The sequence below is a fragment of the Lemur catta genome, chromosome 6 (genome assembly GCF_020740605.2).
Source record: "Lemur catta isolate mLemCat1 chromosome 6, mLemCat1.pri, whole genome shotgun sequence".
Taxonomy (NCBI): Eukaryota; Metazoa; Chordata; class Mammalia; order Primates; family Lemuridae; genus Lemur; species Lemur catta.
The window spans coordinates 58,190,455-58,316,676 of NC_059133.1; the positions used below are offsets into that span (position 1 = coordinate 58,190,455).

A 126,222-nucleotide genomic window follows, 5' to 3' on the forward strand; every position below is an offset into this window, starting at 1 on the left:
TTTTTTTTTTTGAGACAGAGTCTCGCTCTGTTGCCCGGCTAGAGTGAGTGCCATGGCATCAGCCTAGCTCACAGCAACCTCAAACTCCTTGGCTTAAGCGATCCTACTGCCTCAGCCTCCCGAGTAGCTGGGACTACAGGCATGCGCCACCATGCCCGGCTAATTTTTTCTATATATATTTTTAGTTGGCCAGATAATTTCTTTCTATTTTTAGTAGAGACGGGGTCTTGCTCTTGCTCAGGCTGGTCTCGAATTCCTGACCTCGAACGATCCACCGGCCTCGGCCTCCGAGAGTGCTAGGATTACAGGCGTGAGCCACCGCACCCGGCTGGAAAGCAAAGGTTTTTAAAGGAAAAAGTAAGGAGAATTACATACTTGTTTTGAAATAATTATCCTTGGCTACAAAGATCAATAACAATGATGATGCTAGTCCCAGGTTGGACAGGCAAGAAGTATTTGTGTGTGTGTGTGTGTAAGGTTGCAACGGCCTTTGTGGAAGGTTGTAATTTTTGTGGTCTTTTTTGTTATCAGGCACACAGTGGGAAAGCCATCTCTTCATGGCTTTCTCCAGCTCCATTTGTCAGGGTTTTCTTAACATTGTATACTGCTTATTAGATGCTAGACAGTGTTCAAGATGTTTCATGTGTATTAACTCATTTAATATTTGCAATCCCCTGGGAGGCAGGTACAATAATTACACTACAAACGAGAAAACCAAGGCTCAAACAGTTTGCCCAAGGTCATAGAGCTTGAATTTGAGCTCTGGGTGTCTCCTGCTAGAGCCCATGCTCTTAATCATTAGGCTATACTGCCCCTCATGGTACAAGCAGCATGTATTAATGCAATTTTATAAGGTTTTATGGTTTGTAAAAAAATAAATAAAACCTTTAAAAGAAAAAGGCAGTTGGGAGCATATATTCAGGGAAACTTGAATCTATACTCCTGGGTTGCAGTCTTCAAACTTAGCCCAAATAAACTCTCTACTTACATTTAAAAAAATGCAGTAATACTTGACTTTAAGGGATGGGGGTGAATAGGAGGGAAGAGAAGAGAAAGATGGGAAGACAGCAACAGATCTGCTTTCCAGGAGTTGGGGAGGAGGGTGTGGCAGAGTTAAAGAGGAGATAAAAAACAGGTTGAATTTCTCAGCCTAGGGCAAGGATGGAGAGGAGAACAAGGTGGGGGCAATTGGGGAATGACTTGGGGGTCCTAGTCAAAACTTAACCTTAGGGAGACCAATGTGGTTTCCTAACACATAACTATAAACGTGGCTTTCCTGAGGTCACTTCTGTATCTCATACCTTTCCTTGTCTACTTTTATAAACTTCCTGCTCATCTCAAAACCACTGACCTTGTTCTGCTCAGTAAGTATGTGAACAAGCAGCTAACGGAAATGAAATACATTAAAATCCACACCATCACCTATAAATGTGTGTGAATATTTAATGTTCTGGTTAAGATTCAGGATATGGCCAGGAGCCGTGGCTTATGCCTGTAATCCCAGCTACTCGGGAGGCTGAGGTGGGAGGATCACTTGAGCCCAGGAGTTCAAGACCAGCTTGGGCAACATAGCAAGATACTGTCTCTACCAAAAAAAATTAAAAATTAGCTGGGCCTGGTGGTGTGCACATGTAATCCCAGCTACTTGAGAGGCTAAGAAAGAAGGATAACTTGAGCCCAGGGAGTTGAGGCTGCAGTGAGCTATAATCGCACCATAGGCCCATGTGTTAAGGCACGGAGGCCTTTGGCTAACAACTAGCAAGGAACTGAGGCATCCTGCCAACAATCATGTGAACCAGGCATCTTAAAAGCTGTCAAGACTTCAGATGACTGGAGCCACAGTCAACAGCTTTATTGCAACCTCATGAGAGACCCTGACCCAGAAGCAACTGGCCAAGCTTCTCCCAGATTTCTGACTCTCAGAAACTGTATCAGAGAATACATTTTTGTTTGTTTGTTTTAAGCCTTTAAGCTTTGGGGTAATCTGTTAGGAAGAAATATATAACTTATACCCTTATGCGGTTTCCTTTCCTGATTCCGTCTTATAATGTGACAAAGCTTGAGGGTTTCACAGCTTGAGCACATTGAGGGTGCTAGCCATTGGAGTAAAGAAGAGAACTAAATGACAAGGAGCTAGCATGGAAGAACCGGGCATGTGACCCAATTCATGTTGTAAAGCAATCATTCTAAGGCTGGGCACAGTGGCTCACACCTGTAATCCCAGAACTTTGGGAGGCTGAGGTGGGAGGATCACTTGAGGCCAGAAGTTCAAGACCAACCTGGACAACATAGTAAGACTCAGACTCAACAAAGAAATTTTTGAAAAATCTGTAGCAAATGGATTGTAAGGGAACAGGAGTAGATAATAAGAGTTTGAACTAGAGTAGCAATTTGTAATGATGAAGCCAAGTGAATGGATACTGTAAATGAGGAAATCTAGGGGTGGGTCTACGAGAGGGAATAACAACTTGGCTTCTGTCTGAAGTCACTTTTTTCAGGTCACCAGTGCCTTCTAACTGCTATTAAAAAATCCAGTGACCTTTTTCTAATCTTTCTCCTGCTTGAAACTACTTTCTTTGGCTTCCCCAGCATAGTATGTCTGGCTCTCTTTCAGCCTCTCAAACTGTTCCATCTCTCCCTTTTCCTCCTGATTGCTGAATGTCTATCAATAGGAACCCATTCTTCCTTTTACCCAGGGCTGAAACTTGGAGTTGTTTTCAACTCTCTTCTTTCTTCAACAAATACTTGTCAAGTTCCTAGTATGAACCAATTCTATGTTAAACAATAGAGATACATTGGTGCAAATAGGCATGGCCTCAGCCTTCATGGAGTTTCACTGTGGTGAGGAAGACAGATATCAAACAAATAATCACATAAGTGAATATATATAAGGAGTGTAATTTTTTCTCCAGCCCAAATGTCTCTGCCTTACTTTAATTATTTATAGCTTTATTCGCGTATAATGGACATATAATAAACTGTATGTATATATGTAAAGTATGCAGTTTCATGAGTTTCGATATGAGACTATCATCATAATCAAGACCATGAACATATCCATTATCCCCCCAAATTTCCTCATGCCTCTTTGTGATTCCCTCCTGCCTTTACCCTCCTCGATGCTTAGACAATCACTGACCTGCTTTTGATCACTATAGATTAGTTTGAATTTTCTAGAATTTTATGTAAATGGAACCATACAGTATGCACTCTTTTTGGTTTGGCCTCTTTCACTCAGGATAATTATTTTGAGATTCATTCATGTGGTAGTATCAAAATTCATCCTTTTTATTCCTGAGAAGTATTCTATTATATGGATGGCCATAATTTGTCTATCCATTCACCTGTTGAGGGATTTGAGTATTGTTTCCAATTTTTTACTATTACAAATAAAATTGCTAAGAACATTTGTGTACAAGTCGTGGTGTACCTATATGTTTTCTTTTGGGTAAATATCTAGGAATAGAATGGCTGGATCATGTAGTTAGGTGTATGTTTAAATTTTTAAGGAACTGCCAAACTGTTTTCCAAAGTGGTTGTAACATTTTACCCTCCCAACAAGCATATGGGAGGTTCAGTTTCTCCACATCTTCACTAACACTTAGTATAATCAGACTATTTAATTTTAGATGTGTAGTGGTTTCTCGTTGTGGTTTTAATTTGCATTTCTATAATGACTAATAATGTTGGATATCTTTTCACGTGCTTATTTGCCATCTGTATATCTTCGTTGGTGAATGATCTGTTCAAATTTTTTGCCCATTTTTTAATTGAACTGTTTTTTTTTTTTTTTTTTTGTTTTTTGAGACAGAGTCTCACTCTGTTGCCTGGGCTAGAGTGCCATGGCGTTAGCCTAGCTCACAGCAACCTCAAACTCCTGGGCTCAGGCAATCCTACTGCCTCAGCCTCCCGAGTAGCTGGGACTACAGGCATGCGCCACCATGCCTGGCTAATTTTTTTTCTATATATTTTTAGTTGTCCAGCCAATTTCTTTCTATTTTTTTTTTTCAGTAGAGGCGGGGTCTTGCTCTTGCTTAGGCTGGTCTCGAACTCCTGAGCTCAAATGATCCGCCTGCCTCGGCCTCCCAGAGTGCTAGGATTACAGGCATGAGCCACCGCGCCTGGCCACTGTTTGTTTTCTTATTATTGAGTTTTAAAGGTTCTTTATATATTCTGGAAATACATCTCTAGTTTGTGGCTTGATTTAGGTTCTCCTAACAGTGCTTTTCAAAGAGCATTAGTTTTTAATTCTGATGAAGTCCAATACATCAATTGTTATTTTATGGATTGTACTTTTAGAATCATAGCTAAGATATTTGCCTAACCCAGGTCACAGAAAAGGTCACACAGTAGCCTGAAGGAGCAGACTAAGGGCCAGAACCAAAGACTAAACCAGCCACTGGGGTAGGCACTGGGCGAGGGGTATAGGTGCAGAGGAAGAGACCCAGTTGCAGATAATAAGACGGTGGGTGGATTTTCAGACAAGCAGTGTAGTAGATATAGTTGATTAGCATTCAGCATGCATTCCCCTCTCCTTCTAGTGTACTTTCCTAAACTTAAGAGTCTTTAAAAGCTAAGGAGTATATTTCTCAGAATACCTTGCAGCAGCCAGTCATATATACTTGGATGAGATTTAGAATGCAGAAGTAAGACAAAAGCCAGCATCCTGCTGTTTTGACTATTTCTCCTGGCAAGCAAGGTTGTGGTGACATGGTATATTTCTACAGCAGTGATCTTGTGATGTCTATAGCTTTGCAAATATTGACAGTTGGTTGCATCAGAGTAGCAGTGGCAATGTCCTAATATAGCTTCCAGATTCCTGGATTATAGCTGCTTATTCTTTTTTTTTTTTTTTGAGACAGGATCTCACTCTGTTGCCCAGGCTAAAGTACAGTGGTGCAATCATAGCTCACTGCAACCTCAAATTCCTGGGCTCAGGTGATCCTCCTGCCTCATTCTCCTGTATAGCTGGAACTACGGGTATGTGCCACCATGCCTGGCTGATTTTTCTTTCTTTCTTTCTTTCTTTCTTTTTTTTTTTTTTTGTAGAAAAGGGGTCTTGCTATGTTGCCCAGGCTGATTTTGAACTCCTGGCCCCAAATGATCCTCCTGCCTCGTCCTCCCAAAGTGCTGGGATTCATGAGCCACCATGCCCAGCTGAGCCACTTATTCTTTTTTTTTTTTTCTTTTTTTTTTGAGACAGGATCTTGCTCCATCACCCAGGCTAGAGTGCAGTGGCATCATTATAGCATATTGCAACCTTAAACTCCTGGGCTCAAGAGATCCTCCTGCCTCAGCCTCCCGAGTAGCTGGGACTACAGGCACGCATCACCACACCTGGCTAATTTTCTGTTTTTCTGTAGAGACTGGGTCTCTCTATTGCCAGTCTGGTCTCAACTCCTGGCCTCAAGCAATCCTCTCATCTCGGCCTCCCAAAGTGCTAGGATTACAGGCATGAGCCTCCATGCCAGCCAAGCCACTTATTCTTAAACCCAGTCATCGGTGGAAACTTCCAAGGTGCCTCACCCTCCCTGACTATGGCAGAGGTAGCAGCTTCCCTGGTGGAGCACTTTTACCATGTCCTGGCAGTCATTCCTGGAGTTTCAGCCCAGAGCTGGCTCCTCGACTTTCCAAAGGATTTTATAAGCACGTATTTCCTTGTATTCTTACAATACTTGGAGGGATTTCTGTTTCCTGCATTGAATCCTGAGTAATACATGCAGTCAGGATATACCTGGGAGGAATGAAAGAATAAAAGGTCTCCCATCACGTGGGAAGAATGTGGGAAGTCATTTATTTGTTCAACAAGCATGTAACAGACAGACAGTGGGTTGCACTATAGCTAAACACCAGGAATATCTACCTGCATTGAAGGAGATTATATAATCTGATGATTTCCTGGTATGATCATAGAGAGATATGTTAGGATACTATGTGTTCACAGAGATGTTCTCAATCAGACTTGGTAGAGAAGTCATGAAAGAGGTGCCCTCGAAGCCTGATTTTAATGGATGAGTAGGAATTAACCAGCAAAGAAGAGAATTCTATCTGCAATAGGGCAAATTATTAAGTAAAACTCTTATTTATTTATTTATTTATTTATTTTTGGAGACAGAGTCTTACTCTGTTGCCCAGGCTAGAGTGCCGTGGCGTCAGCCTAGCTCACAGCAACCTCAAAGTCCTGGGCTCAAGCAATTCTACTGCCTCAGCCTCCAGAATAGCTGGAAATACAGGCATGTGCCATCATGCCTGGCTAATTTTTTCTATATATATTTTTAGTTGTCCAGATAATTTCTTTCTATTTTTAGTAGAGATGAGGTCACGCTCTTGCTCAGGCTGGTCTCAAACTCCTGAGCTCAAATGATCCTCCCGCCTCGGCCTCCCAGAGTGCTAGGATTACAGGCGTGAGCCACCTCGCCGGGCCTAAGTAAAACTCTTAAATATCTGTGTTCACATTTCCCCCACACACTTCTAGGAAAGAGATGGAGAGAGGCGGTGTAAAGGGAGGGAGCTAGGGATAATGTAGGCGCTTCCTTGCTGGGGAGGGTGGGGATGGAGGCAGGAGTTTGAAAGTGCTGTCATTAAGGAGGTGGAAGCAGTTGACCTAAGAGAGATTTTGGGCTTCCTTGGAGACTAAGGGTAGGACATCCTTAAGGGGGCCTTGACTCTTCAGTCTTCTTTACTTCCTCACGTCTCCTAAGAGAATCAGAATGGCCTGAGATTCTGAAACAAAGCCTGAGTTCAGTGCCAGGGATACCATTTACTGGTTTGGTGGCTTTGGTCTATTAGTTAACTACTTTTAATCTGTTTACTCATCTATAAAATGAGAATAATGATAATATCTCCCTCCTATGGTGTTATAAAGATCAAATCAGATAATGGATGTGAAAAAATATAAAACACTATAAAAATATTAGACTCTATTATCATCTAATAGGCAACTAGTATATTTCCTTCTCTAACTTCTTTTCATCGCCCTGCCCTGATTTGATTCAGGCTCTTATCTTCTCCATATCATTTCTGTAGACCTCTCTGTATTCTCAAATGCTCCTAAAGTAATCTTTCCAAAGAGCTTACTTAAAAACTGTCTAGGACACAGAACTATCTGAAGAATAAAGGGCAAACTCTTCAGCTGAGCACAAAGCTCCTAAACTTGATTAGACCTGCCTTTCTAGCTTTATCTCTTCTCCACCCACGACACACCCTACACTTCAGCCTCACTGAATTTCTTACCACTGCTCAAACATTCCACACTCTTTCTCATTTCTTCATTTTCACCTGTATTGTTCCCACCTCCCAGAATGCCTTTTCTCTTTCCTGATCATCACTCACCACTCTGTTCTCACTTTTCCATCTGGCACATCTATTCATCCTTAAGCCCTGGCTCAAGTGTCATCTACTCCCCAAAGCCTTCCTTTATAGATCTGTTCTCAGTCTTCTCAGTAGCACTTTGTACACCCCTCTATTACAATACTAATCACATTGTTTTTTAAACATTAGTTTGAACACCTGCTAGATTCCTACTAGATTGTGAGCACCTGGAAGAAAGTCACTTATTCATCGCTGGATCTTTCTTAGTACTTGAAACAAAAGAGGTATTGGACACATATTACTTAAATAAACAAACAAATAAGCCCCACAGTCCCGACAAGACATAGACAAAAAATTAAACAGCACAAAGGCATAAAGGATCCAGGAGTTACATATCTACACATCTTCCATGGCATCTAGCACTAGCACAGTGTCTTGTATGTAGTAGGCCTTGTAAATGTTGTTGAATTAAGTTCCAAATGAAAAGCAGAGAAAATAAGAGTCATGATCATTTGAATTTGGAAGAACTGCAGGACAGAATTTAAAAGCCAATAGCCACAAATATATTAATAACACCAATGATCTTATCTGGTGCCTTCACATTTGGTCTCTTCCCTTTCTCCTCTGCCTCCCCTGCTCCAGAACTTTGAGCTCTTTTGAAGTCAGGGGTGGGGGCGTCTCTTGTTCATCTTTGTATTTTACATTCTTTCTCTATATACTGGTATCTAGCCAGATGTTTTGCACATGATAAGCACCCAATAAGTGTTTGTTGCATTTTGTTAAAAAGTAAAGATTGCATTGAACTTGGATGGGATTTGGATAGTCTGAGTAAAAGTAAGGAGAAATCCGGATCAGGGACCCAGCAGGACTGCATTAGTTTCCTATGACTGCTCTAACAAATTACCAGACAGTGGCTTAAAACAACACACATTTACTATTTTATAGTTCTAGAGGTCAGAAGTCTGAAAATAGGTCTTACAGGGCTAAAACTAAAGTGTCAGCAGAGCTATGTTCCTTCTAGAGGCTCTAGGGGAGAATCTGCTTCCTTGACTTTTTCAGTTTCTAGAAGCTGCTGCATTTCTTGGCTCATGGCGCCACATCACCTTGACCTCTGCTTCTGTCATCATACCTCCCTCCATCACCCTGGCCTTTCGGCTTCCCTCTTATAAACTCTTGTGATTACATTGAGCTCACCTGGATATTCCAGGATAATCTTCCCATCTCAAGATCCTTAACTTAATCACATCTACAAAGTGCCTTTTGCCATGTAAGATAACATAGTCACAGGTTCTGGGGATTATGACATGGACACTTTGGGGAGCTATTATTCTGTCTACCACAAGGAGCAAAGCTACAGACATAAGAATGAGCAATTAATGTTTGCAGATGGACCTTCCCAGCTGAAGCAAAGAGTTGATTTGATTAGAGCTGGGTAGGGCAGGAAAAGTAGATTGAAGGTGTTAGGGTTTGGAGATGATATAGACCCTTGAATACTAGATTAAGACATTTTAGTTTAATACTGTAGAAAGTAAGAAAGCATTGAAGGTGAGTGAGCACAGAGTTAACAATGAAAGCAGTAATCTCGAAGACCCCAGAAGACTCTAGAATATGTAAATCTGGTGGGTAAACTTGAGGCAAGAAAAAACAAAAATAAAAGATTGGGGACCAAGAGACCCACAAAAGTGAATACAGTGCTGTTTGCTGTCCTATCAAGTTTCCTTTTTCTGCTAGATGTTCCTTGAGCATCTCTGATGAATGATTGATGAATTATTTCTCCTCTTGAATTCTCAATTTTTGTCTAGTCTACAGTCTTGTTATAACCCTTCTGCCCAAAAGAGTCTGCCACGGAAGTTAGAAGGTATGTATTTGGGGGGCAGAGGGGGTGGGAAGAAAAGGAGATAAGATGTGAATTGATTGATTTGTCCAACTGATTAGAAGAGGCTGAGCTTCACAAGAGAGGGTTTCAATGGTCTGGAAAGACATTGGTTTTTGGTTGTAAACAACAGAAACCCAAGGCAGACTGACTTAGAAAAAGAATTTACTAGCTTTAGTAGCATCTATATGCTGATGATTTCCAAATTTATATCACCAGCCTGGATATCCAGACTCATATCTAATTGCCTAGTGGATACCTCTACTTGGATGTCCAATAGGTAAATCAAACCCAATTGTGGTCAAAACCTGTTCTTGATCTTCTCTTTCCAATTCCCCCTCACCAAAACTACTCCTCCCATAATCATCCCTCATTTCCATTAATGAAAACTCCACCCTCCCACTTGCTCAGGTCAAATACTTTGGAGTTATTTTTCATTTATCCTTCACATTCAAACTGTCAAGAAATTCTATTGGCTCCACTTTCAAATCCATAATGAATCTGACCATTTCTTTCTCTCCACCTGTACAGCTACCACCCTAGTCCAAGTCCCCATCATCTGTCACCCGAATTATTGTAATAGACTGTTAACTGGTCTCCCTGCCCATACATATATTCAGTTTATTTTCAGTGCAAGAGCCAAAGTGATCCTGTTATAAAACATAAGTTAGATCATAATACTCCTCTGCTCAAAATTCTCTAATGGCTGCCTATCCTACTAAGAGAAAAACTAAAGTCCTTACAATAGCCTACAGTGCCCTATACAATATGGCTCTGGTACCTTTCTGACGTCCTCTTTTACTACTCTTTTCCTTGTTCATTGCACTCCAGCCACACTGGCCTCTTTGTTCCTCTAACACATTAGGCATAGTATACACTTGCCATTCCCTCTGTCTGGTTAATTCTTCCCCAGATACCCACATGGCTAACTTCCTTAATTCCATCAGATCTTTACTCAAATGCAGTCTTATTAGTGAGGCCTTCCTTAATAATCATCCTATTGAAAATTTTAATCCCTCTTCCACCTCTATCCCCTTTCAATTTTATTAATACTGACCACTAACATCTATGCATTTTATTTAGTTTATTGTCTACCTCTCCTGCTACACAGCATGTAAATTCCAAGAAGGCAAAATGTATGTCCTGTTTGTTCACAGTTGTATCTTCAATGCCCAGCACAGTATCTGACATAAAATGAGCTTTCTAATAAATATTTGTTGAATAAATGAAGAAAAGTTTAGGCGATAACTTCAGGCACGGTTAGATCCAGGTCCTCAGCATGTCACTAGAATTTTATCTCTCTCTTTTAGCTTTCCTTTCCTCTGCATTGGCTTCATTCTCGAGCAGGCTTAATGTGTGATGGGTGATGGATAAGACGGCTACCAGCAGCTGCATTCTAACAATTCAGCAGCTCAAATGGAAAGAAAGTGCTTCTTTCCTGACTGTTCCAGTGAAAGCCTTGGATATGAGTCTTATAGTCTGGGCTTGCGTCAAATGACAAGCCCTAAAACAGTGTCTGAGGGTAGAGAAGGAAAGTGTTGTGACTGCCCGGGGCCTGCTGGAACAGGGGTGAAGTTCAGCTCCACTTGGACTGAGAATAGGGCATAAGTGGTTCCCTAAAAGAAGAGGGATGGAGGCTAGACTGGCAGGAAACACCAGATGTCCATCACATCATCAGTGATGACCCACCAGCACGCTGAGCCCAGAACAGCATCCTCCTGCCCCTCCATTTTCACAGCCAGCTGAATCTCTGAACGTTGTTAAAGTTCTCTGCTCCTAAGTGCCTTTTCAGCTGTCTCTGTCAGTTAAGGGTCCTCTCCACTAACAGTTAAGTATGATCTCCCTCTTGATGACTCTTAACAGATGTGGACTCTCTCCCTGTTCGGAGTATCCTAGTTATTTCTACCTCTCTTGTAGTTTGCTTTGTACACTGTGCCCTATATTTTACTCATTTGTACACATTATGAGCTCCTTGTGAAAAAGGGCAGGGTCCATCCCCCCTGTGTCCCGGCCGGCGCCTCAGGCCTGGCAGCAACCACGGCGATTCAATGTCCACCGGGGCCGCCAGGGTGCGCTCGGCCCTAGGCACGAGGCCGCCGAGGGCGGGAGGCGCTGTGATTGGTAGACGCGGTCGTCAATCGGGCGCAGGAGGGGCGGGGCGTGCCGCCGAGAGGCCTGTGGGCGGGAGGCGGCAGGCGGAGCCTGCATGAATGAGACTCGCGGCGCGCGGGCTGCAGTCGGCGCTCGCGGGGAAAGCCCGAGTCCCGGCCGGGAGTGGGTGGGAGGAAGCGAGGTGGGGGGAAAGGGAAAGAGCGCGGGGGGCGGGGAGGGGCAGCGCCCGAGCGGAGCGCCGAGAGCCGCTGGTGTGAGCGAGAGCCGGGCGCCGCAGTCTCCGTCGCGTCGGTGCTGCTATCCCCTGCACTGCCTGCGCCCTCGCCGCGCGCCGGGCGGGACTCCAAGGAGCCCCCGGCACCCCCCACGGGGCCGCGGAGTCCGGACTCGGGAGCCGGCGCTGAGGGAGGAGCCTGGTCTGAGTAGCCGAGCCCAAGGCCCCCGGGAGTGGAGGTAGGGGGCTGAGGCCCCCAAGGGGGCCCCGCTGCAATGGGCAACCTGGAGAGCGCCGAGGGGGGCCCGGGAGAGCCTCCCTCTGTTCCGCTGCTGCTGCCGCCCGGCAAAATGCCGATGCCTGAGCCCTGTGAGCTGGAGGAGAGGTTCGCCCTGGTGCTGGTGAGAGCCGAACCCTGCCCCTTCCCACTCCTACCGCCCCCCAGGTCCCGACGCCCCGGGTGGGACTTTGTGCAGGGCCCCCGTCCCGCCCACCCCTTCAGTCAGGGCCCCGAGAGATCCTGGCTTCCAGTGTCTTCCTGGGAACCTCTGAGCAGCCGCTGGCCGGCCCGGACTACCCCACTGGGGACCTCGGGACGCCCCAATTTCTGGACATTTAGGAGGAGGGGTCCCCAGCCCGGAACCGCCCCAGGATTCAGGCTTCTCCCTCCTCCCTTCCCCTTCTGCCGCCCTTCTCATTTCTCCCCACTTCCTCGTCAGTCTCCAGAATTCTCATTCCTGAGCCTCTCGCTGGTGGAGGGGATTCAGAATCTAGGGGCTGGCTCACTCCTCAGCCTAAGTCGGGCTTTCCTGAGCTCTGAGTGGGGAGACTGCCTCTCGTGTTAACATGGAGGCTTCCCAGGGTGTGGGTCCCACTCCCAGCCCAGACCAGATGTTTGAGGGGAGAGGGGGAGTGGGGAGGGGGCTGGCAGCTCTTGAAGGGGGTGGAATAAGGAGTGATGCCATTCTACTTATTTTCACAAAGGCCTGCAGGCATCCTGCTAAGTTATAGTGGATTTGTCTGAAGGGCTGAACATGTGGATAAGCCATTTCACTGGGGGGGTTTTCCAAGTGAATGAGTACACAAACCATCCCCCCTCCCCCCAACTTTTCTTGTTAAGCCGTAGTGCCTGGTTCGTGTTCTTTTGCCTGTGCTTCTTTTTAGTTTTTCTGTAGGTTCCAAAATGGTCTGTGTAGATGGGTTCTTAGAGCTGACTTTGGGATACTTCTTTGGTGTGGGAATTGGACATTGATGTCACTGGCTCCATGAATAGAGAGGTTCTGACCTGGTATCACTGGGATGGAGCCAGAGAATATGTTGGAAGAATATGAAGTTTTGGAGAAAGAAAACATTTGCTAACAAAGGTAAATCTTTGAGAAACTTGGGGAAATAGTTCTCAGTTGCCCAAAGAACTGTCTAAGAGGCAGTAATAATTCTGGTGTTATTGTTAGTATGGCCAACTTTGCCTTTGCCTGTGATGAGGGATAAGTTGTGGACTTAGCAGCCTTATTGGATTTCTTCTGCCTTGGAATTGGAAGATTAGATCTGTTGGCAACAGTCGAGCTGTCTAGAGATCCTGGCCTCTGCGATGGTAAAAAGCCTGACATCAGCCCACTGGCACCAGAGCTGGCTCAGAGAGGGTCCACAGTGTTCCAAGGGGAAGCAATGTCACTGGCAGTCCTCTGCCTGCCAGCTCTGCAAAGGGCCAAAGGGATCTGGGCCACACATCCTGTGGCCCTCTGCATTTCCCCTGGCTTCCTCAGGGGGATGGGGTGAGTCAGTGATTACTAATGTGCTGTGACTGTCTTGGAGGCTGAGGAGGAGAGACTGGGACTTAGTGCCCTTGAGAACAAGAGCTCAACTGTTGGGGAAAAGAGTGGGAGGGAATCTGCACTCCAGTGGGGGTGTGAAAACCCCCAGCAAGCTGGCATGAGTTAGCTATAGAAATTGGAGAGAAAGGGATGGTCTGAGGTGGATTGGGTGGGAGGCTGCCTTAGGTAGGGGCTGCCAGGCCATTTGTTGTGAGAGCCCAAAACTAGAGTCCATCATGTCCTCATTGGACTTGGTTGATCAGTTTGTTTGGTTAGCAAACTGTTGGATTAATATTCACAAAATGCATGGGGTGTGCTGGTTACTAACCAGAGCACCCAGGCAGCCCAGGTCAAATGGGGGACTGGACCACCCACTTGCAAGCCTTCCTTTCTGTATAAACTTTTGATTTGTTTCCTCGTGGCTTTTGTTTTGGTCTTGTTTCTGTGTGCCTGAGCTGCTGCTGATGGAGGGTTGGAGCGGGGCAGGCCAGGGCTAGTTAGCTGTTTCAGGAGAGGAGGGGATTTTACCTCAATTTTCCAACACTGGGAAATCATGCTTTCTTAGGGATTTGAGTTCTTCTCTGGGCTCTTAAAGGTCTGTCTCTCTACTGCTCCTTTCTACTGGCCTTTGGGAATGATACTGACTGTGAGTTAAATGTTTGATCCAGGTACAGGCTCAGGTGTATTTCCTGAACCATCAGGAGATGCATAGTAGTAGAAAAACCAAAGTCTCTGTCTTAGCAAGTGTCTTCTCTGAGCCTAGATTTCCTCATATGTAAAATGGGGCTAATAATCCCTGTCCTGGTGAAATTGTAGGAATTAGGTGAGCTCAAGTATGTAAGGTGCTTGGCACCCAGTAGGTACTTAATACAGATTAGCTTCTTTTCTGGTGGTATGAAACAGTCAGACAAGCTACTCCTTTCTCACCTTTTTCTTTCCTGGATTTGTTAGCTTCATTATAATTGGTTTAGTTTATGAAAAAGGTATTTGAGGAGTTTGTTGAGGTGTGACATTCTGGTGTCCTGGTTAAACATGTGGACTTATAAGTCAGAGTAGTTTCAGCACTGTCTCCTCCACAGTCTTCACTTAGAAAAGTGTTTGACCTCAAGCAAGTTACTTAATGTCTTTGAGTCCCAGTTTCCTCCCATAAATGGGGATAATAATAGCATTTGCTACATGAGGTTGTTGTGTGGATTTAATGAAATTTGAAGTCATGTACTTAGCAGAGTCTGGCATCTACTATATGCTTAGTAAATGGCAACTTTTAAGTTCGTGCCTCTCAGCAGAGAGTCTGATCTGAGATCATTTGTATTCCCAAAAAGGGGTTTTAAGTTCAGAAATCTGATGAAGCCAATTACCCCATTTGGTATACCCAGTCTCAAGATAAGGCAGCTGCTGTCAGATGGAGGGCTTCCTCTGCCCCAGTGTAACTATGGAAACCCCCTTGAATAGCACCCTGGCTAGGGAAGTTGTATCAGTGTTGAGTCAAGACCACAGGCTCCCAGCTTTCTGGTGCAGACACATGATCTGACCCACAGCCTGTCAGCTAAGGTTGGTGAGCTTGAGGTCTGAGGCCCCGTGGTGATTTGTTCATGACACTGATCCTAAGAGTCTTAACCTAGCCCAGTGCCTTAATCCAGGGTTTTCCTGTGGTGTGCTGCACATGGGTCACAGGTGTGCTGGGATACTGATTCACTTATTTCTAGGGGCAGCTAAGGTCCCCAATCGGTTCCCTCTGGCTGAGATCAGCTTCTGCCCCATATACTGTACAAATAGTATTATTTTCTGTGTGTGCCCTGATGTGAAAAATGTTGTGAAGCTGCAGTGTTACACTGTTTTCTGGGATCCTTCCTTACCCCATTATCTGAGCAGCAGTTCCCATTCTGTTGAGTATTGAGAAGTTTGGGATTGGCGCAATTACTCTGAGCTCTCTCAGTATCAGAGCCAATCTCCAGTCCAGTAAATCTCCAATGTGCGTTTTGGTTCCAACTAGGTAACTACCCAAGCTCAGTTGCTCAGAAGCTAGTGTTCTGGCCAGTAGTGGACATTCTTCTGAGAGAGGAGGTAGAGGGTTCTAAAGGCTTTGAAAGGATAGCTCTCTGCCTCTGGTGTGTTTGCACCCTGATTTTTCTTTTCATTGACTTATTACAGACTTGAAACTGAATGTAAAAGTTCTGATGCCAGAAAAAGCCCTGGATATCCCTCAGGAGGAGGCTTGCAGGGTGTGAGGGCAGGATGTGTGACAGGGGCTTTCCCTGCTGCAGCTCCTCCTCTCACATTTCCTTGGTGATGTCTGACGACGCAGGGTTTTGCTTAAGTGTAATGTTGGTCTGGGAGCTAAGCTGGCCTGGGTGCTAGTTATCTAAGAGGCTTTGAGAAGCCTTCTTTGATACAGAAAGGGGCTAGGAAAACCTTGGACTAAAATATCAAGTTCCAAATCACCATGGTGGAAATTTTTTCCCCAGCCCTGGGTGAATTAGTTCAGGCTGGAGTAAGCCTTGGGGGGGAAAGGGCCTTTGACATCAGCTGGTCAGAGGAACCTTCTTCTTGTTCAGAGACCTCATAGAGAAGACCCTGGGCCACAGAGAGGAGTCTCATTCCCTTGACCTTCCATTATGACCTTAGTCTGGGGGAGGTGTGTATGTGTGGGGAAGGGACTGATGGAGTGGACTCTGTCATTTGGGAATGTTTTCATTGCCCCAGAGGGAGATTCAGCTTTTTTTTTTTTCTCTTAAAGTAATACTCATTCTCTAAAGAAAGTATGGGACAATTCAGAAAGAAGACAAGATTGAAGATTTAGGTTGAAGAAAAACATCCATATTTTTCTAGTTCCATTACCGAATGTAGTGAATGTTTTTTAAAACCTTTTGTATTTTTTTCTCTACATAGGGTTTTGTACAATGTTGTGATATTTGGTATATATATTTTTTATTCAGTTTTTTTTTGTGTTAGGTATTTCATTAGTTTTCCCAGGTTAGTAATTGTAAACATTTTAAAATGCTTGTACAATAGTCTGTCAAGTGAATGTACCATTGTTACTTAACCATATACCTTTTGTTGGACACTTGTTTGCTTCTGTTTGCCATCATAAACAATGCTGTAATGAACATCTTAGTATACAAAGTCTTTTCAATATTTGGAGTTTTACTTAGGGTAGAAACTCAAAATTGAACTTGCTAGATTGTAGGATATAAATGTTTTTATTTCCAAATGTCTTTTTTAAAAGGGAGTAACGCATGTGAATGTCCTTAAAGGGAGGGAAGATGATCGAGAATAGCTTCTTTTTTCCTGATTATGAAAATAGTACATGTTTATTAAGGAAATTTGGAATTTACTGAAATGTATAAGGAAGAGAATTAAAATCACCTATACTCTCATCATCTATTAACATTTTGATGTACTTATGTGTATATTTTAACAATTAGCATCATACTGTGCATATTGTTTTGTAAACTGATTTTTCATTTACCTTTTTTTTGAGACAGGGTCTTTCTCTGTCACCCAGGCTGGAGTGCAGTGGCATCATCCTAGCTCACAGCAACCTCAAACTCCTGGGCTCAAGCAATTCTCCTGCCTCAGCCTCCCGAGTAGCTGGGACTACAGGCATGTGCCACCATGCCTGGCTAATTTTTCTTTCTTTTTTTTTAGAGACGGGGTTATTTACTTTTTTAAGCATTCTCTCATTTGTTTATTCTTCAGTATCATGATTTCATGGCTGCATAGTACTTTATAATATAATATTTTATTACTGCCTTATCTTGCGTTTTTTCTTTTTTTTGCTATTGTAAATAACACTGTGATGAACATTCTGTGCATAAATATTGTGTCCATCTCTGATTATTTCCTTAGGATACATTGCTAGAAGTAGAATTATTGGGTCAAAACGTATATGCTTTTTTTTTTTTCTTTTTGAGACAGAGTGTCACTCTGTTGCCCGGGCTAGAGTGCTGTGGCATCAGCCTAGCTCATAGCAACCTCAAACTCCTGGGCTCAAGCAATCCTACTGCCTCAGCCTCCTGAGTAGCTGGGACTACAGGCATGTGCCACCATGCTCGGCTAATTTTTCTATGTATATTTTTAGCTGTCCATATAATTTCTTTCTATTTTTAATGGAGACGAGGTCTTGCTCTTGCTCAGGCTGGTCTCGAACTCCTGAGCTCAAGTGATCCTCCCGCTTTGGCCTCCCAGAGTGCTAGGATTACAGGCGTGAGCCACTGTGCCCGGCCCATATATGCTTTTTAAAGGCCTTAGAGATATATATCTTCTAAAAAAGTTTTATCAGTTACCTTTTCCACTGATAATATATGTGTGTCTCCCTTTCTCTGTAAGCTAACCATTACTGGCTGGTTTAATTCTTAAAAAATCTTTGCCAATTTCATTAATGAGAAATGAAATCTTGTCTTACTTTGCATTTCTCTGAACATTTCATCATAAGTGTTTTGGCCATCTTTTGTTTGTGTCCTTTGTTCTCTGTTGGGAATTTATTATGTATACATATGTCTATGTAATAAAGATATACATTTCCCACACTTTTTCATTATAAGATATTTTGCACATGTGAAAGAGCATTATTTAACCTACTATGTAAGGTTAAAATAATAATGAAATGAACACCAGTGTATCCACTGTGGAGTTCTTCGAATTGCTTCCTGCCCCTTATTTTCTTCCTGCTATCTGGGATGAAAGAGCCCTTTAGCTCAGGACTTGTTGGGTCTGTGTTCTGCAGCTGGGACAGTCCAGGTGGTGGCCGCACCAGTGCTTCATAACTGTCTGTGGGGAAACAACTGCTACAGCTGGTGAGAACAGGAACTGGTCTTGGTGGAAATAACTAATCTTCAGTGAAGTGAAAAAAGAAGCCAAGGTAGAGAGGAAATGAGACCACAGATCCTCCCCTGCCCCTGAGGTTGCCTGGGAAGGCTGGGCAGAGCCAGGACACTGGTTCCGTGGTCAAGACCAGAGTAGCCACCGCAGAACTGACTATAGTGAGCCTAGGGCACAGCAGCACTGGCTGCCTAAAGTCAGCATGTCGTCGGTCTGCCAGGCCAGTCACTTCCATTCTGGGGAAACATTTCTCCCGAGTCTGAACTGAGCTGAAGTAATGCCAGGGAAAGGCTGGGGGTTCATCCCAGTTCAGAAATGACTTTAGAGAAGGGGAAGGACCTTTTTCTTTGAAAATAAGAGAGAGTACTGTCATCACACAGCTTTTTCCTCTCCTGCTCCTCACTGGGTAATTTAGGGCTCCCTCTTTGAATAGTAGCACATGAGAAGGTCAGGGTTTTAAGATTGTCATCCATGGAGAAAAGAAGCGGACTCCAGAATAGAGCTGAGCTGGGTAGCTACAATTCCTGCATTCCCATTTCCAGTCTCTCTCTTTTGCCTCCCTTGGCAAAGCTATGTCTTTGTATCTTGTTTTCCTTCCATGTAAGAGTGAGCCTCCCGAGGAAGGTGTGGAGGTGTCAAGCTGCCTCTCTGTACTAGAGAGACTCTTACTGTCTTTGCCTCCCACCCTCCACTCTACTTCTCTTTTTCTCTTTCAGAATCCTCTTCTTTCCAGGTTCTCTTACCCTTTCTGTCTTCTATCATCTCACAACAAAGTTGTGGATAGGGAGTTTGTGTTGGGTAGGGGAGGACCTTTATACGGTTTTGTGGGGAGCAGTATCTCCTCTCCCCTCAGCTTTACTAATATGCAGACTCTTCTTAGTTTATGAAATATTTTGAGGTCCTTGAAAGGTGTCCTAAATACTGTTCAGAACCACGAGGGTCTAGCAGAATTATTTACATGGCAGTTTTGCCAGCAGAGGAAAGGTTTAGGCTGTTGGGGCCCAGTGATGGTTCAATTCTTGTCCTCATCTCTCCCCTCCCCTCAGTCTCTTTTACCACCTTCCCCCCTCACCCAGGCTTATAGCCAGAGCTGGAGTGGGGGCTGGTGATCTTGCCTCTGGGTCCCTTACACGTTAACGTGTGCTCTCTTTCTGCCCTGCTTGCTTAACTCTACTCAGATCCAGAATGGAGAATATCATAGTCCTCTTCCAATTGTCTGGCCCCTTTCTAAGAAAGAGCTGGGTATGAGCTTGGTGTTTGGATACTTTAGGAGATAGTTATGCTGTTTGAAGAACCACTTACAGCTCAGAGCAGAGTTTCTGCTCTGTTTCTTTTATCTGCTTCCTTAAAGGGAGCTGGGGGGGGCCACTAGATCTTCTCAGTGTATCCCATGGAACTTAAAAAAAAAAAAAAGAAATCTGTCCTGAGAGGAAGTAGCTTTGACACTCAGGTCAAGGTAGTTTGAAAGAAAGACCATTAGTTCTGGAATCAGAAGACTTAGGTTCTGATCTAGTTTTATTTATTTATTTATTTTTTTGAGACAGAGTCTTGCTTTGTTGCCCAGGCTAGAGTGAGTGCCATGGCATCAGCCTAGCTCACAGCAACCTCAAACTCCTGGGCTTAAGTGATCCTACTGCCTCAGCCTCCCGAGTAGCTGGGACTACAGGCATGTGCCACCATGCCCGGCTAATTTTTTTTTCTATACAGATTTTTAGCTGTCCAAATCATTTCTTTCTATTTTTGGTAGAGACGGGGTCTCACTCTTGCTCAGGCTGGTCTCAAACTCCTGAGCTCAAATGATCCACCCGTCTCGGCCTCCCAGAGTGCTAGGATTACAGGCGTGAGCCACCGCGCCCGGCCCCTGATCTAGTTTTAGAGTCTTTTTCTTCAGCTGAATGACCTTAGGCAAATCCTGCAACTTTTCCGAGCCAATTTCATTCTTTACGACATGGCCATTCTATGTCTTTTGTGGTTCCATATAAATTTTAGCATTATTTTTTTCTATTTCTGTGAAGAATGTCATTGGTATTTTGATGGGGATTGCATTGAATCTGTAGATTGCTTTGGGCAGTATGGATGTTTTAACAATATTGATTCTTCCAATCCATGAGCATGGAATATCGGTTCTTGACTCTATTATAGCCACCAAACTGGCCTTCCATTTTTCTCTAGTTTCCCTTTCTTCATCCTCCCGTCCATTCTCCACAAAGCAGTGAAATTCAAAATAAAACTCAAATGGCATCATTCTTTTGCCCAAAAACCTTTAATGGCCTCCCTTTGTATTAAAAAAAAAAAAAGGAAAAAAAGCAAACTCTTTTGCTACTGACCCTTAAGACTTTATCACTTGGCTCCTGTTGGCCTCCATAACCTTACTTGCCCTCCTGTTTACCGAGCTCACGTTAGCCTTTGCTCATTCAGGACAAGCTCCTTTCTATCTGAGGGTCTTTGTACAAGCTGTTTCCTCTCCTGGAATGCCCTTTCCTTGGATGTTCAAATGACTCATTCTAGTTTGTGCTTTAGGTCTCAGTTTTTAAAAATGCCATCTCTCAGAGAGGCCTCCCCCACTTATTATTCTCTTAGCATCCTATTTGTTCTTTTGTATTATTTTCCATTTTGAAATTGTTTGATTACGTGTTTATTATCCATCTCCCAGACTGTTGACTCCACGAGGATGGGGACATTGTTTGCTTATCATTGTGCAGGCGAATACCTGGCACAGAGTAGGCACTCAACAAATGGCTGTGGCTGATGGAATCTCTAATATATGTGTGTGTATAAATATAATCTAAAAAGGCAATTAAAACAAGACTACATACACTGTTTTATAACACCACATTTGTATGTAAATGTGTAGAAAAAAGGCCTGGAAGATCAACACCAAGCTGTTAACTCTGGTGACCTGTGGAGGGGAATGAGTAGGGTTGGGGGCTGAATAGTGATTCATTTTTTATTCTATAAGCTTTTGAGTTGATTTTTTTTTACAATATTTATTTTGTGTATTTATTCCTCCTCAACTTTTATTTTTTCTTTCTTTCTTTATTTTTTTTTTTGAGACAGAGTCTTGCTTTGTTGACCAGGCTAGAATGAGTGCCGTGGCATTAGCCTAGCTCACAGCAACCTCAGACTCCTCGGCTTAAGCGATCCTACTGCCTCAGCCTCCTGAGTAGCTGGGACTACAGGCATGCGCCACTATGCCCGGCTAATTTTTTCTATATAGATTTTTCGTTGGCCATATAATTTCTTTCTATTTTTAGTAGAGATGGGGTCTCGCTCTTGCTCAAGCTGGTCTCGAACTCCTGACCTTGTGCAATCCACCCGCCTCAGCCTCCCAGAGTGCTAGGATTACAGGCGTGAGCCACTGCGCCCGGCCCCTCCTCAACTTTTAATGCAAAAAAAGAAAACTACTCTCTCTTACTCTCTGCACTGAGCCAAAGGAAGAGTGCAAGAGAGAGAAAGGACACCAGTGGGGTCAGCAGCTGGCCACAGCCATTCCCTGCCCTGGCTGAGCTTGGCACTAGTTTTCACATAGAAAGAATCCTAAGAGATGCTCTTCTGCCCTAAGGCTGTATTTTAAATTCTTAAATGTAGGCATGATCCTGGTCCTCCAGACACAGGCAGATTGTATATTTTTAGCCTCTCTCATTTCCAGGCGAGTGAAAGCTGCATCTCCAGCCTTAGCAGAGCTGCAGCAGGTAAAGTATGCAAAGGGAATATACCTGAGCTTAGGCTTAACACACCTAAGCCTCTCAAAGTCAAGTCAGTTCAGAAGCTCTGACCCCCATGGAAATCATCTTCTCTAGATTCTTGTCTCCTAGGGATAAGGATAGCTAATAATTTTAATAGCTAACATTTATTGAGTGCTAATGGTATGGCAAGCACCATGCAAAGCACTTTACACACATTATCTCATTTAATCATCACAACTCTGCAAAGTAGTTATTATTATCTCCATTTTATAGAAGAGCAAACTAAGGTCCAGGGAGGTTAAATAGCTCACTTAGGATCACACAGATAGTGGGTAGTGAAGTCAGGATTTGATTCCAAGCAGTCTGACTCCAAAGCCCACATTCTTAATTATAATCTCCTCTTTCCAGGGTTGACTCCCCCTTGCTCTTAGTAGTGCTTTGGAGAGGACTGAGTAGATTATGGCAGAATGTAGGGGAGGTACAACAGAATAAGTCGTCCTTTGCTAAGAGGTCTAGTGGAAAGATTTGGGGTTTGGAGTCAGCCAAACTTGGGTTTGAATTCTAGGTATCCCACTAGGACATTTGCTATTCAATAAGTTTTTTTTAACTTATTTAACTACATACCAGTGATATCACTAGTGATGAAAAAATAAATAATGCCCTTGCCTTCATAGAGTTTAGAGGAAAAGACACATATTTAACAAACAAATATTACAAATTATGATAAGTCCTTGGGAGGCAAAGAACAGGTTGTTAAGAGAGAGCATAACAAAGAAGACTTCATTTAGGTTGGGAAGTCTTGGGTCCATTCTAAATGTTCATTCCATTTTTCCTTTTCTTCTTGATTTATTAAGGAACTATGTCTTAGGTGTCCATTGTATACATAGCACTTTCCCCAGTACTTTGGAGTATACCAAAGAAATAGAAGATAATGCTCCCTATCTAAGTTGGAGAGACAATATATACATTTAAAATCGTATTTTGAACTACAGAATTAAAACAAGTGTGTATCCTCAGGTTGTCTGTGAGGCTCTCCATGTGCCGTAGTTATTTTATCCATAACATGGAAATACTATTTGTCTTGCCCAATCACACATTTTATGAATACCAAGTGAGAAAATGCAGCGAAGGGGTGTCAGACAGCTGTGAGCACAGAAGGATTGGAGAGTTAGGGAAGAATCAGCATGGTACAGGATCACTAATCAGGCAGTGCTTTAAGCAGGTCATGGGCTTTAGTCAGGTGTTAAAGGTGACAGGTGTAGATCAGGAGAGAGGAGGTTGTTCCAGGCCAGAGCAGTGTGGGAGGGGATTAAAGAGGAGGAATGAGGCAGTTATGTGAGGGGCAGTCGGGAGCCCTCCCGCTGGAATGGGAGAGCCTAGTTACAGACAGGTGAGCTCGGATCAGGACATATGATCAGTTCACCCAGAGCTTTGTTTGAAGACTTCCTGATTGTTACAAAAGGTTATGGAGGCCTCTCTGCCCACGCTTTCAATGGGGAATAGAGATTAGTTGGTAAATTGTCCCTGGCCAGTTATGAGTTTGCTCATTAAAAGTTGAATGATTGAAATTTATGAGAAATGAATGCTCAATCCTCATAGGTTAGGGAATCAGGATAATTTGATTTAAGTGAAACTGGACAGAGAATGATCCCACGTGTTGGAGATTGCAGAAATCTCCAAATGTAGAAGCTTCCATTTCTAGTCACTGAGTTTTGAGCTAATTCTTTCCATTGCCAAATATATCTTGCCTTCCCTTAGGGTGAAATATTGTCTTGTACTGAATAATTTGTTTTATTAACAATGCCTTTTTACTCCTTTTTTTCTTCTGCCTCCTATGTGATGAAACAATACCTTATTTGCGGTAGGTGCTCAATAAATATATATCAGTGCTCAATAAATATATCTCCTTATATATAAACAGTGTCCAATGTTTGTGAGCCACTTTCTACCTGCTGGTGATTTCCTGCACATTGTCTTTTGGGGGGCATGGCCAGCTAATCATCCAGGCTGGGCACCTGGGAGTCACTCTAGGCTACTGCCCCCTCACCTTCCCTCCATATGTACTACCACTGTGGTGGTTGGTCCTCAGCTCTGGCCTGGTCTGTTGTGATGGACTCTTTAGTGATCTCTTCGCTCCAGTCTTGCAGAGCCACCCGCTCTAAGCCAACATCACAGCCATATGTAAAGATTTGGGGGAAGGGTTTTCTAGGAAGAGAGAACCTGTGCAAAGCTTTGGGGTGGGAAAGAACTTTACACATTTGAGGAACTGAAAGAAGACAAGATTGGTTGACCGGGATGCTGAGGAGATGTCCAAGAAGGCATAAGACGGCTGAACAGGGCCCAAGTCACGTGGGACCTTGTCAGCTTTGGTAAGGAGTTGGAAATTAATTGTAGAGGGAAGTTTTAGGCATGGTAGTGATCTTATCTACTTTATAGTGTTGAGTTCACTCTGGCTGCTATGTGGAGAGTCCTGGACTCTGCCTCCCCACTGGGCAGCAGGTTGGCCTGAGGGAGACCCAGGCTCCTCACTGTACTCTGCCCAGCAGGGTGGATGGTGCCCTCTGCCCTTTCAGGTTTGACTGGTGCTCAACCCTCACTCCTGTCTGTACCTACCCTCAGGCCAGAAAGGCAGTGCCTCTGCTAAGCTGGCTCCAGTGTTTGGCGTGCCTACCGGTGGCCTGAGCCTATAATTTGGTGGGTTGGCTGGTTACAAAAATAAAAAGTGTGACCTATAACTAAAGCTGAGTGGATTCAGTGAAGAGGGAGCTTTTAATTTGCAGAGGTTCTGGGCTGTACTTAACTGGAGGAGAAATGTGTCTCCTCCCTAGGTGCTGCTCCATTTTCTCTCTTTAGTACCTACTCTGGGGCAGGTTAGGGTTTGTGGGCCTGGGGGTGAGATGTGGAGGACCTTAGGGAGATATTTGGAGGGGACATTAGAGTCCAACATGTTTGGTAGGGCTTCCCGGGAAGTGGGCATTATCCAGTCTTGCTTCTCACATGGCCCACTGGGAAGGAAGTAGAATTTTAAAATGTTTGCATGATCACTCATTTATTCATTTAACAACTATTTATTGTTTACTCTGTATTTTAGACATTAGGGATACCACAGTGAACAAAAAGGCAAAAGACCAGCCTCATAGCATTCACGTTGTTTTGGGGGAGAACAATAAACAAATATACAGGTATTTAATGTTAAATAGCAAGAAGTGCCATGAATAGGAGGAGGAGGAGAAAAAATAAATAAAAATAAAAACATAAAAAACGAAGTGCCATGAAGAAAAAGAAGGTAAGATAAGCGGGTAGAAGAGTGATGAGGGTGATATTTTAGACAAGACGGTCAGACAGTTTGGCGGGTTTGAGGTATAACAGAAAGCAAAATAGTGAAGAGCAACTTGCCATGGACTCTGGATCCCAGCGCCTGAGCATGTCTCCGAGGAAGGGGCTCCCTATGGCAGTGCAGTCAGTCTGGGCGGGGATCAGTCAGTGCTCATCTAGGGGCCCAAGTGGGCCCCAGTCAGAGCCTGTGGTTGCTTCTTCCTGGCTCCAGCTGTCAGAACTGTCTGCAGGGCTGGGCAGGGTGCTGATTAACTGTAAATAGATACTTGTCTTTCCAGGGCTCATCAAGCCCGATTCTGTCAAGATTTCCCGTTCTGTGTTCTGGGCTTGAGGAGGAGTGGAGGAGTGTGAAGTCTGGCCTGGGAAACAGCTGCAAGGAGTGCAGGGATTGGTTCTGGCTGTGTCCAGGTGCTCAACAAGGCCTTTTGCAAGAGCTTTGGGGCTTAATGGATTTGGATTTGAATCTTGACTCTGTTATTTATTAGCTCTGTTACCTTGGGCTAATTTCTTAACCTCCTTAAACTCCAATTTCTTTGAACCTCAATATCATCCTGTATAACCAGGATGGTAATACTTACCTTTTAGTGATTTTCTGAGGATTAAATAACATGTGAAGGACCCAGGGCAGTGTCTGGCATAGTGGATGCTCAATACATTTTAAGTAGAAATATTATTTGAAGGCTACTAACCTCTTGAGTCAGAGATCTGCTATTGAGGAGCCTAATGAAAATATTCAGGAAATATGAGTTATTGTTGATGGGTAGAGACTGATTCTCTGTACTTCGAAGTTGTAAAATCACTGAACTGCCCACATTAGTCACCTTTCTTTTCTACTCGATGATGTTGGCCTAGTCATGACCTCTCCACAGGCCTTAGGGACCTTGAGGGACCAGGGAAACCCTTGGCTTTTGTTGGGCTGCCCTTTAACACATTTTATCTCTGGTGCAGCCGTGGAAGGAGCCAACTTTTAGAGTCTTCTGAACAAGAGGCTTTTTACCAAGGCCATGACAGCCATCATAGGCCTGCCAACTCAAGACCTGTGTTCCTGGTACTGTACTGAACTCTGGGATGGTGGAGCCACTGTTGTGTGGGCTCATTTTGTAGATTGGAGATCACACACTCCCCTCCCCTCAATGCCAGCCCTAGAGTGAAGCCCAGACAATGTTCTGGAGTAAATGAACTAGAGCTATCTGACTAGGAAAGAGCATCTTTGTTTGAATCTTCTCTGTCCACAGTATGCTTGGGCCCCTTACTTTGGACAGATCTCTTGTTTGTGGTTGTGGTTATTTTGTTTTTACTTGCTGCTCAGCAGAATCAGCACCACACAAGCTCTCATTATCCTTGGGCCCTTGGCAGGCAGGGCACTTGGTGAATCCTGCTCCCCTGGTCACGTCTGCAGATTGTTTTTTTGATGCATCTGGCATGAGTTCCACACTGATGGTCCAATAGCAGCTATTAATTGCTCCCTTTGGGCTTGTTTAATTATTGCTGGCATGGTGGGTGACTAAGGAATTAAGAATCTCTTGTGCATTTATGGGGCAGCAGGTTCTAGTGACCTCCCAAAGCATTTATTTATCTGTCATTTCACCAGAATATCCTTGCTAAAGTTGTGAGCAAAACCTCATGAGTTGAGGGGTAGCCGGCCTAGACAGTGTCAGGTAGCATTTGGCCTCCCAGTTGATTCTTTCCAAGAATTTTAAAGAAACCATATATTAATAGTACTTATTGCCTAGAGATGCCCAGAGAAATGTCAATATGGTGTCATAACAGTATAAAAGCACTACCAGCTGCTTCTGATGGTCTTGGAGGCCAGAGGCCAGAGAGCTTACTCCAGCCTTATTCTGTAGGCAGGTGAAGGTTCACATCAGTACTCTGGAGGGCCTCTGAGAGGGTGAACCAAGAGTGGTTAAGGTGTCATCTTCCCTGGCTGGAGACAGGGAGAAGGACAAGATACCAGCCCTCAAAGACTCACCAAGTGCAGCCTAGTACTCATTCACTCAGCAAGCACTTAGAATTGTGTTAAGAACCAGAGAAATAAAGATGACTGAGACAGTCATCCCGCCCGCAGGAGTTCAGTTTAGAGTTTACATTAAACGCATAATTATAATATACAGCTGGGTAAGTGCAATGGTATAGATAGGAAGCATTGGGGAGCTCCGAGGAGAGGTAGGGGCTCGAGGACTACTACCTGGAGGAGGAAATCTCTGCTGGCTGAAAGGATAATTAGGAGTTGGACAGAAGTGTGGGAGAGAAAGCATTCCAGGTAGTGGGACAGCATGAGCAGAGGCATCAGGTGAGACAGAGCATGATGTGTTCAGAATTCTCGTAGAGCTGCTCAGAGATGTTGAAGTGTGAAGTATAAGGCTGGGAGGCAGGGTAGAGTGGTAAGGAATGCCATGTGGAAGAGACTGTACACACATGTTTTGTAGGAGAGTGGCACGGTCTGATTGTGAGTTGTGGATGGGTCAGTCAGGCAACCATGGGAGGGAATCAGAATTGGAGGTGGGCAGTCAAGCGCAAGGCCTTGGTCGTATGTTGATGATGATGATGATGGACACCTGAACCAGGGCCGGTTTGCATGGTAGAGATGATGGGACAGAGTCAAATAAAAATTAACTATTAATAGGCCGGGCGCGGTGGCTCACGCCTGTAATCCTAGCCCTCTGGGAGGCCGAGGCAGATGGATCGCTCGAGGTCAGGAGTTCGAGACCAGCCTGAGCGAGACCCCCGTCTCTACTAAAAATAGAAATAAAAATTATCTGGACAACTAAAAAAAATGTGTATATATATATATAGAAAAAATTAGCCGGGCATGGTGGTGCATGCCTGTAGTCCGAGCTACTGAGAGGCTGAGGCAGTAGGATCGCTTAAGCCCAGGAGTTTGAGGTTGCTGTGAGCTGGACTGGCACCACAGCACTCACTCTAGCCCAGGCAACAAAGTGAGACTCTGTCTCAAAAATAAATAAATAAATAAAAAAAAATAACTATTAATAAAGAGTCAAAAAGATTAAAATTTCAAGATTTGATGACTAATTAGATTTGACATTGCGAGGGTGGAAATGAGGGAGAAGGGAGGAATTTAGGATGACATCCAGATTCTAGCTTGCTGGATTAGTTAGATGGAGGTGCCATCAGTTAGGAGAACACAGAAGGAGAAGTACCTTAGAAGAGGAAGTGATGAGGCCACTTTGAGACACGTGAGGCAGCAGTGCCCGTGGAATGTCTAATGGGGGGGTTGGATATTTAAAGCCAAAGCTCAAAGAAGAAGTCTGGGGTCGAAATACATATTTGAGAGTCATCAGTGTTTACTGGTCAGGTAAAATAGAGATTTGTGGCACAATCAGACCTCAGATTTGCAGACCACAGGTTTAACCTGAGGAAGTCTGGAGACAGTTGGGGAAGTGAGGGATTTGAACACTGGAGATAACTTGCAGAATCTCTAGATCTCTCCACAGATAACAGGACTGTGGCCCCTAAAGTTTAGAGGAATTGTCCCAGATCATTCAGCTGCTCAAATAGCAGAGCAGCTTGGTGACTTGATTCTGTCTCCCCAAATTCTGGTGCCAGCTTTCCTGTGAATGCCCTGGGTGGCTGTTGGTGTCTTGATTTTATCTTTTGAAGGGGTGTGGTGCAACCTCTGCTCTAACCTAGAGAATTATTGGATCACATGAGATAATGGAATTGTATTCTGTGTATGTTTAACCTCTACTGTTCAGCTATCTCTATATGCTCTCTTTTATGTATGATAAGGTACTATGAAATCGTATTTTGCATGTGTACTTAGATGTTAGCTCAAGTCAGGTGCAATTTCTGGAGTGAGTCCTTCCAATTACCATTTATAGAATCTTTCTCCTATGCTAGGCACCATGCAAAGTCCTTTTCATTCATTCATCCTTTCACTTAATGGTTATAAGAGGTAGATATAATCCATATTTTATAGATGAAGAAACTCAGGTTCAGGGAAGTTTAATAACTTTCAAAATTCAAATCCAGGTCATCCCTGATTCCAAAGCCCGTGCTTTGGAACATTCTGGAAAGTTTAAAATGCCACTCAGATGTAAGGGATTTGTCCAAGAGGATGGTTTCTTTGTCCCTGTGCTCTGCATAGCCTATGAAGCTTGACCTGCAGGTGTCTGGCACATATACCTCATCAGCTTGTTTCACCCAGTTGTGCTGGATAGGGGAGTGGTGTCTAATGATCAACCAAAGCCAGTCAGACAAATCCAGGTGGACCTTTCCAAGTTAGAAATGGAGATTTGTTTGCTTTGTAAGGAGCTGCAGGACATGGTAGAAAACCTGTCTATTGGAGGCTACGTATCTGGGTTTTGCTACTTTCTGTGTGACTTTGAGCTAGTTGGTCTTAGATTCTTTTTTATTTTTCTTTAGAGACAAGGTCTTGCTCTGTTGCCCAGGCTGGAGTGCAGTGCTGCAGTCATAGCTCACTGCAGCCTCGAACTGCTGGGCTCAAATAATCCTTGTGCCTTAGCCTCCTGAGTAGCTGGGATGACATGCTCACACCATCACACGTGGCTGCTCTCGGATTCTTAATTCGCTCACTAGTTAAGTAGGCATAATAACTTCTACCTCCATTAGTTATTGAGAGCAGTAAGTGAGATAATGTGAGAGAAGTACCTGGCATATAAGAGATGCTCAGTGATGTTTTTCTCCCTATCTCTGGCCCCTGAGTGAATAACACTTACAACGCCAGACATTTCAAGAAGCAGAGAAGATTTGAGGTCTCTTTAGGTCATGGGGAGAAAAATCTCAGAAGGCTAACTCCAAAAAGGTTTTTATTTCTGGCTGGACAATCAAACGAGATATAAAAAAGCTGGAACAACTGAAAAATGGTGTTAGGGTGTGGGTAGCCAAGCCTTCCTCGTCAAGCTCCAGCCTTAAAGGCGTGGGGGATAACATTGAGAGCACAGCTCATGGGTCTAGAGCAGACTGGGGTCATGATGAATCCTCCCAAAACAGGATAGAAGCACTGAGGCACTGAGGATGTTTCCCCAAGTGAGAGCAGTTAAAAAAGCAAGGAGACAGAGAGGGCTTGTAGTGCCTCTCCCTGACTGATGGCTTGTGACAGATGTGTGCCTGTGCTGGGCCTCAGTTTACCCTTGCATAAAGCAGAAGTCATGCCCCTCCCACATGTGTCTGGAAGTAGGAAGGGATTCATTAAGTTTTATGGTTTTTATGATAAGCTCCTGGATTTATGAGGAGACTCCTGGAAAGCCAGAGCTGGGCCCCTCCCAGACTGCGTCTGCCATCCACTTGGGCAGCCACAGCATCTGTTAAGCTGCCTCTGTGTCTAGGAACAAGTGTGTTCAAGGCAGGGTCCTCAAGGAGCTTGCAGTCTTGTTTGGGAAATAATACAAAATGTGAAAAGTGAATAACGATATGAGAAAGAAGTTATTTTTTCCAAGAAACCTTGTAATTAAAGGATCTAGGGGAGGTAAGAGCAGTAAACCCTGCAGAAATTCAGAGGAGGGAGTATGCAGAGGCCTGGGTAGTTTGGGGGAGGTTCCACAAGGAAGGTTGAAATTGTATTGGTTGGTCCTGAAGGATGCATATAATTTAGAAAGGTGCAAAGAAAGGCTAACACAATTCATTGTCTCAGAGGAGGCATTGTGGGAGGTTAAAATCTCAGGGTTCAGATCCCAGCTCCACCATGTACTCGCTTTGTGACCCTGGGCAAGTTCCACAGCGTTTCCAAGCCTTTGTTTCCTGAATGTACAATAGGGATAATGATAGTCCCTTCTTCATAGGACTTCTTATCATCGTGAGAATTAAATGAGATAATTCATATAGAGTGCTTATTGCAGTTTTGTCAATAAAATTTAGCTTTTGTCATTACTATTTTCATTGTAACAGTATTATTATATTGTCATTATCCTGCTTATGCCCACCTACTCACCTTAGCTCATGAGACCCTTTGTCATCTTTGTTTCCTGCCTGCTGTAATTTCCTCCTACATACTTTCATTCCATTATAGCAAATCACTTACAGACTTCTGGATTTGTTATGATGTTTTGTGCTTCCACGTATTTGCTCATACTGTCTCCTTGCCTAGAATATCACCATCACCATCTTCCCTTCCTCTGTTGCCTCTGCTTTACTCCTTCCTGCGTAATGTTTAAGACTAAATCCTGGCCCGGCATGATGGCTCACACCTGTAGTCCCACCTACTCAGGAGGTTGAGGCAGGCGGATTGCTTGAGCCCAGGAGTTGGAGGTTGCAGTGAGCTATGATGACGCCACTGTACTCCAGCCTGGGTAACAGAGCAAGACCCCATCTCAAAAATAAACAAACAAACAAAAAACACAACTAAATCCTATAACATTTCTTCCAGGAAGCCTTGCTTGACTCCTTGGTCTAGTTAGATGTTACCTCCCTTGGATCCCACAGGGCCATATGCGTCTCTTTCATAGCAATGAGCAGTGCTGTTCTGTGCTTACCCCTGGTTTGCTTGTCTAACTTTCCTCAGGCAGGATATAAACTTCCTGAAGGTAGTGGTCATGCCCTGTTGATTTTGCTATCCCCAGATTCCAGCTTACTGCTTGGCACATAGGTGTTTCCCAGCTAAATGTTGAATAAAAATCCCAAACAAAAAGACATAGCTAGTGTTATGTATAACATATACTATCTAGGTTCTGATTTAACTTATTTAATTATCACAGCAACCCTATGAGGTAGGTCATATTCCTACCTCCATTTTACAGGTGAGGAAACTGAGGCTCACAGAAATTAAATAACTCTCCCAAGAACAAACAACTGGAACGTGATAGAGCCAGGATTCAAACCCAGGCAGTGTGGCTCCACAGTCAGTGCTTTAACCACTACATTGTGTTTGTGCCTCTAGGAGTGTCACTAAGATTTGTGATAAGGATATTTATTGAATGTCCAAGAAAAGGCGAAGAAACTTTAGCCATAAGTCACAACTTCGTGAACACAGTTCAAAGAGTTAGTAGATATGTGAAGGCACTGTTGGAGTGGATCTCATCACTCTCACTTATGAAAGATTTGCTAGTGATGGTGGATTTCACCTGCTGTGAATTGGAGGCGGGACGTGGCTAGCAATTGGAAAGGAGGTGATTTCTTTGGGGTGTAACGGAGTAGAAAACTTAGGGACAGGAGAAAGAAGAGTGTGTGTGGAGAAATTCAATTTTCCCTGTCATGTAGCCATACCTGAATTCAAGGGAAGCTGAGAAATATATTAATTCTAGGCTGTCGAGTGTTCAACTGAACGTTGGAAGTTCATTACTAAGGAAGGTGGGGAGAAGAGGTTGTGGGACAATAAGAGGTCTCTGCCATATCATTCTTCACATGTGATTATACTCAGAGCTCAGAAGAGGGGCTGATGTTTTAAGTCGGGTAGTCACAGAGCTGTTGGATTTTAAGTCAGGTAGTAATAGGTAAAGATTCAGAAGATTGAGGAAATGTCAGTTAAAATGCTAGGGTTAGGAAATGGCGAGAGTGGCTGTCCCCAGGAGAGAGAGAGTCCATAGAGTAGGAGAGGATGAGGCTAGTCAGAGAAGCTGAGACCAGCCTAGAGAGAATCTTACCTTGGAAGCTCTTACTGTAAATTGCTAAGAGCAACAGAGCAAGGAGTTCAGGTTCTTGTGTAAATGATAAGGAGTAAAAAGGTTTCTGAACCAAGAATAAACATGATTTATATGCTTGGAAGTTTCATCCATGTGCAGGGTGGAGGGGGAGGGAAGTCCTGGAAGTAGGGATGCCAGCTAGAAGGTTATCCCAGAGGGCCGAGAGTGAGCAATAAGGGCCATCCAGGTGGTGACAGTGGGATGGAAGGGAGTGTATAGATGAGAGACCTTGGGAGGGAGACCCCCTGGGCCTCGGTGAGAGATGTGCTGTGGTGTGGGGAGCGATGGGGATGCGACCCCGGGAATATTGTGCCCTCTCAGAGGTAGCACTGTCTGTTGGGCTCCCCAGGCAGGAGGACAGAACCTCATGAGGAGAGGGAGGACACCGGTTGGCTGTGGGGAGAATTTGAGGCTCTGCCCCAGACTCTTTGGCTTTGGAAAACCGGCTGCCCCCAGTGGAATAGTTTCCATTCTGCGTAACTGGGGAGTGTGTGGGTCTGGCTAACCGCGAGGAGGGGCTGAGGAGCCAGTAGACAGATCAAGTTGCTGTGGCAGTGGCTTTTTAGCTAGGGCCTGGGGGCTTGGTTGGGAAGTGCTAACAGGAGTTCTCCTATCTGAGATTGTTTACTTCTTCACTGGGTAGGCTGGAAGGGTTGGCCTCAGCCAGGGTCTAGGGGCCAGGTTTTCTGCGGGGTTACCTGATGTCAGGTATGAGGCCAACGGTGTGACAGAGGGTAGAGCTAGGGGGCTTTGCTGGCATTGGGGACATGGCCAGCTTCCTTTGCCTTCTCAGGATCTGGTGGAGGAATCCTCTAGGGTGAAGAAGACGACTCAGGGGAGTAATTGTATTTGGAAAAAGCCATTTCTTTGAGTGATGCTGGCCTTTGAGGACCTTTTCTTCATCTGACTTCCCTGGTGTGAATTGCAGAGCTCAGCCTGAGACATCTGGTGAATCCATTTCTTTTTCCTCCAGGCTGCTCAGGGATGTGGCCTGAAACTGCTCAGCAAGTCATTTCTGGTTATAGAGTCATCAGTGACCACAGAAGCACGTTCTCCAGACATGGTTCCGAGCCTGTGAGACCTGGCTTTTCCCTGGCAGCTTGTCCCCAAAGTGATAGCTTCACTTAAACAAAAACAAAAAGCCAGACCTAAGCCAGACAGACCTATAAGTCAAGGAGCACCCCCACTCTTCTGATGCCTTTTGTCATGCAGTACCCCAGCAACTTTCCCATACGTCTCACAGGGCAGCTCAGGCCTAGAGAAAACTGTGTAGCTAGAGTGTATTGTACCCACATGGTCCTTCCTCTGCATGGAGTCACGTAGGGGGGGGAGATGGGCAGCAGTGGGCTGCACTGGTGAGGCTGTGGAGCTTGGCAGAACCAGGCTGGGAGGTCTAGAGTCTGGGGAGGTAACTGCTGCCTTCCACCCTTCCTGTTCTGAGCGCTTTGGTGTGCAGGGGCTGGATGAAGTGTTTACCTCCACCTCATCAAGGCAGGGCAGAGACTGCCTCTCCCTCTAGCCAAAGGCCATTAACTGTTCCTGTGATTTCCTTTCAGCTGCAGGAGATACAGTTCTTCACCCAGAACCTTTCACAGTTGACTCAGGCCCATTCTGGGCTGTCTCAAGTTATCATCTCCAAACCTGAGCTCTGGAGAGGAGGATGGGCAGGAGTCAGGCGGGGAGAGGAGAGCAGTCAGCTTCATCTCCCCGGTTGGCAGTGAAGCCAGGCTTGGCCTTGCTCTGTGAGGGCTGCAGTGGGATCTGGCCATCGATCTGTTCCATTTCCTCCCCTGCACTACTCCAGCCAGTCACGGGGCCGGGGAAAAGTGTGGGTGTTTAGAGGGGCTGCTGTGCTTCCCATGTCTGGACCTTTGAAAATTTTAGCTTTTGGACCTCTGGTCAAACTCTCTGATTTTACTTTTTTGGTTTTCTTTTTACAGGATTGCAGTTTTGGTAGGGAGAGTTAGGAGAAGCTGTGCGGAAACAATGAGATAAACAAACAGTGACGTGGAGGTGGCAGCAGCATAGGCAATGGGCTGGGCCGACCGTCTGGGCGGGCTGGGTGGAGGAGGACTCCCGCCCTGCACACTGGCCAGCTGGCTTGCGTTAAAGTGCTGGCTGAAAATAACTCTCATTGTCTGGGAGCTGCTACTGCAGCAGGGCCGGCTATGGCCGCCAAGGGGCCAAGGCAGCAGGAGCTGGTACCTCCCACCTTCTTGGGCTTTCGCCCTTTGGGAGCGGTGCCCAGCTGGCCCCAGCTGTGCCTGCTGCCCACCAGCAGAGACATGTGGATGGCAGGCTGGGCCATTCCTAACACTCTGTCCTTTTGGTGGCTGGTAATGGGCCTTTGTGCCTTTTGTTGCCTGCTTTGCCATTGGCTTGGGGGCAGATTCATTGGTTTGTGAGGGGGATCCTAGTAGGAACAAAGGGTGGGAACACAGTGTTACAGCTGCTCCTGTACCAGACTCCTGGACTCCCAAACTTGGTGCCCTCCCACCACTGTCCATCGCTGCTCCTCTGCCCATGGGTTGATCTGTGGATGCCAGGGAGGACTTGTGGCCCCTGCAGCATGTTGAGAAACATGTGGTGCCTTGTTTATCTGCAAGGCAGTCCTAGATTCTTCTTCCCAGGGCTTCCCATCCCGTGGGCTAAGCACAGGGCTACCACACTTGGGAGAAGTGTCCAGCCATAGAAAACTTGGTGGGAGGTGGTTTCAAGAGGGAAAACATTAATAAAACTACCACTCACTTTCTGTATTTGCTCAAAATAAACAGCCCCCACTGGAACTTCCCTAAAGCCTCCACAGTCCTTTTTCCAAGAACATTTCAGACGTTTCTTTCCCTGTCTCTCAAAGAAGTGCCATTTTTGTCTCTGCTAAGATTTATCATGGCCGACTGGGACTAAGAGAAATAGTTGGGAATTTTTGGTCATTCCTATTTGTTTGTTGGGTTTTCCCCAGGCCTGGCCCAAGAAGACTGGCAGAGTAGGGCCGAGTCCCAGAGCAGGGCCCACAGCTTTGAAGGAAACTCCAAACCCCACTGGCATTTCCCTTCCCTTGCAGTGGGAAGGAAACGAGGAGGGGTGAACTGGACTGGGGTCCCGAGCAGGAAGGGGAAGGGAATCTCTGCGACCAGTGCTGCCGCCTCCTCCTTAGCTTCCCTGGGGCCGAGAGGTCGGGTGGAGAGTAAGGAAACCTCACTGGAGGGACTGGGAGCCCCCAGAGCAGGGCAATCTGCGTGGCCTCACACTGGCAGCAAACCAGAGCAGCCTTGCAAGAGAAGCATCAGACACGCACCTTTTGGCTTCTTCCCGTTACAGATTTTTGTTATTAGCCTTCTTGCTGTGCCCTGCGATTTAGGAATCAGCCCCAGAGTTGCTTCAGTTTGAGTTCATCTTCCCCCTTCTCCTCCCATCTCCTGTTGTGACTGTTTTGCCTGTGACTTGTCTCCCCCATTCCCTCCTTGGGGTCTCCCATTCCCCCAAGGGTGGTGGGACTTAAATTGCCTCCTATTGTGAGAGGAAGCTAGAGAGGGGTCAGTGGAGGGGACAGGATTGCTCTGTAGTCAAGAGTGTTGAGAAGCAGTTGCTGAAAGAGGGATTGAGGCAGAGAGAGACAGCCCAGAAGCGAGAGGACAGGTCCCTGGGATGTCAGAACATTACACAGGATTTTCAGGCAGAAGGAGAAAGAAATTGTGTTGAACACCCACAGTGTTCCAGACACATACAGACATAAAATATTTATCATTTAATCCTCGTAAAACCCTTTGAAGTAGGGAGATTATCTCCAATTTATGGATGAGTTCACCGAGGTTCAGTAACTCTGAAGAGCTCCAGTTGATCTTGGGCCCTCTGACTCCACACACACCAGTGCTCTTGCCTTTTTCAGACCCTTTCTGTGCAGCAAGGGTCTCAACCAGAAGTTAGTGAGAACTCAGCTCAGCTTCTGCCTTGTGAGAGCCCACCGTCTCTGGAACCACTGAGGAAAAATGTCAAGGAAACAAACCTTTGACTGAGACCGGAACCGTGTCAGGTTGCTCCCTGGCTGTACTGGAACTCAGGAAGCTGGCCTTCCTAGGAAGCTAAGCAGAGCTTCCTCAGGGCAGTGGGGCCCTGCCGGACTCACGCACATCATCAGGTGGAGGCAGAAGCCCTGACACCCTTGTCTGGCAGGAAGAAAACTGTCCTGCCAGGCCCAGTCCTGCCCCCTTGGCAGGTGGCTCCTACGCGCAGGTTTCATGTGAGAGTGCTGGAACCTGGGGGACTTCCCCGTCCTCATCTCATCCCCCTAAAGAAGCAGAGAAGGCTGCAGTCACTGTCCAGAGAGTGCCACCCAAAGCTCTAGGCAGGAGGATGTGGCCTGTGGTCAGAGCTGCTTCACGCTTGTGCCACCTGTTCCATACTCTGGGGTCCACCTTTCCTGAGGATCTAGAGTTTGACCAGGTCCCTGATGCGCCTCTTCTATGCTCTTAGGCTAGGGTTCCCAAAGGGGGTGACTTCGTTCAGTCTTTGAAACCCCGAGGGGACCAAGCATTTTCTCACCAGTTCACCTGGTGGGGAAGCATGAGCCACAGCACTGACAGTGGTGGCTGAGGGAGGAAGTTGGTATAGACAGGATGCAAATTCTGCCACAGTAGTGACAGGCTGCCCCTCCCCCCTCCAGCTGCTTTCTTCCAGGGGAGACAATAGAAAGCTATTTTCATGGCACAGATGGGAGAAATGGTCAGATGGCAGCAATGTGCACAAAGCCAGGACCAGTCCCTGGGACTGTTTCTGCTCAGTTCTGTCTTGGCTTCAGCTGGCCACAGCCTAGCCCCAGTTAGGCTAGAGACCTGCTCTGGGCCTGCCTTTGACCTTGGGGGCCCTGTTTTGTTGAGGTCTCCTGCTTCCATCCTGCCATCCACACAGACATGCTGCCCAGTTCCAGAGAGAACACTCAAGGCTTGCATTTGTTCATCTTGCCATCTGTACCACATTGGTTGTGGGGAAGACTCGGTTAGCCCCTCTTCCCTATGGAAATTCAGGCAGATTCATGGGGCAGCAGAAACCATGGGGAGAGGTTCAATGTGGTGGTCTCTTCCTTTCTTTTCGTATCTCACTTGCTCCACTTCTATAGTCCTGAATTCTTCCGTTTGTAAACTCCAACCAGAGACCTCAACCCTACTTTCTTTTTTGAGCCATAGTGACCTTGTTTCCAGTCAGTAGCTGGGCCTAAATCTCGGAACTGGGAGCTCTTACCCACAGGTTTGCCATCACCTTATTCCCCACTAGGTGCATGTTGGGAGTTGGAGATGGTAAGAATACCATAGCCCTTTAGGGGCTAGATGAGCTTATAGATGGTTTAATAGTGTGTGTGAGATAAGTACATTAAATAGATAGCATTGCAGAAATAAATGATGTTTAAGAATTTTTTTTTGGTTCCTTAGAAAGTGAAGGATCCCCTCCCAGGATTATTTTGCTTCTGGAATAGTGCAGGGCCTACGTGACTCCTTAGGGACCCTGGGTGCACACAATTCATGTCCTCAGAGATGAGGATGTCAAGGAGTGGGCAGGGGTAAGCCAAGTGGCATGCCTGGGTCACCAGGGAGTTAGAGCTGAACTTGGAACAGTAGGTAAAGGGGAGAAAGATGAGAGGAAGGCCTTTCAGGTGGCTGGCAGTGTGCTGGGGAAAGAGGCTGCATCTGTGGGAAGTCATGCAGGTTATCAGACAGTTGTGACACTTCAGGTGGGGGATCATATTTGATTCAGGAGTAGGAGGGAGGCAGGTGCAGTGGTCTGATTAAAGTGTCAGACTGGTCAGGCATGGTGGCTCACGCCTGTAATCCTAGCACTCTGGGAGGCCGAGGTGGGAGGATTGCTTGAGGTCAGAAGTTTGAGACCAGCCTGAGCAAGATCGAGACCTCGTCTCTACAAAAAATAGAAGAATTAGCCATATGTGGTGATGTGTGCCTGTAGTCCCAGCTACTCAGGAGGCTGAGACAGGAGGATCGCTTCAGCCCATGAGTTTGAGGTTGCTGTGAGCTACTGCTCAGTGACAGTGACACCACTGCACTCCAGCCCAGGCAACAAAGCGAGACTGTGTCTCAAAAAAAAAAAAAAAAAAGTGTCAGACTGCCTTTAGAGGTAAGGGCTGTGACCTGGAGCAAAGGCAGCCAGACTGATGAGAAGGTAGGCTTGGCTGGGTGAGCATGAAGGCAGGAAGGTATCCTGGCGTGGTAGCCATGGTGGGGCCACATGGATGCCTTAGGTGTCACTCACTCAGTTGCTCACACTTTATTCATTTATTCATTCACCAAACAGTAGTGAACAAAATAAAATGACTCCTGGCTTGTCCTTCAGTATCCTATTTCAGAGTGTTTCAACAAGGGGTCAGGACACTTTGCTGTGTCTTAATTTTAATTAATTGGGAGGTGTGTCGTAAGTAATTTGCTACTAATAATTAAAGTCCTTGATTTTTGTGAATTTTTTCGTAAAAAAATTTGAGCAGTTATCTTTACGCTGATGTCCATGTCATTCACTTGTATGCTGATGTGGGGAGGAGGGTAGAGTTGCAGCAACCACGGAGGCTGTGGGTGGCCAAGGATTCCCCCATGGAAATGTGTGGCACAGGAAAGTCATGGGGGAAAGATGAATTGAAAAAAAAATTGCTGCTTTAAACTGGTGGCTTTCAAATTTTTTTGACCCATCTCATGTTAACAAGTACATTTTATAGCATGACCTATGTATATGACATATATATGCATACATATATAAAATATAAAAGAAACAAAAGCTTCATGAAACATTATTTATATTTCCTAATTGTGATGCATTCTGGTATTTTCTATTCTATTTTAATCTGCTTATGTCTATTTAAAATAAAGTTAATCCTGACACACTAAATTGATTCCACAACCTGTGGTTTGTCTACCAAACACAACTGAATAGGAAGGCAGAACTGTCCTGCTTTTCCAAGCCTCCCTTCTCAGCGACAGAGTGTCAGGTGAAGTCTGAGGGCCCAGGAGGGGGAAAGGTATGGGCATGTGGCCTTTCTCTCCTCCAGGTGGGTGGTGGTTTCAGCCCCGTTAACTCAGATTCTCTCCTCAGAGCTCCATGAACCTCCCTCCTGACAAGGCCCGGCTCCTGCGGCAGTATGACAACGAGAAGAAGTGGGATCTGATCTGTGACCAGGTACGGGGTTTGGGAAAGGGCAGGAAGGTGGGGAGTTGTGTCTTGGGCTGGACAAGGCAGCAGGGCTGAAGGCACTGACTGAAACCCCTGGCCTGGACTTGGCCTCAGTCTATGCTCACTTTCTGTTCTAAGAGGACTCTCATGACAGAGACAGAGCTGGTAGGCCACGTTCCCCTGTAGCTCCTGCCAAGAGCTGTCTTGATTTCTACCAGTGGGCAGCCATATGAAGGTGGTTTGTGTAGGTCTGGGGTATAGGGTCGGTTGACTGTGGAGTTTGGTGGTTTTCCCAGCAGAGCCTGCTTCTGCCTTTCCCTGGTTAGGGCTGTGCCTGGCAGGGTACTCCAAAGGACCGTTCATCTCTTACTCCTCCCCAGACCTGGCAAATAGCGGGGTGTTTCTCATTACCTATAGGCCTTTAGGATTGAGAAGCCCCAGTTCCTCTGTTCCCAGATCTCGGGACAGCCAAGAACCAGAAGCTCTCCCTGCATGGTAGTGTTTAGAGCTGGAGGAGAATACAGATCATTGCTCAGAATCGAGATCTTCTAACACCTATGACCTGGCTCTTTCCCCTGTACACATGAAGAACAGGAGTCGTAAGTCTGTGAACTCAGACAAGCCTGTCTGCAGGGCTGGGAGAGTTGGCTTTTGCTTCCTTATCTCTTGAAAGGTATGGAAGTACCCGGCACAGAGTGGGCCTTGTGTGTACTCAGCACTTCACCATGGAGGCTTTGTCATGAACAATGTTATTCTTTATTTTCAAGCCCTGAACAAAATCATAGTAGCTAATGTTTATTGAGTGCTTATTGTGGACCAAATACTGTACACATACTGCAGTATCTCATTTCATCCTTGCAAAAACCCTCTGAGGAGGGCATTGTTGGATTTTATAGGTGAAGAACCCAGGGCTCGGCAACTTGCCTAACACTGGTGAGTGATGGAGCCAGAGCGGGGCTCGGGCCAGCAGATGCCGAGTCTGTGCTAGCGGTTCTGTTCCGTGGCCTCCCCGGGGCACGCTGCTTGACCTAAGCTGGGATTTTGTTTCAGAGATCCTAGATAGTCCAAGTCCCTTCTTCTCCAACTGAGGCCCGTGTCCTTGTGTTCTGCAGTAGGAGAGGTTGGTTAGCACCTACTTGGGGTTGGGAGAATAATAGCCCTTTGGTATTGAGGCTCTTTAATTGATAATCTCTCAGTCTTTTCTAGGTCACATAATTTCAGCTCTTCCTCAAACCTTTCTTTCTTTCTTTCATTTGTTTTTAGGTTCTATTTTCTAACATTCTATCATTATACCATTCTCCTGGACCTTTTCCAGCCCCTCCACCCCCAGCTCTTCAGATAGCTTAGTGGTGATGGCACTTCTAGGGCCAGACTGCTTAGAGATTTTCCCTGAGTTTCTTAGTGAGTTGAATGGATTGGGCCAACAGAGAGAGGACCCAGTCCTGTGCCTGTGTAGAAGGGGATTGAGGGATTGCCTTGCTGAAAGCAGCTGTCATCATTTGAGGGTGCTTTGGATTGTTGGGGCTTGGGGGCTGGGCAAGAAGCAGAAAGTGTGTTTGCAGTCCTGAGCTGTGTCTATGCTGCAAAACCAGGCAAGTCCTGTCTGCAGGGTTCAGGGCTGAGAAAGCTGGACTCTGTGAACCCAAGCACCTCTCCCCTTGGCCGTCCTGACCCCTGTTCATCAGTTGGCCAGGCAGTGAGCAGCCTTTCCCAACCATATCTTTATTTTGGGTACTGTTCACAGTACTGTAATCCCTGCATCTTCTTAGCAAGCAGCAGGCTCTTAAAATAATTTTTGACATAGAAAAATGTTTTAGGCTCAGGGAGCACTAATTGGAGGAGAAGATGACAACAGATGGGAAATACCTGGGGATAATAAGCCATAGAAGGGAACCTTGGGTTTGGACGATGGTTAGAGCCAGATGACAACTTTGGGAGGCTGAGTCCCCTCCCACTGAACACTATGAATGCCCCACTTCTCAGGGCCCTCGTCGGGTGTCTGGGCATCTGTGTGTGGACACATATGCATGTTTCCCTTACAGGAACGATTCCAGGTGAAGAATCCTCCCCACACTTATATCCAGAAACTCCAGAGCTTCTTAGACCCCAGTGTAACTCGGAAGGTGAAGTATGGGGCAGAGAAGCCCTGTCTTGCTGCCCTCGATAGTCCTGTGGGGATTGGGAACAACCTTTGACTTGTGGCTTGGAATCTGTTTCTGAGCAAGGGGAGTTGGATTTCTGGGTTCTGCGGCCAGGGGCCTGGAGTGCCTGGCCAGTGATTGAGGGAGGGTCTATAACTGCTCTCTTGTATCCCTTCCTTTTCCTTTTCTACCCTTTTTGTTTGTACTGTAAAGTTGGATTGGGGGCCTTCATCAGTGACAGAAAATTCCATGTTTACAGAAGTTCAGGAGGAGAGTGCAGGAGTCAACCAAAGTACTAAGAGAGCTGGAGATCTCACTTCGCACCAACCACATTGGGTGAGTTGGATCTGGCCACTACGGCCTCTTTACCTGACCCCGAGTGGTTGGTGGCTGCACTCGATCTGGTGTCTTCTGAGGATGATTTGTCATTTATGCTCCCTGCCACAGGGCAGAGTTGCCTCTTGAATGGCTTCTGGCTTTCCAGAGCTTCAGACTGTTCCTTTTCTGGCTTTTCCTCCCTCTCAGCCCTGCCAGCTGCTGAGTGGATACTTCTGGCAAGCTTGGGGCCTCTCATGGGGTCCTCAGCCTGTGGCTTTGAGTGGGAGACATTCCCACAGCAGCTGAGACTGGAGTCTGCCTGTGGCCTGGTGCTAGGCCAAGCGAGGCCCAGAGAAGGCTGGGGGGTGGGGGGAAATACAGCATTGGATAACTGAAACCTCCTTCCTATTTGGTAACTTTGTGGACTTTTTGGTGCCCAGAAGATTATTTGCTTATTTGAGAAAAGACAATCTTAAATCTTAATTCATGAGCAGAAGCAGCTTCCTGAAATACCAAGAAAGAAGATGCAAGGCAGGGGGGCAGGAGCTGAACGTTTCCTGGATTCACAGGCTTGTGCTGCCCACCCATTGACAGGGCCCCTAGGAGCTGTGTGGGTCTTTCTTTCTAATCTCTGCCTGCGGAACCAGGAATTGCTGAACACGCAGAGGGCTAATGGCGTGAGGTACAGCGAAAGAGGGCAGTGGCCTTAGTTTTATGAAACCATAACCAGCAAGGGTACGTGAGAGAGCATGTGTGTGTGAGAGTGCACGCGGGTACACATGCAGAGAGGACAGTGAGGGACACCTGACGTAGAACCACAGACAGGATCGTGGACCTGGCAGGGGCCTGGCGTGCATGCATGTTGAGCTTACACGAGTGAGGAGTGGAGCCCAGGCTGGGGCTGGGGCGTTCCTGGTCTTCCTGAGAGTAGGGTGGAAAGAGCCAAATGACATATCAGCCTTTCCCCTCCTGTCACAGCAGCCGCCTACTTGTCCACCCCCAGGCTGAGCCTGCCTGCAGCTCTTTAGAGGGAGGGGACACAGGCATGTAGCCATCTGGGGCAGCAGTCACAAGGGAAATGGCACAGGAGAGAACAGGAAAGGGATGGTTCCTGGCCTTGGGAGCTGTGCTCTGGTGGCCAGAGGATGGCTTCCATATCTCATCTGTGAACCAGACATTGCAAGCCAAGCCCCTGGAAAAGGTGTGGCCAAGCCTCCACCTTTGTTTGGTAAATCCTTCACGGAAGGACAAACTGGCAGAGGCTTCTCAGTCGCCTGCATATGAAGGTAAGAATGACACCGATGGCAGCCCCAAGCACCACCTGCCACCCCATGTTCCTCCACAGAGCCTTTCCTTTCCTCTCAGCCCTTCTGTCCTCTGCCTTAAGTCCTACTGTAGTCGGGGTAAGGATGTCTGCCCTTCTTGGGAGATAGCTACAGAGCAGTGTGTGACTGTCCCGTCTGCCCGCCCCCTCTACCTGCTGCCTGCCCCTCTGGCTGCTAGCCAGGAGCTAGGGCCAGAGCAGCATGGTTCCCAGGCCCAGGGCCTCTTGGCAGCTGGCACACAAGTTAGAGGTCTGGACCTGGTCCTTGGTTCCCAGGGGATAGCTTAGTGCCTGGCATTTTAGGAGGCGCTGCCATCTGAACTGAGGCTTCTCTGGGTAGAGTTATGTGCAAGAGCCAGCGTCCTTCCTGGGTCCCAGGGCAGGAAGAGTTTGTCAGACTGTCAGGCTGGCGTGTGGTGCTTCAGAGTGACAGGAACCAGGGCAAGGTGGGGAGTGGAGTGCCCTGTGTTGGTCATAGCCAGGGCCTGCAGAAACTGGGTGTGCAGGGGCAGCAGATGGGAGCTCAGGCTCTGGAGTGGGGCGGGCTGGGAAGTGGGATTCCACAGCCTCTCTGGCTCCTCCTCCCTCCCTGATTTGTATTGGCTTCTCTGCCTTGCCTAAGTGCCCTTTAACCTCTCCTCAAAGTGTCAAGATCCTGAAATAGCAGTACAGACTCAGACAGGAAATGAGAAGGGGGTGGGGAGCTGGAGAGCAGACAGACAGGAAACAGGAGGCCTGCCGGCCCCCAGAGAGGAAGCTAACTTCAGGCAGCTCCGGTGTCAGTCAGCTTCAGCCAAAGCCTGCTGCCAAATCTCAGTCGGGCTGGTGCTCTGGCCCCAGCGTCCCTCCATAGCTCAGGGTGTGGCCAGCCGACATGGTGCTGGTTTTCCAACTGTGGGAGCAGCCGCCCTGCAGGGCAGTTTGGGCACAGCTGGCCTGGAAAGACCCCAGACATTCAGAGGGAGTAGAGCACTCTGGAGAGTAAGGGTTTCATCCTGCGGGTTTTCTCTCTCTGCTGTGGAATGAGCCTGTCATGTAACAGTCCCCTAGATTCACTCTTGACTTTCATTGCAGAGATATGTCAGCCCAAAAGAATTGAAGGCAGAGGGGCAAAAATGCCCTGGCATTGTCCTTGGGGGCCATCTCGTCTGCCTTCCTGGCTGAGGGCCCCAAGTCCTCAGTCTGGCTCCAAGAGGTCACAACCATTCTGGAGTTACTTGAGTTCCTGATTGCTCCCCAAGCCTGTTCCAGTTCTACTGAACTCACTCTGACTAAACACAGAGCTCCTACACATCCCTGTTTTCTGTTTGCTTCCCCAAATTCCTTCCCTGGGCTTGGTGGAGAGCCCTTTGGCCCAAGATGCCTCTATCCCAGAGCTGCCTTTCATCCTTCCTGCCTGTATCTAGGCTGAGACTTCAGTCAAGCACAGCTCTGCACGGGGACCTGTGGTGAATGTTCTTGATACCTCCCCAGTTCTTCCAGTAAACACTAAGCATGGGCAATGTGGGGGGTACAGAAGATGACTGAGCCAGGGCCCTGGCCCTTAAAGAGGGACTGCCTGAAAGCTTGTTTGGCTGGAGCACTTTCACAATAAAGCGAGGGATTTTGGAAGGGCCTGTACTTTGTCCATCCCTGGCTCCCCTGCCTAGGGGAGGTCTAGGCCCGTGACATGACCATAAATGGGTCTCTCATGGGTTTTGATCTTCAGAATTTTCCTAGCCTGATGCTAGGTTCCAGACGGATCCAGGAGGAGGTGTTGTTGGGTGAGAGACCCATCACCCTCCTCACCCTTGACCCACTCTAGCAGACCCCCGTCACTGGGTTTCCTTTATCTGCAGGTGGGTACGGGAGTTTCTGAATGATGAAAACAAAGGCCTGGATGTGCTGGTGGATTACCTGTCCTTTGCCCAGTGTTCTGTCATGTGAGTACCACCCTGGGGCTAAGGCTGGTGGCCAGTTGGTGAGTTCCACTCTGCTTTCATGAGGAGGGGCGAGAGTTCAACAGTAAAGATGGGAATGGGAATTGCAGGACAGGAGGGAGGAGCCAGGCAGCATTGTGGAAGAGGACAGGCAGCCATGGGGGTGTCCAGGGACCAGTGAAGAGTGCCTGTGGGCTGGAGTAGAGGGTGCATTTGGGGAGCAGGAAGGGAGCTTGGAATCAGAACCCAAAGGATCCAAATGCCAGGCTACAAGCAATCCAAGGAAATGGCCTGGCTCCTGGGAGAGATCCCCTGGGTGGGATTCATTCATTTTTGCAAAACTGAGTCTTCAAGAAGCAGCTTTGGGTCTCCAGATGTGAAAGGGTTACTCCTGGTCATTATTGAAGAACCCAGGAGAAGTGAACATGACCTTCTGACCTAAGCAGAAAAATGAAGCATTGAGGAGACTTTTTCAAGCAGTCTGGGGGCTTGGAGGCATCCAGAAATGGGTTAGCACAGGAAAGACAGCATGGTGTAGTGGAAGGAATGAGGGCTTTTGAGTCATACAGAGCTGGGTTTGGGTCTCAGTTCTGTCATTAACTGTCTCTGACCTCAAGCAAGTTTATGTCCTCTTCTATGAAGGGCAATCCACATTCCAGGGTTGTTGTAAGGATTAGATGATGATGTGTGTTAAAGCACCCTAATATGTTTTGAACATTCTAGGTCTATACTGTGGTAGCAGCTTTATGGTTAATTTTATTATTATTCAAGGTGGTTTACCCTGCCATAATTACCTGAATACATGGAAAGAGGAATTACAATGATCAACGAACATGGTGACCAACATATTCAGATTGATGCCCTAGGAAGACCAGTCTTCCTGGTGTGCCCGTGGTTTTCCTAGTTTCCCCGGCATCCTGGGAAACCCCTCAGTCCTGAGGCTTGGTCCTAGCCTAGACTCCACTGTTCTTATTAGTCTTGCCCCCTTGGCCATTCTGCTTTGTCCAGCAAGTCTTCAGTCTCTTCTCCTTAGGAGTTTGAACTAATGCCTTTCCTGTGTTTGGCCTCTCTGTCACCTTTTCCAGGTCATCTTCTGTTAAAACCGAGAGTGGCCCACTCCCCATTCTTGCCCTGCAGAAATCATACCCCGTGATCCTCCTATCCCTTAAAAAAACACTCTTTTTATAGAAAGAAATGAAAAACATTTGCTGAAGTGGTTTTTTTTTTAAATTCAGAGCTTTTATAGTAAAAAGATGGAGATCATTTTTTCCAAATAAGCCTATCTCTCTTATTTGAAAACCAAACAAATCCCAGCTGCTCTAAACCAAGAATACTCTGGAACCTCAGTATTGTAGTGTCCATGGCAGTACCTTTGACTCTGTTTTAAAAAGAAAGACTGAGGGAGGAGGGTGGAAGAGAGAGTGTGTGTTTCAGGAAGGGTTGAGAGGAAGGAGGGGAGGCCAAATAGAGTTTGAGTGAAGGCATTTATTTGTAAACTGCGTGCACCAGTGCTAGGTAATACAGTGCTATTATTGATGGAGGGAAGCCACCAGCAAGCTGTTTCCCTATGAGGGAGACTGCTCTGAGGTCTACCTGAGCGAGATCGTCAGCACTGCACAGCCTGCTCCTGCTTCCTTTGGAACATGCTGGCATTTGTGGATATCCCTTCCTATTCCAGAAAGCCTCAGGCTCCATGCCTTTGACCCTGGGGCTGTGCAAGTCTGAGCTCCTTGGGGAGAAGAGCCTGTGGGAGATGCTCCCTCAGTCCCTAGTGATCTACACAGGGGAAGAGGACAGGAAAGGAGACCGAGACTATTTCTCAGAGGGGTGTATTCCGAAGCAGGGATGTGTAAGAGAAGTCCCCATGGGTTTGTGATCTTGGCTGTCCTCCTTGCCCTGGACACAATGACAAACTGCTGATGGTGGGAGACATCTGGTTCCAGAAGCAGGAAGTGAGGAACAGAGAAACCATCCCAACTCCTATGGGGGCTAGACTGCAGGACCCCAGTCCACAATCTCAACCTGTGATGTTTCCCCCAGGGAAGCTGAAGCCCAAGGAGCATCTAGATCTGAAAAACCTAGAAAGCTCAAGTGGCCAGACCCATAGAGAACCTGGTCATTAAAACCCAGTGCTAGGATGGGGCAGCGTGGTGTTTCTCCTCAGCATCAAGGACTGTCCCACGCTGGGTTTGCCGGGACCCCCTCTCCCTTCTGTTCAGTCCCGCCCAACCCAGAGCCAGCTGGGCTCCCTCAAGGCACTGAGAGGCCATTTGGCCACAAGACCTGCAGTTGGCCCGTTCCCCACCACTGCCTCTGTGGGGCAGTCTTTGTAGGGAGCCACAGCTTCTTGGCGATGTCCCATCTAAGGCTTGGAGTACACAAAGACTGCCAGCTCCTCAGCTGTCTGGGGGTGGCCATTCCTCCTGGAGTTGCCTGGCCAGTGGGGAGCAGTGGAGTTGGCCTCCGTCAGCGTCCCACCTCCTCAGATCCCCCTCCTGGTTGCTGCCTGTGCCTACTCTGCCCCTGGCCTGTGTCGGTGGCTCTCCCGACCAGGATCGGGTCTCTGCTGCCCAGCTCTGCTTTCTGTCCTTGCCGCCCTTGCTTTTTGTTGCCCTAGAGGCCTGAAGGGTGGGAGCAGGCTCAACCTGGTCGGGGCTTGGCACTGAATTTCTCCTATATATGTGCCTCTGTGTGCGCACGTGTGTCCTTTCGTGCTCCAGGTTTGACTTTGAGGGTCTGGAGAGTGGTGACGATGGTGCATTTGACAAGCTCCGGTCCTGGAGCAGGTCAATCGAGGACCTGCAGCCGCCCAGTGCCCTGTCGGCCCCCTTCACCAACAGCCTCGCTCGCTCTGCGCGCCAGTCTGTGCTCCGGTATGTGTGCTCTCGCTCGCCCGCCTGCCCCAGCCCCCGCCCCGTCTCGGTACAGCGGTGAGTGCTCACGCTCCTCCCTCCACTCTCGCTTCCAGGCTCAGCTCTCTAGCCCTCTGCCTGCCAGTCTGTCTCTGGTCTGTCCTCTCTGTCTCCTTGACTCTGCCCAGCGGTCTGTCCTGGGTAAGTACATGGTCTTCGGCTGTGCCCACCCCACCTGGGGTTCTGGCTGTCCCAGCTCCTCACCCCTCTCTGGGGCCCCTCCACTCCTCACTCTCGCTCTGCCATTCCTCCCGGACCTCTCGAGCAGGGCACGTCTCACACAGGTCCTTGGCCTTTGGCCTTCACCGGGTGGTCCAGCTCCTGCCCTCGTTCTCTCTCCCTCTGGTTCCTCACTCTGCCCCGCCAGCTGCTCAGAGACCAGCTCCCCACAGCCTGCGTGCCCCTCACCCTCCCCTCGCTTCTTCCTTCGGACATTTTTGCTCCAAGACTGCAGCATGTTCATTTGTCTGCAGTGTATTAAGAGCCATCCTTCCTAGAGGTAGGCGGATGGACCAGATGACTTCTCAGAGCCCCTTCCTCCTCCACGAGGCTTTCCTTTGGGTCCTGTGGCCCTTTCCTTGATCTCTGTCTCTCTCGTGGCTGTGCTTTTCACTCAGTCTCCTTTGGGTTCTGTCCCTTGGACATTGTTCGTCATTCTAGTCATGCATGGGTAGATCCCACATGCACTTCTTCCTCTTTTCATGAAACATCACTGGGAGGGTGGAGGGGCAGTGCAAAGCCAGATGTAGCCCCCTGGCCTTCTTAGAGCCTGTGGGGATGTGCTCTGCCTTTTCGGGGACAGAGGTGGCATGAGAGCCAAGATGCTCCTGCCTCACAGATTGTGCAAAAGGTGCAGCAGCTGGAAGTGGAAAGAGGGAAGGCTGAGGTGAAAGCCTTTCTGGACCCATCTGGAGGAGTGGGGAGGCCTACACAACTGTTGTATTTTGAAGGATCTCTAGGGTCAGCACGATTTGGGCACTGGGTATAAACCTGGGATCCTGGGTAGCTGCTGACAAAGGCCTATTCCAGGGAAGTGAAAACAGGCTGACCACCCTGCCTCCTGCGCCCTGTCCCTCTTGGCTGTTAGTACAAGGTTCTCTTTCCCCCTTTTTTGCTGCTGCTGCGGGTCGGCTTGCTGTCTGGGTGATGGTGAGCACTCCGAGACACTGCACCAGCAGCCCCAGCTCCCACCTGACTGCCTGGCCCGTCCCCCCAGGTATAGCACTCTCCCTGGACGCAGGGCCCTGAAGAACTCTCGCCTGGTGAGCCAGAAGGATGACGTCCACGTCTGTATTCTTTGTCTCAGAGCCATCATGAACTATCAGGTAAGGGGCGGCACTAGCCAGGGTGTTCTACCTCCTCTGTCACACCCACTGAAGAGCAGAGCTAGGAGGGCAGCAGCTTGTCAGAGACAGGTTTGCTGGTGGGCCTGCAGTCAAGGTTGGCTGGGTGCTCCCTTCTCCACCATCAAAGTCCCCTCCTTCTGTCCCTTCCCTTGTAGTATGGATTCAACCTGGTCATGTCCCACCCCCATGCTGTCAATGAGATTGCACTCAGCCTCAACAACAAGAATCCAAGGTGCGTTCCTTCCTTCCCTTTCCTTCCGACTCTGCTCAGGGCTCTGGAGATTTGGGCTCCACATGTCCCTGGCAAGAAGTCCTGCCTGGACTTGGGTCCTGTCAGAGCCTTGGTTTGGCCCCCTCACCTCTGCTGGAGGAGAAATGCTCTTGGCTTCCCTCATCGGCACAGCTCAGTGGGGGAGCAAGCCTGCCTTCTCCTGCCTCCTTCCCCAAACTACCCTCCGCTACCACTGAGGCCGTCTCCACTCTCCAAAGATACCCCCTCGCTGTGGGAGTGAGCCATGTGGCTGTCAGCATGGGGAGCAAGGGTGTTATCTTCCTTCTTCACCCCTTAGGACCAAAGCCCTTGTCTTGGAGCTCCTGGCAGCTGTGTGTTTGGTGCGGGGAGGTCACGAAATCATCCTTGCTGCTTTTGACAATTTCAAAGAGGTCAGTCTGCTGTCTTCACGTGTGTGTGTGTGTATGTGTGGGGGAGAGGATGGGGGGCCAGGTAGGTAAGCACCATTTCCCACGGTCTCCAGTGATGATTTTTAACACTTGAGGGAGGCTAAGCAGCCTCCCAACTCCCAACCCCCATCCCTAACTTTTTTTTTTTTTTTAAGAGACAGGGTCTTGCTCTGTCACCTAGGCCAGAGTGCAGTGGCACGATCATAGCTCACTATAACCTCAAACTCCTGGGGTAAGCAATTCTCCCACCTCAGCCTTCTGAGTAGCTAGGACTATAGGCATGCCACCACACCTGGATGGTATTTTATTCTTTGTATAGACGGGTCTTGCTATGTTGCCCAGGCTGGTCTCAAACTCCTGGCCTCCAGCAGTCCTCCTGCCTCAGCCCCTCAAAATTCTGGGATTACAGGCATGACCCACTCACTGTGCTCCCACCCCGGCCTTGCCAGTGTTTTTAAAAGCAAAGCCAGAGCTTTAGTCTTACTAGGTCCTGTGATCTTGTGCTGGGAAACCTCCCACTGGCCAGCTATAGTCTCAGACAGCTGAGGGCTACAGTCCAGTGGTCCTAATCTGACCATGCATCAGAAGCACCTGTCTGAGGGGCTTGTTGCAAGTGCAGATCCCTGTGTCCCACTCTGGGCCCACTGCAGGCCTGGGTGTCTGTACTTGAAGAGACTCCCCACATGGGATTTGGATGCGATGAACCCACTGGTAGAACCCAAAGCAGATGCGTTTGCAGTGGGAGAAGGTGTGCAAGGATGTTTCCTGGGTTGTTGGCTGTTATGGGTAAGGGGAGAGGTAGCTCCTATGTGGAATTTCCCCAGCCTCTGGGCCTGGCTCTTGAACCCCCATCTGCTTGAATAGGATTCCTCGACATTCAGCCACAGCTGCTGGTCCCACCCCTTCCTCTTCTTTGGACCTCTTCCCTAGCATCCATTGTTCAAGCCAGGAAATGGTGCTTCCTCCATGAAGCCCAGAGGCTCACAGGAGCCTCTGGACCCCTCTCAGAGAGGGCTTTCCTGCACACCGGCCCCTCCCCTACGTCCCCACTAGGACCTCAGCCTCCTGCCTCAGCTGTGACCTGCCTCCCTTCCTCCTTCCTTCAGTAATTTGGAAGCATCAGATCCCTGTGTTTCTTGGCCTATGCCCAGAAGTACCTAAAGGCCAGCCTAAGGGCACAGGCTTTACTAAGTTCCCTCAGCCAGTGGTGGGAGCCAGAGACCCAGAGCCAGATTCCAGGTCCCAGGTTTTCTTTCGTAGTGTCCAGAATGGCCCATTTTATAGGTAGAGTTGTGATTAAACTTGGTCTGAACCAGTTTTTTGCTGTGACAATCCTGGGAGCCAGGATTTGGGGGCTTGAGTTGTGCATGGGGCAGATCTTTTCACTGAGAAAGTTTGCTCGTACAGGTGTGCAAGGAGCTACACCGCTTTGAGAAGCTGATGGAGTATTTCCGGAATGAGGACAGCAACATCGACTTCATGGTGAGGAACTAGGCCTGGGTCAGGCACACACCCAGCAGTGCTGTGCACTTCTCAAGAACAGGGACCAGGCCTACAGCATATCTTTTTGTTGTTGTTGTTTTGAGACAGAGTCTCACTCTTGCCCAGGCTAGAGTGCCATAGCATCAGCTTAGTTCACTGCAACCTCAAACTCCTAGGCTCAAGCAATCCTCCTGCCTCAGCCTCCTGAGTAGCTGGGACTATAGGCTTATGCCACAATGCCGGGCTCATTTTTCTATTTTTAGTAGAGATAGGGGTCTCACTCTTGCTCAGGCTGGTCTTGAACTCCTGGCCTCAAGCGATCCTCCTGCCTCAGCCTCCCAGAGTGGTAGGATGACAGGCGTGAGCCCACCACACCTGGCTAATTTTTCTGTTTTTTGTAGAGACAGGGTTTTGCTTTGTTGCTCAGGCTAGTCTGGAACTCCTGGGCTCAAGCAGTCCTCCTGCCTTGGCCTCCCAAGGTGCTAGGATTACAGGCGTGAGCCACCACACCTGGCCTTAAACTTAACTTTTTTATTCACTCCTTTTGATTATCCAGCTAATGATGATATTCTAACAGCCACCTATCCTTCCTGTGTCTTGCCTCTGCTCTCTGTCTCTGCCTCGCTGGGCTGCGCCTCCCCCAGGTGGCCTGCATGCAGTTCATCAACATTGTGGTGCACTCTGTGGAGGATATGAACTTCCGAGTCCACCTGCAGTATGAGTTTACCAAGCTGGGCCTGGAGGAGTTCCTTCAGGTGAGCTCTTTGGGTGGGTGAGGCACTTTGGGTTGGAGGACCAGCTTAGCCATATCACAAAGGGTTTCTCTTTTACAAATGCCTAGTCCTCGATGCTCCTGGAACCCTGCCCGTCTTCTGTGGCTTTATACTCGGGACCCCTCGCAGATGGCTCCCCAGTCAGGCAGCTCCAGGAGCAGGAAGTCCTTGGGTTTAATGCTCTCGGAAGTGATGGTGAAGGGTGAAGAGGACTAAATTTTTCTCAGGAGGCTTCCCTGATCCTGTGCCTGCTTCCTCAGTTACCACTCTCTCTGCTCTTCCCCCAGAAGTCAAGGCACACAGAGAGCGAGAAGCTGCAGGTGCAGATTCAGGCATACCTGGACAACGTGTTTGACGTGGGGGGTTTGTTGGAGGATGCTGAGACCAAGAATGTAGCCCTGGAGAAGGTGGAGGAACTGGAGGAGCATGTGTCCCATGTAGGTGGTTCTCCTTGCCTGCCAGGGCCACTGCTGAGGGTAGGGGAGGATGGGGACATCCGAATTCCAGGAATCCTGAGCTGACCCACTTACCTCCAGATTGAGCCATGGGGAGGCGTTAGTACCCACCAGGGCTCTCTAGAGCATACTCTGGCTGGAGCTACTGAATCATTCGCCGATTAGAACACACACTGACCTCCAGGGCTGGCATGGCGTGGCCTCGGGCTGAGAAAGTCAGAATGTGGCCATTTGCCTTGTATCTATTGCTGTTTCACGTGGTATTAGAGCCTGGGCCCGTGAGCAGGACGGAGGAGGGGAGCCTGACCTGACCATGCTGCTTTTGGGGCCCTGCATGGGGATGTTGGGCCTAGGTCCTGTCTGGGGTTCAGGCTGTGCCGGGTGCCCAGGCCTTAGGGCCAGCCCCAAGCCTGCCCTTCTGTCCTGCAGCTCACGGAGAAGCTTCTGGACCTAGAGAATGAGAACATGATGCGGGTGGCGGAGCTAGAGAAGCAGCTCCTGCAGCGGGAGAAGGAACTGGAGAGCATCAAGGTACGTGTGCTGTGGGGAAAGCAGTCCCTGGGCTCCAGGGCCTTGGGGTCTTGCTTTTATTTCCTCAGTCATGTCAAGTCCTCTAGGATTCAGATCTCAATTTACCCTTTAGGCTTTCAGATGATGATTTTACCTCATTTTTTAGTTGGAGAGGGAAGCTGAAGCCAGGATGAGCCAGACATACCCAGAAAAGGGTGGGAGCAGATGGGCCCCTTTGAAGTCCCAGTCTAGGCCTCCTCCTGCAGCCCACCTTGTTGGTTTTGTGCCCCTGCAGCTCCACGTGCTTCCCCCAGCCATGCCTCCCGAGCAGGGTCAGAGTAATGCAGGCGCTCCGCTGATTAGGATGTCCACCGGGTTTCCTAAATTGAGAGAGCAGAGGCTCCTCATAGTTCAGTCTCTTCTCTGCCTTCTAATCTAACTTTTTGTTAGTGATAAAGTCGTACCCCAACCCTACCTTTTCTTCCAGAAGATATGATGCATGCTAGCTCTGTTGAGCTCAGTATCTATCTGCCCAGCCCCTGCTAACCGCTGTATGGGGAGCCGTGGAGGATACAGAGATGGGTGAGACAGAGTCTCGTCCGTAGGGGCTTCCAATTGAGCAATCATACGAGGCCAAACGAAAAAGCAAAATGAAGCCCAAAGGGCTGTGGAGAGAGCAGCTATGTCAGACCGACAGTGGGTCAAGGCGAGTTTCACAGGGGCAATAACCTTTTCTCTGGCCGTGAGGGGCCTGAGCAGTGAGAATAGGCTGGAGCAGAGCAGAGACACTCCAGGGTGCCAGGGAAGCAGGCTGGTTCTTCTGCTTGTCGCTGGCTCTGCTGCGTGGCAGCTTCCCCGACCCCCCACGTGGATTTCTGCCACTCTGAGCACCCTGGTTGAGAGATCCTTGGGTAGGAATTCTCAGTCCTAGGGTCAATGACTACTGTGCCTTTAGCCCACTCTCCCCTTAATGGTGTTGTTTGGCAATAGGAGACATATGAGAACACGAACCACCAGGTGCACACCCTGAGGAGGCTTATTAAAGAGAAGGAGGAGGCTTTCCAGCGCCGATGCCGCTTAGAGCCAAGTGCCCGGGGCCTGGAGTCCATGGGCAGTGAGGCCCTGGCCAGAGTAGGCCCCACAGAGCTGAGTGAGGGCATGCCACCCTCCGACCTGGACATCCTGGCTCCAGACCCAACCCCCGAGGAGGTCCTGCCTCTGCCTCCACCACCGGCTCCTCCCTTGCCCCCTCCACCTCCCCCATTACCAGGTAACCACGACTGCTGTGACCCCTAGGAGCTGGCAGGGGCAGTCTCGCTGTGGGGACTAAAACTCTAGTCAGCAGTGTCTTCCTTAGAGAGAAACTGGGACTATGGCATCATTTGAGGGCTGGAAGGATATAAAATCAGGGCCAGAGAGGGCTGAGGGAGGGCTAGAATCTGAGGGAGGCAAAAGTTACTAGCGAAGGGGTGCCCAAGGGCAGATGTGGACCTGTTTTAAGGATCATAAAGATTCCAGCCAAGGAGAAGGCTTAGACTGTCGCAGGAGAAACTGGGTCAGAGACTAGCAAGAACTGCCCTGTCAAAGTTAGGATTCCTGGGAGCAGCTTGAGCAGAGTTCATGTAGCCTCCTTCTCTGAGAGTCTTTAAGGACTAGATTGAGGGGCTGGTGGGGTGCAGAGAGGAGGGTGGCCTGTGAAGTCTCTTGACCCCTTGGTCACTGTGCCATTTCTTCCCCCAGACAAGTGTCCCCCAGCCCCGCCTCTCCCTGGCGCTGCTCCCTCTGTAGTATTGACGGTGGGCCTGTCAGGTGAGTGTTCCCTGGCTCTGGGCAGGGCTGGGGGGACCAGGGGAGTGTGTCCTTGGCCCCTGCCTCACTGATCCTCCTCCCAAACTAGCCATTCGAATTAAGAAACCTATCAAGACCAAGTTCAGGCTACCTGTCTTCAACTGGACAGCACTGAAACCCAACCAGATCAGTGGCACTGTCTTCAGCGAACTTGATGATGAGAAGATCTTGGAGGTGACACGGTCTGGGGCCCAGAGGGGTGGATTTGGGGGCTGGGGACCAGGTTGTCCTTTGAGCACATCTAGCCTTGATAAAGCCCTCAGACAGGCTGGGACTAGGGTCAGCTCCATGAGCCCTTTATTCATGTAGGTAACATGCATTTCCAGTTATGTCTTTACTTGTGTCTGTATGCATGAAACACACCAGAGTGACAGAGCTCTGGGCCAATGCAGGGCAGGCTGCCAGGGGGTCTTCCAGTAGCACGAGGCCACAGCATGTTTCTGCTTATCTATCCTGCCAGGACCTGGACCTGGATAAGTTTGAAGAATTATTCAAGACAAAAGCCCAGGGTCCTGCCCTTGACCTCATCTGCTCCAAGAACAAGACAGCACAAAAGGCTGCCAGCAAGGTGACCCTGTTGGAAGCCAATCGTGCCAAGAACCTGGCCATCACCCTACGCAAGGCTGGCCGCTCAGCCGAGGAGATCTGCAGGGCCATTCACACGTGAGGCTCCCATTGACCTGGTCCTGGTCCACAGCCAGTTGGCAACCCATTTCTCCACCCAGGAGCCTGGCTAGATTTCAGGGCTTCTGACAGAACTCCCTCACACCCCTCAGTCACCCACTGGCCTGGCCAGAACTTACTGCATCCATGCTGTTGCCAGGCACTGTGCGAGGTCCTGGGAATTCAGCCCAGACCTTCACCCAAGGAGCACCTAGTGGGAACAGTGCAGTAACATGGAGAGATACCACCAAGATGGCAGAGGTACAGGCAGCTTTGGGAGAATAGGGAAGGCCATGTGGCTGAGCCTGGTGATTAGGGAAGGCCTCCAGAGGAGGTGCTGTCTCAACAGGGACCTGAAGAAAGTTATACGAGTTAGTCCAGTTCAGGGCCTGGAGGGAGAAGCGTGGTGCCTTGGACACTGAAAATGGGATCTGGCTTTAGTGTAGGGAGGAGAATAGGGGAGAAGGAAGAGAGTTGGGCAGAAGTCTGGCAAGCTGGGCCTCCTACGCCACGCACAGGTGTTTGGATTTCATCTAGGTGCAGAGGGAAGACATTAAGGATTTTAAACAGGAGCATGGAATGTCCCTCAAGTATTGTCATTGATGGTACTGTGACAAATGAGGCAATGGGTCCTCCACCGCTGGCTGTGTTCTGTGTTCTGTGCTCAGACCCCTGCCCTGATCCTTCCAGGAGCTGTTGAATAAAACGGATGGGGGCAAACGTGGGCAGATGTGAGAGCTGAGGCGGTCCCTTCCCCCTGCACAGGTTTGACCTGCAGACACTGCCTGTGGACTTCGTGGAGTGCCTGATGCGCTTCCTGCCCACAGAGGCGGAGGTGAAACTGCTGCGGCAGTATGAGCGGGAGCGGCAGCCCCTGGAGGAGCTGGCAGCCGAGGACCGCTTCATGCTGCTCTTCAGCAAGGTGGAGCGGCTGACCCAGCGAATGGCTGGCATGGCCTTCCTGGGCAACTTCCAGGACAACCTGCAGATGCTCACTCCGGTACAGCCCCAACCCACCTCACGGTGCTGCCCCTCCACCCGCTAGCCGCCTCTCCTGCCTTAGCCAGTCCTTCCAGCCCCTCCCTGACTACACCCAGCCTGGGGTTCCTCAAGTGTTCATCTCACCTTCCAGCAACTCAACGCCATCATTGCGGCCTCTGCCTCCGTCAAGTCCTCGCAGAAGCTGAAGCAGATGTTGGAGGTGAGGAGAGGTTGTAAAGGGGGGCGCTAGTGGTTCCCAGGTCCTAGGTAGGGGCTATATGGAGAGGAAGGAGCCCTTGGGGCTTGGGCCTGACCCGCTCCCATCCATCTCTTGGACAGATCATACTTGCACTGGGGAATTACATGAACAGCAGCAAGCGGGGAGCCGTGTATGGCTTCAAGCTCCAGAGCCTGGATCTGGTAAGATGGCGGGGGCAGCACAGGCAGGCAGCCGAGGAGCAGCAGTGGTGGAGCCAGAGTGCTGAGCCCTCCTGCTCTGTCCTCACCCCTCCCAGCTGTTGGATACCAAGTCCACTGACAGGAAGATGACGCTGCTACACTTTATCGCCTTGACGGTGAAGGAGAAATACCCAGACCTGGCTAACTTTTGGCACGAGCTGCACTTTGTGGAGAAGGCTGCAGCAGGTGAGGGGAACCTGGCCGAGTGGGTCTGCCCCCTATGTGCAGCCCGGGACAATCCCAAGAAGCTATGAGGAGAGGGAATGCTTGGGTCCATTTGTTTCTGCCTTTTGTTATCTGCTGAGTACTTCAAAGCTTTCCGACGGAGCCATGAGCAGGGGCCGGCAGAGGGAGCCTTACCTCCAGGCCTGGGCCAGCCCTTCCCAGCTAGGTGCCCTGGGAGCAGGAACAGGAAGGGGAATGGGGGGCAGTGGCTCTTTACTCCCAACTCCCTCAACCTGGCCCTGGAGACTGTGTTTCTCTATAGAGTATGTGAAATGCTTCGAAAAACCATAAAGCCCTCTACAGACAAAAGGCAGCTGTTATTTCTGCCCCACCCATGAAAACTGTAACAGGCTGGGGGAAGCTCCATTTTAGAGAGCAGCAGCCTCCATGCCTTGCCAGCCTTTGCTGCCTTGTTCTTTGGGGTCACAAGCTCACAGGCTGTTCCTTTCCCCTTTAAGGGCGTAGCTGGCTTGGTGTGCACTTCTCTGTGTCCATATGGGTGTGAGAACCTGAGTGAGCCTATGCTGGTGGGGAGGGCAGAGTTTGCTAGAGCCCTGGGCTGGGAGGTGGGCATTCCAGGCCCTGGGTGGACCTCAGCCAGGCCCCTTGTGACCACAGTGTCCCTGGAGAACGTGTTGTTGGATGTGAAGGAGCTGGGCCGGGGCATGGAGCTGATCCGGCGGGAGTGCAGCATCCATGACAACAGCGTCCTGCGGAACTTCCTCAGTGCCAATGAAGGCAAACTGGACAAGCTCCAGCGAGATGCCAAGACGGCTGAGGCGAGCATGGGGTGCAGGCGGGTGGGAGTAACCAGGGCCAAGGTGCCAGGCAGCCCTCTAGGTGGGCTTAGTTCTGGTTCTTCATCAAGCAGCTGGCTGGCTGTGAGGTGAGAGAGGGCTTGGGGGTGGGGCAGGCAGCCACCTCTGGAGAGGGGCACTCTTGGGAGCTTTAGGAGCCCCAGGTTCTCTCCAGCTAATGGGCTTGGTAGTTGGTTTTTCTCCTCTGGCCTTGGGCTCCAATTTCCACAGGCCTCCTGTCCCTGGTCCAGGAGCTGGGCTTCTTCCTGCCAGGTGACCCTTTCTGCCCACCCCTTCTCCAGGAAGCCTACAATGCAGTCGTGCGCTACTTTGGCGAGAGTCCCAAGACCACGCCACCTTCTGTGTTCTTCCCAGTGTTTGTCCGATTCATTCGTTCTTACAAGGTAAGGGGAAGCATTTAAAGAGGAGTTTGGCTCAGAGAAAACTGCTTGTGGGGGAGAAGCCTGGGCTTCAAGTCTGGGCCTTTTCTGACTGTTCCTGAGTATGGGGACGGAGCAATGGAAGCTGCAGCAGACCTCTTAGCTGTGAACTGGTGGGTAGGGTGGTGGCCTGGGCCCTTCCTGTCATTGTCTGGGGCAGGAAGTACCCCTCCAGAGGGTGGACACCTGGGGTTAGCTGGTCCTACTGCCACCTACTCTCCACCCTGAGTTAGCCCCTCCCCTCACAGCCTATGTGAGCTTCACCCCCCACCCACCTTCCATGGCTCTTAGGAAGCAGAACAAGAGAACGAAGCCCGCAAGAAGCAGGAGGAGGTAATGCGGGAGAAGCAGCTGGCTCAGGAAGCCAAGAAACTGGATGCCAAGGTGGGTGGGGCCAAGAGTTGGGGTCTGGAGGAAAACGGGGCAAAGGATTGGGGACTGGGGGAACAAAGCTAGAGAGGCGGTGAGCAACTGGAATAGACAGACCACTCAAGGGCCTGAGGACTAGGGTCCAGTGGGCTGGAGAGAGGGGCTTTAGGAAGGTGATTCCTAGCAGTGCACATCCAGGGTGTCCTTGGACTGCATCATGGTACAGGAACCGGTCAGTGACTTCCTTCCCTCTCCAAATCCTAGACCCCATCCCAGCGGAACAAGTGGCAACAGCAGGAGCTAATTGCAGAGTTGAGACGGCGCCAGGCCAAGGAGCATCGGCCTGTTTACGAGGGGAAGGATGGTACCATTGAGGACATCATCACAGGTGAGCCCCTTTTCCCTCCCTGGGATCGGGCAGTCAGACCCAGCTTACAAAGCTCAACCCAGCCCCTTTGGGCCCTCCTCGCCCCATCCCCCATGAGGCCTGACCACTGTGTCTCTCTCCTGGGCCACAGTGCTGAAGAGTGTCCCTTTCACGGCCCGTACTGCCAAGCGGGGCTCACGCTTCTTCTGTGATGCAGCCCACCATGATGAATCAAACTGTTAACCCCCAAGGCTGGGGCCCCTGACAGGTACCGGGCATCACAGCTGCCCCCTCTGCATGCCCACCCTCCAGGACTCCTGCTGGAGCCCACAGGCACCTCCTCCTTTGCATGACTTACAGCCTCTCAGTGATGGGGACACATTCTTCTCCTTGCATGGCCCATGCTCTGAGAAGAGTGGCTTATCCCCTGCATGTACCAGGGTAGTGGTCTCTCTCCCACTAATGCTGTCCTGGCTTCTTCTAAGATCCAGGGGTAAGGAGTTACCAGGCCAGGGTTGAGAGCTGTGCCAGAGCAGACAGGACCAGCCTATGGTTCTGATCGTTGAGGCTAAAGCTCGATTCCTGGGCCCAGAGGATCCATTGTCCTAGGGTTCCCTCCTCACAAGAGCTGACAGTAGCTTCTCCCAGGGGCAGTCAGATGGCCCTTGATCTGTTTCCTGACATCCAGGTAGCCTGGGGTCTCTTCCCGAGTCTACCTTATTATGGCCTCTGGTCACCCTTACCTGGATCCTCTGAAAATGCAGAGCCCAGCAATCTCCTCAAGCCTGTCCTACTAAGACTACCCGCCTAAGCTTGTCTACCTCACAGCAGACTCCTCCAGGGCCCTGCCTGTGGGGCTAATCCTGAAGGCACCGCCCTGGCTCAGCCTCCCTTCCTGTTCACAGGCCTCCACCGCCAGCCCATTGTCGTTCGCCACCAAGCCAGGAGTGCTGCACCGCAGAGCCCCCCTCGGGCTCCAGGCCCTCACTGAGGCCCTCTTCACTTCAAGCAGTGGACTCGGAGCCTTGGAATCAGCCAGGGGCCCAGCAGAGGGCTATGCTGCTGTCAGTCATTATCACCCCAGCTCTTTAGGCTGGATCTTACCTGTGCCACTGTGGGCACTAGGTCTGCAGGGGCCCGGCACGTCCTTGGTGCCTCCAGTACTGCACTTTGCCCCAAAGGTCTTTCAGCTTCATTTCCTGAAGGGTCACCAAGGATCAGCTCTGGCCCCTTGGGGCTGGGAAAAGCCATTTCCAGCTTTTAGCCTATACAGGAACACCTGGGGCCCTTTCCCACTAGAGCCCAGAGGGATGAGAGCAAAGAGCAACCATCCCTTCTTTGTTTGTTTCCCTTCCTTTTTGCTGGCCCAAGGTCAGCTCTGGTCTGGAAGTATCCAGGCTTAAAGAGAATCCTGGGAGCCCACCGTTCTCCAATCATCTCTTACCAGGATCCTGAAAGGCCCTGCGAAGCCTGGGGCCCGCCTAGCTGTGCCCCAGTGATAAGGGTAGAGAAATGCCAGGCTTGCTGCCCTTACCCCTTGGCTGTTGGCCCATTTCATTCTAGGCTGACACTGTCCTTGCCAAGGTGGGCAGAAAAGCAGAGGGTTTTTTGGCAGGAGGCATGGTGGTCTTGCTGTTGGTTCAGTTTCCTGCCAGCATCCTCTCGGCCCCTAGAAGGGAATGTGGGGGCCCACTTTTTGTACATGTATCACCTCCCTTCTCTCTTGTACATAAACCCCTAGACCTTCCCTCTCTCAACAAAGGCTTAAAGCACCAAGCCTGACTCTGTCTCTTCTTCTGAGCTTGGGGGGTAGGGTGGCCATGATTCAGTCTGAGCATGGGGATAGGACACCTGGGGGGGAGCTGCGTCTGTTTCAGGGGACATGAACTCAGAAGCCTGGCAGGAGAACCAGGCTGGGTGGGCTCCAGCCACACAAAGGGAGGCAGGTCTGTATGAGATACTAGTGCCCTCTGCTGGACATGCGTACGTCTGTCCAGTCCCCAGCCTGTCCCAGTAGCACATGGAGGAGACAAAAGAGTCACTGACCATGTTATAAATATCGTTATTTAAAAAACAAAAACAAAACAAAACACACATATACTGGGTCCTGGGCAGGAGGAACAAGTGGTGGAGCCGGCGGGCAGGAGCAGGCACTGATGCTAGAGGGTGAGGACTCTGCCCTCTGCCACCCAGGCTGTGTCCACCAACCCATCACTCTTCCCTGGATACCCCTTCTCTCACACTTCATCTACTGGCGTCACCCACCTCATATGGCATGTACCACCCGTCTCTGGTCTGGGGCTGAGGGCGAGGACTGCGCTAGCTGTCCGGGGAAGAGGGAACCCTTGAACACCAGGAGCAACCTCGAGAGGTGCCAACAGTGGTGCGCTGGGCGTGGGGCTACTTTAGGAAACGTGAACACAGACCAGACTACGGAAGAAGTCTGAGGGAGACAGCGAGGGTGGCCCAGGAGCCACGGCCGCACGCAGACCCAAGGCAGACAGCAGTGTGTTGGTCACTGGTGATCATCCAGCTGCTGTAAGAGTGTGCGCCGCCGCCGCTCCAGCTCGCCCTCGCTCAGCTCGCTTTCCGACGTGTCCCAGCCCGTCTGTTGGAGCAAAGGCACAGCTCACCCTCAGCCCCACTGAGGGCCGTGGAGGCCTGGAGAGTAGGGGCTGGGACCCCCGCCTCTCACCTTCTCCTTCTTGATGCCAAAGCCTGGGGAACGGTTAGGGAGCTCTGTGTGCCGGAGCTCCCTGTCCTTGTCCTGTTCCTGTTCTTTCTCATCACTGTCCTTGCCAGCTTTCTCCTCGGGGTCTGTCTCACTCTCAGGGCTGTTCTGTAAGAGGCCAGAGCCCAGCTCCTCAGCTCCTGTGCAGGACAGCCTGGAGGCAGGTGGAATAGAGCTCACAGCGTAGCAGGGCCTTAGGCAGAAGTTCCTTCGGTACTCACCGACTTGTGTCTTCTCTTTTTAGTTTTCTTTTTTGGTTTCTTGGCTTTCCGAAGGCCATGATCTGGAGATAGAAAAATCTCCACTAAGTCCCAAAAAGAGAAAGGAGGGCTCATCCTTTTCTCTGCTGTAGCCCCTCTGTTCATTCTTCACGGGTGGGGACCTCATGGTCTCAGGCAACAGTCTGAGGAAGTCTGAGTCACTCCGGTTTTCCTTCTCCCAGTTTCTTGCCTGGGCAGGGACAGGAAGTTCTTCCTACTCTCCCACACGAATAGTCCCAGTCCACTCTACCCTCAAGGGGGTTGGGACTTGCCAACGGCCTCCTCTCAGTCTGGGCCAACAGTTCTCCAGCTCTCAGGCTCCTAGCAACTGCTTACCTGATCCAAGGATAAGGTGGGAGGAAGGGGAGCCCCGTCCTCCAAGGGCAGCACCCCCACTTTCAACCGAATCAAGTGAGGAAGAGGGCTCAGAGCCTGACTCCGAGGGGTTCCGCCTCCTCCGCTTGGGGGGCCGGAGAGATGGTGGGGGCAGCTCCTCCTCTTCCGACTCAGAGCCCTGGGCAGATCACAGCAGATAGGTGTCAGCGCAGAGGTTCTCTGGCTTCCAGAAGCCCTCGTCTGGGAATTGGGGACAGAGAGGAGGATCCAGGGCCAAAGGAACCCTCAAATCTCCCTCCAAGGGAGGTGATGTAGGGGAAAAACAAGAGAAGTGTTTCTTACTCCCCCAAACAATCCAGCCTCACCCCACATCCCTTCTACCCGCTAACTCACTGAGGGTGAGTGGGAACGCTTGCGATGGTGCTTCTTGCCCTTCCTGCCGTGCTTTCGGCCTTTTGTGTGGAGGTGCTGGCATTCAGTCTGCTAGAGGCAGAGGGAGAGGACAGCACCAGCCTTAGCCCCAGGAAGGATCCTACCTCCTAGAACCTGGCTTTGCTTCCCTCTCTCCAGGTAGGGCCTTCTGCCCATCCCAGGGCTCCTCAGGCCTCCCCCCTCCCTTAGCTGGCCAGGGAAAGCAGACCCCTAGGGGTGAGAGGCCACCGAGGTCTCTGTTGAGCTGGCCTAGGGAGTTTAAAAGGGCCTGGGACAAATCCAGAGAACGAGAAGTCTGCCTCACCTCCAGCACCTGGAGAAATTCCCGGAAGAGCCGGATCCGTTCCGACTCCAGGGTGATCTGCTCAAAGGCTGAGTCGCACACAAAGCGCTCACGGACCTTGAACGGGGAGAGCACTGCTGATCAGACCAGACCCCGTTTAGCCCGGTCTGGACACTGCCACAAGCACAGGGCAGGGCTGGGGCAGAGGAAGGAAGGGAACTGGAGCTGGCCCAGGGCTGTGCTGTGACTGGGGTGGGCCCTCAGAGGTGGAGAAGCACCGCTGCCCTCAGGCTTGAGGGGTGTTTGGGGCCAGGCTGCGCTCCTGACCTCTTCCCAGGTAGTGCCTAGCTCCAGAGCAGGCACGGCCTGCCTCAGCATGCTTCGAAAGGCAGCTTCCCTGCGCCGCATCCTTCGTGCCTCCTCCTTCTCCCGCTCCCTCTCCCATGCCTCTGCTTTCTCCAGCAGCTGAGGGTAGAAGGGACACAGAACAGGGTGACCCAGGAGGGTGGGTGCCTGGGCCCCACTCAGGCATACCTTAGGAGGTGGAAAGTTGGGGTCTGGTCTTACAACTGTCATCCCCTGAACTGGGACTAGAGTCGGGGACGGTGAGCGAGAAAGAATGGAGTAAGACACTGGGATGAGTTAGAGAACCGCGCCCCACGCCCTGCCCAGCCCCTCACACTATTGAAGGTCAGCTTGATGTTGCCTGCGTCCAGCGCAGCAGCCCTCTTGTCAAAGCTTATGACGTGGGCGAAGTCCTCAAAGGCTGTGTTCACCTCCACGCAGAAGCCCCGGTCCTGTGGGCACAGCAGTGCATGAAGCAGGGGGCACCACGGGCCTGGGGGCCAGAGCTGGCACGTAGAGGGGTCAGACTGCAGGATGGTCAAGAAAGCCCCCACCTCCAGAAGAGAACCACAGGACTGTGACATGCCTCAGAAACCAAGTTGTCCAAGTCCTCCTCATCTGACAATTAAACCCCCATGCCTACCCTTGATTTGGATGTCACATGGAGCTAAAGGGGTTGGGAGGTGTCTCCCAACTGCTGACTGATGCCTGAGTTTCTCACAATTAGCTTTGTTCCTTTGGCTTAAAGCTCTGGTGCCAGGTGGGCCCTCCCGCTGCTCAGCAATGCTCCCGTGCCTTCTCGTTCACCATCTGCCGGTGCCTACCGTGGCTCTATTTACTGAGGCTTGCTATGTACTAGGTACCGTGATGAGCGCTCACAGTGGCTCATTTACTCCTCACGGTTCTGCAGGTAAGTATAGGTCCTAGTACCCCAGTTTTATGCAGAAGGAGAAACCAAGGTTTAGAGAAACTAGAGCACTTGTCCAAGGTCTCACAACTTACATTCGGCTGGGCAAGAATTCTACCCCAGGTCTTTCTTCTCCTAAAGCCCGTGCTTTCAACCACCACACTCACACAGACCACTGTCCTCAGGAGAAATGGAAGCTACCAGGTGTGCAGCTCCCCACCAACATGGAAAACACCTCCGCAAGCCAGGCTCTTATGTTCTCATCTAAGCCTCACAACAAACATCCCAGTGAAGTAGAGGCTCAGAAAAGTAATCTCACTTGGCCCAAAATGACACCAAGTGTTAAGTGGAGCCACTGGAGTTCGCAGTCTGGCTCTTGAGTGAGTTGGGCACAGGCCAGATTCCCTTCCCGTCCCCCCACACAGCTCTAATCTCTGGCCTTCCTACTGATGGCAGACGCATGCTCCTGCTTCTTTCCAAGAGTACTTCCTCAACCCACATGCTCCAGCCCTTCTCAGACACAGCATTCCCTCTCAGGGGACTGAAAAGCTCAGTCTCACCCTCTTCACTGGCTCCTTCCATCAAGCACTCACCTCACTTAACCTGGAACATTCCATCCGCCCTGCTCTCACCTTCCTCAAGCTAACTACCTCTGCTGCTTTTCCTTTGTTTCAAAATCTCTTGAAATGCAGCACAAAGGAAAAGTAATAAACATTTATTGCAAGCCTATTATAAGCACGACACTTTACAGATGTTATTTAATTCTCACAACCTTCTGGATTATCTCCAATTTTCAGATGAGGAAACTGAGGCTCAGAGATAGGTAACTTGCAGAGGTCTCAGGGCCAAGGAGCTATCTAAGATGTGTGCTGCCTCCATGCCACCCCTTCACAACACTACTCTCCCAGTGGCTGCTCACGTCCTAATGTTCAAATCCAAGGCCACCCCTTCTTGGTCCTCACTCATCTGATTCTCCTCAGCACCTCTGCTGTTCACTTCAACACTCCCCTCCCTCTCCGGGTCCCTTCCTCTCTGGCCTCTTTTACTTCTCCTGCATGTGCATATTCCTGAGAACAGCACTTAGCCCTTTTTCACTGCCCGATCCATACTCTCCCTAGCAATCTCACCCTTCACCTCTCTCCTGATTTTCAGACACATACTAGCCTGGATGTTTCACAAATACTTCAACAGATCCAAAGAGAATATTTCTCATGAAAACCCCCCATATGCCAAGCGCCCCATGGATCTCCCACCCAGGCCCAGATATTTTGTCTTCTACCTGCTCCAAATCCAAGGCTCTTTGCATTAACCTATGGGATGACAGGTGCCATGAGAGTCCATCTGGCTGTGGATGGCCACAGGGACTCCTGGGCTTATGTGCCCTCGCCAGACAGGAACCCAAGTGGGGGACATAAAGGGGAACTGTCTCAAAAAGCTGCTTTCTCAGGTGGTGTGGAGAGAAAGGATTCAGTGAGGACAGGCCCCCCCCGCAGGCCTGTCAGCAGCACCTGCCACTCTGTGGTTAAAAGTTAATTGTCCAATACAATTTAACTATCCTGGTATTAGGTATTTCTACTTTATATGATTATTCTGTTTAACATATGGTATTTGCTTTGTTCCTCCCTGCCCTCGGTTGCTGTCAAGAATAATTCCCCAAATGGAATTCCTATTTTCCCCAGCCCTGCTCTTCCTACTCGATCTTTACCAATGGTGCCGTCACCCACTGCCCTGACATCAACCCACTCCTGCCTTCCCCACAATTTCACAAAGCAGTCTGTCAACTATCCCACTGGTTTTAAACTTTCATGTTTTTTCAACAGCTGAAACATTGTATAAAAAGTCTTATGTAGAACCTTAAAGCATAAAAAGGATGTCAGCTGCTCCACTTGAAAATAGCAGAAGTATTAAATCCCCCACTCAACCCCCAGCCCTTGCTTGTCTCACGGCAAGTATGCGGAAACCTGGGGCATTTCAGCAGCACAGCTGAGCGCTACGGCTCTCTCCCCGCCTCCCACCTGCATTCCTCCAGTGGCCTCCTGAATCATCTCCCTGCTCACCCTCTTCCACGCCTCTAACTCAGTCTTTAGCATCTGGTGCTTCTCAGAGTGTTGTACCAAGTAGCCCCGACAGCAGGGGAGTCTGGGGATGAGTCAGAAGAGGATGACTCGAACTCAAAGTCTGAGTTACCTGCCACTATTACTATTGGTATCTTGAGGTTTCAAGAACTGTCCTACCAGCACCTCCACCCACCATCACCTCCCCTAAGAACCCAAGTACATACTCGACACTGAGAGGCGCTACTATACACCACCACCAGTGGCTTTTCTAAGACACCATCTGATCTTATCATTCCCCGGTTCCTCATTACTTACAAGATAAAAATCCAAATTTCTTATTTTAGCATTCAAGGCACTTTACATGCAGGACTCTACTTCCAAACTGGGGCATGTGGTTTCAGAGAAATAGAGGAAATCACAGGAAAATGTGACACATCTTACATAATGGTAAATAATTTAAAAATATTAAATTTATATTAAACAGAAAAGTAATACAGTATTAAAATGCAACACCTACATGAATTTGTAAGGCAAAACACAAGACTTCAAAGAAATGTATGTGCAGTGGGACATTTCTAGCTTTATTCCCAGACCCATCTCAACCCAGGTACTAGGTTACTCTTCTCTACAGTTAGGTGTACTCTGGTGGAACAATCACCATTTTCAGACAAGGAAACAAAAGTTCAGAAAGGTTAAGTGACTTGTCTAAGGTCACACAAGTAGCAAATGGTTAAGCTGGGACTTTTACCCCAGTCTGCTTCAAGTTCTGCTCCTAAACACTGTATTATACCATCTCCTCAGATGTATTAGACTGTTCTTCATTTCCATGAAGAAATATGCTTTCTCCTTATTTTCTTTTTTTAGAGCACAAGGCTCTCTTACTTAGTTCATCATTCACTCACTTTTCCACCTTTTTTTTTTTTTTGAGACAGGGTCTTGCTCTGTTACCCAGGCTGAAGTGCAGTGATACAATCATAGCTCACTGTAACCTCAAACTCCTGGGCTCAAGTGATCCTTTCTCGGCCTCCCAAAGTGCTGGGATTACAAGCACAAGTCACCACACCCAGCTACCTTTCTATTTTTGATAGACATGGATATTGAGAACTATTTCTCTTCTCTGGTATAAGAAAAGGAACAGTGCATATGTTATGATAAATGATCTTCTCATCATGGAATCGTGCCTTTTGCTGCAGTATCAAGAAGGCACTAAGGAGTGGTGAGGATAAAGATGACTTGCCCTTTCTAAAAGAGAAGTGGCAACTCAGCTGGAATCCACAGAATGCCTTGCAAATTCAGCCCAGTGTTGCTAAATAATTCAAATTGACAAGACAAGCTAAAGATTCAGATTTTTATGTGAAACCTCATGATTTTAAAATGTTAGCAATAAATTCCAAATTTTTCTAAAACATTGTACAGGCCAGAAAGAACAATCTGTGGGCTACTAGTTTACAATTAGTTATGCTTTTTGCTCCTCACACCTGGCATGTCCTTTCCATGCCCTTGCCTTTGCTCTTATACTACACCCTATACCCAGCACGCTCCACCCCCCTCCACCTACTCATTCCTAAAGATGCAGTTCAAATGTCAATTCTGATTCCTGTCTCTGTAATAACTCCTGCCCCTCTGTATAACAGTCCTCCTGTCTATCTTCCTATTAGAGGTCATGACCTCTTGTGGGCAGAAATTATGTCTTATTCATTATTGTATCCCTAGAATACAGTAAAGGACTTCGTTCTCCTGAGCCAAGCTATAATGTTCCTACAAAACAGGACTTCTCAGGGAGTCTTGTCCAGGGAGTGTGCCCTGTACCCAGCATGCATCTATTCATGACCCCATGCCTCCCTCACCTTAAGGATGTCCTTAATGATCTTCTTCTCATCATGGAATCGTGCCTTCAACTCCTCTACATAGAACTTGAACAAGTCCAGAGGGGTGGAGCCTGCAGGGAGGGAGGGAGGGGGGCCTGGCGGGCGGCAGCTTCCCAAGGCCTGGGGTTGGGGCCGAGAACAGGACCAGGAAGGAGGGGCGCAGAGAGGCTGGCAGGGCAGGAAGCCAGGCCAGAGAAGGGGGAGCCTGGCTGCCTTACCCGGCTGGCCCAGCATGTTGGCAAAGCGGACATCAGTGCTGACCGCTGGGTAGAGCTCCATCCAGGTGGACATAGAGTGCAGCTGCCCGGTCTCATGCAGCTCGTCCAGGAAGGTCTGAGCAGGGAGAGGCCAGTTATAGGGAGAATGAGATAGGGAGGGAAGCAGAGCCACAAAATGAGGAGAGGCAGGAACAATCCAGATTGAGAAAATGCAGGCAAGAGAGGCAGAAATGAAGAGCTACAGATAGGGAGGCTGAGAACAATACGAAAGGGAAGACTATAAATACGCAGAGGACAGAACAAAAAAATGAGAACAAGCCAGCCTGGGAGGCAAAGAAACAGAAACCTGCCTGCAGCATCTTCTTGACTACATATTACAGCAAAGTAACACCCACCACTACTACCACCACCACTGCCACCCAGGAGCTGGGACATAAGCTCTGCCAGTCCGGCTTCCCTCCCAAGGGAAATAAATATGGCCTAGCTGCCTGGTCATGCCTGCAGGGTGCCCCCTGCTGGTAGTTTCTGAGTGCTGCATACATCTAGTCTCCCTAGAAGAGCACAGGCCACAATTGAGGGCACACAGCAGAAGCAGACTGCAGGCAGAGGCCTCACCGAGCTTGGACAGGGCTAGGCACAGACAAGACAGGCAGCCTAGCCGAGAGGAGACAGGGAATGGATGAAGAGATTGTGGTCTGAGGCAAAGCTGAGCTCTAATCCAAAAAGCCAGCAGAAATACCTGAAAGGCCTCCCTGTTCTTGCGTTGCTGGCGACGCTCCCGAAGCCGAGCCCGCTCTCGCTCCTCCTCCTCCTCCCTCTCCAAAGCTCGGATGTGCTCCTCAAAGCAGATCAGGGCATCTTCCTTGTCCATGTCTAAAGGCAGGGAGGAGGTTCAGCAGACACCATACCAGCAGGACACCCTCTGACTCCAGCACCCCTAGTGTTTAAATGATGCTGCCCCTATAAGTACTAGCAACACCAGCATGGTGGGGAAAAAGCTGGGGGAGAGGGCTCTGTGGGAACAGCCACTGGAATGGTGGTTCTTGAGAGGAGGATCATTATATTAATTGTATAAGAAAAAAATTAGCAAATATTCAGCTCCTGTGAACTCAGTTACGGGAGGCCATCACAGGAAACCTGTTGTGTTGGGACCTGAGGTTTCACATCATATGGAACTAGGAATCAGTCAGGCTTTGATGCAACCTCAGAAGGAGAATTTATGATTATTGTTAGTGATTACAGACCAATACCAGCTTATTGTAACACATGTGACCAGTTAAGGCCCATAGTGCTATGATGATTAAGACTATATTCACATGGGCTATAGGTAGCAGCAGCAGCATCTCCAGGACTTCTGATTCCTATCCCAGAGCTCTTCTACCAAGGACACAAAATGTCCAAGTCCACAACGGACCCCACAGGGAGGAAGGAGGTGTCCTGAAGATGTCCTGGGATTCCCAGAGTCCAGAGAGGTGCAGGGACTGAGTGCTGGGCACTCCTAGGATGTCTGGGAGGGCAGGAGGTGCAGAAGAGTGGTGTGAGGCAGACTCTGGGTTCCCAGGTTCAGCAGGAAAAGGGAAGGAAGGGTTGGGAGTGGAGACCCAGGCTTACTCTGCAGCTGATGGTCCTGAGCAAAGCTGGGGTTATCCATGAGGTACTGCTGGGCCTGGGACCACGTGGTTTGGAAGGTGACACTACTCATCCCATCCAGGATGCTCTTCAGGGCCTGGATGTTGCGGCGTCGGAGCTGCTTGGCCTGTTCCTGGGGGGCCACAGGATTAGGGTAAGGCAGGGCAGGCCAGAGCTACCTAAGTAGGTTGGCCAGAGGAGGACTGGTGGAAGAGAAGGTAGCTAGGGAACCCTAGGAGGAATGCCAGTCTCAAGATTTTTGTATCTTGGGGATGGGGAGGGAACACAGGTTACAGACCTACCTCTCAAAGACTCCTCCTTGCCCTCCCAACACCCAAGGCTATAGGCCCAGGGCAGAAATAGGGGGATGTGCAAGTGCCACACCAGCTTCCAAATCAGGAGCTAGGACACCGGGGAGTGGAGAAACGAATGGCCAGGGACCATAAGAAAGCAAAGACAAGGAGAGTCCAGGACGAGACTGGACTGAAGGATCCAGCCCAGTGACATTACCTTTTCCTTCTTGGCCAGGAAGAAGAGGACATCATCATAAACCTCTTTTCGATCCCTCTCAGGGACCACAGCCCAGACCTCTAGCTCTCCAAAGGTCTGTTCTGCCCGCCTGTGGAGCACATGGGCTGTGAGTAAGTAGGCAGAGAACAGAGACCCTGGGCCTTTGTGTTCTCAGGGTTCCCAGGCCCCAGCCCAGCCCAGCCCAGCCCAGGCCCCTGACCGGTAGCGGGTGGTGGAGGTCATGCGTTCGTGCTGCTCCAGGAAGTGCTGCAGGGTCTGCTTGGCCTCCTTGGCCCTCAGCCGGGCCTCTTCCTTCTCCTCCTTCTCCCGCTGCGCCTTGTAGGCATTGAATGCTTGCTTCTTCTCACTCAGTTTGGGTAAGGCACTGAGGTGGAGATGGTGGGAGTGGGGTGGCGACAGAGGAGTCAGCCTGGACCACTGTGCACAGCCCACAAAGTAAGATGGGGAAGGGTCTCCACAGGGCTGAGTGGGGGTGCATGCACAGGCAGAACATCCAAGGGCACAGATGTCTGGGATCTGAACACCATTCATGGACAGGTAGTGGTGAGAGGCACTGAAGGGAAGAGATGTGGCTCCAAGACACTGCTAATACTGGATCCCCTTGCTTTGGGGTTCTCAAAGTCACCACCAGACCTCTGCCATATCCAGCCCCCTCCTTCCCCAATTAATTCAATTTGATTAAATTCAACAAGCATTTATTCAATGTCTCATGTCAGATGCCCTTCCCTCTCCTTCTCCTGGAGGCCCTCCAGCTTTTCCTCCCCCTGCGCCCTACCCCAGTCTATCACTTTCCTGACCCTGGCCCCTTGGGGCTGAGTGTTGAGCTGGGGTTTCTCAGGGAATCCCTGCCCTAGCTGCTCTCATAAACAGGGCCTGGCTCCCACTGCCCAGGCCTACCTGTAACGGGGGTCAGTGACCACCATCTTCATGGCCTGTTCCCATGAGGCATTGGAGGGGACAGCCTGGAATGGAGCGGGTGGGGGTCATGGGGTCTGTCCACCACCAGCCCCTTCCAGGCCTTCCCTGGAAGCCCCACCCCCAGCACCTTGTCCCTCAGCAGCTCCTTGAACGCCTGTTTTGCCTTCTCCCGGTTGCTCCAACTGAGGCCAGACCTCTCTGGTTCTGGCTTTGATTCCTCCTCCTCCTGCTGTGGCTGATGCTGTCCAGCAGAACTAAGGGGAGAGAGGACTCAAGCACAAGGCCTCCCAGCTCTCAGAGCTTTCAGTGCCCCGTATCTCAGCCACATATCATCTCCTCCTTGCTCCCTGGGCAGCCTTTTTCTGCCCTTCAGAGGTCATGCCTAGATCCTCACACTGCTCCTGAGAGGCCTGGCAGAGGACAAGGGTTGAACCAGGCTGGGAGCCTGAAAGCAGCATCTGGAATGCCATGGGGGGGCAGCCTCACCTGCTGGGGCCCTCCTCCAGCTGCTGCAGGAACCCCTGCTCCAGGGGCTGAGGAGCCTCTGACACATCACAGTCTTCACTCCCGCCTGGCTCAGGTTCCAAGAGGCCTGTGGGCACTGGGGTGGGGCCAGGAGGTACAGGTGGGGGGTCGGGCTGTGGCTGAGGAGGCTGTGGCTGTAGTGGCTGTGGCTGCTGCTGCTTCCTGCCGGTGAACAAGAAGAGCAGTGTCCAGGAGTAGAGCAAGGATAGAGATCAGGGGCTGGCTGGTCTCTACCCTGGGAAGGACTGGGACCGGAGCGGACAATTCTACAAGGAGACCAAGAGCTGGCCCTTCCTCCTACAGAGTGGAGATAATGCAGAATCCACTCCCACGCCTCCGGTGCCCCAAGTATGAATGAATAGGTGGGCAAGGTGGGTAAGTCACTCACCCTGCAGCCTCCTGTTTGACTAGAGCTGCAATGGGAAAAGACAACACAGTCAGTCACAGGGTAACAAGGAACCCCCAGAAGCCCTAATCAGGCCTAGCCCCTCCTCTACCTAGGACCCCTCACCCTCCAGGTCATCCAGATCCTTGGGTCGGGTCCAGCGGGATTCCTTACTCTGGTTGTTATAGTAGTAAGGTTTGCCTGTGTCCGACTTGTATTCTTTCCAGGGACACTGGGACAGCAGCAGCTGCAAGAGGATGGGTCAGGGGATATCAGTGGGCTAGTCATGCTCTCCAGCCACAGTCAGGGGAGCTAAGGGGACCCAGTGAGGAGAGGACACAGGAGTCTTTAGCTACCGCCTAGCCTAGATCAAATGGGGGAAGGTGGACTTCCTAAGATCCTAGGGAGATATTTTCAGGGAGGATGGAGGGTGGTGAGGGATCCTGGGATCAGAGGAACCATGAAGAGTATGGCTAGAGACTCAGGGGAGGCCAAGGACTTGAAAGGGTCAGGGCAGCTGAAAGGAAGGGCCAGAATGCCCCGTTTAGGACCTCCGCCTTGGACTTGAGCACGCTGGGCTTCTCCCACACGGACTGCTTGTCGTCAGCATTGTAGTAGTAGATGCGCCCATCAGGGGCCACATGCTCACTCCATAGGGCCCTCTGTGGGGGGGTGGGCACAGAATGGTGGTCAAGGCCCCTTTCCCAAAGCCTCTCCTCACCCCAAAGATTTAACCATCAGCCCCCCCCCACCCAGCCTTTCTACCCAGAGACCCCTGAGCCAAAAGAACTCACCGGAAGGCCTGTCCCAGCCACAGCAGCTAAAAAAGAAGCCAAAGGAAACATTAAGTCCTTGCTCCAACCTCCATCTTATCCCCACCTATTCCTCCCTTATTCCATCCCCAGTAAATATCCCTCTGGTCCCATCAACATCCCAGGCTCCCTGGCATCCCAACAGGCATGATCCAGGGTGGGCTCCAGTCCATGGTCCCCTCTCCCCTATACCCCCCAACCTCCGAGCCTGGGGGGAGCAGGCCCCCAGAAGACTCACAGCTGGCGGTGTCCGCACCTGGAGCCGTCTGCCGAAGAAAGAGGAGGGGGAAGGGTTGGGGCCAAGCCCAGTGGCCCCCCAGGACCCAGGCCATGGGGGATGGAGAAGCAGGCCAGGCCAGAATCCACGTGTCCTGTTCCCAGGGATCTCTGTTCCCTAACAGGCTTCCCCCACCCTCCGGGGCTATGGCTCTAGGATCCCAGGGGGGAATCGCATAGCAGCTCCATTCTTCGTTCTCCTCAAGTATTTTGTTGAGTCAACACCTAAGGCCCATTTCTCCACAGTGGATGCCAAATTCTACATCCTACCCCCAGACTCTACATTAAGCGACAGCACAAGAAGGTACAGCAAGATCCCCAGGTGCTATTGCCTCCTCCAGAGGCAAAGAGGGTATGAAGAAGGGACCGTATTCATGTGTCCACAGTGCATGGCTCTGTGAGGGTGAAGAGTGTTTGGCATGAGTGTATTCCTTAAGGGAGCTGGGCATGGCTGGGGAGTAGCAAGAGAGAATGTGTGTGCCTTTGGGAATGAGTGGGAAACTAGGAAAGCTGAGTACATTGCTGGTGAGGAGGATTCGAGTGTGGGGAGTGCTGTAGGGGCAAGGATGGATGCGATGAGAAGAGGGAAAGAATGGAGGCCATAACCCTGTACTCCGAGTTAGACCCTCAGGACTGCAGAGCAGAGCCTGCTTCCTGCCTACCCGCAGTGCTTACCGCTGCGGTGACAGGCACTGCTGGCATTAGCATTCCTGGCATCATCGGAGGTACCATTCCTGGTATCTAGGGATACAAAGAAGACAAAAACCAGCCACCAAGGTGAGAGCAGGAACAGGCTGGGCAGTGTACCCTGAAGGGTCATGAGAGATCCCACTGAGGCCACGACCCTCACTTTGGCACCTCGTCAGGCAATCCTCAGGTTCTGGCCTCTCACCCTTGCCTGCAAGTTGCCTCAGTCATTCAGCAGACAAATCCTCGTGGGCCTGGCCCAAAGCTCCCTTCCCTCCGCAGTTTCTGAAGCCCAAATGCCCATTCGCATCTCCACCCCCAGCTAAACGGACAGGGTTTGTTGAGGCCACAGGGGAGGAGAGACAATTACCTGTGTGAGTGGAGGTGGCGCCCCCATTGGTGGAAGCATAGGGGGCAGGATGCCAGGTGGCATGGGGGGGATGGCTGGTGGTCTCTGACTCAGGGGGGGTAGCCCCATCGGAGGAAAGGGTGGGGGGATCCCTGGAGGGGGCATCTGGAAATGAGGAAAGGAAGAGACACTGAGCAGAGAAGACACTGTCGTATCAGAGGCAGAGAGGACCTGTCAGGAAACACCCACCACCTCCCACCCCAAACTTCCACCCTGGTTCTGAGGCAATTCCAAGGTTTTAGTTTGAGAAGCACAAGGCATGAAACTGCCTCCCTCCTCACCACTGAGAAAGACCGATAACTGAGGGTGTTCTCTGGGCCTAACAGGCAGGCACACAGCTTCTTGCTTAAGAAGGGAAGGGAGAGGGAAAAGGGAAGTGTAACAGCACCAGACTGTGCCTAGAAGGCTCCACCTCTTCAATTCTCCCCCAGAGAGGCCTCTCAGATGAAGGGGCAGAAGGCAGGTACCCAGTTCCCCAGTTCCCTGCCTCCCATGCCCTTCTCTTCAACTCATGACCACCAGTGCTATTCCAGCCTGAATTCCGTGGCATATTAAAAGAGCATAGGTAAGGAGTAGTGAAAGAGAAAGACAGTCCCACTCTGCCCTCACACTAATGGGGTCTTTTCCCTTCCACTGCTCCTACCTCCAGCCCCAGTGTGTCCCAAGGACAAAAAGACAAAGAGGGAATTGTCAATTTTATGGACTGAGAGCTTAACAGCAGCTCTCCCCACCCCAATGCCCAAGCAAAACCATCCCTCTTCCAAGGGCAGCAAAAGGGGGCATCACAGGAGAATTCTGCTGGCGATGCAGCAGTGGCTAGGGGCTGGGGTGCAGGCTGGAAAAGCCAAGCCCAGGGAAAGACATAAAACTTACGAAGGGTGGTGGCATCATGGGGGGCCCCGGTGGGAAGGGGGCAGGCGCTGCTGGGGGCCGGGGACCAGAATCGGGAACCGACTGTTGAGGGAGAGAAAAGTCATAGGACCCAGGATGGGCACAGAGATGGGCTTTTGCAGAAGGGAAGCAGAAGAGGTGAGGATGAAAAAGGAGCACAAAGTTCAGAGGCAGGGTCTCAAAGCCCAGTTTCTTACCCACCCCACATTCTGAGCCCTGGGTAGGTTTAATCTCTCTGTGCCAGCCCAGAGCCAGCTGGCTGAGCCCCTTCCATGTCATCTTTATTTTGGAAGTTTCCATTTTGCCAAAGCCACAGAAAAGATGGAGGAGGCTCTACTACAGGCACAGACTGGCTCTTCCTAAGGCTTTTAATCTGTTCTCCCACCTGTGGGCAAGGCTGTGCCTCTCTCAAACCAGTTAAATAGAGGTCTCTTTTACTCCCAAAGCATCTAGGGAGGGAGTGGCCTCTTTTCCAGTTCTCCTACCTCAATTAACCCAGTTACAGAGATTCCATCCAAAGCTCTCAAAACACAAATAGTCACTAGTCCCTTAAAGTGCTATTCTCCCTAACTCTCCTCTTCACTACTAGCTTCCTCCCCTAACTGGCCTCAACCTTAGTCACTCACTTTGACATCTTCTCCTCCTAATCACCAACTTCATCTCTTTAGCTCTACCTCCACACCCGTTTTGGTGGCCATCCCTTCCTCTACAAATCCTGAACTCCTCTCCCTGCAGATGCAGGCTTTGGACAGCCGAGGTCTCCCCATCCTACACCTAATGGCTGACCACATCCCCTCCTTTAGTTCTCAGCTTAAATATCACTTATTCTAAGAAGGCTTCCTGACTCTACTTAAAGCAGCTCTTTCCAATTTGTTCTATCTGATCCCCTTTTTAGTTTCTTCATATATACAAATTTGTAATTATTATGTTTGACTGGATATGTGTTTCCCACCCCCACCCCCACTAGAGCATAATAACGTTCCTATGAGGACTGGGATCATAACAGACTTGTTGAAAGCTGGATTCCTGGCACCTGCCACATTGTCTGGCACATAATAAGTACTCAATAAATATTGAATGAATGAAGAACAAATAAAGAAACAAATCCTATCTATACAGAACCTTCCAATTCTAAAAAGTAATCTTATAGGCATAGCCCCACATGGCCAAAGTATGTTGTGTAGGTTTTCATTTCAGTATTATTTGTAAAAACAGAAGACTAGAATCAGCCTAAATATCCAATAGTAAGGAACTACAAAATTACACACACACACACACACACACACACACACACAACAAAAGATGACACACAAGAAGTTGGTGGAAAGGGGACAGAGGTGGAGGAGAGACTTCACTGTATGCCCTCTTGTACCCTATAAATATGCAACCATATGCCTACATAGCCTGCTCAAAAAAATAAGTGAACCGAGTCTTGGAGATATAGCTAAATGGCCCTGCACTTCTTCCTCTGCCTGAAAGTTAGGGAGGGGATGGTAGGGGGGAGTTCTAGGGAAAGGTGGTAGCTGGCTGAAGAGAAGCCACCTCATTGATGCCCAATCTCCCCTGGGTTGAGTAGGCTCAGCATTTAAAAATGCTTTCTTAGCTCTACCTTTAAAACACCTGTCCTTCATCTTGTCCTAAGAAGAGAAGGGTATGAGCTAAAACTACTCCAACCTGACTCACCTTCCCTCAGTGTTCAATGACTTTAGCTCTGTATTCAGACTTGCTCCTGCCCTCTGAAACTCTCCTCAGCATGGAAAGTCAGAAACGAATCAATATGAGAGGAAATCCAGTTTTCCATGTCACACTTTCCCACCTCAAGCTGCCTTAGGAGCCTCTCTAAGCTCCCAGATAACCATCTTTTCCGCCCTAACAGATTCTGGGTTGCCCAGCTCAGAGACTGGTACCACATCTCCCTCTTTCTTGCTGATACATCATTGAGTCTATTAATTTACCTCCTAAAGATCTCTTGAATCCACTTCTCTCCATTTCCTCTTTTACCACCACCACCGCTCTTGTCCAAGCCATTGTTTTTTCATCTGATCTACTGCAGTGGCCTCCCAACTGTTCTCCTCACATCCATCCCAATCCGCAGCTGTAACAAGTGCACCTCATTACTCCCCTCGCTTAAAACTCTTCAATGGCTTTCCACTGCTCTTAACATAAACACCAAAACCCCTGCCAGAACCTGTGAGGCTATGGGAGGGAGGTCTGCTCCCCAATTACCTTGCCAGACTCCCCCCAGCTGAGCTCCAAGGTCTATGTTCCAGCCACCCACTAGCTCTCGGTTCTCCCACCTCAGATATTCACTTGTGCCTGGTTCAACTGTGTTGGCCCTGCCACGCCCACACACCTTGCCTACATACACTTCACATCTACCAAACATCTCGTCCTCAGGAAAGCCTTTCCCAGCCCACTGAGCTAGTCAGAGCCCTCTTTTATATGCTCATACACCACCATGTACCTTCCTTTTCGGCAATTATCCACTAGAATTTTATAGTTATTTGTGCAATTCTGATTGTACTATTACTTTGCGGCACTAAGGAAAAAACAAATGCTACCAATTAAATTGATACTCATGAATTTTAAGATGCATCCTGACTTCAGAAATGCTAAAATGTGTTAGAATCAATGAAATACAGTATCTTCAAGCCCCCACTAGACTGAAAACTCTAAGGTCAGGGACTTTATCCGGTTTTACTCACCTCATATCCAATTCCCATTGTATTCCCCACCCCCTCCATCAGCACAAATTAGGTGCTAATAAGTATTTGTTGACTCAGTGACTTAATGGTCTTGGCAAGTCCCACAAAACAGCAAGTGTCCATTGGTAAAGCCTAGTAATAATTCAGGGAGCACAAACTGTCATACCCTGAAAGGACCCTGGCAACCTCCCAAGGTAGTCCCCCTTTTTCAGGGAATAATCTGTCCAAGGTCTCACAGCTGGTTAGGGACAGAGCCAGGACTGGATCCAATCTGTCCTCCAGTCCTCCTCCCTTAAAAGCACAGTTCCTGCCACAGGAAGCAGGTCTCATTTTCAATTTAGCATATCCCCAGCAACCTAAGTGGTTAAATCATCAAGGATCCCACATTTTCTTGCTTGAGAACTAATGGTGGTTCCCTATTGCCTATCCTACAAAATCTCTCATCTAACATTCAAAGCCTTTTAACAAAGGCCATCCCACACTCTTGTTGGCTCATCCCGACTCAATGGCTTTCCTCCTACTCTTTGCACAGGAATTATTACCCTCATGTGCTTTTTATTCTACTTTGTCTCTTGCTTTGTTCAAGATGGTCCAATATTCACCTCCTCCAGGTTACCTTTAAGACTATCCCACACACATACATACACTCCTACCGTGTCCCCTCAGAATAAATGCTGCACTACTTTGCAGAGTGACTCGCTACTCTGTGATGTTTGCTGGGTGTTTCACGTGGGATTGCCTGTCTCCTCGATCAGGTGGGGATTTCCCTACCTCCAGGGATTGAGTTTCTCCCTTTTAAACCTCCCCCCAAAATGTCTAGTCGGGGCCTTGCACACAAAGGGCTATGATAAAATGCTGTCTCACTCATCACCTTATTAGATTTTTGCATACCAGAACATCCTAAAATGGTACGTGCACATGTACCCATGTACATTTATATAAATTCTCTCAGTATAGGCTAATTGTGACAGAGGTAGTTTGGCAGAGGCCTATGTGGCTTGGGGAAAGGAAACTGGAATCAAATACCGGCATGGGAACACTTAAATAATAAAAAGCTAACTGTATATGACCATCTTCAACTTGAGATGAAGACCTCTGGCCAGCATTCAGACACTGGCCTGTTTTGGACAGTTCCCCACAAAGATGAGCAATGGAATCAATGTAAATTGTTACGGAACTTCCAAAGCCCTTCCTTCCCTGAGCTTCCCCTGTGCTATGTATGTCCTTTCTTTCCTGACACACCCCTGTCCCTCCCTCACCCGGAGCAGTGCCATACAACTTTGGGTCTTATTTCACTCTAGGTTAGAATCTGAAGAAGTAACCAGTGAGAGAGAAGGATACAGGAACAGGGGCTGAAAGAGAAGCAGATCCTGTGTTTTCCCTAGAACAAAAACACATTTGTGGGCTAAGGTGGGGCGGATAGATACTTGATCAGTGATCATCATGGGTTCACCTGGGCCGGTGGAAGGACCACGCCCAACACCAAAGATGCAATCAGTTTTTTTCATTCTTCACATCTAAGAGTCATCTCAGAACTGAGCTTTCAGAACAAGAACAAAAGGAGAAAAGGACAAGAATGGAAAGACAGAAGGAACAGAATGGAAAGAGGGAATGACAACAGCTAATAGCTAATATTTACTTAGTGCTTATTATGAGCCAGACACCATGCCAAACACTCATTTAAACCTGGCAACCATCCTGGAAGTTATTAACACCATTTTATAGATCAAAAAACTGAAGTTCCAAGAGATTTAAGTAATCTAAGGTTCCAAGAGATTACATGGGAGAGGTAGGTTTGGAATCTAAGCAGTCTGACTCTAAAAGCTGTGCTTTCAACTATTCCATGAAGCTGCCTCTTATCATGGATGACGGTGCCACAGATGATATTTCTTACACTCAGATTCATTCCCGTTTTCTATTTACCCCAAACCTCACACAGTCCTGAAATCCTCAGAGAGCCAGGTGATCCCAGGGTCTGCCTGGTTTGACTCACTCTCACTCCCTGAGAGGATCTGTGCTGGAAAATGAAGGCTGGGAGGCACATCTCTCAGAAAGAGGTAGCCATCATCAAAAAGAAAAGGCTGAGAAACAAGCTGTTCACCCTCTGAGTATCTACCTGCTACCCTACTTCAGTGGCCCCAAACAGCACCTGCCCTTCCCTCCCTGTCACCAACACCATCCTAGACCCCTCTCTCCTGTACAAGCCCTACTCTTCCTACTGTTCCCCAAAGATACCAGGGGCCTTACTAGAAAATATCTTCCGTTGCTTCTCTCTGATCCTGCCATCTCTTCATCACTCTCCCTCTGAAGAACAGAATTTTACTTCTGGTCTCCATATTTCTAGGGTAGGTCTCCACCTCCTCCTCTGCTTCCAGAGTTTCTCCAGCCCTCCACCAGGATTCCAGAGGCACTGGCCAGCCTGCTCCAGCCTTGCAGGCTTTATGTCTACCATCCCCCCACATCCCTGAGGATTTTCTCCAGCCCTAGCTGAAGGCTCCATCTTCAGCCTTCTTTCCTTCGCTTCCCCGTGTCCTAGAACCCATTCTCCTGAACTTCCTCCTCAAAAACCACCCCATTTTGGAGCTGGAAGAGATCTGGGGTGTCATTTTGAGGCATTTTCCTTCTTTTTTTTTTTTTTTTTTAATTGATAGGAAATCTGAGGCCCAAAGAAAGGTAGTGACTTGCCCAAGGTCACACAGAGTCGGCACAATTTGTTGATGACAGAGCCAGGGGCTGGGAGCCTCTCTTTCCTCAGAAGCCCGCTCTTCATCTCTGGAAACAGAGTCTGGCAAATGCAGGGAAACGGAGCAGGGAGTCTCCAAGTGGTCTCATGGAGCACCCAGGGCTTCCAAAGGGAACAAGCACTAAATCTGGGGAGGGGCATGCCATAGGCCAGACATCCCAGGAGAGAAAACTGTGGTCCCACCTTTCCCCTCGTCCTGCGGTTCCCTTATCTCCCGCTCTCTCTCTTCTTTCCCAACCTATCTCCACAAACCCATCCCTCACATCTTCCCTTCTTCCTCCTCACCCAGTCCCGCAACTCTCCTCCCTCTCTCACCCGCTGCCGCACACCCCCCGCCATGCTCCATCATGGCCTCCCCCGCCCCTTCTCCCCCAAATCCCCACCCCCATCCCCCCTCCTGGGCTCCTCTCCCTCACCCCTGGTTCCCCTTGCCCTCCCCCGGGATCCTGGTACCCCCAGTGGCCTCCCCTCCCCCCTGCCCCGGGCCCGGGCCACAGGAGACTCTGTGGGACCGCCCCGGGCCCCTCCACCCCCGCGCGGGTACGTTACCATGCCAGAGCCTCGGAGCAGCTGGGCCGGCTCAGCCCACCCGCCAGTAAAAGCCGTTCTGATTGGCCAGGCCGCAGCCGGGAGGGCGGAGCCAGTGGGGGGTCGCACCCCTTCGTGGCCGGGGCTCCGGTTGCTCCCGCCGACAAGGGGGGCTCCAACCGGCCCGGTGTGCCCGGGCCCAGCTCCGCCCCCCGGCGCGGAGAGCCAGGCCCCGCCCCGCGCCGCGGTCCCGGGGTCCGCCCCCAAGGGGCGGGGCGCGCCTGCTCCCGGGCTTGACTGACGGCCCCAGCGGCCAACGCTGGGCTGCGCCAAGTGGCGCAGAGCGCGAGTGCCTTTGCGACTCCCCTGCTTCGGTGCTGCCTGTCGCGTCCCCGGCCATCGCTCCGGGGTCTGGGGTCTGGGCCGAAGAATTCATTCCGTGTATAGGATACCCTTGCACGTCACAAAGCATTTTTTAATTTGCTGTAATTATTTTTAGCACTTTCACATTAATTAACCCATGAATTATTTATTGAACACCTGTTAGGTACCAGGAACCGTTCCAAGCACTGAGCATACAACAGTTTGAAAAAGAGCAGACAATCCCCAACATGCCTGTCCTTAAGGGTGTACACGTGCTTTGCTTCTCACACAACCCTGAAGTACTTTTGGAATCTGGCTCCCACCACGCGGTGAACTCAACAGAGCAGGGGCCCGATCTTTTATAGGAATTTAAAATGTGAGATAAATATGTTAGGTAGGTAAGGAAACTGTAACCTAAAGCTATCTGATGAACGTGTAGAAGGTCTCAAGGCATGCGCGTACACAAGCATTGAATGCCTTCCCGCCAAAGCCTGGATAAAAAATGCTTCCCGTTTGCTTTATTCATCTGTGCTTACCTGAGTCAGTACTCCGTGCTTAGCACTGTGCTGGGTTCCTGAGATCCAAAGACCTGTGAGCCGTGTGCGTCCCTGATTGGAAGGAGCTTAGAGGCTAGCAGGAGAGAGGTAGAAAAACAACTAATGTGAAGTGGAAGCTGATGTCCTCAATTAAAAGTGACAGACAAATGGGAGGAAAAGGAAGTGGGATTCATTCTGGAAGGCTGCTGTAGAGAGAAACTTCACTGTGGTTTTTGTAAGGCTGGTGGCGGGCACCCCTCCCCTCCCTAATGGAAAAAGAAGCCCACGAGACCTGCTGAGAACAATGCCTGCAAGGCCCAGCTAAGTTAAAGAATAGCCACACCTGGATGGTTGCCCTGATAAGGGTCTCGGTTCCTAGAGTCAACACATACCACCGGCCCCTCCTATTTCTCAATACCCGCCCGAAAACTGCAACAAAGAAATTCCTCACTCTTCGCACGGAAATATTCCCACCGAAGAAACCCCCATCCCCCAGCCCTAAAAACATATGTAAGCCCACTCAAAACTTCTGGGCTATGCGACTTTTCAGGCCCCTCTCCCCCCGGCCCCACTTTCGGGACCCATTAATCTCACTCAGGAGCGCTCCAATAAAGCCTCTTTACTTATCCCTTTCAACTCTGCTCATCTTTCTTTCTCTGGCGCCAGCTTATCCAAAAACTCTTACATTTGGTGCCGAAAACCGGGAGGGTGCTTTGACTTTTGGCTGCACCGCCCCTCCCATAGACTCTGGTCTTAAACCTTACAGTTTTAATCACAATTCCTAGGTGGCCTCAGATGAGGGTCTCGGTCCTGAGGTTTTCAGACTTTATTATTGAGAACTCTAGGTATAGAAGTTTAACAGTTCCACAAACTTGTATCAATCACATTTTATTTTTTAAATTTTTTAAAATTTTAAATTTCTTAGGACATATAGATACATATTTTAAAGACTCAAATAATTGCTTAAGATTTGTTAAGACGAACAGCAGAGCTCTGCCCCCATCATCTTCCCCTCTCTGGAGGCAACCATTTTCAGCTCTTTCAGCTGTTTCTTTTGGCATTTACCTTCATCCCTCTGGCCTTCCTGCGGCTGCATCCCTCCCCACAGTGTGAGAGTCAAGAGGATATGCCATACAAAGCCCACTTACCCACTTATAGACTGTATTCTTGTCAGGTCCGGCCTCTTGGTGGACTGTTGTCCTGGTTCTTTGGCTCCTTGCTTGAAAAATTCACAAACAGGGCTGGTGTGATGAAGTGACCACAGACAGGAAGCAATTCCACACAAATGGCTTTTACTGCAGAGAAGGGACCTATACGAAGTGAGAGTATGTTCTAGAGAGGAACGAGTCAGTCTCCACAAGTGAAGAAAGAGGTTGAGGACTCCCAGGTGGTTTCCTTTTATTGGCCTGGTCCCAGCGAGGACTTATGGGAGGGGTGGGTTGTTACCAGATGATTGATATACATGATTGACAGATGTTCTTATAGCAAAGTTGCAGCTCCACAGGTGTACATGCCTCAAAACCTCAAGTTCCTGCTCTTTGTGGTTGTTAGCTGTGTTTTCCTGCGGTCCCTTCTCTGGCTTCTCCACCCCTAGGAACCTCCCTCCTGTCCTGTATCTGCCACCTGAAGATTTGGTCCCTGCCTAACATTCTGAATACTTGGGTCCCTGGAATTCCTTGCCCAGCTTGCTTCCTGGGTCTGCACCAGCTTCTTCCTTGGATCTCTCCTCCCCAGGCAGACCTTACTGATGGTGTGGGCATCCCTAGGCCTGAGGGGGTGGGGGTAGCCAGGGGCAGCTATTTGCAGAGAGAGGCATGAGCATAAGCTGGGTTGTCCACAGGACCCTGTAAGAGACTCTTTCACTGCAGGACACAACCAAGGGCAGGAGGGAAGGGGGTCAGGCCAGAACAAAGGGCTGGAGGCTATCATTTTTTTAGCGTAGACCTCTAGAGAGTCCAAAAGTTCTAATTTAGAACCTGGCCTTCCAGGTTCTTACAAAGGTATATTTTTGTAAAGTTAGGAGTTTAACAGTTTGTTAGCTTAATTTGTAACAGTGAAAAATATTTAGTATTTGAGTCTCCATTTGTAGTGTGGCCCCCACCCTCACGAATAGTAGGGGCAGATCTGAGGATTTAGCTCTTTTCCCTCTCCCTTTCCCCACCACTTATACATCATTTCTATCTTCCATCTGGCAAACTTAATTCTATAATAATTTTTGTTCAATTTTCAATTCCTGTAACACTGTGACTACATATGTTATTCACAGGTGAGTCAGGTAGAAAACTTTGATTATGCTTCCTTTCCTGAACAAATTTTTTTTTTTTTTTGAGACAGAGTGTCGCTTTGTTGCCCTGGCTAGAGTGAGTGCCATGGCGTCAGCCTAGCTCACAGCAACCTCAAACTCCTGGGCTTAAGCAATCCTACTGCCTCAGCCTCCTGAGTAGCTGGGACTACAGGCATGCGCCACCATGCCCGGCTAATTTTTTGTATATATATTTTAGTTGGCCAGATAATTTCTTTCTATTTTTTAGTAGAGACGGGGTCTCGCTCTTGCTCAGGCTGGTCTCGAACTCCTGACCTCGAGCAATCCACCCGCCTCGGCCTCCCAGAGTGCTAGGATTACAGGCGTGAGCCACCGCGCCCGGCCTCTGAACAAATTTTTTATTTTTCCTGGAAATAATTATCTTGTTTTTCATTTGTTTAGTTTTATGTATATCCATCACAAACTACCTCAAACTCTCCCCCCAGTTACCTAAATCCCTTCTCAGAATACCTAGATACAGCAAATAATTCTGTCCACTTCATCCTCTTGAAGACACCTCTGCTGGAGCCTCTGAACTGCCCCAATCTGAGTGTATATCCCTTAACCTTGCTGCACATCTGGCAACTTGACACCTCCTTTCTCAGTCTCCTAAGCATTTTCTTGCCTTTCTCTTTTGTTGCATCTTTTGTTTACCATATTACATGTCTTTCTTGATTTACTCCCTGTTTTCGAAGGAGACCATCTTCCAGAAGCTTCCTGAGAAAGGGGAAGGTAAATTGTTGAGGAACTTTGCATGTTTGCCAATGTCATTTTTCCACCCTACCCTTAGATTGGTTGTCTGGTTGGGTATTGAATTCCTTCAGAATTATGAAGGTGCTGCTATATTGCCTTCGAGCTCCCATTATTGCTGTTGAGAAGTCTGAAGCCTTTTAATTCCTTATCCTTTGTAAGTGACTTTTCCCCTCTCTGAACTTCTTTGGTTCTGAATTTTCAGTAATATGTCTTGGTGAGAGGCTATTTTCTTCTGTTGTGCTGGGCACTCAGTGCCCCTCACTTCTGGGGAATAATTTTGAATCATCCTATGGATGATTTCTTCCCTTCTATTTTCTGTATTCTTTCTTTTTGGAACTCCTATGATTTGGATGATGAAACTGTTAGCCTGGTCCTTCTAATTTCTTATTTTTCTCTCCAACTTTCTATCTCTTTTACTTTGTTTTCTGGAAGATTTCCTCAACTTTATCTTCCCATTCTTCTACTGAGTTTTTCAATATTTTAACGATTTTTATTGCTTTTATTTCATTTTTATTCTCTGAATACTCCTTTTCATACCATCCTATTTTGTTTCAGGGTTGCAATAGCTTATCTCAGAAGCTATTACTGATAGTTTTGTTATTTTTCTTCTCTTTGTATGTATCTCTGCTCCAAATTTCTTTTTCTGCTGTTTCAGTCTGTCTTCCATGTTAGATTCTTTTCTTGGAGGTCTTACAATCATTGGTTGTCTACTTACACTTACAGATGGGTCACCAAAAAGCTGATTGGAGTCATTTGTTCTCTGTTCAGGTACATGGATGGGCTTGTCAGTCATCAGCTTCTTTGCATAGTGATCTGGCTGGGAACCTCTGATGTCAGCATCCTTAGGTCTTCCTTCTCAGGGTTGTCATACAGAGAAGACTGCCTATCTCTAGTCTGGCATAACCAGCTCCCTTAGCCATATGGTTGTCCTGCTGCTGCCCTAGGATCTATTGTTCCCCAGTATAAGTCAGTAACCACTCATCCATCTGGTCTCCTGCTTCCTAAACTATTTTTCTTGTCTTCTCTCCTGTTTCCCTATCTTTGTGGATTTACGCCTTTAAGAATCCCTTTGCTTTAGTTTTAGTGGGTTTCCAGTAGAGCAAATTTAGATGCTTGTGTTCAAGCTATCACTTTCACCCAGAATCCTTAAGTATATTTTAATTTAATCCTTAATACATTTTTAAAATAGTTGAAAAATATATACATGAATATCAAATTTCTGGGTTCATCAAAACAGGCTTGTTGACATTAAATGGCTTTATAACACAAAGATGTCATGAAGTTAAACTTATAATGCAAATATACACTAATAAAATATTGTATTTATTTGTGTTAGATAATAAGGTTCTGCATAAAGCTTTGCTTGGAAAAGGGGGTTGGCTGCTTTTTTAAAAAGTTTGTAAACATCTTTCCTGGGCTAGTGACCACCTGAGTGTGGCCTTCAAACTGTGGTGAAGGTGTTGTAGCCGGCAATGGGCGAGGGGTGTAGAAGTACTAAAGTCTGGAAGGAGGATCATCCCAGCCCCAGGGGAAAAGGGCATGAAAATAGAAGAGACTTACCACTGAGAAAAGAGGAAGAGTTATTTCCTTACACCCTCCAATACCCTCCCGACTAACTTCCAGACCCTTGTACTATTAATATTTGCCCACAATCCCTCCACAGTCTTGGACATTACAAAACATTGCATTTTAAAAAATCAGCTTTATTGGGGTATAATTTACATATAATAGAATTCAACAATTTTAAATGTGCATTACAATGTATTCTCACAAATGTATGCAGTCATGTGACCATCATCATAGTTATTTCCTTTACTCAAAAACCTTCTTTGTGCCCTTTTGCAGTCAGTCTCCTGCCCCCTCATCTGGCTTCTGGAATCTACTGATCTGCTTTCTGTCACTATCATTTTGCCTTCCTAGAATTTCATCTAAGTGGAATCATACAGTTTGTAGGAGTTTGTGTCTGGCTTCTTTCACTTAAAATAATGCTTTTGAGATTATCCATGTCGCATGTGTCAGTAGTTCATTTCTTTTTAATGTGAAGTACTGTATTTCATTGCATGGACATACTACACTTTGCTTATCCATCCACCAATTGATGCACTGTTAGGTTTGGGTTGTTCACAGGTTTGGGCTTGGGCTATTACAAATAGAGCCACTTATGAATATTTGTGTATAGGTGTTTGTATGGACATATATTTTAAAAATAAAAACTAAATACTTTAGAGTTGGATTGCTGGGCTATATGGTATTTATATAACTTAAAAAAACTGTGAAACGCTTTTCCAAAGTGGCTGTATTATTTTACATTCCCACCAGCAATATACTGTATGAGAGTTTCACTTACCCAACATCCTCCACAACGCTCGGTACTGTCATGCTTTTTATCATCTGACTCATACTTATCAGAGTTGATATCTCCTTGTGGTTTTAACTTTCATTTCCCTAATGCAGTGACTAATGATGTTGAGAGTCTTTTTATGTGCTTATTTACCATTTGTATATTTTCTTTTTTTTTTTTTGAGACAGAGTCTCACTCTCTCTTGCCTGGTAGACTACCATGACGTCATCATAGTTCACAGCAACCTCAAACTCCTGGGCTCAAGCCTTCCTCCTGCTTCAGCCTCCGAGTAGCTGGGACTACAGGTGTGCACCACAATGCCCGGCTAAATTTTTCTATTTCTAGTAGAGATGGGGGTCTTGCTCTTGCTCAGGCTGGTGTCAAACTCCTGAGCTCAAGCAATCTTCCTGCCTCGGCCTCCCAGAATGCTAGGATTACAGGCATGAGCCACTACACCCGGCCCATTTGTATATCTTCTTTAGTGACATGTGTATTTGAATCTTTTACCTATTTCAAAAACTGGATTGTCTTATTGTTGAATTGTAATAGTTCTTTCTGGATAAAAGTCCTTTATCAAATATATGTTTGCAAATAACTTTTTTCCAGTCATCAGTGGCTTTCAATTCATTTTCTTTTATGTCTATATTTGTAAGTGACATTGGTCTGTAGTACTTTTTTCTTACAATGTTTTCATCTAGTTTCGATATCAAGGTAATGCTAATTTCATTTGAGAAGTGTTCCTTACTATTCAATTTTCTGAAAGAGTTTTTACAGAATTGTATTATTTAGGTTTGCTGGAAAATCAACTTCAAAAAGGCAGATTAATTGGAGAAAAGGCATACAAACTTATTTAATGTATATACATGGGAGCCTTCAGAATGAAGACCCAAAGATACAGGAAAAATTATCCATTTCTATGTTTAGGTCTAACAAAGTATGGACAGCCATGCAGAAATATGATTGGACAAAAACGGTATGATCTAATGCTAATAGATTGAGTGTATAGGCCAGTAAGGTCTAACTGTTTAGATTCTTCTTGGCCTCTCTGAGCTGCATTCCTTCCTGCTGGCTATGGGGCAGGGCCCTCTCTGGAATGGGGGTCTTATGACCTACAGTCAAATAGTGTAGGTCACATAATTTCTTTATGGCCAGTTTTTACACAGAAAGGTGGAGAAGAAAGTTAGAGGAATATTTTTAGGTTGTATGGCTGGTTTTGGGGAAAAGAGGTTCTGGTTTCTATGACCCACCTTGGGGAAGAGGGATTCTAGTTTCTATGGCTAGCCTCATGAAAGAATGGGACTGAGAGACAGGAGGGCAGGAGAGCAGAGAAAAACTTTTGCTTTTAAGAATGCCTCTGGGGCCAGGCCTGGTGGCTCATGCCTGTAATCCTAGCACTCTGGGAGGCTGAGGCGGGTGGATTGCTCGAGGTCAGGAGCTCGAGACCAGCCTCAGCAAGAGTGAGACCCCATCTCTACTAAAAATAGAAAGAAATTATCTGGCCAACTAAAATATATATACAGAAAAAAATTAGCCGGGCATGGTGGTGCATGCCTGTAGTCCCAGCTACTCGGGAGGCTGAGGCAGTAGGATCACTTAAGCCCAGGAGTTTGAGGTTGCTGTGAGCTAGGCTGACGCCACGGCACTCACTCTAGCCCGGGCAACACAGCGAGACTCTGTCTCAAAAAAAAAAAAAAAAAAAAAGAATGCCTCTGAGGCCTTCAGTTTGAGGTATTATTTTCTGAACTCCAACAGCAGAATTCACCAATTAAGCCATCTGGGGCTAGAGTTTTCTTTTAGGGAAGGGTTTTTTCATTATAAGCCCAATTTCTTTAGTAGATATAGGGCTATTCAGGTTTCTTCTTTCCTTAGTGAGCAGTAATATATTGTGTCTTCCAAAGAATGTGTCCTTTTCGTCTAATTTACCAACTTTATTGGCATAAAGTTTTTTCATAATACTCCCTCATATTATTCCCACCATAGACTCTGTAGTGATGTCCCTTCTCTTATTCATGTCATTGGTAATATGTGTCTTCTCTCTTTTGTTACTGGTAAATATGGCTAGAATGTTATCAATTTTATTAGTCCTTTCAAAACACCAGGTTTTGGTCACATTGATTTTTTTTCTATTTTTGTTTGTTTGTTTTCTATGTTATTGGTTTCTATTCTTACCCTTATTATTGCCTTCCTGCTTATTTTGGGTTTCTCTGTGCTTCCTTTTCTAGTTTTTTCCTCTAAGCACTGATTAAGCAGCATATCCCTATTTTTTTCTTTTTTTTTTTTGAGACAGGAGTGCAGTGGAATGATCATAGCTCACTGCAACCTCAAACTCCTGGGTTCAAGCAATCCTCCTGCCTCAGCCTCCCGAGTAGCTGGGACCATAGGTGTTTACCACCACACCTGGCTAATATTTAAATTTTTTATAGAGATGAGGTCTTATTATGTTGCCCAGACTGGTCTCAAACTCCTGGCCTCAAGTGATCCTCCTGCCTTGGCTTCATTTAATATTTTTTAAAAAGCAGCAGGTCAAGTAAATATAATTAGGTAATAGATAAAAAGTTAGATAACCAGGCAGATAGATAACAGCGAGTCTAATCTTCTAATTCCTCTAATCAAATTGATGACATCACTGGGGAAAAGGTCAGTTGGAACCCAGGGTTGGCAGTTACCAGAGGATCTGTAGCTAGACAGAGGGTACCCAGGAACCACGCTGGGGCCCTAAACCTCCAAAGCAGTCAACATTATGTGTGCAGTCCTGTGGATCAGAGACACAGGACATCTTATGACTGAAAGAGTGATTCAAAATGGAGAAGGATGACTCCCCCACAGTTGGTGACTCCTGCCCCAGTGAAAGCCATCATCTCAAGGATTGAGGCTGCCCAGCTAACTCGGGCTCAAGAGGTAGCCCCTGAGATGAAGGAATCACCCTTCTATTGGGGTCTGATGTGGAGGTTGGGGACTGATCCCAGGTTTGAGTAAGATTCCAGCTCTGGTTCCTCAGGGGGTCCTGGGATACTTAGCAATCTGGGTTTCCAGACAGATTACTACAAAATATCCATCTCCTAGACTTGGCCTCTGCAGGGTAAGCTAAAATCAACCACCCCCCTGAGGCAAGGGCTGGGACCAGGAAGGGAGCAGACTGCAGGGAAGGGCACTGGAAGCTCCAGGATAGCCCTGGGGCACATAATGGTAAGTCCAAGGAGGACAGGAGGAAAGGCCCATATTTCCTGATTCAGGGTCTGTTGTTGATAACCCTCCAGAATCCCCCAAGCTGAGCGCTGGAAGTTCATGGGGGTTGGGGAAATGGCCGGAGGCTGGAATCACTGTGCACTGCAAGGCTCTAGAGCATTTTTTACTTGAGCCTCTGATCTGAGGGTTTCTTGGGCCTCGTTTTTCCAGTTTTCTGTTGCCTCTGGATCCTCACGAGGACAGACATCCAGAAATCCCCAGCAAGTTCTGAAATTCTAAAGAAATGTGCACGGTGGATTTTTAGTATTCTGTCCCTTCCTGACCTTCTTAATAATCAAAATTATAATAAGAGCTAACATTTTTATGTGCCAGGTACTATTCTAAACACTTTACAAATATTAATTTATTTAACCTTTACACAAACCCTGGGACATAGGTATAATGATTCCCACTTTAAAAATAAGAAAACTAAGACCCAAAGAGGTAAGTGGCCTGTCTAAGGTCATACTGCACATGACATCTGACTCAAGCCCACAGCCGTAAATGCTACAATCTGCCGTCTCCCATATAGGATATTTCTACCCAGCTTTCAGACATCTTGGGCAATGTCAATTGTGTCATCAACCGTTTCCAGGAAGAATTAGGATATGATTTAAAAGAAAAGACAAAATCTCACCAGACAGAGCAGAAGGGTAAGAAGAGATTCATCTTGCTGGAGAAAATTGCCTCCTTCTCCAAAGATGCTAAGATTAAAGACAAGCACCTGTATGAAATTCTCCACTGGCTGGGTGACTGGGGTGAGTCTGCAGCTTGGGCACAGTCCTGACAGTGGTTCCCTCCCCCTAAGACGCTGGTCCCAGCTTGCTTAGTCTTCTCCTTTCTCTGCCTAGGTCAGCGTTTGCTGGTGGGCACAGGGAGAGCAAAGGACATGTTGCAATACCCTTTCCCCCATGACACATCCACCACTCACGTCACAGCACATCCAGAATGTACCAGATCATGACATTAACTGAATACATGATGAAGCCTAAGTCATGGGTCCATTAAAACATCTCATTTTTTTTAGCAGCATAGAAACTAAATTCAAACCCACACTAGCTATTTTAGAGAGGACCCCAAGTGTGATAGTCAAAGTACTGAGTGACCCTTACTGCGTGGGCACTGATGCCAGCTGTATACAATGGGTACAGCTGTTTGGGTGTGGACCAGCTACATTCAGCCCTGAGGCCAGGTGCTACCCTCATTCAGGTCAGAGTCATCACATCACAGGACCTGTGTGCTGTGAGGTGTGCTGGATGCTCCAATGTTGCAAGAAAATGGTATAGGGATATGCCCTGCCTCCCACATCGCCCTGCCCTCTGAGAGCTCTCAGTTCAGTGATCCTTCAGCTGACCTCAAGAACTAAGAGAGTTAACTCCAGTTAATTCATTTAATTGTTCAGCTATTGGACCAGACAATGGGCATAGAACAATAACAAGCCAGACACCTCCCTGGCTGTATAATACAATACTATTTAATGTCTATTGTGTATTTCTACATGGCAGGCCTCATGTTAATTATTTCGTATATATTATCTCATTTAATCTTCACCCAACCCTTTTATTGGGAAGGAAACTCAGGATCAGGGGAATAAGTGACTTGACTAAGGGTGACATAGCTAGTAAGAGGTGAAACCAATCTGACCCCTGTGCTATAGGGCTGCGTGGGACTCCCTGGAGGACAGACTGTTCTCAGTCTGCACTCTCACTCCTTCTCCAGGTGACAGTCTGACCTATGAGATCAGGAACAGGAGGAGTGAAGAGGAAGAAGAAGCCCTGGATGAATGGATTGAGGGGATAGAGAAAGTGTTACCTCTCTCCCTCATTGCCACCAAAGGAGGCATCAAGTCACTCATTTCCCTTTGCTCTACTCTTATTGAAGAACAAAAGAAAAGGGCACAAAGTAGGTTCCAAGAGCACCTGGGCGGGGAGCTGGGTGGGGATGAGTGGGTGCCATCTCATGGGAGAAGCCACAGGGTGGGTCTCTTAGGGGTCCTTCTGACCTTCTTCCCTATAGAAGCTTTATTTGAGCTGGATGGGCAATGGCAAGGGGCTGGGGTGTTGAACGCGGGCTGAGCACTGAGAGTCCTTGGAGGTAGGTGTGATGTGGAAACAGGTCCCTGGGGGGTGTTCTCTAGAGCTGCGGCCTCAAGAGGGTTCTGAGGAACAAGGCAAGAAGGCAGGAAGGCTGGCATTTGTAGTTAGATCCTGAGGAACATCCTTTCTTCGCTTCAAACCCAGCTGCAGGGTCAGGCAGTTTGGGGAGGCTCAGCCAGAGGCCCTTCTAGAGCCATCCTGATTATGGCTGCCCCAGAGATGGCCAGTCCGCAGCGTGGCTGAGCCTTGACATCCCATCAACACTGGAAGGGACATGAGATTATCAAATTTCTGCATTTTGTAGATGAGAACATGGAAGCTCAGAGAAGGGAAGGAGCCACAAAGAAAACTAGTGGCAAAGCTAGGTCCCACACTTAGGTTTTCTAGCTTCTTAATCTTACTCAAGAACATGGGCTTTGGAGTCAGACAGGCTTGAGTTAGAATCTTATCTCTGCCAATTGCTGGCTTTGGGCAAGTTACTTCATCTCTCTAAGCCTCTGTTTCCTCATGTATAAAAAAAGGAGGATACTGCCTACCTGCAGGGTTGTGGGGAGGCTTCCACACAGTGTGAGGCGTCTGACACCATGCTGGGAACATGCTCAGGGCTTAATAAATAACAGCTAACATTGGCATTTACCATTGATTCTCATGGTCAGGTTTATTATCAGTCAAGTAAGGTTGATAGTTAGGGGGAGGGGGAAGGCAGGGAAAAGTGGATGAGGAAACAATCTCCTACAATTTTATCACACTATGTCTTGAAATATAGTTATTTGTATACTTGACTAATTTCCTTGCTAGATTCTAAGCTCCTGAAGGGCATAGATTGTGTCTTATTTATTTTTTTTAGGGATTATTTATCAAGCACTTACTAGGTACCTAGTGCTGTCCTTGGCATTAAACATATATAATCTAATTAAGTTTTATGAAGTAGATGCTATGATTATCCCCATTTTTCAGATTAGGAAACTAAGGCACTGAGAAGTTAGGAAACTTGGCTCAGGCAAGTGGGAAAAATGGGATTCAAACCCAGGTTATCTGATTCCAGAATCCAAGCTCTGAACAACTAGGCCACATGGGCTCCCCGTGGAGTACTAGAGATGCTAGCTGAATTTCAGTGTCACTTACTTGTCCACATTTCCTATATCCCCTCATCCAAAGTTAGCCACTGTTTTTTCCATAAGGGATGTTTACTGAACAGGCTAATGAATGGACACTCCAAGACAATCACTCCACCAGCCCTACATATAGCAGGCACAGGGGGTATAACTATTACCATGATCCAGCCTTGGAGGAACTGAGGTCTGTCCATGGACTTGAGCACGGCATGCACAAGCTGTGTTTAGTGCATTTTCCTGGAGAGAAGGTCCACTGATTTCATCAGAGTTTCAGAGGAGTTTGTGATTCCCCAAAACAGAAAAAGACATCATTCATAAGATGTGAATAAAATGAAATAAAACGTGAACAATTGCAGGACCATATGATAAATTCTCTACAAGCACAGTCCAGTGGTAACAGGGAAGGGAAATGAAGCTTCCCAGGTGGGCTTAAGGGTTTGGGTAGTTGGCAGAAGGAAGCCAAACACAGATATTGGGGCTGAGAGGTAGATGTTTAGAAAAATAACACTACTCCAGGGGGATATGGAGGATCAGGAGTGTGTTGAATTGAGTTGAACTGGATTGACTGTTCCAGGCCTCTCTGGGCTCTGCAGGTGCTGTGGAGCTGGCAGACCCTGTGGGTAAGCTCTGGGCAAGATCTGAGCCCACCAGCAGAGGTCCCTCATGACAACATCTCCCCTGGCCCCACATACAGCTCTAACACCTTATTCCGTTTTTTTAAGAGATGGGGTCTCACTCTGTTGGAGTACAGTGACATGATCACAGCTCACTGCAGCCTCCAGCTCCTGGGTGCAAGTGATCCTCCTGCCTCAGTCTCCTGAGTAGCTGGGATTACAGGCGTGAGCCCCTGTGCTTGGCTTCCCAGTGCCTTATTCTTGCCAAATCCCTAAGAGGGTTACAAGGGAATTTTGGCCAAGCAGGGTCTGGAGAATCAGTGTAATCCTTGGGACTCATGAGAATTTATTGCCTTTTTTCTCTCCACCTCTCCCAGTGTCCAAATGTACCTTCTGGTAGGGCTGGCAGGAAAAAAGTCCACAAAAATCTATACCTTACCCTCAGCCACCAAGTCCAGAGCAGATGCTCCAGGAAAATCACAACACCTGCACTAAGGTCTTCGAGGTGAAGTCCATGTTGCAGGAGCTCATAGACTCTAACATGTTCAACAAGGGGGAGGTCAGAGCCATCAGGTACATGTCCACCATGGTGGAGAACCTTAGCAAGGCCTTGATTCTTCAGCACAAGGAGAACAGGAGCCTGGAGACCAAATATAAGCACCTGCAAACAGAGATGACCAAAGCGTTAAGCAGCCAGAGGCTGCACTTCCAGAAGTCCATTCAAGCCCTTGAAAGCAAGAGGGATGCTCTACTAAAGCAGGTAGAAATTCTAGGGGGAAAGTACCATGACCTTCTCCTGATAAAGGATGCCTTAGAGTTCCAGCTGAAGAAGGCTCAGACTGATTGGAGTCAAGCAGAAGACCTCACCATGGTTCTTGTTGACTCTCCAGGCCCCCCTGAGAAAGACACTCTCCCCAAAAAAGAAACAGTCATGGAGGAAACCCAACAAGAGCCCGAGGAGGAGAAGCAGTTCTTTTCACCAGTTTCCCCAAGTCCTTTGGCCATGGCTTGGGACAGTGGTGCCACACCTTCAGCACATCAGCCACTTTCCACCATGACCACGCACTCGAGGATCGCAGATGTGTTCAGCAGCAAGGGCGGTGAAAGCCTTGAGCCTGTGTTGTTACCCTCTGCAGATCACAGGTTTCCTAAAAAATGCGAAAGACTAGTGGCAGAAAGCTCAGGCCACAAAGACAAAGACCAGGAGGACTACTTCCAGGAGAAGGAAGGACTCCAAATCAATTCCCATTTTAGGAAGCAGTTGTCTCTAGAGAACTCCAGGAAGGTGCCCTCGCAGAGCCAAGCGGAGCACTGGGAGGAGGAACGCAGCTGGGAGAAGCAGAGGCAGCAGTGGCTGGAGGAGGAGGAGATGTGGCTGCCGCGGCAGAAGAAGTGGGCCCTGCTGGAGGAGGAGCACCAGGAGAAGCTGCAGCAGTGGGAGATGGAGGATGCAGCCAGGCAGCGGCGGCACAGATTTGGCCAGCCAGAAAAGGAGCAAGAGAGCCCACGGAGAGAACTGGAACAGCCAAAGGACAACATGGAGAGGATGATCTTCACACACACCATTCAAAGGCGGGACTTAGAGAAGGCAGAACCATTGCTAGTGCCCCCTCGAACCCGGGCCCAATCTGCTCACCAAATTAGGAGGCCACACTTGCCCAGGTCCCCTAATACCCAGCAGCCTGCCCTAGGAAATCAGAGACCCATGAGTTCAATTGGATTTACCCATAAACAACAGGCCCACCGCGTTCCCACAAAACCCAAGAAATCTGCCTCCTTTCCCATCACTGGGACATCCATCCGAAGAGTGACCAAGCCCTCTTTGCAGATATCCCCCGCAACTGCTAAGGAGAAGATGTACCACATGGACATGGAGGCCCAGAGGAAGAATCTACAGCTCCTGAGTGAGAAGTCTGAGTTAGGGCTGCCCCACTACCTGCGCAGCAAGGCGTTAGACCTCACCACCACCACCATGGAGCTGAACACATTCCGGCTGCAGTACCTGTGCCATAAATACATCCTCCACAGATGCTTCCAGAGCCTCCGGTAGGTCCTTCCTGCACCTACCTGGCACAAACCCACACCCACTTCAATATGTGGACAGAGCCAAAACTCAGTGGGAGAGAAGGAGTGCAGGGCAAAAGGGGGTGGGGAGAATCTCCCCAGGCCTGGGCAAGGTCTCCTGAGGGAGGGGACTAGCAAAGCATGTCTGGCCTAAGGGCCCTGGGCAATCCCTGCAGATTGGGGAGGTAGGACACTTACAGGTTGCTGTCCCTTAGTGGGCTTTTCCTCTACGCCACTGCCCTATTTCTTCCTCTCTTTCTACTGTCTGGTCCATAACCCACATAATGTGCTCCCCCTGTCTTGCTTTTTTCCTCTTCCTGTTTCCATCCCAGCCCCAAGGCTCCTCACCTGATACCACCTCCCATTCTTCTGGGCCCTATTTTCCCCAGCTCCCCCCGACCTCCAACCTCTGTTTCTATTCTTGCTTCCGGGAATTACAGAAGACAGAGTCGTCTCTGGTTAACAGACTTGGAGGAGGAGGAGGCCTATTTCCTAAATTGCTTCTCCTCTCTTCCTAGACAAGAAGTGATCAACCACATACAAATCATGCGAGAAACAGGGGCTCCCTACAAGGCCCAGAACCTCTACATCTTCCTGGAAAACATCGACCACCTGCAGAAGTGCACGCTGCAGACGTGGACCGACAAGCAGAAGGGCCTGGAGGAGAAGCGCCGAGAGTGCCTGAGCAGCATGGTGACCATGTTCCCCAAGGTGGGCCCCCAGCCTGCTGCCTGGGGGAGGGGTGTGTGTCAGCACAGCCAGAGGGGATGGGGAGGTGTGACTGGGGGCAGGGGACAGATGGGAAATGAGAGGGCAGGTTAAAGAATCTGAACCAGGAAGAGGTGAAGGCAGGAAGTGGCCTGAGTGTGAGAGAGGACAGCTTTCCCATCTGTGAGTACGGGGACAGCAAGACAGGGATCCTTCACAAAGAGCTATGGAAGAGATTATTCCGGAGCATGGGGGTAGCTGGACACTGCAGCCCTGACTTTGTGCTGGGATTCTCCCTCCCCTGTGGCTCTCTCTGCTCTGCTCCCGTCAGGTCTGGTTGCTCCCCACGCTACGGGCACAGCTGTCATCTTCACCCTCTTGCATGGCACTTGCTCTGCTTCTCCCCTGGGCCAGCTCCTTCACCTTCTAGATTCCGTCTCTTCTTTCTTGGTTCGCTTCCTTGTTTTAGTGGAGTACCTCCCCCAGACACTTTCTGACAAAGGGTGCATGGAGGTTAAACCGTTGAGACCCTGCTGTCTGAAAATGTCTTTACTTAATATCCACCCTCACTCTTAATTGATAGCTTGCTTGAATGTGGAAGTCTAGGTTAGAATCCATTTTCCCTCACCATTTTGAAGGTACAGTTTACTGCCTTCTAGGTACTGATGTTGCTGTTGAGAGTTCAAAGTCATTCTGAGTCCTGATCCTGTGGGTTTGGCCTATTTTTACTCTCTGAGAGCTAACAGAATCTGTCTCCATTGTTCCATAATTTCATAATTATAAGCCTGATATAGGCCTATTTTTATCCACTTTATTGGGCATTTAGTTTGCCAGTTCAAGTTGGAAACTTACATCCTTTAGTTCTAGAATGTTTTCTCAAATTATACATTATATCAGCCATTTTCAAAGTATGGTCTGCTGACCCCTGGGGATCATCTAGACCTCTTCAGGGAATCTAGGAAGTCAAAACTATTTTTATTATTTATTTATTTTAAATACATTTATTGTGTATATTTAAAGTATACACCATGATATAAGATATGGTGGCTCATGTCTGTAATCCCAGCACTTTGGGAGGCTTAGGCAGGAGAATACTTGAGGCCAGGAGTTTGGGACCAGCCTGGGCAACATAGTGAGACCCCGTTTCTACAAAAAAATTAGCTAGATGTGGTGACACATGCCGGTAGTCCCAACTACTTGGGAGGCTGAGGCAGGAGGATCACTTGAGCTCAGGGGTTTGAGATTACAGTGAGCTATGATGATGACACTGCACTGTAGCCTGGGTGACAGAGCGAGATCTTGTCTCTTGAAAAAAAAAGATACATACATAGTAAAATGGTTACTATAGTGAAACAAATTAGCATATTCATCATCTCACATAGTTACCCATTTTTATCTCCCCTGTGGCAAAAGAAGCTATAATCTACTCATTTGGCAAAAATTCTAAATACAATATACTATTAACTATAATCTTCATTTATACATTATATCTTTTGACATGTTCATTCTACATATTTGCTACTTTGTATCCTTTGACCTATATCATCTTTCCATTTTCCCTCCCCCCAACCTGGTAACTGTTTTATTTTCTCTCTATATAAATTTGACTTTTCTTTTTAGATTCCACATATAAGTGAGATCATATAATATTTTTCTTTCTGCACATGACTTATTTCACTTAGCATAATATCCTCCAGGTCTAACCATGTTGTGGTAAATAGTAGGATCTCCTTTTTTTTTTTTTTTGAGACAGTCTTGCTCTGTTGCCCTAGCCAGAGTGTAGTGGCATCATAGCTCACTGCAACCTCACACTCCTCCTGAGGCAGGAGGGCTCAAGCGATCGTCCTGCCTCAGCCTCCTGTGTAGCTGGGATTCCAGGCAGGCACGTACTATGCCCAGCTAATTTTTCTATTTCTTGTAGAAACAGGGTCTCATTCTTGCTCAGGCTGGTCTTGAACTCCTGACCTCAAGTGATCCTCTCGCCTTGGCCTCCCAGAGTGCTAGGATTACAGGCATGAGCCACCTCACCCAGCCAGGATCTCGTTTTTTAAGGTTGAATGATATTCCATTGTATATACAGTGGTACGTCGCTTAACAACGGGCATATGTTCTGACAAATGCTTTGGTAGGTAATTTAGTCATTGCGTGAACACCACAGAGTGTCCTTATACAAACCTAGGTGGTATAGTTTACTATACATGTACGCTATATGACATAGCCTATTGTTCCTAGGCTACAAACCATGTTACTGTTCTGAATATTTTAGGCAATTGTAACACAATGGTAAATATTTGTTTATCTAAATATAACTAAACATAGAAAAGGTACAGTAAAAATATGGTATTATAATCTTATGGGACCACTGTCATATATGTAGTCCATTGTTTAGCAAAATATTACACAGCGCATGATGTACATCACAGTTTCTTAATCCATTCATTCACTAATGGATGCCTAGGTTGTTTCCATATCTTTGCTTTTGTGAATAATGCTGCAATGAACATGGAAGTGCAGTTAGTTATCTTTATGAAGCAGTGATTTCATTTCCTTTGTATATACCCAGAAGGAGGATTGCTGGATCATACAGCAATTCCATTTTTTATTTCTTTTGGAACTTCCTTACTGTTTTCCACAATGGCTGCACTAATCTACCTTCCTACCAACAATGTACAAGGGTTCCCTTTTCTCCACACCCTTGCCAACACTTGTTATCTCTTGTCTTCTTGATAATAGTTATCCTAACAGGTATGAGGTGATATCTCATTGTGGTGTTGAACTGCATTTCCCTGATGATTAAGTGATGTTGAGCACCTTTTCATATGCCTGTTGGGCATTTTTATGTCTTCTTTGGATAAATGTCTATTTGGGTCCTATGCCCATTTTTAAATCAGGTTATATGTTTTCTTGCTATTGAGTTTTAAAACTATTTTTATACTAAGAAGACTTGACTTGCCTTTTTTACTGTGCTGACATTTGCACTGATGGAACAAAAGTAATAGTAGGTAAAACTGCTGGCACACTAGTGAGAATCAAACTGTTCTAGTGGTCTCTGTGCTCTTTTCCACTGCATACTCATTTAAAAAAAAAGATAGTTTCACTTAGGAATATAAGATGTTTTATTTGGGAATATTAGATAAAGCAGTAAAAATCATTAATCTCAACCCCTGAATACATGTCTTTTTAATGTTTCTGTGTGACAACATGGGAAATATGCATAAAGCATTTCTGCTGCATATAAACATATGGGGGCTATCTCGAGGAAAAGCAATTGTGTGGATTACAAACTAAACTAGCTGCTTTTTTCATGGAGCACCATTTTTACTTGAAAAAGGGACTGACAAACTATGGTATTTGGCAGATATTTTCCCAAAAGTGAGTGAGGCAGCTTTATTTTTTAAAAGTAAGAGATAAACTGACAGTATTATTAATTAATGATAGAATTTTAGCTCCCAAGAGAAAATTTAGGATTTTGGAAAACTTGTATTCACCACCATGAGCTTGACACGTTCTCAATATTTAAAGTCTTCCCTGATAAAATTAGTGATATTAACAAATGTGATTTTTAAAAAATTGTATAATGAAATGGTCAGCATTTGGATGAATTGCATATATTAATGACTCAACATCTTCCATGTGACCAAATGCATGATGTTACAAAATCATGCATTTGTAAAAATTCATTCTAGTTGCAAGATAGACCAATACATGTTAGCCTAACTCTATGAAATGTTCACTGATACAATTTGAGGTTCCACAGTGTAACTAACCTTTAAGAAACTGCCATTTCACGGTGGCTCATGCCTGTAATCCTAGCACTCTGGGAGGCTGAGGCGGGCAGATCGTTTGAGCTCAGGAGTTCGAGACCAGCTTGAGCAAGAGCGAGACCTTGTCTCTACTGAAAAAAAAAAAAAATAGAAAGAAATTAGCTGGATAACTAAAAATATATAGAAAAAATTAGCCGGGCATGGTGGTGCATGCCTGTAGTCCCAGCTACTCGGGAGGCTGAGGCAGGAGGATTGCTTGAACTCAGGAGTTTGAGGTTACTGTGAGCTAGGCTGACAGCACGGCACTCTAACCTGGGCAATGGAGTGAGACTCTGTCTCAAAACAAAAAAAACTGCCATTTGTGGAGTTCTGGTAGATTATCCACAATTATCTGAAAGGAAGAATATCCACAATTATCTGAAAAGACTATGAAAATACTCCTCCCTTGTCCAGCTACATATCTGGTGAGGCTGGCTTTCCTTCATATACCTCAAACACAACAGTGTAACACAACAGATTGAAAGCAGAAGCCAGATCTGAAATTCCTGCTGTCTTCCAGTAAGCCAGGAATTAAATAAATTGCATAAAATATAAAACAATCCCACTCTTCTTACTAAATGTATTTTGGTTTAGAAAACACAGTTATTTTTCTTAAAGAATATTTTATTTATATTAACACATAATGGGTTTATCATTGATTCTTAATGAATGAATAAATGTCTAAAATTTTTCTGTTTTAATATCTAACACAGTAAACATTGATAGCCCTTTGGCCTCAATAATTTTTAAGAGTGCAAAAAGGTCCTGAGACCAACATGTTTGAGAACCAGTGCATTCAGTGACTTCTTCTCCTTCATTTTTAGAATTCCTGCTATTCAGATATTGGAACTTCTGGACAGATCATCCAACTTTCTTTTCTCTGCTATTTCCCAGTTCTTTTCATTTTCCCTCTACTTTCTGAGATAGTTCATTGACTTTATTTTTAGTCCTTTCATTGAGTTTTTTTTTCCTGCTATCCTATCTATCTACCTATTTATTTATTTATTTTCAGAGACAGAGTCTCACCCTGTTGCCCAGGCTGGAGTGCAGTGACACAATCACTGCTCACTGGAGCCTTGAACTCTTGGGTTCACATGATCCTCCCACCTCAGCCTCCTGAGTAGCTGGGACTACAGGTGTGCACCACTACACCTAGCTATTTTTTTTGTAGAAATGGGGCCTTGCTATGTTGCCCAGGCTTGTCTCAAACTCCTGGCCTCAAGCAATCCTCCCATCTCAGCCTCCCACCTGGCATGAGCCACCACACCTGGCCCCGCTATCCTATTTTAAGTTTACAAAAACTCTTTCTTGTTCTCTGATTTTTAAAATAGTGTCTCTTATTTCTTGGACACCATATTTTCTCTTGCCACTTTGGGAATGTTAAAAATAGCTTTAGGAAGTCTTCATATCCTTGCACACTCTCAGGATTCTCCAAGTTGCCTTTTTCAATTGTTTTGGGCTGTTTTTCAAGTCTTTTATTTTAGACTTTTTAGACTGTTGTAGGTGTTTAATGGTCTCTGGATTTCTGCTCATATTTAAGGGTGGGATTAAAAGGCTCATTGGAAGCTTTTTGAGTGTGTGTCTGGTGGTTGGGGGGGAACTTGTCAACTGTGGGTTCCATTAAGGGTAACCTGAGTTAATATGATGGATAGCATATCACCCCAAAACTCAGTGGCTACAATAGCAGTAATAATTTATTATGTCTTGGCTGGGCATGGTGGCTCATGCTTGTAATCCTAGCACTCTGGGAGGCCAAAGTGGCAGGATTGCTTGAGCTCAGGAGTTCGAGACCAGCCTAAGCAAGAGCGAGACCCTCTCTCTACCACAACAAAAGGAAACACACACAGACACACACACACACACACACACACACACACACACACACACAAAAACCCAGCTGGGCATTGCAGCGCATGCCTGTAGTCTCAGTTACCCGGGAGGCTGAGGCAGAAGGATCCTTGGAGCCCAGGAGTTGGAGGTTGCAGTGAGCTACAATGACACTACTGTACTCTACCCAGGGTGACAGAGTGAGACTCAGTCTCAACAAAAACAAACAAGGCAACTGAACACCCCTCCTCACAGCCTCCCCCCACAAAAAAATAAGAAAAAAAGAAAAATATTATGTCTCACAGTTTCTGTGGGTCAGAAATTTGGGAGCAGTATGGCTGTTTGATTTTGGCTTTTGGTCCCTGACGGAGCTGCAGTCACATGCCAGCAGAGCTGCAATCTTCTGAAGGAAGATCTGTTTCCAAGGTGGCTCAGTCACATGGCTGGCAAGTTAGTGCTCATTGACAGCAGAAGATCCCAGTTCCTCTCCACACAGGCCTTTCTACAGAGTTCCTGGAGTTCCTGGAGTGTGCTCACACATGGTGGCTGGCTTCCCCCACAGCAAGTAATGCAAGCCAGGGTGGAAGCTGCAGTGCTCCTTATGACCCAGCCTTGAAGTCACACACCATCACCTCTGCCATACTGTCTAGGTCCTACAGACCAGCCCTCATTCAGTTTGGAAGGAGACCACACAGGGAGTGAATACCAGGAGATGAGGATCCTTGGGGGCCGTTTTGGAGGCTGGCTGCCACACGGGGCAAGGCTACTTCAGTGGGGTGCCTCCAATGTCCTTATCTTTGGATCTTTTCTTTTACAACTATCAAATTGCGGGTGGAAAAGCTTCTAGTTGTTTGCATGGTGGGTGTTTGCCTGGCCGGGAGCCAAGAAGGGAAAGTTGTTTGTTTCGGAGGGGAGGTCCTCAACATCCCAATTGTAAACTTTCACTTAATACCCTTGTTTTCAGGAAAATGTTACCTCTGCTCTCAACTCTGTCTAGTGTTCCCTAGGCCAGAGAACATGTTTTACCCTTTCCAGAAGATAAAATTCTAATCTTCTGTCAGGACTGAAAAGTTGTCTGGGTGGGTGGAGGATCAGGGAATCCAGCTGCTTCCTAAACAGGCTTTCATCCAATCTCTTTTTAGTCTCATCTTTACCCCCCCTTCCAGGGGTACCTGGTGCCAGCAATTTCTGAGTTTTTTGGTAGTTTTTCATTGAGAACTTTGTTGCTTCTGGGCTTTTCCTGCCACTGGCTTAGTAATCAGCTTTCTAAGGTCTATTAAGCCAGTTTCCATTAGTCCTTTTGAGTCCAGCATCCAAAATTTTTAGCTATTGTCTCTCTTTGGTCTTATGGGATTATGCCCTTTATCTTGTGGGCAGGGGAGTCAGCTTTCTCGAAGTATAATTTACACTTGATAAAATTCACCAATATTAAGTGTGCAATTTGGAGGATTTGACAAATGCATACAGCTGTATAACCACCATTCCACTAATGATTTAAAACATTTTCAACACCTGCCTAAAGTTTTCTTATGTTTCTTTGCAATCAATTCCTTCCTTCCATGCCCTGACTCCCAGAAAACCCTGATCTGCTTTCTATAATTATAGTTTTGCCTTTTCTAGAATTTCACATAAATGAAATCATGGAGTTCTTCATTGAGCATAATGCTTTCACTTAGTATAATGCTTTTGATATTCATTCATTCTTTTTTTTTTTTTTTTTTTGAGACAGAATCTCACTCTGTTGCCCAGGCTAGAGTGCCGTGGCACCAGCCTAGCTCACAGCAACCTCAAACTCCTGGGCTCAAGCAATCCTCCTGCTTCAGCCTTCAGAGTGGCTGGGACTACAGGCACATGCCACCATGCCCAGCTCATTTTTTTTCTACATATTTTTAGTTGTCCAGTTAATCTCTTTCTATTTTTTTAGTGGAGATGGGGGGGGGGTCTCACTCTTGCTCAGGCTGGTCTCGAACTCCTGAGCTCAAACGATCCACCAGCCTCGGCCTCCCAGAGTGCTAGGATTACAGGCGTGAGCCACTTGAAGGTGCCTGGCTTAGAAGTTAATTTTTGCATATGGTATGAAGTAAGAGTTGAGGTTGTTTGTTTTTTGTCTTTTGTGTTTTGGCATATGGATATCCAATTGTTCCAGCACTTTATTTATTTATTTATTTTTGAGACACGGTCTTACTCTGTTGCCTGGGCCAGGGTGCAATGGAATCATCATAGCTTGGGCTCAAGTGGTCCTCCTGCCTCAGCTTCCTGCGTAGATGGGACTATAGGCACACACCACCATAGCTGGCTTTTTTTTTTTTTGTAGAGATGGGGCCTCACTATTGCCCAGGCTGGTCTCAAACTCCTGGGCTCAAGTGATCCTCCTACCTTGGCCTCCCAAAGTGCTAGGATTACAGCCATGAACCACTGTGCCTGGCCATTTTTTGAAAAAATTATTCTTTCCCTACTGGATTGCCTTGGCACCTTTGGAAAAAATCAATTGACCACCCATGTGTGGTTCTCCTTCTAGAATATCTGTTTTGTTTCTTTGATCTGTATGTCTGTACTTCTGCCAATACCACACTGTCCAAAAAACTCCAGTTTCATAATAAGTTTTGCAATCAGATGATGTCAGTTTCCCAACTTTGTTTTTCTTTGTCAGAAATGTTCTGGATGTTCCTGGTCCTAATCTATATAATTTTACCATCAGTTTGTCAATCTCTATAAAAAAAGCCTGCTTGAATTTTTACTGGGATTGTATTGAAACTACAGATCAATTTTGAGAGAGATGACATATTGACAATATTTATTCTTTCAATTTATAAGCATTATATAGCTCTCCATTTATGTCTACTTATTTCAGTTTTATATGTTTGTATTTCAAGTACTTTGAAGCTCTGTAATTAGATGCATACACATCTAAGATCGTTTATGTACTCTTGAAAATCCGGTCTTTTATCTTTATGAAATGGCCCTCTTTATCCGTAGTTATATCCCTTACTTTTATATGTATTTTGATACAGTCACTTCAGCTTTCTTTTATTTAGTGTTTTCATGGCATATCATTTTCCTTTCTTTTACTTTTAAACTCTCTATGTCTCTATATTTAAATTGGGTTTTTAATTGATATCTTATAATTGGGTCTTGCTTTTTTATGCAATCATCAATCTTTACCTTTTATTTGGAGATTTTAGATCATTTGTATTTGATATGATTATCAACATAGTTGGGTTTAAATCTACAATTTGCTCTTCATTTCTATTTGTCCCATCTATTCTTTGGTCCTTTTTCTCTTTTCCTGCCTTCTTTTGGAGTAATTGAGTTTTTAAAAATAACTTCATTTTATCTCCACTCTTGGCATATTAGCTACACCTCTTTGTTTTGTTATTTTTAATGGTTGCTCTAGGGTTTACAGTATAAATTTTTAACGTGGCATACTTTCAAATAATATCATTTGGTGTATAAGGACCTTACAATGATATACATCCATTTCACCCTTCCTGGCCTTTGTCCTATTATTATCATACATTTTGCCCCTATATATGTTATAAATCCCCTAATACAGTTGGCCCTGCATATCCATGGGCTCTGCACCCATGGATTTAACCAATCTCAGGTTGAAAAGTATTTGGAAAAAAAATTTGGTTGGTAGCATCTGTACTGAACATGTACAGACTTTTTTTTCTTGTCATTATAATGGTACAGAATAACAACCATATACCATTTACATTGTATTAGGTGTTATAAATAATCTAGAGGTGATTTAAAATATAAGGGAGGATGTGGGTAGGTAATAAGCAAATACTACACCTATACAAGGGAAGTGAGCATCATCAAACTTTGGTATTTGTAAGAGGTCCTGGAACCAATCCCCCACAGATAGCAAGTGATGACTGTACATTGTTATGACTTTTTCCTTAAACAACCAACAATCTTTTATATTTACCCACATATCCAGTGCTCCTTATTCTTTTGTACAGATCCAAATTTATATCTGGTATCATTTTTTTTCTGCCTGAAGGACTTCCTTTGACATTTCTCACAATGCTCATCTGTTGGTGATGAATTTTCTCAGCTTTGGTATGTCTGAAAAAGTATTTATTTAGCTTATAGATTTGAAAGATATTTTTGCTGGATATAGAATTCTAAGTCAGACCGGGCGCGGTGGCTCATGCCTGTAATTCTAGCACTCTGGGAGGCTGAGGCGGGAGGATCCCTTGAGGTCAGGAGTTCGAGAATTCTAAGTAGACAGTTTTTTCTTTCAGTACTTTAAATATGTGAACACAAACTGTTCCCAACAATATGTGAGCTCTGAGGAGTGGTCTGCCTGTTCTTGCCCAGTGGTTCTTCCTTCAGCTTAGTAGGTAGTTTCTTTCCATGCCTACAGACTTGAGGGGACCCTTTTGCAGATCTTTGGCGCTTTTTTATGGTATAGTTTCCTTCTCTTTGTTACTCTGCTTTTCAAATTCTAGTCACCTTAGCTTCCTTGAACTCTGAACACTGTCTTTTTGACTCAGCAAGTCTACCGCAAGGCCTCTGTTTGGGTTCCCAGCCCTATGCTATGGCCTGGACACACTCATTTGTTTCCTTTCTCTCAGGGATCACTGACTTGCACTGCCTATTACCTGAATGTCTAAAATCATTGTTTTATATATTTTGTTTAGCTTATACTAGTTATTTAAGGCAGAAGATAAACAAGGCCCTGTTATTCCATTATCACCAGTTTATGCCTTCCAAAAAAGTCCCTGTAGTATTAGGATCCATTTTTAATGTTAAAAGTTCCAAGGATTCTGATATGATAGTAGTTTTACTTTTTATTTATTCCATGTACAATTTTTGGTATGTACTTGCATTCTTGGGCCCTCTGAAAAACATCCATTGCCCCTCAGGAGACTATGGCCCATGGGTTCAGAACCACTGGTCTAGGCCAACAAAATACCTAGGGCCTATCCTCATCTTTTCCATGTCCTTGCTAAGAACTCATATTTTCCCCCTGGAATTTTTTTTTTTTTTGACACAGAGTCTCGCTCTGTTGCCCGGGCTAGAGTGCCATGGCATCAAGTTCACAGCAACCTCAAACAACTACAGGCATGTGCCACCATGCCCAGCTAATTTTTTTCTATATATATTTTTAGCTGTCCAGATCATTTCTTTCTATTTTTAGTAGAGACAGGGTCTCGCTCTTGCTCAGGCTGGTCTCGAACTCCTGATCTCGAGCAGCAATCCTTCCACCTCGGCCTCCCAGAGTGCTAGGATTACAGGTATGAGCCACCGTGCCCGGCCTCCCCCTGGAAATTGACACTAGGAGAAATCTTACTCTTTCAAACCCACCCACTTTACCTTCGCAGTATTCAGGAAGGTAATCATCCAAAATGTACAGATCTGATTTGAGCATTCATATGTCAAGTACACCCCAAATAAATCCCAAGATGCTAAGTGACCTAGTTTGCCATTGTATCCTATTCAGGGATATAAGGCTCAGCAACCAAAAATAATTAAAAAGTTACCCCAACCTTTAACTGGGTCACTCAAATCACTAAAAGGGGTCCAATTAATAATCCATAGTAATGCTTATTTTCTCTTATCTTTTCTGTCCTCTCCTGTTCTCCCATATCCAGAAAACCTCTTTAAACTCCCAAATACTGTCTCTGAGACCCAAATTTCCTTTTCTCTTGGTCTAGAAAAGTGATTACTAATCTAGGAGCCATAGACTTCTGAGGGACAATGGATTCCTGTATATAACAATAATTATCTATATACTAAATCACCAAAAATAAAAACTGTATGGTATGGCGTGTTGGCTCATGCCCGTATACTTTGGGAGGCTGAGGCAGGAGGATCACTTGAGCCCAGGAATTCAAGACCAGCCTGGACAACATAGCAAGACTTTGTCTCTATTTATTTAAAAAAATGTATATATATAATATATATAGCATAAATTTATTTATATATAAAGAGTAAACTTATTATCATATGGGAATCCTTGAAATTTCTGACACTTAAAATGGATCCAAAATAGTACAGAAAGTTTTAAAAAATTAAAACCTGTAAGGTCAAAAAGATAATAGCCAAAATTTGGGGATAATGGAGTCAAAGACTCCCATCTCCTCCTCTTTTTACTCTTTATTTTGTATGTGTATATATATACACACACATACAAAAAAAAACCCATATATATATACATGTATACACATACATACCCACACACTTCTGACATCTTTTAATATTTTTCATTGCTTTTTACCCATTTCCAGATTCTCTACAACAAAGGAAAAACAGGAACTCACCCAGCAAATAAGAATTCATATCCTTTGGGAATATTAATAATTTTGTCCCTATTACAAGCATTGGGTTTACATTCACATCCATCTTTTATACGTCAGGAATAGCTCTCTGCACTAGCCATGAGTATTGACCTTTCTTTGCTAGACTCTTTCATTTGCAACTTCACAGCTTTGGTACAAGCAGCTCTCAGCTCCGGATCTGAGGTTCAGGAAAGCTAGGAGAAAGAAGGCTGGTTTTAGTTTCCTCCACTTTTTCCCTAGCTACTGGCAGCACAGAAGCAGCAGGCGCTCACGGGGTCCCTAGGGACTGGAGAGTCCCAGAGCAGTGAGTCAGAACCTGCTGGGATGTACCCTAGGATTGGGCCAGGGGCCATCTCCCCTGAGTCCTGAGCAGCAGTGGCCTGAGACCAGGAGACAGCTTGCTGAGGCATTCAGTGCAAGTGCTGGCGTTAGGGAGTTGGCCTTGGCCGTGGAGGTTTATCACAACTATTTCATAACACCTTATACCAGTCCTGATGATCTCCTGTAGGTGTCTTGACTTGCTAAGTTTGTTTGGAGTTGAAAAGGAAAGGGACTATATGACAATTTTTTGAGTGGCTGTGAGGGTTCCCTCAGCTCCTTGCCCAGTGCTAAGGCTGGGGCTGGATGCAAAGATACCCAGTGCACGCCAGGCACGACCTGGCCCCATGCCAGGAATCCTGCATGTACTCTCGTGAATTCTAGCTGGTCTGGCTGCTTTTAGTTTTCTTCCTTGCTGTTTTCCCATTGTCCAGATCCCTCACAACAAAGGAGAAAACAGGAACTAACCCAGAAAATATGAGTTCAAGGAATCTCTAGGAAAGATCTGATACCCTGGGGTCCTAGAGGTTTCTAAATGGAGTAAATGAGGGATTCCCTGGGCTTTACCTTCTCTGCTCGGCTGTGAGCCCAGCAGGGGCACCAACAGTCAGTGCCTCCTCCCATCCTAGAGAGGGGATAACTTCCTTCTCCCTGATACCTCTCTGCTGGTTCCTCTAGCTCCAGCTGGAGTGGAATGTTCACCTGAACATCCCTGTGGTCACCTTGCCAAAGCAAAGGAAGTACAAGTCGTCCCCAGTCTTACCCCAGCGCATTTGCCCCAGCGGCCCCACCAGCAAGCAGCCCTTTCCATCCAAGCACCGGGAAAGTGTGCCCTTGCAGATGGCCTGGTAGGTGCGGGGAAGCTGAGCCAGAGGGATGCGTGGGGAGGCAGGCAGCAAGGCCAGGGCACAGACAGGCCAAGATCACCCCACAAGTTACAAGATGTCTGTCCTCTGACCCAGACACTGACCCAGAGGTGGGGTGCATGTGGTGATGTGTCGGCTAGCCTGACCGAGTGTGTTTTAAGCTATACCAGCAGGACGGGCATGGTGGCTCACACCCGTAACCCTAGCACTCTGAGAGGCTGACGTGGGAGGATCACTTGAGCTCAGGAGTTCCAGACCACTCTGAGCAAGAGCGAGACCCCCATCTCTATTAAAAATAGAAAAATTAGCCGGGCATCATGGCATGCACCTGTAGTTCCAGCTACTCACGAGACTGAAGCAGGAGGATTGCTTGAGCCCAGGAGTTTGAGGTCGCTGTGAGCTAGGCTGATGCCACAGCACTCTAGCCTAGGCAACAGAGTGAGACTCTGTCTCAAAAACAAAAACCAACCAAACAATAAACTACGCAACTGAAAGACTCTGAGGACCCACAACTGAACACTTACAACCATTATCACCCTCTGCATCAATCTGGCACCTGCTATTGGCCTGTCCATATAAAGGAGCCTGATCCCTCCCACCAAGTGACTCCCAGGCTCAAAAAGAGACATTGCAAGCCTCGGGGCAGCCAAGAAGACACACCCACACCCACCTAGTGCTGTGTGGGTGCAGGTGTGTGTCTTCAGCCCCAGAGCATGTGCCTGGAAGCGTGGGGGCTGCCTGGGAACCTCTTCTACCAACTCCTCAGCCAGAGGAGCCCCGGGGAAGTGAGATGTAGAGTCAGTGCTGAGGGAAAGGGGCCAAAAATGAGGGCAGTGAAAAACTCCATTTGAGAAGGGAAGAAAGCAAGTCCCAGGGTCTTAGGCCTTGTGGCTCTGAAGAGCTTGTTGCTTCTTAATCTCTAACTCTTTGTCTCTTTTTGCATTCTCTACTCCCACTCCCAGCCAACAGGGGAAACAGATGGAGGCCGTCTGGAAGACTGATGTGTCCTCCTCTAGTCACCAAATGGAAAAAAAGACCCCTGCCAGCCTACCCCGGGACCAGCTAGGGGGACACAGATATTCCTCGGCTGTTGGTACTGGATGGGCATTCCTCCCGCCACACAAGTTTGATGCACCTCAAGGCCCGGTAAGATGCAGGGCTGGATGGTTAATCTGGATTCAGGGAGACCTGCCCACCAAGGGCAGGGGCCAGAGTACATACTGTCCCTGTCCAACATCCCAGGAAATCTCTTTCCAAACATTAATAATGATCTCATTTATTGTACCACACCAGACAGAGAGATGCTAACCCGACTCATCCATTTGTTGGCTGTCAACTTGGGTCCCCATGCCAATGCCACTTTATTATTTTTAGAGACAGGGTCTCACTGTGTACCTTAGGCATGATCACAGCCCACTACTACCTTGAACTCCTGGGCTCAAGTGATCCTCCCACCTCAGCCTACCAAGTAGCTGGAACTACAGGTGTGCGCGACCATGCTCAGCTAATTTTATTTTTTTCAGAGATGGGATGTCTCTATGTTGCCCAGGCTGCTCTTGAACTCCTGAACTCAAGTGATCCTCCCTCCTTGGCCTCCCAAAGTGCTTGGATTACAGGCATGAGCCACAGCACCAGGCCCCAACACCATTTTAGTTCTCTCAAAGGACTTTACATAGTGTCTCAGAAGATCACTACAGGAATGTTTCCTTCACACTTGTTTCCTGGGCTGTGTATAAATTGCTCAAGAGCTACATCTCACCCTAGGCCTGGGGGTGGCTCTCAGGGAGAGACAGGTATAGGAATGGGGGGATGAAGGAGACCACGAATTGCACGATAAACCTGAGACAAGGGCCTTGACCTATCTTTGTCATTTTCCTTTTCCTATCACCTTTAAGAACTGTCCCTGGAAAGAACAGCAGAGGGGAGGGAAGCAGGAATCAGTAGGCCAACAAGAGGCTTTTCTGGTGAGAAAAGGCTTAGATCTCTTTTGCCTCTCTTGGCTTGAAGATGTCACTACTGAAGACTTAAGACTCTTTTAAGGAACCTCTTTACATTACCAATCCCATCTGCCTCTTGTGGCCCTGCTCCTGGCTCAGTGAAAGATCTCCAGCAGGGACGGGGTACTGATGTGCCTGCAAGTCTAGACCTAACCAGAGCCAAGAGCGGTAAGATGCTGGTGCTGCCCCATCCTCCACATGGGGACGAAGGGCTATTCGTCTTCCCTCTGTGGTTTGAGACACGAGGGAGACCGTGTTCCTCAAAAACCAGAAGACCTCCTTCTCCAAGATCTTTTTTTGCTTTATCTTACAAGCATCTCCCCTGGGCTCTCTGCCTGACAGGTAGAATAGCTGTGTGTCTGCAGACACCAAATGCTTTCTGCGGTTAGAGGAAGGGAAGACAGAGTGGCATAGCAGCATCAAAAAAGGCCAGTCCCTGGCTATGCCTCCACTCTGAAATAGGCCTGAGAGTCCCAGTGGGACGCTAGCCTACCTAGTGAGGAAACCTGGTTCCTGGAGAGTTTCCAAGGGGCGTGTGTGTGTGTGTGTGTGTGTGTGTGTGTGTGTGTGTTGCGGGGGATCACTGTTGTTAGTTGATTTGGATATAGCAAACAGAATTGAGAATAACGAAAACAGCACTGTGGGAGAACTCAGAAACCTGGTTCCTGGAGAGTTTCCAAGGGGCGTGTGTGTGTGTGTGTGTGTGTGTGTGTGTGTGTGTGTATGTGTGTGTGTGTTGTGGGGGATCACTGTTGTTAGTTGATTTGGATATAGCAAACAGAATTGAGAATAACGAAAACAGCACTGTGGGAGAACTCAGTAACCCAGAAGTCAGCTGGGGCCTCATGCCACTGAGATCTGGCCAAATTTGCCCAGAGTCCTCCCCAGAGTGGGGTCTCTCCTCTCTGAGCTCCTTCTGCATTTCTGCTCTGTATCCCTGCCAGTGCCCAGGCCCTGCCCAGCATCTCCTTGAATCTGAGGCCAGCCCCTTTGTCCCCCCGACCTACATAATGTGCACCGAGGGTACATACCAAGGGTATACCACTCCACTTGACCCCAACCATTTCATGACATTAGTAACTTTCTGAAAATTTAAGAACAGGGAAAGATTCACACGGAACAGCACCAAAGCCTCCTTTCTTACCTTCATTTTCTCCCCTCCTTTGCTAGAACATGCAAAATTCTAAAATTCCTTCACGTCTTACACAGAGCTGTTCTTCCCACACCCAGGCCTCCACTGGGATCTCAGCTTCAGGCTTAAGTACTTATCAAAATATTGTTCTCAGCAAAGACAGCTTCCCCTTTCTAAGGGAATTTAGGTGAATACAGTCCCCCACTCCCCGCTTCCAACTCTGCACAAGTTTATTCAGTTTATCTCACCACCAGGTGCAGAGGCAGAGCCTGCTGCTTCTGTCTTCTGTATCCACATCCCAGGCTGGCACCACCTACTTGCATGTCAGGCTGCTCCTCAACGTCTCAGTGCGGGGGCTCCCTGTATTGTCTTGGGATTCGTTATTGTGGCATAAGGATCTGCCAGTGTTTAACAAAAGTTCTCCGTCACTGCCCAGGTGCTGTTGCCTCAGGGGTGGTGGTCGTGCTGCTTTCGTTGTGAGTGCTCTGTGCATGTGCCCTCCTGGAGACACACTCTGGGATTCCACTCCCAAAAGTGCATCTTCTCTTTGCTAGCTTCTCCTGGCCCACCATGAATCCTCACTTCCACTTGCTGGGTGGCTCCAGGTCACTCACCTCTTTGTGGTCCTGCCAGTCTTTCCAGCTCCCCTGGCCATGTTGTCCAGTTTTCAGCACCATCTAGTTTCATAACTAGGACCCACCTCATACCAACTGCCCCATTTTCCTGGTCTGCCTGGCACTGGTAGCCTGTCTCATCTCTGTCCTCTCAACATGTGGGAAAGGGCTATTCATCTTCCCTCTGTGGTTTGAGACCCAAGGGAGACCATGTTCATCAAAAACCAACAGACCTCCTTCTCCAAGATCTTTTTTTTGCTTTGTCTTACAAGCGTCTCCCCTGGACTTTCTGCCTGACAGGTAGAACAGCTGTGTGTCTGTAGACACCGAAAGCTTTCTGCAGTTGGAAGAGAATCTTCGCCTTGACTCTAACTGCTCTGCCCTCCCCTTGCTCAGGGTCTAGTCCCGCACAGCTGGAGTGCATGTCAGTACACACATACGGACCGAGATGCGCATGAGCACAGATTCACACAGATGCCCAACATGTTGGACGCAAACAGGAGGGCTTATAACCTGGTATTTGGGAAAGAGATTAGACAGGGGTGGGAAGAGGAAACATGGATGGGTAGGAATGAGCAAAGAAGAATGAGGGGAGGGAAGAGAAAGCATTCTGTGAAGTAAGACAAGAGGCAGATTCACAAGAAGAGAAGCAGAGCCCCTGGGATTTGGCAGAAATGTCTTGAGCAGTTCCATGTCCAGGTTGAGTCTGGGCCCAGCTCTGGACCCATCTCCCAGGAAGCTCTGGGTAGGCTGGATTGGCACTCACATTCCCAGTTTCAGTTCCTCCCCACCTGTAACTGTATTAACTCTTTCAGTGCCTCAGTGAACCAAAGGAAGGAATGCCAGGAACACATGGATAAGTCAGCGGAGCTTGTCCATAAAAAGTCAAGCGAGTCACTCCTTGGAACCATAAAAAGCTAGAAGTATCAAGACAGCCCCAGTCCCCACTCCATCCCTTAGCTAGTGATTCTCAAACTTCTGGGTGACCAAAAATCACATGGCAACTTGTTCCAAATGCAGGTTCCCTGCTGGTGCTTTTAAAGACACACTCTGGGTATTGCTAAATATCCTAGAACTTTGAGAAACATTACTTTCCTCCTTCAATCCCCAAATTGTACTTTTTAAATAAAATAGAGGTTGGTTTATTTTTAAATCTTCTGTCTCATTACTGAAACCCACACCCCCTCAACTCATTTTTAGAACCCCCCAAGTGTTGTTTCTGTCCTTTGGGAGCCAGCATGCCGAGATGCCATGATTAGTGCCTGGCACGTAGAAGGGGTCAGTAACTCTTCATTTAATCAAAGATGTGGACAAATAAGTAACTGTCATGCAAGTGATGTGAATGAAAGCTCAGAAGGTAAGAACAAAAGGAGATATCAAATAAAAGTCAGAGCCAAGGGTCACGGGGTGGGAGGCGAAGGTAAGTGTGTCTCTGAGAAGTGAGGACCGAGGTAGAAGAAATGGAGACATGGAGGTTCCAAATCCAGGTAGTGTGGGCTAAGGAGGCCATCTCCAGCAGTCGTCAGTTGGCTCAGTTAAGACACTAACTCAGTTCCTTCCGCCTGTGGGCACTTGCCCGCCTTTACTCTTCCTGGCACACAGCTACCTGCCTCATCCCCACTCGGTCTCTACTCACCTAGGCACAGCTGGCCTAGGGACCAGGCACAGCAAACAGGAAATGACCCTGTCCTTGGAGAACCCACATCCAGCAATTCTCTTTCTCAAGAATGATGCCCAACTTTACTTCCAGCTTAATGTTGATATTCCAGAAAAATGAAGATGATATGGGATGTGAACAGCTGGCTCTGTGGATGATGTCAGGATTTGATTTCTGAGCCACAGCTTACGATAGCACAAGGATGCCTGGTGGGGGAGGCAGGTGGGAGGCATTCTAGATGCAGGTCGCATGCAGGGGACAGCTGTGGTGGCATGGGGCCCCTTCCAGCCTGTTAGGGCTGAAGCTCTTTCTTTTCTAGAGGACTCACCCCAATCGTATCCAACATATTAAGATGCTCTCACCTTAAATGTATTGCTTTGAGGCTGGGCGCAGTAGCTCATGCCTGTAATCCTAGCACTCTGGGAGGCCGAGGCATGAGGATTGCTTGAGCTATGACGATGCCACTGCACTCTACCTGGAGCGACAGAGCAAGACATTGTCTTAAAAAAAAAAAAATTAAAATTAAATAAATCAATCTATTGCTTTAAACAATTTCAAAGGATTTTTTAAATTCTTTTAAATTTATAATACCATCAGGCTGAGCAAGTTAATGAAAGGATTTTTTATAACCTTGCTTTAGAAATTAACTGGCTATGAGTAAGTTATTCAATGTGTACCTGGCTGTGACTTCTCAGCAATCAGCATGCACAGAAATGACATCTAACAAGTTTTGTAAATGAGAATATTTTGAATATTAAATTTGATAGTAAAGCCAGGCGCAGTGGCTCACACCTGTAATCCTGGCACTCTGGGAGGCCAAGGCAGGTGGATTGTTTGAGCTCCGGAGTTCAAGACCAGCCTGAGCAAGAGCAAGACCCCGTCTCTACTAAAAATAGAAAGAAATTATCTGGCCAACTAAAAATATATATGGAAAAAATTAGCTGGGCATGGTGGCACATGCTTATAGTCCCAGCTACTTGGGAGGCTGAGGCAGGAGGATTGCTTGAGCCCAGGAGTTTGAGGTTGCTGTGAGCTAGGCTGACGCCACGGCACTCTAGCCTGGGCAACAGAGTGAGACTCTGTTTCAAAAAAAAAAAAAAAAAAATTTGACAGTGAATCAAACACACAATATTATGTTTTATAAACATTATATATACTTTTTAATAACATTTTGGCACCAATAACTTTTTTTAATAAAGAAAAGAAATGTATTTCTTACAGTTCTGGGAGTGGCAAGTTCAAGATCAAGGGGCTACATCTGGTGAGCGTCTTCTAGCTGATGGAGACTGTCTGCAGAGTCCCAAGGTGGCTCAAAGGCGCAGGGACCAATAACATTTTTAAAGGTTTCATATGTTTTTATAGGCTCTTGGCCCTGTGCTGCAGCTGCCTAGTGGCTAGACTTGCTCTGGTGTTGGAGAACTTTGACTTACTGGATGTCCTCTAGCAAGCTCTCTGGCAGGCAAACAGAGTGTCCAACATCCTGCTTTGCCAACAATTTCATCTCCTTAAAGGCACAGAAGGGCAGGGCCTGGATGGGCAAAGCTAAGAAGCCAAGAGGGTTGGAAAACAAAGATATGCAAGTGCGTGTGTGTGTGTGTGTGTGTGTGTGTGTGTGTGTGTATGGTGTTTTCCTAGTGATGAGGTTTATTGATATTATATTAATACATGAGTCTCATTATTTTATTCAGAGCAAAGTTGACAAATCTAGTCAAACAAGATATTGCCGCTATCCCCAAAAAACTAAGGGAAGCCAAAGCACAGGAAGGAGTATTTCTTCCAGCCATATTTGGGGGTTGGCCAGAACTCTGCTTGCATGGCCCATGGCTTCAGGAACGTCCAAGATGAGGAACCAAAATTAATGTGGAAGGGGACACATGAGAAGGGTTTATTTTGGCCCTGTCTACAAAGAGGCATGAAGTGGAAGGGAGAAAAACCTTTTGAAAACAGCTCAGGTATAGAGCCATGGAAGGGAAAGCTATGCATGGTCTGACGTGTCCCACATGAGACTGACTTGGAAAAATACAGAAAAAAGATAAGCATGACTCCATAATCAGAGGAGTCATCTTCTAAAAGAGAGAAGATGTGCATGGCTGAGGTGTAGCTATCAAGTGGGGACTTTGAAGTAGCTATATGTTAACGGATCTAGCCTAGTGTAAAAGGTGGACAACTTGTATGAACAGATGAGGAATTTGAATAGAGAATAGGAAATTATAAAAAGAAGAAATGGAGGTTGGGCACAGTGGCTCATGCCTGTAATCCTAGCACTTTGGGAGGCCAGGGTGGGAGGATTGCTTGAGGCCAGGAGTTTGAGACTATCCTGAGCAAGAGTGAGACCCCATCTCTACAAAAAAAAAAAAAAGAAAAAAGTTAGCTGGGCATGGTGAGTAGTCCCAGATACTCAGGAGGCTGAGGCAGGAGGATTGCTTGAGCCAGGACTTTGAGGTTGCAGTGAGCTATGATGATGCCACTGCACTCTAACCCGGGCAATAGAGCGAGAGAGACCCTGTCTCAAAAAAACAAACAACCCCCCCCAAAAACACCTTAATATCAGAGATGATGAATTCCTTTGACAAGTTTATCAGCAAACTAGACAAAAGCAAAGGAAAAAATCTGTGAACTTGAGGCTAGGTCAACAGAAATTAACCAAACTATAATACAAGAGAGTAAAAACAAAGAAACAAACAAGCAACCTCAAACAAACCACCCAAAATGTGAGGGACAATATCAAATAGTCTAACACACGTATGATCAAAGTCCCAGAAGGAGAAGGGGAGAAGAAGTATTTGAAGAGATATGTCAAGAGATAGTCACTGAGAAGTTCCCAGATTAATGAAAGACAACAAACTACAAATCCAAGAAGCTCAGAAAACCCAAGCAGGATAAATTACAAAGAAAAACACACCTAAGCATATCTTAGTCAGACTGCTGAAACTGATGATAAGAGAACATCTTGAAAGCAACCAGAAAGAAAAAAAAATTGCATAGTAAAGTAAGAAATAAAGCCGTCTGCTCATCAGAAACTTTGCCAGCTAGATGGTTCCTGAGGCCCAGCTGTTTCCCTGCCTTATGGGTCCACAAGATAACCCAGTAGTCTTCTAGCATATTCTCCCATTTGGGGGCTATTAGATAGTGACTAAGCTGAGCGGCTTCCCACAGGGCGTGGGCTCTCCAGGTCTCCACAGTTCCTAGCTCTCCCCTTGTGTCACACCCAGCCTCTTCCTCGCTGCACACATGGGTGGCCCTGAGCTAGCTGGTGGCTTCATCACCCCTCAAAGGCTATTTATTGGCTTTGCATTGGGAGGAGGCAGAGGTAGTGGAGGCTGACCTAAATGCCCCTCAAGGCAGGCCCTGGGATCTGACTGTTGCCCCAAATTCTTTCCCTGGAGCTGACCAGCCTGGAATGACCAAAGCCTGAGTCCATGATCATCGCCATTGGTGGCAGCATCTGTGTGAGGGGGGAAGTTGTCAATAATTCAGGGGGTATTGACAATGGGGTCAAGAAGACTCAGATTTCCTTTCCCAAAACCCCTGACCTAAGAGTCCCTATGCAGGTCCCTGTTGCCTCACTTTCTGGAAATGAGGCAGGAGCCTTTACTGCAGGAGCCACAAGGAGGCAGCAAAGTGCTTGTTTAAGGGCCTTGACAGGCCTGAATAGGAAGAGAGGCAGAAATCAAAGTAAAGCAACTGCTGAAAGCTGGAAACAGTTGAAGCCGGCAAGGGTTTGTCAGAGAAGGTGCTGGCTAAGCATGGACAGCAAATGCAGCAAAAGGAAGAGAAGAACACACGGGATTCCTGACTCATCCTTTGGACATTGAGATCCTGCAGGTGTGCGGTCCCCAAGCCCTGGGCCGAGGACCTGTTAGGAACTGGGTACACAGCAGGAGGTGAGTGGAGGGCAAGTGAGTGAAGCTTCACCTATATTTCTGTATTTACAGCCTTTCCCCATTGCTGGCATCACTGCCTGAGCTCCACCACCTCCTGTCAGATCAGCGGTGGCATTAGATTCTCATAGGAGGGTGAACTCTACTGTAAACTGCACAGTAGGGATCTAGGCTGCACACTCCTTATGAGAATCTAATGCCTAGTGATCTGAGGTGGAGCTGAAGCAGTGATGCTAATGCCGGGGAGCAGTTGCAGATTATCATTAGCAGAGAGATTAACAATGTAATAATAATAAAGTACACAATAAATGTAATGCACTTGAATCATCCCAAAACCATTCCCCTACTGCATGGAAAAATTGTCTTCCATGAAACCAGTCCCTGGTGCCAAAAAGGTTGGGGACTGCTGCAGCAGGTGATTCCTGGTGGCCTGAGTCTTCTCTCCCTCAGCCTAGGACCACCTTCTCCTCTCTTGACCACCCACCCCCAGCAGGGTCCTCAGCTCTGCAGTGCAGAGATTTGTCCTTGCAAATGACTCTGTACGAAACTATTTTTTAGGAACTCTGCTGGGAGGCCCTTCCTGCAGACTTCCTCAAACGGGTATCATGTCCTCCATTACACAAATATCTATTGGGCACCTAATACCAGCCAATGTTTTAGGTAGTGGATAAAATCGATTGTTTTAAAAGTGCTTCATGGAGCTTACGTTCCATTGTTGGGAGGGACAGGCAAAAAATAAAAATAAATTAGTAAAATACACAGCATGTCAGATGGTAAAAAGTGCTGTGGTGAAACACAAATTTCAAAAGAGGGATAAAGTACCAGAATGTAGGGGTTCTAACTTAAAATAGAGAGGTCATGGCAGGCCTCACTGGAGTGACGTTTAGGCAAAGACTTGACAACGGTGAGGAAGTGAGCCCGTGGGGGAAGAGCACATTCAGGGAATAGCAAGGTGTCTGGTGTGGCTGGTACAAATGAGTGAGTGAATGAGTGGGGGAACAGAAGAAATGATGCAGAAAAGGTGACAGGGGAACGGATCACATAAGGCCTTGTAGGCCACTGTAAGGACTTTTTGCTCTGAATGAAAGGGGAGCCATTGCAGAATTTTGAGCAGAGAAGTGACACGATCTGATCTTCACTTCAAGAGCACTGGCTGGCCACAATGATGAGCACAGACTGAAAGTTGAGAGGGGGGAAGCAGGGAGACCAGTTGGAAGCTATTACAATTCCCTGCCCACTCGGAAAGCTTAGAAAATGAGCTCAGATGCTATCCCCGCACCACGATGCCTCCCCTAATCCTCCCTAAGACTCCCCTTCTCTTGGGGGCTCTTCTGCCTTTGTTCTGGCGTCTCTTCCAGCATTGGCCAAGCTTGCCTTTGCTCTGGGATTATTGGTGAGCCTGTCCTCAACCTCACAATGAAACTCTTTAAGAGCAGATGCCCAGCTGCTTTCACAGAGGGCTATGCACATAGTAGAAACCAAGTCAAGCTTTCTGTAAGGAATAAGTGATCCCATCCCTCTTTAGTTGAGTTGCCCTACTCTTGCCTCTGAAGCTTCTTCTGGGCTGTGTTTTTGCATGGAGTGCCCTATCTCACTGTGTTAAATGCTTAGCCACCATGACAGCCCTAATGCCTTCTGTTAGCCATACTTCACAGAACCTGGGTACAGCCATGTTTACATAACACAACTTGACACTGGCCCGCAAAGGCAGCCTGTCAGAGCTGGCAGGAAGCACACAAAAACCCTTGTCTGCCAAATCTAGTGGACTCTCTGGAGGCTCCTAAGAGCAAATTAAGTAATTACTCATTTATTAATTTCTTAAACGTTTTTTGAGCACTTACTATTGGTGCCATGCTATCTGCTAGGCAGTGAGGGCACAAAAGTAAATAAAACAAACTTCCAAGGAACTTTCTTCAAACACAAGGTTCTGACTATATGCAAAGTGCTGGAGTGGTTACAAAAATAAATAAAACTAGGTTCTTGTACTCCCAAGGACTCACAATCCGTCCACTCACCCACTCATTCAGCATCTGTTTACGGAGTGCACTGTGCCAAGTGCTAAAGTTGTAATGATGACACTGGGACACTCCAGCGTGGAAACAGAGTAGTAAATAGTGGGGAGCTGGCACACAGTACAGGGCAGGAGTAGTAATACAAGTACAAAGTGAAATGGGAAATAGGGGAAGGAGATGTTCGTTGCAGTGAGGGTCTGGGAAGGCCTTCAGAACTAAGTGGGATTTCAATGAAATGTTAAAGGAAGGGCAGAACTACCACAGGTGGCAGGGGTGGGCAAATCTGGGAAATCCAAGGGAAAACAACACCATAAACATAGAGCATGTTTATGTTATAGCAAGTGGTTCAATGGGTAGAAGCCAGGTGTTGTAGGAGATAAGCTCAGCTGAGATTGAATTTGGATAGACTTGGAGCATTTTCCCCTGAAGGCAGTGGAGAACCACTGATGATATCTGAGGAGAGGAGTAGTGGTACCACATCTGTGTTTAGATCGGTAGCTGTGGCAATGTGGAGAATTTAGAGAACGGATACAGGGAGAGCAATTAGGGGAGCAATAGTGGAGGTTTGAACTGCAGTAGTGTAAAGAACCAGTTATGATTGGTTTAACTCATTCATGCCCTTATTTGTACACAGACATGTCTATTAAATGCAAAACCTTGTGCTGATTGAAGGTAGGGTGAGACAGACAGGGAGGAAACAAAGAAAAACAAAACCCAGTTTATGTCCTCAAGGATGTGAAATCCAGTGAGAGACAGATCAGTAAAAGCCTACGGTGCTCTTCCCTTAACTTCTGTGATATGATGCTCTTCTTGGTTTCCCTCCTATATCCCCATGCCCTGCTAGCTCCTATAGGAGTTCGTTATCTTCTGCTTGTTTTCTAGGAGTTGCCCCAGGGCCCGGACTCCTTCCTCTCCCCATGCCACAAGATATCCCAAGATGACTCCATATTCCCCATGACTGCAAACATCGGCTATATGATGATTGCCAAATCTATCCCCAATTCCAATCTCTCTCTCGAATCATAGAACTGTATATGCAAAAACCCAACTGAACATCTCGACTGGTTGCTCACTGGCACCTCCAACTCAATTCATCCAAATGAAACTCATCATCATTCCTTCTCACCTCCGCCTAAACCTGCATCTCCACTTGTACCCTCATCTCAATGCATAACCATCAGCTTCCAATCACTGCCAAAGCCAGAAACCAGGGCAGCATCAGTGCCTCATCTTTTGCACCCATTTATCCAATCTATCACCAAGCTCTACCCAGTCAACATCTCAGGTGTCTTCTCCTCAGTGACTACCTTAATTTAGGACACTAACTGGTCTCCCTGGCTCTGGTTTGACTTTTTCAATCTATGTTCCATACTACACAAGAAAAGATCAAAATGTAGATCTCATACCACACCTCTGCTTAAAAACTCTTTAATGGCTCTTCATTTTTCTTAGGATAAAGTTTAATCATGGCCTATACTTTTGTGACAACTCTTCAGCCTGGTTGTAAAATACTCCATTGTATGGATGTACCATAATTTATTTAATTAGTCCTCTAGTGATAGATGTTTGGGTTGTTTCTAAACTTCTGCTACTATAAACAATGCTATAGTTGATAATTTTGTATATAGTTTATTTTGCATGTGTACAAGTATATTGGATCAGAAATTATATGCATTTGTAATTTTGACAAGTATTGACAAATTACAGTTCTACCAGGAACATGAGAGGGCTTATTTGCCCACAACCATGCCAAGGGTATATTGTCAAATATTGGGATTTTTTGCCAATCTGTAGGCGAAAAATCATATCTAAATGTAGTTTCAATTTTCTTGTGTTAGTTTGAATATTTTTTCATATGTTTAAGACTCATTTATCTTTCCTTTTCTGTTAACCATCCCATTTTCCCATTGGATTTTTGTTCTTTTTCATATTGATTTGTAGAGATTTTGTATATATTAAGCAAAGTAGTCCCTTTGTCTATGATATGAGTTGCAAATTTTCCCCCGGTTTGCCATTTGTCTTTGTTTATGGTATTTTTTGCTCTGCAGAAATTATGGATTTTTATGTTGACAGAATTTGTCTTTTTTTATGCTGTGAGAAATTTTGTGGGGTTCTGAAAACTACTTTCTCCACTATGACATTATAAATTTATGGTTTTATTGTTTTACATTTATTTAAACACAATTGATTCATATGGATTTATATTAGCATAAGAAAAATAGAAATTCCACATTATTTTGTTCCAGGTGAATACACAGTATCTCAATACTACTTATTGTATAATCCATCTTTTCCCTACTGACAATGCCATCTCTATCATATACTAAAATTTTTAATGTCTTGGGTCTATTTCTAGGCTATTTTGTTCTCTTGATCAAATTGCCTATGCATGCGTTAGTGTTCCCTGAATGTTACTATTTTAGTTTTAACCTTTTTTTTTTTTTTTTTTTTTTGAGACAGAGTCTCACTCTGTTGCCTGGGCTAGAGTGAGTGCCATGGCGTCAGCCTAGCTCACAGCAACCTCAAACTCCTGGGCTCAAGCAATCCTACTGCCTCAGCCTCCCGAGTAGCTGGGACTACAGGCATGTGCCACCATGCCCGGCTAATTTTTTCTATATAGATTTTTAGCTGTCCAAATCATTTCTTTCTATTTTTAGTAGAGATGGGGTCTCGCTCTTGCTCAGGCTGGTTTCGAACTCCTGAGCTTGAGCGATCCACCCGCCTCGGCCTCCCAGAGGGCTAGGATTACAGGCGTGAGCCACCGTGCCCGGCCTAGTTTTAACCTTTTAATGGTTTAATATCTGGTAAAGCTATTCCCCTTGCATTAACCTTCTTTTTCAAAATGTTCATGGTCATTCTTGATGCAAAAATTTCCATATGAATCTTATATTCAGGTTATGTAGTCTTGGTATTTTTATTACATTTGTGTTAAATTTATAGATTTTTATGGAGAGCTGACATCTTTATGATAGTGAATCTTTCTACCCCAAAATAGAGTATGCCTTTCCATTTATTCAAGCCTCCTTTTGTGTCCTTTGGTAGCATTTTAGTTTTGGGCACCTAGATCTAATATATTTACTTGTTAGGATTACTTTTGGTAAGCTTTGTTGTTGCTGTTATAAAGGATACATTTTATTTACTTATACTTTCTAATTGGCTGATGTTCATTGTTTTGTTTTGGAGACAGGGTCATGCTCTGTTGCCAGGGCTAGAGCGCAGTGGCTTCATCACAGCTCATGGCAACCTCAAACTCCTTGGCTCAAGCAATCTTCCCACCTCAGCCTTTCAAAGTGCTA

The 126,222-nt window shown here is 47.5% G+C and overlaps 3 protein-coding genes across 22 annotated transcripts; 2 read left to right on the forward strand and 1 right to left on the reverse strand.

Annotated features, from left to right (window-relative positions):
- Positions 1 to 11,512: 11,512 nt before the first annotated feature.
- Positions 11,513 to 61,709, forward strand: FMNL3 (formin like 3). Of its 6 annotated transcripts, none has more exons than XM_045554975.1 (27): positions 11,513 to 11,911; positions 39,846 to 39,929; positions 41,966 to 42,046; positions 42,324 to 42,400; positions 45,545 to 45,628; positions 48,346 to 48,498; positions 49,754 to 49,862; positions 50,039 to 50,115; positions 50,453 to 50,546; positions 51,972 to 52,046; positions 52,691 to 52,801; positions 53,107 to 53,256; positions 53,704 to 53,805; positions 54,775 to 55,054; positions 55,525 to 55,593; positions 55,682 to 55,806; positions 56,093 to 56,295; positions 57,061 to 57,295; positions 57,428 to 57,496; positions 57,616 to 57,696; positions 57,792 to 57,921; positions 58,579 to 58,739; positions 59,060 to 59,161; positions 59,489 to 59,581; positions 59,831 to 59,954; positions 60,085 to 60,201; positions 60,839 to 60,924. In XM_045554975.1, the coding sequence occupies exons 1-26, from the start codon at positions 11,786 to 11,788 to the stop codon at positions 60,174 to 60,176; spliced, it is 3,087 nt and encodes a 1,028-aa protein (XP_045410931.1). In that variant the 5' UTR covers positions 11,513 to 11,785; the 3' UTR covers positions 60,177 to 60,201; positions 60,839 to 60,924. The 6 variants fall into 6 exon arrangements, with proteins under 6 accessions (XP_045410931.1, XP_045410932.1, XP_045410933.1 ...); XM_045554976.1 differs by having other exon boundaries at positions 11,541 to 11,911; positions 53,110 to 53,256; XM_045554978.1 differs by lacking the exon at positions 11,513 to 11,911 and adding an exon at positions 12,776 to 12,874.
- A 269-nt stretch (positions 61,710 to 61,978) lies between these two features.
- Positions 61,979 to 84,719, reverse strand: PRPF40B (pre-mRNA processing factor 40 homolog B). Of its 15 annotated transcripts, none has more exons than XM_045554987.1 (26): positions 84,457 to 84,718; positions 83,309 to 83,402; positions 76,416 to 76,496; positions 75,504 to 75,647; positions 75,122 to 75,187; positions 74,409 to 74,436; positions 74,153 to 74,178; positions 73,910 to 74,020; positions 73,485 to 73,605; positions 73,362 to 73,386; positions 72,935 to 73,135; positions 72,576 to 72,702; positions 72,428 to 72,492; positions 71,730 to 71,894; positions 71,510 to 71,618; positions 70,982 to 71,132; positions 70,110 to 70,243; positions 69,132 to 69,485; positions 64,656 to 64,772; positions 64,303 to 64,440; positions 63,997 to 64,092; positions 63,654 to 63,743; positions 63,261 to 63,438; positions 62,886 to 62,947; positions 62,629 to 62,772; positions 61,979 to 62,541 (listed from the first exon to the last, which is right to left on the reverse strand). In XM_045554987.1, the coding sequence occupies exons 3-26, from the start codon at positions 76,431 to 76,433 to the stop codon at positions 62,449 to 62,451; spliced, it is 2,763 nt and encodes a 920-aa protein (XP_045410943.1). In that variant the 5' UTR covers positions 76,434 to 76,496; positions 83,309 to 83,402; positions 84,457 to 84,718; the 3' UTR covers positions 61,979 to 62,448. The 15 variants fall into 15 exon arrangements, with proteins under 15 accessions (XP_045410943.1, XP_045410948.1, XP_045410947.1 ...); XM_045554992.1 differs by lacking the exons at positions 83,309 to 83,402; positions 84,457 to 84,718 and adding an exon at positions 82,431 to 82,611 and having other exon boundaries at positions 63,654 to 63,740; positions 69,132 to 69,223; positions 69,371 to 69,485; XM_045554991.1 differs by lacking the exons at positions 83,309 to 83,402; positions 84,457 to 84,718 and adding an exon at positions 82,431 to 82,611 and having other exon boundaries at positions 69,132 to 69,223; positions 69,371 to 69,485.
- Positions 84,720 to 91,479: 6,760 nt separating this feature from the next.
- Positions 91,480 to 111,619, forward strand: FAM186B (family with sequence similarity 186 member B). Its single transcript, XM_045555168.1, is given in 6 exon segments — positions 91,480 to 91,602; positions 92,462 to 92,687; positions 93,649 to 93,831; positions 96,132 to 97,800; positions 98,337 to 98,529; positions 111,446 to 111,619. Coding segments are annotated over 6 exon segments (2,532 nt in total). The 5' UTR covers positions 91,480 to 91,515.
- Positions 111,620 to 126,222: the final 14,603 nt, after the last annotated feature.

What these genes read in the sequence shown, in the direction of transcription:
- FMNL3 (XM_045554975.1), top strand. Translation starts at nt 11,786, where the DNA reads ATGGGCAACCTGGAGAGCGCCGAGGGGGGCCCGGGAGAGCCTCCCTCT. An exon ending in AGAGGTTCGCCCTGGTGCTG is followed by an intron (nt 11,912 to 39,845) that starts GTGAGAGCCGAA and finishes TTCTCTCCTCAG; the next exon opens with AGCTCCATGAACCTCCCTCC. An exon ending in CTTTTGACAATTTCAAAGAG is followed by an intron (nt 50,547 to 51,971) that starts GTCAGTCTGCTG and finishes TTGCTCGTACAG; the next exon opens with GTGTGCAAGGAGCTACACCG.
- PRPF40B (XM_045554981.1), bottom strand. An exon ending in GGATCTGGATGACCTGGAGG is followed by an intron (nt 73,387 to 73,484) that starts GTGAGGGGTCCT and finishes TTCCCATTGCAG; the next exon opens with CTCTAGTCAAACAGGAGGCT. An exon ending in TCATTAAGGACATCCTTAAG is followed by an intron (nt 64,773 to 69,131) that starts GTGAGGGAGGCA and finishes CTGTGCCCACAG; the next exon opens with GACCGGGGCTTCTGCGTGGA.